Source organism: Callospermophilus lateralis, unplaced genomic scaffold (assembly GCF_048772815.1).
Source record: "Callospermophilus lateralis isolate mCalLat2 unplaced genomic scaffold, mCalLat2.hap1 Scaffold_530, whole genome shotgun sequence".
Taxonomy (NCBI): domain Eukaryota; kingdom Metazoa; phylum Chordata; class Mammalia; order Rodentia; family Sciuridae; genus Callospermophilus; species Callospermophilus lateralis.
Genome location: NW_027514463.1, coordinates 232313 through 344406, shown reverse-complemented (window position 1 = coordinate 344406; position 112094 = coordinate 232313). Strand labels below are relative to the sequence as shown.

Genomic DNA, 112094 nt, shown 5'->3' with positions numbered 1-112094 from the left:
TTAACCTCTTAAATCTTTATAAGAAACAATTTCTTAAATTGAAGGGTCAGGCCCAAGTTTCAAAAATTTCCTCTTTTTTAAATATTAAAATCCATTTTAACTAAGTCTTTTGTGTTTAGTTGACATATGAGTACCTATAGTTATTTTAAAATATGTACACAGTGTGTAAGAATCAGAGCAGGGAAATTGGAATACTTAGCACTTCAAACACAGATTGGTTGTGCTGCAAATGATGTCTAAGTTATTTTTGCTAGACAATAGATTGTAGTTCTGTGTTGATACAGAAACACATTCATAATATCTACATTTTTATATTCATCAAGAATCAACATTTAGCCATAAGCAGATATCACTTTGAGTATTCCTTTGAAGACTCTTTATACAGATATCTTGCTTGATACTTACTTCTTCTGCTTTCTCCTTTCCATATTGATCCAGTTGTTCTTTTAAATGATTAGTTTCATTGATTAACTCCAAATATTTGTTTTCCAGCATGAGACGATACCTGTCATTCCGAGCTTGAAGTTTTTTTATAACATCATAAAATTGAGTTTGGACATTAATAACTCCATCTATTCTATTGTCACCTTTGTTCCGATAGTCATGCAATTGGTCGTCATACAATTGTTCTTCATGCAATATAGTTTCTCTTTGTAGTTTAGATACCTTCTCTTTAGAAACTTCCTGCTTTCTGAGGTGTTCATTCCTTTTTCTTTGTTCATTTTGATACCTGTGTTCCATTTCCTTCCGTTGGCACTGTCTTTGTATTAGGTGTCTGTTTACCTGATCTGTAGCCAAAGTCATTACTCTTGACTGATAAAACTTGTTTTCTTGGTTACTTACTTTTACTTCAGACTTTGAAACCTGTTGGGAAGGAATCTCACTACTAACGTTTAGGTTAGATACATCAATATTCTTTTCTTCCTGTGAACTAAAGTCTTTATCTCTGCCTCTCTGGAAAGCAAGTTCTAGATTTCCTTTTGGTGTTGGACTTTCACTTTGATGGGGTGGAGCAGGACCAGATCTGGCAGGGTGAGATTTGACATCTGTTTCTGGTCTTTCTGTGCTTTGTTTTTCACTCTCAGGTGTGAAATTTTGCAATGTACTCTCAACTTTCCAAATATCCAACTGTTCATTGTCCTGGAATATTTCCATAAGTGTTTCCTCATTCAATTTTTGTGTCCATGGAAGGCTGGTATTCTTTTCTCTTAAAATTTCAGTATTCTCAAAGCACTTCTTTTCCTGGTTCTGATATTTTACTGTGTCCATTCCCAGTCTCTTCACAGAGACCTCATCCTTCTTCTTGTGATATTTATGCAATAGCATGTTCTCTGTCCCATCACTAGGAGAAACCTAAATAAAACCAAGGATTAGCTAGCACTCAATAAAATGATGTTTCATAATTTTCACTGAAATTAAAGAAAAACCTGTATATTTATATGGTGAAAGGGTTTCAATAAATAGATACCCACTGCAGAAAAAGTAGATGTAAACTTCTGAGCTTATAAAAATATAAATTCCCAAGAGTTCAAAAGTTAATTCAAGAAGATGGATCTATGAGAGTAAAAGAAAATTACAATTTAAAGAATGTAAGAACTGCCAGGTTCAGGGGCTCATGCTTGTAATAAGAGTGTCTCAGGAGACTGAGGCAGGAGGATCACAGGTTCAAAGCCAGTCTTCAGCAATTCAGTGAGACCCTGACTCATTCATAAATAAATAAATAAATAAATGGCTGAGGATGCATCTCAGTGGTTGAGCACCCTGGTTCAATTCCTGGTTATAAAAAAAGAAAAAAATTAAGGATTGAAAAAATCTGCATTATACCAGAATGAAAGAATAGATTAAGTGATTAGTTAGTTTGCCAATGTAAGAAAAAAAAAATAACTTTGCAGAACAGAAGAGAAGCGACAGAGAAAACCCCACACATATAGTTATCTAATACTAGACAAACACACTATAAAACATGCACTGGGGAAAGGAGAGGTTCATCAACCAATTGTGCTGGGAAAACTGAAAACCCATATGTCATAGGAGAAATTTAACCCCTATTTCTCAAAAACAAAGTGGATCAAGGACCTAGATAATAGATAAAAGACTCTAGACCTATTACAAGACTAGACAGGCCCAGTGCTCCATCTTGTCATCGTAGGTACTGAATTTCTCAAAAAGACACTTAAAGTACAAGAAATAAAATAAAGAATCAATAAATGGGGTGGTATCTTTACAGCAAAGGAAACCATCAAGAATGTGAGTAGACACCCTATAGAATGGGAGAAAATCTTTGTCACTGACATGTCAGATAGAGCATTAATCTCCAGAATATATAAACAACTCGAAAAATAACTCACAAAAAATAACCCAATCAATAAATGAACAAAAAACTGAGCAAGCACTTCAAAGAAAAATATGTACAAACAGTTAACAAGTATATGAAAAAAATGTTCAACATCTCTAGCAATTAGAAAAATGAAAATTAAAACTACACTGAGATATAGAGAATACAAGTAACAATAAATGTTGGTGAGAATGTGGGGAAAAGATTCACTCATACATTGCACCAAGAAATTTTTCAGGAAATCAGTATATAGATTTCTCACAAAACCTGGAGTGGAACGACCATTTGACCCAATTACTCTGCTCTTCAGTGTATACTAGAATGATACTATAATGACACAGACACATAAATATTTATAGCAGCTCTTCACAAAAGTTAAGCTGTGGAACCAACCTAGGTGCCTTTAAACACATGGAAGGATAAAGACAATGTGTCATATATACACAATGGATTCAGCCATGAAGAATGAAATTATGGCATTTGCTGGCAAATGAATGGAACTGGACACTATCATGCCAAGTGAAATAATCCAGTTCTCCAAATCCAAAGTCTGAATATTCTCCTTAACATGTAGTTGCTAAAACACATAAGGGTGGAGAATAAAAGAATAGAAGTTTGTTGGTTAGACAAAAGTAAATAAAGGGCTGAGAGGGGAGGGGAATATAGTAGAATGAATCTGACATTACATTCCTATGTTCACATATGAGTACATGACCAGAAAAACTCTACAATAGAAGAAGTTATATACTATGTATGTGTAATACACCAAAAGAACTCTATTGTAATGTATACCTAAAAACAATAAATAAAAATTAGAATTCACTATTTCTCATGTTGATCCACTTTTAGGATCATATGATCTACTCTTTAAACAGTTAAAAGTCCCAAATATTTTATTATGTACCTATCTGTTGGGATGGCTTCAGTGGCAAATAAAAGAACATTTAACTTTAAGAAGAATAAGTTTGCAATACACCTCATGTATTCAACCAGACCATAGTAAGAGACTTAGCTCTACATCTACTGAGACATACAAAAGTTCTCCAAGGTCTTTTCCTAAAAATATTCCTAGCATATTCTGTTTTCTAACATTTTGTAGCTGGGAATGAGAATTGCACCTATTGATAAATGATAAATGCAGAAACAGCATTAAACACAAGATCTATATCAATGAACAATGTATCACAATTCTGAAAAGGAGCACAAGGCTAAAAGCATAGGCAAATTGCATGATTTTTCTCCAAGTCTTTTGCCTCTGCTTCTAGTGCACACCCACAAAGCCAGTTACATCTGTCCTATGAATGGATAAACACCAAAGAAGGCGTGTGTTTCAAAATACAAATGACAAATAAGGCAAAACGTGTAAGACTCTACTCAGAAAATCCTGAGATTTCTACTCAGTAGCATTTGTTTCATTTCAGTGAAGATTGAAACATGAGTCAATATAAAATAAAGGAAATAAACAGATCTTATGTATTAGGAACAAATACTTACCAGTGATTTATTTCTAAGAACATATTATGGTATGCTATTTTTTCCAAAGGTGTTTTGTACTGAAGTAGGAGATTACTTGAAGCAAAGTGTTTGTTTCTCTTCTCAAAAGTGAGAGAATGATTTACAAAACCAGAGTATTTGCTGGCCCCACTTTTCCTTCTTACATAACAGTGGGAGTAATAATGCATATTAATACAACAAGAGAGCAAAGTAACTTCCCCAAACTAGAAGATCTACTATTAGAAGCAAGGGTTTTGAGATCATAGAAAAATCATCAATTCCTCTGGAAAATATTAAAAGTCTTTTCTCTTTATAAGGCTACTCTGAAAGTCTTCATGGGACTGCTGCGGAGAAATACAGTTGAATTAAGAACATTACTTAATTCAATGGGACAAAAATTGCACCCCTAACCTCCAAAATATGTACATTATGGTTATAAATATATGGATTTAAAACCCTCTATACTTTCCCATGAATAATAGATTTACTGTTTAACTATGTTACACACACACACACACACACGCACACGCACACACACACTCTCACTCACTCATTTGAAAACAGAAGAAAATAATTCAGGAAACATTTCCTTTCTGCACATGTCTATCTCTTTTTGTTTGCAAAGATGTGTTACTCAAATTTCATATAGTAAATTCTGGCATTATGGTCTCATGAAAATTGTCTGTAGGTTTCATTTTGTTCTGCTAAAATCTACAAATTTATTTCAGCAAGGTTTTGGTTGTATATCAGAAGGGGACAGAAGTCTAAAAGCTTAATTTAAGAGTGGGACTTTCAAGATTAAAAAATAATTCCAAAAGGTAGATTTATTCTTTATGAGTAAATGTCTTACATTTCAATTGCACAAATGACAGATAAATTTGGGTGAGTTAAAACATTTCTTAAATGCAGACAGAAATGTAATTGTGAAACACCTTTAAAAAAATGTTTTAAATAGTTGCATAGCTATTTAGTTTGTATTTTAACATAAAACACCTAAATTTGTATTTATGTCAGCGATTAAACTAAACTTCTTCATTTAGAAAACCAATGATTAACAACTACCAGATGCTAAGTTTTGCTGTAACTAGTTTTGTCATAAATATCATCATTTAATTTTAGAGTCATATAACATTGTGGGTTTTTTTTTCTGGTTTGTCAGATCTTTTTTATTTTTTTTTTATTGCCAAATAATGAACATTGTGTTTTAAATCAAAATAATATACCCATGCTTTGGGAAACAGCAGACTGCATCTAAATGGAGGTGATATAAGTCTGTGTTTCCTGGCATTGTGGGAGATGTCTGAAGTGTGTGGAAGTACACACACATGATGACTGCATGTTGGTGAAATTGCCAAACAGCACATTCCTCAGACCACATTGCCATCATTAAGTGAAACATGGCCACATACAATAAGTTAAAGGGATTTTATAAATAATTCAAATAAAATACAGTAAAAATTTGAAACTTTACTGAATGTTCATTTACCTGATTTAAATGATTTCTTGCAGTCTCCAATTCTTTATCTATTGTACAAACAGAGATTTCAGCTTGCTTTCTCACTTGATCCTCTTTGTTATATTCTGTTTCTTTTTCTTTTAATGGGTTCTTATTTTTTTCATGTAACATATCATCATTTTTTCTCTTCACCTCATCTTCTTTTAAGGTATATCTGAAGTTAATATGGATGTCTTTTAATTGATTTTTGCCAAAAACCAAAAATGTATTTTTATGTTCTGGCTCTTTGTATGCTGATTTAGTATCTTAATAAAAATTCTATGTTCTCTGAAGCTTTTCTAATTTAACATTTTAAATTTTTCCTTTAATCTTATGTAAAACATACATAATTGAAAGTCAATAATAAAAGATTGTTTTGTTATTTGATAAGTTTCTGTTACTAGCAAATTTTTTAGATACCACAGAAAAGGAATTTAGAAATGATTTGGTAAATTGACAAGATCAAGGTAAATTTTTTTTGCACAATCATAGATCCTCCCCAGTTAAAAAGATAATTTCATGTCAAACAAGTTTTAAAGACATTGTTCATATACAAATTTATGAATTCAGTAGTAATATCATTTATCTTCATAAAATATGTCAGGTATACCTATAATTGGCTTACAGTGTAACAGCATATTCAGACATTCTTTTTTCAATATGTGTCTTTTGGGGTTGGGGCTGTAGCAGAGTGGTAGAGTGTTTGCCTAGCAAGGGTAAGGTGCTAGATTCAATCCTTAGCACCACATATAAATAAAATAAAGATATAAAAAATATGTATCTTTCATATTACTATAACCCCGAATTGGGATAAATAATCTAATACCTGTTGTTTTACTTTTTATGTTTCTTTTATGGTAACACTCTTAACTTACCTTTTTGATCATTATGTATTTTACAAAAAACTCAAAATCTATTTTTGAACAAGTTGGGAACTAATATTTAATCCAATAATGAAGAATAATGTTCTTCAACAGAAGAGTGGATAAAAAAATATGATGTGTGTGTGTGCACACACATAATGGAATATAAGACATAACAAAAATAGATTTATGTCAACATATAGTCTACTGTCATGTATACCTAAAAAACATAAAAAGTATATGTCCTTTCAATATAGAAATATGAACAAATTTATGAATGAGAATGAATTTGAATAAAAATACTCTGTTTTCATTTCATTTTTTAATGAATGTTAATGTTAGAAGTGTAGCCAAGGGTCTAGCTCATCACTAGCACATCACACTAGTAACACAAAACCCAGAGTTTGATCCTGAAAATCAGCCTAAAAACTATAAATGTATAATAACATGTTTCAGGGCAGTGAAAAATACCTCACTGGTGGAATACAAACTTTCTTGAGAGAAATTTATAAATCCTGCAATCTTTTTAAAGTTTCACAACTTTAACCAAATAACTCTATATTGAATTTTTTTTCAAAAGTAAACAGAAATATAGAAAGTTATTTTTTTTCTTTTCTTCTCATCCCCAACTTTGGTACCAGGGATTGAACCCACAAAAGCTAAATCCCTTAGCTACATCACAAGGTCTTTTTCATTTTTTTTTTTTTTGAGACAGGGTCTCATTAATTTGCTTAGGACATTGCTGCTATGTTGATGAGGATTATTTTGAACTTTTGATCCTCCTATCTCAGTTTCCCAAGCTGCTGGAATTATAGGCACATGCCATGGTATCTGAGAAGGAAATGATTTTTTTATAAATGATATTTCTTGAAATATTAATTGTAATAAACAGTTAAAAAATATAAACAAATAACAATCCCAAATTATGTTTGTTAAATAAATAAGTTACTAGCAGATGGGGTTCCATAGAGCCATTAAAATTGTGATGGGGAAAAATATGAACTTATTTTTTAGAAGTAATCACATTTAATAATATGCTATCATATTTGTAAGAATTTTATAATTTATTCACGTTTTCTCCCTTGCAAAGTGCTAACAGATGAGGCAGTAGTTAAAAAAAAAATTGCCCTTCTTATTTTACTGGATTAAAGGAAAAGATTCCACTCCTTCTTTCAATCTAGGATATAATACCTCAAATTGTGGAGTTGTTGTTTGAATTCTATATTTTCTTGCTTAAACTCTGATACCCTCTGTTTTAGATCATGAATCTCATTTTCCAGTTGTGCATTTTTTTTAACATGTAGTGAACACTGTGTGCAGTGACTTTTTTTGCTCTTTATTATTCTTTGAAGTAATAGAACTGCTTTCTGGGTTTTCGACAGGCTAACAGAATCTGTCAGAAAAAAGAAGATAGAAATAAAATATGTGACTAATTTAAATATATGAATGCTGTATATTTCACATGCATTATTTATACACTAAAGCAATGAGTGCATAAAACACGTGACACAATATGAGGAACTCTGAAGATATAGCAGATGAGATTAGACCCCTATTTTTCTTTAGCTTAAAGTCTAATGGAGAAGACAGACACACAAAAAAGTTCATTATAATTTTAGACAGATGATATTAGAAAAGAGGTTTGTGATCTAATACATAAATCTGATCTATAGAAAAGATTCCCTGAGGAAAATAAAAATACACTAAGAAATGAACAGAAAGCAGGTAGAATGTGAAGAACATTATTCTTTCCAACATAAAAATTGAAGTTTTCCAACTCCCCTGTGGTCTATACTTGTCTTGTACAGAAACTAAGAGAGACACTCCCACTATAACCTGCTGCTGAACTTCGGTCTTGAGAGAGACAACTCTTTATCTTTCTTTCTTTTTCTTTATTCCCTGTTTACTAGGTTCATTTCTCCCAGTACTAGAATATATCAGCACTCATGTTATAAATCAATATTCTATCCAAAGAACTGTGTAGAATATGTTCTCTTACCATGAACATGTCCATCTTCTTTCTCTTTTGCTTTATGATGTTTCTCTCCAGATGAGTGAGAAACAAACATCGGTGGATGATCCTCAGAAAATACCTGCAAAATAAAGGACCCCAATGAGCTGCATGAAGACTTCACTATCACTCTTTTAGACATCACCCAAATTTTGGTCTTGAAAGCAGCTAACTAACATGTAGATAACTACAGACTGAGCAGTCATACCTTCCACAGGGTGTCTTAGCATTGTGCTCCAGATGAAGCTGAACACTTATCTTCCAATGGCTCCTGATTTGGTAAAAGCATGGTGGATTTCATAGAAAAGGCATTCCTTGACAACATGCTAACAAAGGTGTATACACCCCAAAGGACAGGAGGAATGATATTCATTGTAACTCATCCGACTTTGCATTCACCATCAACTGTGAGAAGGCTTTCAAGTCTTATTTTAAGGAATTTTGGGGAGTATGTTTCATATTAAATAGGATTACACTTTTTAAACAATGAACTAAGTTTTTGTTTGAAAATATGAGACTTAGGTGTTCAGTTGGGGATTTGACACTGAGATATGGCCCCTGCCCAGGATACACCCCAAAGGGAAAGCTGTAAACCCAAGGACCTACATGTCAGCCAAATAAAATAAATCTAGATGTGTGCTAAATCTCACACCGGGAATGTTGGCAATGTGAGAAAAAAGATGAGACAGCATCTCTAAATTCCATCATTGCCCCATTAATGCACACAAATACATTTCTTTAATATACTAAGACATTTTGATAAAATTATTCAACATATTGACTGAATTTTCTGCAAGGATGAGAAACAAAATGAAAAGGTCACTACAGAAAAAAATTGTTTAATACACGTAAAAAGACAAAAATTGGGTCAACATACTTTATACACAACCAGAGGTATAAAAAATTGTGCTATATATGTGTAATAAGAATTATAATGCATTCTGCTGTCATTTATTTTTTTTAAAAAATCAATAAAAAATTTAAAAAAAATAACAAATAAACATTAACCAGGATGTAAAGTTAAATTATATATATATATGTATATATATATATATATATATATATATATATATATATATATATATATTTTTTTTTTCCCAACTTGTAGCAAATAACTACTAATTTTCACTAGAATTTTGAGCCTTTGACAACATCACCCTTTCACATGAATGCAGTCTGTGACCATTACCATTCATAACCCAGGTGGTTATTCGTCAGTCTCAAATTTAGTCTCAACATTTCATTTTTCAAAATGTTTATGCAAGTAGAAGCACAAGCAACATTTAGAATTGTTTTGCCTCCATTACATAGTAAATTTAGCTATGGGTTGACAGGAATACTAATACTATTTTCAGATTCTAACCAGTTCAGAGTGGTTTTAGATGTTATTAGTAATATATAATTCCTGGATTCCAAAAGACTATTTAAATGGTATTTTCATTTGGCCTCCTTTACTTTCTTCAAGGAAGAAAAACAAGAGGAAACAGGAAGAAATGCTTTATATGTTGACATACCTGAGACTGGGTACACTGACCGTCATCAAAACTTTTGTGCTCTTCCTCTGAAGTCATGTCAAAATGGGTCTCTGCTGATAAATGAATACATTTACTCACATTCCTTAGAACTGCATTAGAAAGAGTGAACATCAATCCAAATAGAAAAGTATAATTGTAACACCAAAACAACTTAATATTCCCAAATATGATTTTCAATTAAGTTTAATATTTGGTGAATAATTACTGGTTTCAACTTTCCACAGTTTTTCTTTTTTCTTTTTCTTTCTCTGTGTATACACCTTGGGAGTGGACCCACAAACTTATGATTTCTTGTCAAATACTCTACCACTTAGTTCTATCCCATGGCCACTTTAATTGGCAACTGGAGTCCTCTGAGTGGACTGAATACAGCCATCCTTCAAGGCTTGGACTTCCAAGTAGTTGTGAATAAAGATGTACCCATTTGCACCCAACAAACATTGATTTCTCAGGGAGTAGTTTTTCTTGATCCAAAATCCTCAAAACACACCTTATAGAGACATGACAGGATACAAGGTTCAGTGCAAACCATATTGCCAAGATTTGACTACTCAAGATCAATGAAATTTGCTCAGAAACAAGCTTGAAAATCCACATTGAAAGAAGGGCTGATTCTGGGAAAATGTTGGTATAGAGTAAGCTGCATTCTAAGCTACACTATTGCATGGAGACCAAAGAGTTGGTGAAGAGCTTCTCAGCGAAGTGAGTGAAAGAGGGATTTTATTCAAATCCCTAAAAATTCTGAACACTGAAAAGGTTCAGAGATTCAGTAATCTGTGTAACATAAACAAAAAAAGCCTACAACCTGCATGCAAATATCAGAGCAGATCTGCCTCAGACAAATGGGGAGAGAGAAGAGGAAGTTGCATTCTGAGTTGTACCATGATGTGCCCTGCTAGAGAAACCTGAGATCAAAAATATTGCTTAAACTGATCTGACCAAAAGGTGCACTATGCACTGGTGCTTAAAAAGCATGCTCTTCTCTCAATGGGTGATGAGAGTGCTGAAGCCGTAGCCATCCTCGGAAAGAGTGCAACAGTGGTTTCTTTGATTCAGTTCCTCTAAACAACACACACACACACACACACACACACACACACGAGGATCCTGGAAGTGCCTATCAAGGGACCTAGGTTGTGCCTGATGGAAGGTAGAAAAAACTGGTGCAGGCTAGACTAAACCTGTGTGACTCCGGTGAGAAGGGCAAAGGGGAACCTATGTGTCTGGAAGCTAATGTGACCAGCTGAAGTGTCAGAGAAAATGAACTAAGAAAGCAGAGAAAATGTGCCCCCAGGGATGGTGTTTTTTCTGGCTACTCACCCCACAAAAAGACAGGTGAGAGGTGAGTAGCCAGAGAGCAGAAGATGGTGAGAGAATGAATTGCTGTAGGCCCACACAGAGAAAAGTATCAAATAGGTCAGGATTTGTCTCAGAATAAAGGGATAGGTGAGGCCTAATGCCAGAGGACAGTTGAGGCAGAGGAAAGGTATAAAGATATGGAATGAGGCTTGCTCATGTCAGGAAATATTTCTAAGAAATTTCAGAAGGTTGACCTTTCACATTCTAAAGAGGTGCTTATGGTGACATTTGCATGGTAGCTAGTTCACTCCAAAGGCTGGAAATAGGGAGAATTTAAAAGTATGATAGGAAGGGGAAACAATTCAGAATTGAGGGGATATTGCCAGAAACACAGAGGCGAGATCATTTTCTGTGACTACTGATGACATTGTGAGGAAAATCCTCCCACCTCTTTGGGAAAACCACCTTACATGTGAGAACACTGGTAGCATTTCAAGTGTTTTAACATTGTGTTCCCTGGATTGTTGTAAAGCAAAACTTACCCAATTTGACTGTCTTTTCTTTCACCTTGCCTAATCCTGTCCTTGGAAGGACCTCTTTTATTGTGATGGGATCGGTGCACTTAGAAAGAAGACAGTAAATAAAGAGTGTATTTTTCAATGACTACAAAGTTAATAATTTAGAATAAATATAGAAATTTAATTACCTTTCTGAAATCAGATGAATCCCTAGAGGCTGAAAAACAAAAGGGGTATATAATCAAGCAAAGGTGAAGAGGACAAAACAACTCATACATTACAGATGCCTCCACATACAGCTGAGGTCCATGGTTCAGCTGTGCTAAAAATTATGCTATCTCCTGGGTTTCTGTGCTGGCTGGTTTGGCTGACAACAATCATGTGACTAAAATATGCCAAAGGAATTTTGTGAATAAGTTTTGTGAAACATGCTGTTCATTTCACAAACCTGAGAGTATTTGTCCAATGACCATAAATAAAAGAGAAAAGGGAACATATACCAATGCAAAGATTGATGGAGAATCCAACAATCCTCTAGTGGAGAAGCAAAGAAGGTTCCTAAGAGAGTCAATGGCAAAGGTGAAGTCAAAACAAAAACAAGCCACAGAACCTATCTTATGGAAATACTATTGAAAAGATTTAATCTTTATAATTTTAAGTATGTATATATTTACTGCATTTGTCCTTTCATTTTTGTTTAGGAAGGCCAAAGCTGTGTTCAGATCCCAGGGAAATGTTAGGTTCATTTCTCAATAAAGATATCTGAAGGAGTCAGTTGAAATACATACTTTGACTCTGAAAGCTATGACACCTATTGTTTGTTTCTTATATTCAGGTGGGATGCTGGTTCCTCTTGTGCATCCTCTTTTCCTGTATTCTCTGGTTTAAATGAATTAGATTTTCATGATCCCCTTGTGTGAGAACAGATAGTTTCCACATCTAAGAAATAAGGTTTGATTGGTTTAAACTTTTGAGACATAAAAATTTAAAGGGAAAGTTGAAATGGAAGAGCATAGCTTTATCTGATAACAATAATATATTATTACACACACAAACACATGCATATATGACAAAGATTTTGGGTATTCAAAGAGTAAACTGTATAAAGATTTCTGTTTACAAATGAGTTTGGTTTGGTTGACTTGCCAGTGTTTTAAGTGTATTCATAAAAGGCCAGGCCAATCAAAAAATTATAATTAGCTTTTGACAGATGAGGATGTAGCTCAGTAATGAAGTGAATTTCTAGAATGCCCATGGTCAAAATTTTATTTTCAGGCAAATAGGAAAGAAATACAGAAAGTAATTATGTAAGGAAAAAAGACAGGGAGGGAGGGAAGGGAGTAGGAAGGAAGGAAGGAAGGAAGGAAGAAAGGAAAAAGGAGAAAGAGCAGAGCTATCATTAAAAACCATAAATGATTCTGAAATGTAATTTTGCTCCTCAGAATGACTCAATTTAAACCACAGGAAGCAGTATGTCTGATACGTATGGAGAAAAGATGATCATGGCTGGAATCTTTCCCCAACTTACAAGACCCTCATGATTCAAATGATGGACAAGTTACAATCTCTCACATATTGTAAAAGATAGATATACTGATAGCCCCTGAATTGCATGCTCTCAGTTTCTCCATCATTCCCTCCAAGATTACCCAGCTAACTTATTTTGTTTCTTCCACATTTCTCCTTCCCAGGAACTTTTCAAAAGCAACATCGTGATCTCTGGTCTTGATTCTTTATATTTTCCATTTTGTCTATGAATTATCCCCACTCTTTCTTTTTCTTTTCTTTTCTTTTTTTCAGTTGTAGAGGGACACATCATCTTTTCTTTCTTTCTTTCTCTCTCTCTCTCTCTCTCTCTCTCTCTCTCTCTTTCTTTCTTTCATTTATGTATTTATTTATATGTGTTGCTGAGGATAGAACCCAGTGCCTCATGCATGCAAGGCAAGCACTCTACCACTGAGCTACAACCCCAGTTCACCACTCTTTCTTAATTCCCAATTTAAGGATTAGACCTAAGAAATATAAATTCTATACTTTGAGTTCTTATCACTTGCCAAGAGACAAGATCAGAAGAAAAACAAGATGTATGCAATAACTTTATTACATTTGATGTTCCAGTGGCTCTGCATTTAGTTTGGCTAAAAGGAAATCCTTTGCTGATGTCTTTACATGGTGGCCGGCAGATAGTGATTATTGGAATTACCTTACATGGAAGAAAACATAGATGTGCAGGCCAGGTAAGTCAGAGTATGCATTTTGAATTGGGTTCCCCACAGATGATCTATTAGAGTCTGACAGTCTGGGTCTGCACTTAGTCTGCTTCTCATTTCCCTGCCTTCAAATGCCTTACAATAATAGAGCCAGGTTTCCACCCAATGATGTTCCCAAACCTGAAGGATGAGAAGAAGTCCTTTCTCCTTCATTTGCTCACTGTATTCTCTCTGCTTTTCTCAATGTCTATTCTCCCTTCTCCTTTCCAAATTGTCCAAAGAATATTTTAAAAACCTATGAATTTAGGTATCAGTCCATAACAATTTGCACATTTTTCCACTTCCCATACTGCTGTGTCTGCCATCTGTGCTTCATCCCAGGTAGTGGCAAGAATGTCTATGATATAGGTATTTTTATTTTTTATTTGATTTAATTACAATATTGTTTTATATAAATTTATGACCAGACACATGGATTTATGAACATTTCACTTAAAAAGAAAAAAAAAACTTCCTTTCTTCATGATCAGTTCTTCACATTTCAATTCCTTTCTAATGACAACTCAGAAATGAGTGGTGAGAAAAAATATTAATACCTTGAGTCATTTGCACAACTGGAAACTCCCATTTTCTTTCCACATGTTGAACAGGTGGTCTTTTTATTCTGGTAAATGACTGAAATTTACCTGCCTTCATTGTTTCTTATTCCTTCATTTACTTGCTGCACTCACTCTCTCTGCCTTTCCCAATGTGTATTCACCATTATCTTCTCTATTTCACAATTTCCAACTCCCCTATGATCTATGCATGTCTTGTATAGAAACTAAGAGGGACACTCCCACTATAACCTGCTGCTGGACTTGGTCTTAAGAGAGACAACTCATTATCTTTCTCACTTTTTCATTATTACCTGTTTACTAGGTTCATTTTTCCAAGTATTAGAATAAATCAGCACTCATGTTAGAAATCAATATTCTGTCCAAAGAACTGTGTAGAGTATGTAGTTCTTACCATGGACGTGTCCATCTGCTTTCTCTTTTGCTATATAATGTTTCTCTCCAGATGAGTGAGAAATGCACATCTGTGGACCACCCTCAGAAAATACCTGCTAAATAAAGGACCCCAATGAGCTGCATGAAAACTTCACTATCACTATTTCAGACATCACCCAAATTTTGGTCTTGAAAGCAGCTAACTAAAATGTAGATAAGTACAGTCATTTTTCCACAGGGCAACCTAGAATTTGTGCTTCAGATGAAGCTAACTCTTGTCTTCCAATGGCTCCTGATTTGGTAAAAGCAGGATGGATATCATAGAAAAGGTATTCCCTGAAAATTTAATAACATGAATGCATGTATTCTAAGAGTGTAAACAAACATATATCACAACCCCACAAGATGAGAATGCATTAAATACTTAATTAAACATTCTTGAGAAATATAATTAATATGATGTTGCATTACATGTTTTAAATAACAGACTTATGAGACTCAGTGTGATAAGAGTTCTGGAATTATGTGATGTTGAGCTGGAATAAGACTTTGTTGGACTTGCCTCATTTTGGTCATCACAGTCTCGCAGGATCTAAGGAGCTCATAGTAAGTGTTTCACTGAGAGAAAATCCAGTTTAATAAAATGACAAAGTAGGGTGAAGAAATATTTCTATTGTACTGTTAGAAAGCAACACACAGGATCTGGGTAGAGTAAACAACAAGTTCCTCTGAGAGAGAACTAAAAAGTACATCAATGAAGAAAAATGACAGCACAAAAATGTACAGCACTTCCTGACCATTTTTCAGAGCTTGAGTCATATTGGCTCCTGTGTGCATTCTGGATGAAAAAAGAGCAGCTATGGAAAAAAAGAAAACCTGGAGAGACACTGTAGAGAGCCTCAGACCAAATGAAACTTGGAACTTTGGCTTTTAGAATAGTAAATGAATTCAGGGATTTCACCAGCTGTCCATGGGCTGGGTGTGTGAGCTATGCACATTTGAGTGTATGAGAAAAACTGGTCTGAAATTGCTGTCTGATTAGGATCTGCATGTATGTGTGTCTTTTCACTCACTCTGCCTATGATACCCAAAGAGCACCTGAGATGGGTGTGATTTTCCATGTTTATATGTAACTAAAACTGAGCCACTGGGAAGGACCATCTTTTACCATAAATGTACTCAATGACCATCACAACTATATATGTTCATTAATTAAATGGTTATTTGCAAAACCACTAATTTTAACTTCTTCATCATTTTCAGGGATTAAAAAAAATGGAAACCCAAATAATATTCAGAAAAACTTCTGCCCGAATCACAAGAATAATATTTATCTATATATTATCCTGAATTTTAATGCTATTTTCAGATTCATAACCAGTTAAATTCTATTAGGTTTGAATATTAAATTATCACCTTTAGATTTCAAACCACTGTTAGGAAAGGGAATCAAATTTGCCCGTATTGACTTTCTTAAAATAAGGAATACAGTAAGAAATGAGAAGTTTTAAAAATATATATGAGTGAACACACCTGTGGCTGCTTACTTTTGGTGTCATCAAGACCTTCCTCCTCTTCTTCAGATGATGAGAACCAAAGTGGTTCAGCTGAAAAATGTATGTAGATTTACGTAAACTACTTAGAACATTTAGAGAGAATGACAGTCTGCCAAAAAATAAAAAGTAATAATAAGCTTGAATTTTAGGTGATATTACCTCTTTAACTGTTTATTGGTGGGGGTATACTTGTGTGTACTCAGTGATTTAACCCTAGAACATTGCAACATTGGCAAGAGCTCTGCCAGAGTTGTATATTTGTTTATTTTTGGAAACTGGGTCTCTCTAAAGTGTTTGTTCTGGCCTCAGACTTGCCATGCTCTTGTCTCAATCTCCCAATAGCTGTGTTTAGAGGTGATCCACTGTACCCAGCAAAGAATTTTTTTCAGGGAATGTTTTTAGTGGAATAAAACTTCAACAGTCTACCTGAGGAGACACTATGTATCACCAGGTTTAAGAAAACAAGAATATCTCAAAGGTATATCCACTCAAGATGAATGAAAATTTGCCAGAATTAAATTTTAAAAACACTATAGAAATGTGGGGATACACATAATTTGCTATTCTCTTCCCCATAACATTAACTTTTAAAACAACTATTCATTAGCAGTCATTTCCAAAGTGACTTAGACTCTTTCTACTGTTATCAATGAATATCTTGCATATGCAATGTTTTTCTATAATACTCTAAAAAATGTGTTCTTCTGTAAGACTTAGTCTGCTCAGTCCTGCATGATTACCAATCTCCTTGTCATAAACTGTTTTTACCCCCTTGAGGTATCTCAGCATTTCAGCCACTGTTCAACTGGATATCAACCAGTTGACTTGTAAATTACTCCTTCTCCTGTCTAGTCCTTTGGCTCCTGAACTTGAAAAGACCTCTTTTACATCACCTTAGCATCAACAGTTTATTTGAACCAAGAATTAATATATGTTCCCTATGAGAATAGAGTAAAAAGGTGCCAGGAATAGTGGCTTTCCTAGAGCTAGAATTCAGCAGAGACTAAAGGAATGAGGTTACCAGTCAGAGGTAGAAAATGGGGAAAGCTTAAAAAGCTGTAGCTACACACAGACTGAAGCATTAAATGGGTCAGTATTTGTCTAAAAATATAGGGATTGGTGAGGAGCCATCCAGATGACAGTAAAATTAAGAAAAAGGATAAAGTGTTAGGCTTAACTCATGAAAGATTTCTGGGTAATTTTAAAAGCTGGCCTTTTATCTTCTAAAGAGGTTCATAATCACATTTGCATTTTAGCTAGATGGCTCCTAATGCTGAAGATAGGATGAGTATGGAGAGCATATGCATGAGCAGAAATGAATAAGAAGATGGCAGGAGTGACAAATAGAAGGAAGCAGGCCAGAATGGAAAAAATTTTCCATGAAAAATAGAGGATATATCATTTCCTGGGACCAGTGTAGAATGAAGTTTCATTAAGTAATAAAGGACAAAGCTGGATGTCTGGAATAAGAGCTCTGTACTGTTACACAAGGTTTCAAATGACATGTAGAATAAAACACACCAGCTGTTTAAGTTCTTTGGGTTTACCATGTAATATTTGCATTTCTCATTTTTAAAATTCTCCCAATTTGTACTCTAATTTGTAGATGTATTAGAAGTCATAATCTTTCCAAGGAATGTTTTAAATCAGGCCATCATCAATGTGCATCTGCTTATTTTTTCTTTTTCTTTTTCTTTTTGGTTGTTGTTGTCTATAGTCTTTTCTCATTCTTCATTTCTGAATTCTTCTCTCCCCTTTTCTTATGTCCCAACTTTCCTCTAATTTAAGCAGGTCTGGAAATGGACCTAATAACTCAGCTCCTCTAGGACAACTCCAACTTACCCTGTGGTTGCAACTTGATAAGATACACTATTTCAACTCCCATACTATTTATTATTTTCATTTCTTCCACTATTAAATCACACTAGTGCTCATGTTTTAAACATGCATTATATCCAATGATTTTATAATGAGTGGTTCTTACCTTCTGTATGTCCATTTATACCATCTTTTTCTCTTTGATGTGCATCACCAAATGAATGACAAACACTATTCTGAGGAAGAATCTGAGAGAGAGTCATCTGGTAAAATTATATCACCAATGAATTATATGAAGATTGCCTAATCAGTATTCTAAGGAGACACCTAATTTTCCATATTTGAAATAAATTAGATTTAAAAACTAGAGAAGTACACATTAAAAATTGAAATACTTTATATCACAGTGGTATATATACTCTGAAAATCAGCCAAATATTATATTGATTTGTCTACTAACTCTATAAAACCAGGATAGAAGGACAATAGAGAACTATCAACACGAGGGCTAGGGTTGTGGATCAGTGGCAGAGTGCTTCCATGCATGTGTGAGGAACTGGGTTCAAGTCTCAGCACTGCATATAAATGAATAAAACAAAAGTCCATTGACAGCTAAAAGAAGAGAGGGGGGAGGGAGGGAGGGAGGGAGGGAGGGAGAGAGAGAGAGAGAGAGAGAGAGAGAGAGAGAGAGAGAACTACCAATAGTACACTAACTGATGTGCATATTTCTATCAGGAAGTAACTCATTACACCGACCACTACTCATAAATTACTACTAAAAATAAGAGGACCTTCTACCCATATATAACATATATATTATATAACATGTATAAAGTTTAAGTTGTTTACACACACATATATATATGTATATACACATTTGCTACACATCATTAAACATTTAAAACATTCTAATTATAAGCTTTTCCTGTTGAGACTGAATTATGTCACATCAAGTAGAAAAGAAGTCTTGTTCCCACTGTTTTATTCTGGGAAGCAAGGGCTTACAGAAATCTAAATTTCTTTTGGTGAAACTTTTACTGATAGGAAAACTAGTTTAATAAAACGATAAACTGGTTTTAAAAAAAGTTTTCTTTCTTTTCCAATACAGTTTCCACACAAGAAAAAATTACAAAATATTATACTATGGTAAAAAACATATATGTAGATGCGTACAGTGGTTACTGACTGCACCCTGAATTTGAGTCAAATCAACTAGTGTATGTTGGGCAAACCTGAGTAAGGGCATGCAGTGGAGTGCAATTACAGAGAGCCAATGAACAGATTAGACCAAAAAATATGTTTTTTAGAGTAATAAAATAGTTAATAAAATAATTTAACTGCAGCAGTTTTCAGGGAAAAACTGGCTAGGTGAAAGCTCTTCTCTGGTAGGCTCACACCCTCTATAATCTTAAAAAAAATTGTATTTTAACTTCCAGTAATGAGTTTCATCAAGTTGGATTCTGCCTGAGATGTCAATGGAGGACAGGTGCACTGCAGATTCTTCTCAGCAGATTCAGAGTGCTTACTGAAGAAACTTCTTTACTGGGGGTCCTTTTTCTAGACTTTCTTGATGGTTGATCAGAAACCCTGGCCTTTATGTTCTTATATTTCCAGGACCCAACAAGGACATGAATTTGGCAGGTCAAGAGTCATCAACAACACAAGTCAGGCTCTATCAACAAAAGAAACTGAGACACAGATCTCTAAGGAGCTCTGGAAAGCTGTAGTCATGGTTACATGGTCATCCAAGGGATAGAAACTGAGGTGAGTTTCAATTAAATGTGCCTGTAGGAATTATGTAAAAGAAGACAGTCAGAATTGGTTCTGGTAAAAAAAAAAAAAAACAACAACAACTTGCTGCTACCATCGACAGAGAGGAGAGCCGATCTCCAGAGTCTGGCTATCTCACTGTGCTTAGAGGCATGTGAAGGAAGAACCCCCACTTCTTCAACTGAAGCAATTATAGTCATTTCCTTGGTGATTCACCAAGGGGGTTCCCTCTTTAGAAAGGTCCCATTGCTGGAACTCTGTCTTTGAGATATCAGGGTCTCCTGTATGTTTTATCTCCAAGATCCAGGGACTGCCTCTATTTACTGGAATTGTGGATACCCACCCTTTTGGTCCAGATTAACAGAGATATGTTGAAAACTCTGATCAGCAGGAAGTATGGTGTGCTGGTTGGCTGCATTATAGAATGGAGGGCAGTGGGGACATCTCCCTTTCAAAACTGGTGTTTTGAGATTAGTAAAAGAAAAGAAGATGAGTTGCATGTGATTTTGTGGGGTATAACATTTTTGGAATGCTTTGAAAACTTGTTTCCTGCATCTCAACCAACCAAGCACAGACCTTTATTTAGTTCATCTCTACCATGCTTAGAGGAAGTGAAACCAACCACAGAGACTTGAAGTCTTGCATGACCTTGAGCTCACTGAAAGAAGTGTGGAATTGGGATTTTCAGCACAGACTGACCCACAGGCTCCATGTCTTAGAATTTTGTTCATAGCTCCTACTCTAACCAGAGCCCTATACCTCAGGTACATAAAAAACCAATACTGTGATTGATTTACCTCTTCATATAAAAATGATTCTACAGAACTTCCTGGTAGGCACAAAGAAAACTTTTCAACATTCAAGACTCCACAACTAGTACTGACTTGTTGAGGCTAGAATTGAGAAGAAACAAGTAGAACTATAGTTGCTCCCCAGAAACACCCCCAGAATGGTTAATCTTAAAAGTAGAAGTTGGGGAAGAAACTGTCTATATTTGAATTACATCAGATGAGGAAATCATACTTTTCTTGTCACTGAATCTTTAAATGACATTTTTTTTAATCATTTGTTTTTCACTTTCTAACATACATGATCTTTTGTTTAATTTTCTTTGTACTTGTTTTCTTATTTTTCATTTGTATTTGCATTAATTTTCTTTTTTCATTTTTTCTTCTTCTTTTTTCTGTGTATTTTAGTATTAATTTTAGAATCACTCACAACTGAATGTTGGATATTGTTTATTCTTACCACTTCTTCATTGGTTACCTGAGTTGTAGAGATCATTTTTAAAAGTTTTTGCTTTGGTCTTAAGTCAACATGTTGCTTAGCTTCTAACTTTTAGATATTACTGGTGGCTATTCTTTCCTCTTAAATTACTTTGGATTAGTGGTCCCAGCACGTTTGTCAATGAGTTGGGGCTTTGAAAATAGAACATACACTCAGTTTGGGGAATATCTGAAGGGAAATCTGCTGAAGAAAATGGCCCACATATAAGAGAATAGAAATCTATTTGAATATCTGCACAAACCTCTGTATATTAAAACAAGAAAATGAGAGTGCAAGGCACTAACACATTGCCCAAAGTGTTTAAATCCCTAATAACTTACTACACATACATTGATGTGTAGGACAGCAAAGAATTCAAACAATTTATTATGAAAACAATTTCAGAAATTAAAGGACTAAAACAAGAATTAATGAAGGAAATCCAAGTTTTGAAAGAATATCCTCAAAATGAAATAAAGAGTTTGTGGGGAAAAAAGGTCAGAAAATTTGGAAATAATAAGTTTATTAAATCAAATAAAAGTCAAAATAAGAAGTACTGAAAATATACTACAACAGGTAGATGGAAAAATGTTAAGTCTTGAAGACAAGGTGGATGATGTAGAACTTTCCTAATGTAATAAAAATGAGAGACTTTAAAAAGAGAAAAAAAGTGTGTAACATTCGATTGGATAGAGAGAAATGATGGGAGGGGAGGGAAAGGAAAGGGGGGATACGAAAGGCAGCAGAATAGAATAGACATTATGATTGCTGTATGTATATAGGTGACTCTATGACCAGTGTGATTCTGCAATCTCTACCATCAGAAAAATGAGAAATTATACCCCAATTGATTCAAACGTTTGAATTACCAAGATCATTGTAATGTCATATGTATCTAATAAAATGTAATAATAAAAATAAATAAATAAATATCATGTATTTTGTCTGAGGAAAAAAAAAGAATATCCAAGTATTCTAGAGCACCTTTAAAAGACCAATTGAGATTAAGGTCTTGAAGGAAGGAATGTATAGACAGACTAATGGCATAGAAACATATTCAATGAACTTGTACCAGAAAAAAAAAATATTTAATTGTGGAAACAAGAACATCAGAAAGCATTTAGAAGGCCAAATAGACAAGGCCAAAAAGAAACTGTCTACATTATATTTTGGTTAAAATGCCAAAATTCAGAACAAAGAAAGATTTTTATAAATTCAAGAGAGAAGCACCAAGTTATTGGTAAATGGCAATGCATCTGGATAACTCTAAGGGCCAGCAGGACATGTAATAATATATTTCAAGCATTAAAATAGAAATATTACAGTGACACCCCCTCCTCCACAAAACCATCTTCATTAAGCTTCCCCAGAGACCCTCACCACAATTGTTCTTGTTTACAATGTATTAGCTAAGATCTCTACAAAATGACTCAAATGTTGTTATATACCCTATTTTCTGTTGATCTGCTCTGTCTTGAAAACACTGAATTTATCCCTGGACCAAATGAATGTACTCTGCTTTTGTGGTATAATCTGTAAAATCCCTGACAGTTCTAAGAAATGAGACAATAGGTAACTTCTGAGAACTCACAGAAAAAAAAAAAAAAAAACTTTCATGTAGACCCCTGCAAAATGGATACTTCCAGGCTCCCATTTCCACAACACCGGGTATAAAGCTCAACAAATGTCTAGACTCAGCATTCATAGAGAGAATTTGTTTCAGGTGAAAGCCCCCTCTGGACAAGCTGCAGACAATAAACCTGCATTTTGCTAATTCTTCTGGTGTCCAGTCTTATCTGTCTTACTTCAGTACTGCCAGCCTACATTGTTATCTACATCAAAGTTATTCTTCAGAAATAAACACCTTTCAAGACAAGAATAAACTAAAATAAACTATGACAACTAACCTGCCAGTGTAGAAGATTCACTATGGAATTCTATATACACAAGAAGAAGATTAAAATAAATCATGGGAGAATATAAAAGAATAAATGTAACTAGAAGAGTGGATAAGCAAATAGGAAAAAAGAGTGAACCCTATATTATAAAGAAACACACTTCATTAACATTGGATTCATATCGAGTTAATTATCAACTCAAAAGACATAGATTAAAATACTCAATTAACAAACAAGACCCAAATGTATGTTGTCTACAAGAAACACAGCCTGACATGCAACAATGTTCACAGAATAAAACTGAAAGAATAGAGAGATATTCCATGTAAATGGAAGCCAAAAAAAAGTAGTAGCTATTTGCAAATTTGATAAAGGTGACTTTCAACAACAATTACTCAAAGTTAGCAAAGAAGGTCACAACCTACAGCTAAAGGGAAAAATCCAACAACAAGAAAAATGGCTGTAAATATTTACACGTGAGTGGTAGTGCAACCAATTTTATAAAATAATCACTATTCATCCTAAAGGGACAGAAGGACCCAATAAAAACAGAAGTGTGGGTGACATTAATACTAATCACCAGTGACTGGTTAGGTGGACAAACTTTCCTATATATTCAATATAGGAAACTTTCAATAACTTTCCTATATATCACTTTTACTTTTTTATCATGACAATATAATATTTGTCTACGCACTATTTCATCTGACAAGAACAGAACTCATAATTTGTTAGCAATAAAAAAACTTTCTTTATAATAGATCATATATTAGAATACAATGCATGTCTTAGTAAATACAAAAACAAAATAATTCCATTTATCCCTTATCATATCACAATGGATTGCTATTAGAAAACAACACATGCAGCCTTTTTAACAAGTGGGTCTGGGATAAAAATACCCAAACTCATGAAGAGGAAAATCAACTCAAGAGTGGATCAAAGATTTAGGAATTACCCAAGATACTCTACAGCTACTAGATAAAATTTTAAGCTGAACTTTTCAACATATTATCACAATCATCAATTGTCCTAATAAAACTCCTAAAGCATAAGACATAAAACCAAGAATCAATAAGTAAGATGGCAAAAGATTAAAAACTTCTGAATACTAAAGGAAACAAATAAGAGCATGAAGACAGAGGCTGCAGAAAAGGAGATCTTTGCCACCTGATCCACAAATGTGGGTTAATATTCAAAATATATAAAGAACTCAAAAAACTTATCACAAACAATTAATAACTCACAGAATAAATTGAAAAACACTAAAGGTATCTTTCTAAAAAGAATTACAATTGAACAATAAATATATTTTAAAAAGTTCAACATATCCAGCAGTTTGGAAATACAAATAAAAACTACATTGAGATTTTATCTCATTCTCTTCAAAATGGCAATTATCAAAAACACAAATAATAGTAAATGTTGCTGAGGATGCAGAAGAAAGGTACACCCAACTCTTCCATTGCTTGGTATAGATACAAAAGATTTAAAATCAGCATATTTTAGGGATGTAGCCACATCAGAGTTTATGGCAGCACAATTCAAAATAGAAAGGCTATCAAATGAAGCCTAGTTGCCAATCAACAGACTAATGTATAAAAAAAAAATGTGGCATATGTGTGTGTGTGTGTGTGTGTGTGTGTGTGTATATATATATAAATAAAATGAAGCTCTACTCAGTAAGTCATCAATTGAAAGAAATAATGGCATTGGTTAGTAAATGAATGGAACTGGAAAATGTCCCACTAAGAGAAAGTAAATATCCTGCTCAGACTCAAAAAGTCAAAGGCTGAATATTTTCCTTTCTATTAAGAAGGTAGATAAAAATAAAGGGAAAATGGGGGGTTCCCTAAAAACAGAAGAGAGGTCAGTGGAGTCGAGGAGGAGATTAGGAGGTATGGAGGGACTGCTAGAGGAAGTGTGGTGAAATGAATCTGAAAAAATTTTCCTTTGTACACTTAAGAATATATCACACTGAATTTGACCTTTATATCAATGATGCACTAATTAAAACAACTACAAGTAAATACAAGAAAGAACAGTGGAGTAGAATTGGAAAATTGTATACCATGCTTGTATGATTATTTAAAAATGAACCTCAATATTATATGTGAAATGATGATCTAATTAATAAAAAGAAGCAAACAGTGAGTAAAACTATAGAAATTGCATGGACACTTGAACAATGAATAATACAGTTGGGTCACTAATAAAATTAGGGGAGGGAAGTTTTAAATAAACCTGAGAACCACATGAGAATAAAAACACAACATCTATACATTTATGGGTTAAAGTAAAAGCAGATCTTTTTTGTTATTTGTTTTTTTTCTTTTATTGAGACATTATATGTGTGTGTGTGTGTGTGTGTGTGTGTGTGTGTGTGTGTGTATATATATATATATATATGAATGAGATAGTGGGGTTCATTATAACGTATACAGAAATGCAATTAACATATTTAGACAAATGTCACTGCCCAGTACATTTTCTATCCCTTCTGATATCCCTCCACTAATCCACCAAAAGCAGTTGTATGAGGGCAGTTTATACTAAGGGCTACCTCCATTTAAAAATCTAAGATATTTCAATTTAAAAACCTCATGATGCATCCCAAGTTCTAAGAAAAACTTCAGTAAATGAGTTCTAAAACCAATACAAGAAAAGAATTAAAGTCAGAGCCAAAATTATAAAATAGATAATTTTTTTAAAACACATAGTAATAATGAAACAAATAGTTCGCTGTTTTTTTTTTTAAGAGAGAGAGAGAGAGAGAGAGAATTTTAATATTTATTTTTTAGTTTTCGGCGGACACAACATCTTTGTTTATATGTGGTGCTGAGAATCGAACCCGGGCCGCACGCATGCCAGGCGAGTGCGCTACCACTTGAGCCACATCCCCAGCCCCTAGTTTGTTGTTAAAATGGTAATTTGGCCTTGGAAGATACAGATGAATAAAGCTAGAAACAAAAAGTGAAATATTAAAACAGATATCACTGAAATCCAGAAGTTCTCTAGAGACTATTAGAAAATTTATATTTCAATGAATGGGAAAAATTTAGACTATTTTAAAGAATAAAATTGAAAGATAAATAAATCTAAGTGATATTAATGAAATATGTCATAAAATGTTGAATCAAATAGATAGAGAAAAACATATCTCAATAATAAGCAAGAAGGTTGAAGCAATAATAAAAAGCCTTATGGACCAGAAGTTCAGAGGTGAATACACGGCTAAATTTTATCAGATATTTAAAGAAGAACTGATATTAATCCCCCATTACATTTAAGAGCAAAGGAAAGATGCTTCCAAAGCAATTCTGCAAAGTATTACCCTGACTGGAAAAGTGAATATTGGACAGAACAAGGAAAAAACTAGATATCAACAGACTTGAGAAACATAGTATAAAAATTCTCATAAAATTTTTGCAAACCACATTCAACAACACATTACAAAATAACATACATATCAGGCATCGTGGTATAGGTGTATACTCTCAGAAAAGCATCAGGTTGTTTGAGGAACACTGTAATTTCAAAGGCAGCCTGGGAAACTTAGTGAGATCTGTTATCAAAGTGAATAATAAAAGGTGCTGGTGATGTGGCTCCTTCGTACCATGCTCCTGGTTTGAGACTCTAGTCACATGACAAAGCCCTGAGAGATTAGAAATAGGAGAATTTTATTAAAAGATAAAAAAGACCAAGTATATCAAATCCAAAGCCAATAGTAAAATGAAGAAGAACATTTTCTCTAGAATCAAGAAACACACAAGAATGTTCATTGCCACCAATCTCACTAATTACAGTACTTAAAATTTAGAAAAAAAGAAAGAAAAAGGATTCAAATAGGAAAGTTAAAATGTTAAATTATTTCTATATGCAAATGATGTAGTCCTATTCTTAGAAACCATAAATAATATATTATGAAAATTCTACTTTGATGAATGAATTCATCAGAGTAACAGGATACAAAATAAACATATAAAAATAAACTGTCTATATACCATAGGAAACCTAGAGAGAATAAAGCAAGAGTAATAGTTCATTCAAATAACTTTAAAAATAGGTAGGAAAAACCCTAAACAAGAAAATGAATGACCCCTTCAAGTAATATTACACATTGATGAAAAGGAAAATAAGAAAAAAATAGGAAGTAAAAAGATCTGCTATGTTCATAGATAAGCAGAATTAATATTGTGAAAATGGGCATAGTACCATAAATGAGTTATAGATTCCATGTATTCCCATTCAAATTCAAATGGTATTGTTCGCAGAAATGGGGGGAAAATAACTACTTCTAAATTTGTATGGAAGAAAAACAAACAAACAAAAAAATACTTAGACAAAGTGATACTGATCATAAGATAAACAATGGATAAACTACAATGCCCAATTTCAAAATATAAAGCAGAGCCATAGTAATAAAAACCATCGTCCTGGTGTAAAGAAAGACCCATAGACCAATGGATAGAAGAGAAGTCAGACAGCAAACCCACACAGGTACAGTCATGTGATACCAGGCAAAGACACCAAAAACATATTTTGGAGAAAATGTGACAGTTTAGAAATAGTGTTGGAAAAACTAGATAACCGTATGTAAAAGAAGAAACCTAGATGCCTATTTTTTAACACTATACAAGAGTTTATTCAGAAAGAACTAAAGACATATGTACCAGACTAGAAGGTTTACAAATGCTAGAAGAAAATATAATGAAAACACTTCAGTATGTAGGCAATAACTTCCTGAATAGAGCCCCCTACAGCTCAGAAAATAAGAGCAACAATGGATAAGAGAGGGTGCATCAAACTGAAAAATTCCTGCATAGTAAGTGAAACACAAAACAGTAAGAAGTGGCAGCCTCCAGAAATGGAGAAAAGCTTTGCCAACTCTCTTCTGACAGAGGATTAATATCCTAAAAATATTAATGCAAATATCTTAACACCAGAAAAACAAAAACCTTTTCATTAAAGAGCAAATGCACAACTAGTTCTCAAAATAAGAGATACAAATGGCCAACACTTCAGGGAAAAAAAAAAAACCCATAATACCTTTATCAATCGGGAATATGCAAATCAAAACAATATCAAGCTCCCATTTCCACTATTCAAAAAAGCAATCATCAAGAAGGCAAATAATACTGGGAAGATGAGGAGAAAAATCTCCTATATGTGAATGGCAGGAACATAAATTACTATATCCCTATGGAAATTCATATGAAGGCTACTCAAAAACTAAACACAGAACTACTTTATTATTCAAATATACTACTCAGTACTTACCAGAAAATATTAAAGTCAGCTTATTTTAGAGATATACATATGCCCATCTTTGCCATGACACTATTAATAATAGGCAAGTTATAGAATCAGGCTAGATGCTAGTTAATAAAAGAATGGATAAAGAAAATGTGGTATATATACACAAAGAAGATTTCTATGCATAGAGAACAACAAAACTAATTTTAGGAAAATGTATAAAACAGGGAAGCATAATGTTAAATAATATAAGCCAGTCTCAGGAAACAAGTATCATATATTTCTCTCACATGGAAAACTAGAGGTGGAAATGTTCAACATAAAAATAGATGAATAATAAATTTTATCCATTAGCATACATAAAATTGGGGGTATGGAGGAAGGAATGTTAAAGATAGCATTAGGGGAGTACATTTGATCTATATGTATGTAAAAATATGCCACTGTGAAAATTCTGTATAATTAATGTGTATCAATTTTTAAAACCTGATCATCTTTTTAAAATTTTTACAAGTTCATTTATTTTTCAGTTATCATGTTCACTACCACTATTACTCATTTGTTTGGATTTGTATTTTTTAATAGCAGTACTATTTATATATGCATATATATTTATTTTATTGATTTCTTTTTAGTTATATGTGACAATAGAGTCCATTTTGATATAATCCAACAAGCACTGACCATCAACATATTAAGTCTATATTAATTGTTACTAAATATAAATTACTTGAAGCTTTAATAGGAACAGAAGCAAAGAAAAGAATGATTTCTTAAGCATCTAAAATATGCCACATTTGTTTATTTTTCTATTCATTATAATAACAAATGATTGTGATTGTAATCCCAAACCCTGCCTCCTAGTCATTCAAGGATGTCAAGAGTAAATAATAGACAAATATAACACATTATTCTATTAACATTCCTATGTTTGGCCTAATATTGAATTGCTGCTCTTTTTAATTTCAATATTTCTTATTTTAAGTATCAGCCATCTTGACTCTCTTATTCAATCTGGACACTTGACTTTCCCTTCATAAATGAATTCTTTGTATGCATCCACTTTTCTCAACTTCATATTCATAAAGCAGTTCTTTTTCCTTCTTTTCTATTTCTTTCCTTCTATAAGGGCACACTGAAGAACTGTTTAACCCACCACTTTCTGGCAATGTTAATTCTGTACATATACCTCACCTGTTGCTCTCCTTGTTTTCTACTATAACCTTGTAGCCATATTTCTTTCTAGCATGTTTTTCTTCCTGGAAGATGATATGTTAAAAACATGGAAAGATTTTTTTTAACACATTACCTTTGATTCAGGTGATGGAATTGAAGGACAATCATTCTTTATTCTGATTGCCTGCACAAGTGTGGTTTCAAGTATTTCCTTCTTTCGACTCGAAGGTTTACTCTTGTCAGGTAAATTTCCACTCTTTTGGTTCCCAGTGTCATATTTTACTTCTGACAATAAAAACAAAATAAAGAGTATATAAAAATTCTGTAATTTAAAGTCAATAAGCAGCACAATTTCAGGCAGTCTTCACATTGCTTACCATCCTTCATGGATTGTCTGGAAGCTTCAATAAATTCTCCTCCTTTTTCTGGGATGTTCTAGGAAGAAAAAAAATTAAGGGATAATAAGAACCAAAGATGACAAAATAATTATTATTCTCCACTACTATAGGATACAACAGAATAAGCATTCTGATGTATACTTATTCCAAACTAAAGGCACCAGGGAAATTCCAAATTCTATAAAAATTAATTTAGGCTTGAGTATTGTAAGTCATTTAAGAATGATTTAAAAACCACAGTTTTTAAATGAAAACTGATACAAAAAATCCTTCAATAAATATATTTCCTGTACAGTTAGAAAGCTGTTTCTAATGCAATTTGTCTTTCACTATGTATTTCACAGCCCATTGTTACTTCCAGCCCCCATGATCCTCAAGTACTTGAGAGAATAGTGATACAAAAAAGCATTTTTTTAAAAAAAAATCAACATAATTCTTTGAAATGGATTCTTAGCAAATATTCATATAAAATATAAGAAAAAATATAGCTTAATTTTCAGCAGTAACATCTTAAAACACAAAATTCAGAGCAAGAACATGAGGTTTTTTACAAAAGATCACTTTACCTTAATATGAGCTTCATAGCTGCCCCCAACCATTGCAAACAAGGAATCATCTGAGTGTGATTTTTTGATAGATCTTTAAAGCAAAAATGGTTAACAAAAATGGTGAATAGTTTTCTGTTTAAAATAAACTCTGTTTAATTTAAGGTATAACTTATTAAATGGTATTTCCTGATTGATATAATTAAAATATAACCTCCAATTAAAAAAATAGCTTGTATTCACCTCTTTGTGACTCTACTGCTGTGAATCTATAAAATATTCAATATAGATATTAAGGCACTCTTAGTTCCAATTCAGAGCAATAGTCAATACGTGAGCAGAAACAGATAATAATTTGTTCTTGCAAATTGCCAGTCTTGAAGGCTGAATTTAAAACCCAAGTAATGGCTGATATTTTTTTTTTCACCTGAACTGAAACAAACCTCTGGTAACACAAGACAAGATAACAAGAGGCACAGTTCTCTCTCATGGATATCCAGGAGTCAAATACTAAGCAATGTTGTTTTACAGGATGGAAATCACCAATAATAATACACTATTTATTCCCTCTACCCACAAATAATGCACAGAGTTCTCTGGAACTTTAAAAATTATTGAAAGTAAAAAAGTGAATATATATGTTATTTAGAATACCTTTGTCAGAAACATTGAAATAAATTATAAAATTGATTTTTCCTGTATAGTTCTCACTTTATTCAGGTCCTCATAAACTAGCAAGCCCTTTAAGACCTTTCCAGGAACTCAGACACTCAGGGGGAAAGACTTCCAGAAAAGCAGAATCTTGGTATTTGTACCTCTGTTTCCCTAGCTATTATGTAAATATCCTCCTTCCTCTGGGAATCCATTTCCCAGTCACTCATCTGCAAAACTCAGTGGCAGTCTCTAAACTTGAAATCTACATCCCTTGAATATTCAGATTCCTGACACAGGTTAAACTAACTGGAGTCTCAATCATTGGCCTGTCTGAATACCTTTCCAAATACTGAACTGAAGCTTTTTAATAACTTTCCCTGTCAATCACTCCTTTGCCCAGCACTACATGTACATTTTAAGGACATCAGCAATTTGGAAAGAAAGAAAAGGTGAATGAAAACCTGTTTTGTGCCACAGATCCATGTATTCTAACAATTTCCACAGTCTGTTTCACTAGTCTCTAATCCATTCTTGTATCACAGAGATGAAAACAGGCAAAATACAAGCTATTAAGACTTCCTCTAAATTTTGTGTTAATATGCCATTATAGAGAGCTTTTAATATACTGTGTCCTTCATTCCTGTTTTGTGCTCATCAAACTAATCATAAACCCTAAGATTTTGGTCTCTTTTTAAAAATGCTTATTCCTACCCAACACAGTGTTGTTACTCTTGGTGAATACTAATATAGCCCTTTCCTTCACTAGTTAAATTTTGATTCTCCACCACTATGTTCACTTAAAACTTCTAGTCTTGTCCTCTTTAGTTGGGTTCTTATAGTCAATCTTCAATCTATTATTTTAAAAAAATCACCTTAAAAATGATAAGCAGAAAATGTACTGAGTTCAGAATTAAGAAACTGGAGTTTAAATCTCATTGTTGTCATTGTTTGTACCCAGAAAACTCCCTTTAATATATTTAAGTTTAAGGTTCATCCTCAAAACTATCATTTGGCTGGCATGTAGAACACATGCTGAAAGACTAGAAGGTTTCTAAAATTCCTTAAAATTCTGAAATTTCTAAACTTTTGATCTGTCAAAAGAAAAAAAAATATTCAATTGACAAAACAGAAACACAAAGAGAACAAAACAGAAAATACAAATAGAAATTAAATAAAAGGTTATAGTCATAAAAAAGAAAAAAAAGTAAAAGTCTTCATAAAATTGTTAGGGGTAATAATTGAAGAGAAACTAACTGGAAAATCAGGAAGTAGAGAAATAAGAATGTCCTCTAAGGATTAATATAAGTAATACAACATTGTCTAAAAAGTGTTATTCTTAACTTCCAGTAAAATAATTTCTCTACAGCACTTGCCTGATATTCTTGTTTATTAGAAAACATGAGGCATAGCTCTGTGAGATTTTCCACAAAAGCTTTTGATATATTAAAAAAAAAACCTGATTACTAGTTTGAACTGTCAATATCAGGACAAAATCTTGGACTATAACCTGGCTTATCAGGTAAAATATAAATCAGAATTAACACACAACTGCCTTTGACTTTCTAAATTGATGATACGCAATTTGAAAGTTAAAATGTGAATATATATGTTATTTAGAATACATTTGTCAGAGAAATTGAAATAAATTATAAAATTGATTTTTCCTGTATAGGTCCCACTTGGTATTAACCTGTACAATGAAACAACACAATGGAGTTGTCATCTAGGTAATACTACAGCCTAAACACAGGCCTGAAACTTATTAATTACACAAATATGAAACAAATAGTCAACCTCTATGAATGACAGCTCTTTATTAGTAATTAACAGATTACAATAGTACAGATACTTTCAAAGTGCTTATAAAACAACTTCAGGAAACAAGTGTTAACTGAATGTGGTGTCTGTCCCACACTAGAATACTCAACAAATCCTTCTACCTTCACTCTCCACTTAGTTAATAGACATTTTTTATTTAAAATCTATAAATTCATACCTTCTTAATGAGTCATCTTTAGGACTTTCTTTCACTATTAAATAAAACAGTAAAATATACAATTAATCAAAAACAGAAATATAAAATATAAAATTTTACGACTCTGACGTTTTGTTGTAAAATGTTCTTCCAGACAAAGACTCGGAGAAATTTTTAGAATTAATATTAATTGTATTTCTGACAGGTAAGTAATGAATGCATTAACAACACCTATGACTCCTACTTTGTACTTATCAAATGCAAGGAAGAAACAACAGGAACTATAAAAGTTTGATACTTAAAAGTAAATCATTGGTCCCATAATCATAATCCTTAATAAAAGTTGCAAAAATGAAAAAAAAAACATTATTGTTGTCAAATAAAGTAGCATAAATATGTAAGTGTCAAACAAGGAGAGACATGATGGTGAATTAGCGGGAAGTGGATTTCCTCACAGATCCACCATATGGGACTCAGAGAGTGAGAAAACTGCTTCTCTGTGAGGTGGGAGATAAAAGCATGCCACTGATACTCAATACTCAATATTGAACAGAGAGACCTTGAAAACTGGGGAATTTGGGGTATATCAGAAAAAGATGAGAAACAGAGCTGGAGCTTAGGATCTTGATGTGAGTGGGGGAAATCAGTACATTAAGACAAAAAAAGACTGAAAAGTGATGTAGACAAGGGACTAGGGTTGTGGCTCAGTGGTAGAGTATTTGCCTAGCATGCAAGAGGCACTGGTTTCAATCCATGTAAAATAAAATAAAGATACTGTGTCTACCTAAAACTAATTATATATATATATATATATGAAAAGTGCTGCAGACAGTCTTGGAATGCAGAATGTGGGACCAGAAGGTCAAGCTATTCTACTCATTAAACTGTGGCATGAAAGTCATTACCGGTCTGCCTGGAATGTACAGAGAGTTGAAGTTGGAGACATATTTAAACATCTGCACCAACTCAGACTGAGAATTTAGATCCATGTGTTGGGGCTCAGTCCGATATATAAATCTGACAGACACCATCCACAAGACATAAACTGAGCCTAGCAAATCAGGAGAATTTCTGGCATGGACAGTATTTCTCCTGGGGGTAATATTAGACAGATAGGCCAAAGAGAGCCTGTCCTCCTCTCTTCCCTTGACATAGCTGTGCCCAAGACCAGTGGCAGTTGCTTCAAAATCTCAGTGAGCAGAAGTGATGGACCTTGGTGCTTGAGGGCAGACCTAAGGAGGTAAGAAAGAACAGTACCCTGAAAAAACAGTACTGGTAAAGCCTGGCTTCCCTGTACCATGAATGTAGCCCTGGGGAGAAAAGTAGAGTAAAGTCCTAGGTGTGCATTGATTTATTTATGCCCAGTAACTACCCATGAAGTGAAACACATGGGGGCAAAGACAGGAACTCACTGCCTCCCCTGAGAACATATTGTAGAACCTAGCATGACCTATACCCTGGGCATGGAGCTGACAGCACCTTTCACAGCTCCCCATACCATACCATGGAGAACGGAAACTGAGAGATGGAAAGACACTTTGGAAGAGACAGCAAGCACATACTTTCAGTAACAATCCTGTTTTTTTTTTTTTTTAACTTTTTAGTTTTAGTATGTGTACTGATGGATACATGAAGGACATTCAAACACTTGTACATATTTGTTCATGCTTTCTCATTTGTACTATCCTGAAACATATTTATTTTTCCTTACTCTGTTGTTAAGGGTTAAAGTTTTCAATTAGCCTGTTTTGGATTGAGTTTGTGTTCTGTTTCAAACCTTTTATTTCTTTTTGTTTCTATTTCTTTTCTCTTACAAACAGTCAAATTCCGTTATTCTCACTTTACTCTTTATTTCTTTTACTTGTTTTTCCTTCTTCCTCATAAACAATACATCGTATATCAATTTGCTTCTGCCCTACTCACATCCTGAAACTGCTAATTCTTTTCTATCACCATTGCTTTTTTCTTCATAATGAACTCTATTTTTAATTTCTCCCAGAACTCTTGGTTTATAAAACTCCACACACCACCACTAATGCTAAAGCAACAATTAATACAATTGAAGCTATAGAAAACACCTACTCTTTTATTTTATGAAAGACATGTCATGATTACTTACTGTCATTACTGATATAAATTGATACAGTTCTGTTTATTGTGCCAATTAACTTTGTGTGAATATAAAAATTAAGTATGCAATTTAGTTCTATATTTTTTATGCACAGCTGGTTGCAATTATTTGGATCCCCCCCCAACCTGTGAGCCACAAGATATCTACAGGATCACTAGAATTGCACAGAATAGAAGTTTTGTTGCTAGAGATCCATTTTGATACATGAATAGACATACAAACAATATGAACAAGAAAGGGAACAAAGCATCACAAAAAAACCAGAATGACTCAAAATCAGATTCCACAAAAACTACAGTGAAGAAAATATCAGAGAAGGAATTTTGAAAGTTTATATTACAACTGATCTATGAGATAAAAGATAATGTAAAAAGTAAAATCACAGAGAAGACACAAGAAGTAAAATATCAATAAGGAAATAAAAGTTCTAAAGAAAAATCATTCAGAAATTTTCAAAATTCAGAAATCAATAAACCAAATTATAAATGCAATGCAAAGCATCACCAATACACTAGATGACTTATAGGACAAATATTCAGGTAATAAAGAAGTAGTGCATAATCTTGAAAATAAAGTTCATCATGGAGAAAAGATGTTACCAAACCATGAACAGAATTTAAAAATATATATATGGGATAATAAGAAAAGGCCAAATTTAAGATTCACTGTGATAGATGAAGGTATTGAATTTCAAAACAAAAAATGAAAAATCTTTTCAATGAAATAACTGAACATTTCCAAAATCTTAAGAATGAAATGAAAAATCAAACACAGAAGGTATATACAACTCCAAATGTATAGAATTACAACACTCCTATCCACAATAGTATGAAAATGCCTAACACACAGAATAAGTATAGAATTTTACTTATAATAGAATTTTAAAACCTGATAGTGAAAAATGATTGGTCATATTCAGAGGCAAACTGATCCAGATCTCAGCTGATTTTTCAAAGACCCTAAAAGCTAGGAGGTCTGGAAATAATATATACTAAGCTCTGAAAGAAAACAGATTCTGCATAGAATATTAAATTATATCAGATTTTAATATGAGATAAAAACTTCCTATTATGGAAGTTTTTGTTTATTTGTCTATTTTGTTTATTATAACAAAAGTTAAAAAAAATCACAACTAGAAAGCTGGCATTATAAAACCCAATAAATATTTTAATAAGAAAAAATAAAATACACAAATAAAAAACATACAGAAACTAAAACTAACAGAATAGTTAATCAAAGTAGAATCTATTTCAACTTGATAACTAGAAATGAACCAAAATAACAGGAAACATAAATCATCTCTCAATAATAACACTGAATGTTAATGGACTCAACTCATCAACAGACATACACTGGCAGATTGAATTGAAAAAAAAAAGAACCCAACAATAGCCTGTCTCCATGAGACTCACCTCTTAGAAAAATATATACACAGACTAACTGTGAAAGGATGGGGAAAACATATCATTCACATGGATGTTATAAACAAGGTGTATCTATTTTCACATCTGACATAATGGACTTTGAGAAAAAGTTCATCAGAACAGATAAAAAATTCCATTTTCATACTGCTTAATAGAGTAATACAACAGAAAGAAATAATAGTGGTAAACATATATGCTCCAAACTATGAAGCATCTAAGTAATCAAAGAGCTCCTTCTCAATATCAATAATCAAACAGATCACAACACAATAATATTGGGAACTTTAAGATGTGTCTCTCATCACTAGAAAGACCATACCAACAAAAATTAAATATAGAACTAAAATTACAATAAATAATTTAGACTTAACAGAAATGCACAGAATATTTTACTCATCAATGACTGAATACATTTTCTTCTTAGGTGCACAGGGAACATTTTCCAAAATAGACCATATTTTAGTACATAAAGAAACATTTCACAAATACCAAAAATAGCGCTAATGCCTTGAACTCTGTCAGACCATAATGGAATAAAACTAGAAATCAACAAGATGAAAATTTTTAAAAAAACTAACACTAGGAGACTAAATTCACTATTGAATAATGAACAGATAGATGAACAAATCAGAGTTTAAATAAAAAAATTAAATGTAAATGAGAATAGTGATACAATATATAAAAACCCTTGGGACACTATGAAGGCAGTTCTAAGAGAAATTTTTATAGCATTGAGCCATACATTAAAAGAATAGAAAGTTACTGAGTACAATAATCTAATATTATATCTTAAGGACCTAAAGAAAAACACAAAAATCAGCAAAATAAAGGAAATAATAATAATCAAGGAAATTGATAAAATCAAGATGTAAAAACTGAAAAAGAAATGAATCAAAAATTTTTTAAATGAACAAAATTGATAAATATTAACAAAGCTATCCGAGAAAAATAAAAAGTACCAAAACCTCTGATGAAAATGGAAAGATCAGCACAGATACCACTCAAACAGAGTATAAATAGAAGCTATTTTTCAAAATCTATTCCCCAATAAGCTAGAAATTCTAAAAGACATCAGTAAATTCCAGGAGACATGAGCTACCCTAATTTAACCAGAAGTATATAGAAAATTTAAAGATATCAATTTCAAATAATGAGAATAAAAAAGTCATCAAGACCCTATCAACAAAGAAAAGCCTAGGACTAGATGGATGCTCAGCCAATTTCTACCAAACCTTTAAAGAAGAAACAATACCAATCCTTCTCAAATTATTTCTTGAAATTGAAAAAGAGGGAATTCTTCAAATTCATTAAATGAAGCCTATCTCACACTGATATTAAGTTCAGACAAAGATTCATGAAAAAAAAGAAAAATTCAGATTAATATCCTTTATGAACATAGATGCAAAAATCCTCAATAAAATACTGCTAAATCTTATACAAAAATAGATTTCAAAAAATAGTGCACATGACCAAGTAAGTTTCATGCCAGGAATGCAACACTGATTCAACAAATGGAAATCAATAAATGTAATTCATCACACAAATAGATACAGAGATGAGAACGCTTGATTATCAAAATAGATGCAGCATCTATTTTTACATAATACCCCATCCATTCATGCTTTAAACACTAGAAAAAACAGGAATGAAGGAATCATACCTCAACATTGTAAAAGCTATACATGACACACTGAAAGACAACATAATTATAGATGGAGAACAACTACAGAATTTCTTCTAAAAACTGCAATGTGACAAGGATGCCCACTTTCACTACTTCTATTAGTACACAATGCAAGTCTTAGCAAATACAAAATGTAGAGATAATACTCTGCCATCTATTGGATCATAAATGAATAAAACTACAGAAGACCAAATTCATGACTGAATGATAAATAGAGAGCTGAACAAATCAGGTCCTTTAATCTCTTGCCAGAGAATTTGGCAAAGGAATGTAATTAAAAGGATATGAATAGGAAAGGAAGGGCTAAAACGAGCACTGTTTGAAGAAAACATGATTCTATATTAAGAAAATCCCCTCAAAAAATACTCACTAGAAAGCTTCTAGAACATAAATGAATTCATCAAATTGCAGGATACAAAAGTACCTGTTTCTATACTCCAATAAAAGATGAGCTAAACAAGAAATTAGGAAAATTATCCTATTCAAAATAGCATAAAAAACACTTGGGAAACAATCTAACAAAAAAGGTAAAATACCTCTACAATGAAAATTACAGAACACTCAAGAAATAAATTGAGGAAGGTCCTAGGGTATGGAAAGACTTCCCATGTTCTTGGATAGGCAGAATTAATATTGTCAAAATTACCATACTACCAAAAGTGCTATAAAATTTCAATGCAACTCCCTTCCAGAGCCCAGAGATGTTCTTCACAGAAACAGGAAAAGCAATAATGAAATTTACTTAGATAAACAAGAGAGGCAGAATACCCAAAACAATACCTAGCAAGAAAAATGAAGCAGGAGGTATCAAAATATCAGACTTCAAATTACACTACAGAGCTACAAAGACAAAAACCAGTATGGCATTGGCAACAAAACAGGTAAGACCACCAATGAAACAGAAGATAGAGACAAACACACATAAATATAATTACCTCATACTAGACAAAGGCATAAATATCATATACTGGTGCAAAGATAGCCTCTTCTACAAATGGTGCTGAGAAAATTCGAAATCCATATGTAGGAGAATTAAATTGAACACTAATCCTCCCACCATGCACAAAAACTCAACTCAAAGTGGATCAATTACTTAGGTATTAGACCAGAATCCCTGCACCATATAGAAGAATACGTAGGCCCAAAACTCCAACATATCAGCTCAGGAATTGACTTATTAATAAAATCTCTAAAACACAAGAAGTTGTTAGTGGGCCTGACCTTGGATCTACATGGAGGACTGCTCATCTTTCTCATTGTGCAGCAGGGATGTCCTAACATACAACACTATGTTTTGGAACAGAGTATTGTCAGAACACTGGCAAGCACCATTTACCTGCTCCTTTGACAAGAAATTACTCCCCAGTTGGTACAAGGCAGTTGCTAGACTCTTGGTGGCAGGACTCCCATAATATTATGTTTTGTATCCCCTGTGGCCTATCATGACTGCTATACGTAAATTGGAACATAGACACTATGAAAGCTAGTTTTGCTGCATAATATAGCAGAAACAATTATCTGCAACTGTCTTTGGAGGGATTTCTGTATGCCCTCAAGCTCCCAAGAGTAGATGCTGAAAGGGCAGGCCCCTGAACAAAAAGTAAAATCAATTTTCAATGAATGGTGCTCCATCAAACTAAAAAGCTACTTCACGGCAAAGAGAAAAACCCAGAACATGAAAACAGAGCCAACACAATAGGAAAAAATACCTTTGCCACCTGCACCTCAGAAAACACATTAAATTCCAGGATAGATAAAGAAATAATAATAATAATAACAACAACAAAAAAACAGCTTAAAACTAATAATAACACCATCACCACCCACCACCCATTTAATAAATGAGCAAAGAAATTCAACAGGCACTTCACAGAAGAAATACAGATGGTCAACAAATGTATGAAAAAACACATCTACAGAAATTAGAGAAAAGCAGTAAACAGATCAGAGACAGAAAGCTTACAAAGACATTCCAGTGTAGGAGACGGCAAATATGCTCATCTCTTACTTCCAGCTACTTTTTCTATCTTATGTGTGGTACAACCAAAACTTTACTTCCCCTAGGGACAAAAGTGTTGAAAGATGACAACCTTCAGAGTTTATACACTCTTATCCATGCCACATGGTGATAGGGAAATATAGAAAGAAGCACTAGGGAGGTAGCAGCAAGTTGTTATGTAGAAATAGCTGATATGATAAAATATTTAAATAGGCTATGAACTCACTCATGCTTTCAGAATGAGCCAAACATTGTCTCTCCATATAGAAGAAATTCTTTCCCACTTCATTAGAACTATAAAGCAAAACAAAACAATACAACAACAACAAACAAGGCATTTACTCTGAGAGAATCTCCTGGTAGGGCAGAGGAAAGAGCTAAGTGGTAATGTATTGCATAGAATGAAGGAGCTCTGGCTTCAATCCCAACAGTGAAATAAATAATGATGATGCTGCTGACAATGATGGTGATGATGATGATGATGTGGAGGAGGAGGAGTACAAAAGACTTGTACTGTTAAAATTATATAGACTGAGTTTATATTCACCATTCAAAATAAGAGGAGTATTTCAATTCATGCATTCTATTCACATTCTAGTCTTATTTCACATGCCAAGGTAGATGTAAAAGATCTTTTGATGACATTTTTATAAACTATGACTTTGTTAAAAAGTATTTTTTAGTTGTAGTTGGACACAATTTCTTTATTTTATTTATTTTTATGTGGTGCTAAGGAACAAATCCAGTGTTATCATGCGCTAAGTGAGCACTATACTACTGAACCACAACCCCAGCCCAAACTATTATATATTGAGACTTTTAAATTCCATAAAGAAGAGTTTATCTGATCCCAGGAGACCAGGATGGTCCATTTAGTACTGTGTTATACAATATGATGTCAATTTTCTCAATCCTACTCATAAGTGGAAGATGTTTATAGACTCCACACTTCTTCAGCATGCAATCTATATGCCCTCATGTCCTATACTGATGTAAAAAAGTAGTAAAAGTGGAAGACAACAGCTTTAAATGTAGCCCACTCACAGAGAATGTGCCTCAATTTCATGATGTTATGGGTTCAATCACTGGCACCACAAAAGCACTGAGATCTATTTTTTTCAAATATATTTTCCCTTTCCTATTTAATTGTTACCTGAATGATTCATGAACATTTACACATATTCATAATTCTTTTTCTCATTTGTAGTTTTTTTTTGGTACTGGGGATTGACCTTGGGGATATTCAACAACTGAGCCACATCCCATCCCTGCTTTGTATTTTATTGAGAGAAAGGGTCTCACTGTGTTGCTTAGCACCTAGCCATTGCTGAGGCTAGCTTTGAACTCACAATTCTCCTGTCTCAGCCTCCAAAGCTGCTGGGATTATAGGTTTGTACCACTGAACCCAGAGATTTCTAGCATTATTGAAGCAACTTATTTTTCATAGGTCAATATTTTGACCTACCAATAAAGAAAAGTCCACAACTAGATAAATTCTCTGGCAATTCCTACCAAACCCTTAAAGAAAAACTAACACCAATACTCCTCAAATTATTCCATGAAATAGAAAAGGATGAAACACTTCCAAACTCAGTCTATGAAGGAAGAATAACCCTGATACCAAAACCAGACAGAGATACACCAAAGAAATAAATTGGACAAATATGCCCGATGAACATACATGCATCAACTCTTAATGAAATACTGAAAAAAAATACATTTAAAAACATAGTGCACCATGATCAAGTGGGGTTCATCTCAGGGACACAAGGTTGGTTCAACCTATGGAAATCAAAACAGAATTCATTAATAGACTTAAAAAACATAATTATCTCAATAGTTGAAGAAAGAGCATTTGACAGAATACAGCATTCATTCATGTTCAAAATGGTAAAAAAAAAACTGGGGATAATACAAAGGTCACTGAACATCTTATTTCATTTTATTTTATTTTTAAAGAAAGAGTGAGAGAGAGCAAGAAAGAGGGAGAGAGAAAGAATTTTAATATTTTATTTTTTCAGTATTTGGCGGACACAACATTTTTGTCTGTATGTGGTGCTGAGGATCGAACCAGGGCCGCACGCATGCCAGGCGAGCGCGCTACCGCTTGAGCCACATCCCCAGCCTGTCACTGAACATTTTAAAAGCTCTACACCAAAAAACCCAAGACTAACATGATTCCAAATGGAAAAAATGAAACGTTCTTTCTAAAAACTAGAAAAAGACAAGGGGGCCCTCTTTCCCCACTTCTAGTCAACATATGAATATTGAAATTCTAACCAGGGCAGTTTGGAAAAAGAGATTAAAGGGATATGAATATGAAAAGAAGAGCTCAAAATATCCCTATTTGCTGACAACAATATTTTATATGTACAAGACACAAAACTACAAAACAAAATTTTTAAAACTCATAACCACACTCAGCATAGTACAAGGATATAGAATTAACACTCATAAATCAATTATGATCCTGTAACCAAATTATGCATCAGCTGATGAATCACAATGGATTCAAAAAAATTTAAAAAATAAAATAATCAGGAAACAATCTAACAAGTGAAAGACCTCTATTATGCAAATTACCAAACACTAAAGAAAGAAATTGAGGAAGACCGTAGAAGATGGAATATTTCAAATGTTCATGGATTGGCAGAATTAATGTTACCAAAATTGACATACTACAAAAATGCTATAATTTTAATGCAACTCCTATTAAAATGTCAATGATATTTCACAAAGAAATAGAAAAAGCAGTCATAAAATTCACTTGGAAAAACAAGAGGCACAGAATATTCAGAACAATCCTTAGTGAAAAAAAAGTGAAGGAGACAGCAGACATCACAAGATCCGATCTGAAATTATACTATAGTGCTACAAAAATGGCATGTGGCAGAATGTGGCAGAATCAAATTGAACCCCTATCCCTATCCCTACACAAAACTCAAACCTACAAAATGAGAGAAAATCTTTACCACCTGCACCTCAGAACATTAGTCTTCTGGATATATAAAGAATTCAAAACAAACCAGCACAGGAGGTTGAGGATCAAATGTTCAAATCCAGCTTCAACAATGGTGAGGCACTGAGCAACTCTATGTCTAAATAAAATGCAAAACAGAGCTGGGTATGGGGCTCAGTGTTAGAGAACTAGCCTTGCAGGTGTAAGACCATGGGTTTAACCTTCAGCAATACGTCAAAATAAATAAATAAATAATAAACAAGTAAATAAGTAAACTGTGTCCATCTACAACAAAAATAATAAAAATAAAATAAAAATAAAAATAAAACACAGGGCTGGGGATGTGGCTCAATGGTTGACTGCCCCTGAGTTGAATCCCCACTACTTGCCCCCATGAAAAAAAAATCAAAAAACTTAACACACACACAACCCAATATAGTTAATATTCTCTTATAGTGGTCATAAGATGTCAATAAATGTGCAAAGGAACTGAAACCGGTAGTTCACAGAACAAGAAATACAATTGGTGAGCAAATATATTTTTTAAATGCTCAATATCCAACCAGCAGTGTATGAGGGTACCCTTTTCCCGCATCCTCACCAGCACTTGTTGTTTGTCTTCATCATGGCTGCCATTCTTACTGGAGTGTGATAGTATCTTAGGGTAGTTTTAATTTGCATTTCTCTGATTGCTAGAGATGGTGAGCATTTTTTCATATATTTGTTGACTGATTGTATATCCTCTTCTGAGAAGTGTCTGTTCAGGTCCTAGGCCCATTTGTTGATTGGCTTATTTGTGTGTGTGTGTGTGTGTGTGTGTGTGTGTGTGTGTGTGTGTTTAGCTTTTTGAGTTCTTTGTATACCCTAGAGATTAGAGCTCTATCTGATGTGTGAGGGGTAAAAATCTGTTCCCAGGATGTAGCCTCCCTATTCACCTCACATATTATTTCTCTTGCTGAGAAAAAAACATTTTAATTTGAATTCATCCCATTTGTTAATTCTTGGTTTTAACTCTTGTGCTATAGGCATCTTATTAAGGAAGTTGGGGCCTAGCCCCACATGAGGAAGATTAGAGCCTACATTTTCTTCCATTAGATACAGAATCCCTGGTTTAATTCCTAGACCCTTGATACATTTTGAGTTAACTTTTGTGCATGGTGAGAGATAGGGATTCAATTTCATTTTGTTGCATATGGATTTCCAGTTTTACCAACACCATTTGTTGAGGATGCTCTCTTTTCTCCAGTGCATGCTTTTAGCACCTTTGTCTAATATAAGGTAGTTGTAGTTTTGTGGGTTAGTCTCTGTGTCCTCTATCCTGTACCATTGGTCCACCAGCCTGTTTTGGTGCCAGTACCATGCTGTTTTTGTTACTATTGCTCAGTATTATAGTTTAAGATCTGGTATAGTGATACCATCTGTTTCACTCTTCCTGCTTAGAACAGCTTTTGCTATTCTGGGTCTCTTATATTTCCAGATGAATTTCATAATTGCTTTTTCTATTTCTGTGAGAAATGTCATTGGGATTTTGATCAGAATTGCACTGCTGGTGGGATTAGAAATTGGTGCAGCCAATTTGGAAAGTAGTATAGAGATTCCTTGGAAAACTGGGAATGTAATTACCATTTGAACCAGCTATTCTTCTTCTAGGACTATACTTAAAAGACCTAAAAACAGCATACTACAGGGAGTCAGCCACATCAATGTTTATAGTAGCACAATTCACAATAACTAGACTGTAGAGCCAACCTAGATGCTCTTCAATGGATGAATGGATAAAAATATGTAGCATATATACATAATGGAATATTACTCAGCACTAAAAAATAATAAGATCACAGCATTTGCAGGGAAAAGAATGGCATTAGAGCAGATTATGCTAAGTGAATTTAGCCAGTCCCCAAAAAACAAATACCAAATGTCTTCTCTGATATAAGGGGGGTGACTCAAAATGGGGAAGAGAGGAAGAGCATGGGAAGAAGATTACCTATACAAAGGGAAGAGGGGTGGGAGGGAAAAGGAGGGAGAAAGGGAATTGCAGGGATGGTGGAATGAGAGCCTCTCATTGTTATACAAAATACATGTATGAAGATGTGAGAAAAAAAAAAAAGAATAGTGCTACCTTAGATTAAGAAGAGAGAAGTGATGGGAGGGGAGAGGAGACGTTGGAAAGATAGGAAGGATAGTAGAATGAAATAGACATTATTATTATTGGTGTATATATGTGAATGCATGATCAATGTGAATCTACAATCTGTATACTCACAAAAATGAGATATTGTATCTCATGTGGTTCAAATGTATGATATGTCAAGGTCATTGTACTGTCATATGTAACTTAAAAAAATAAAAATTAAAAAGAAATTGTAGTGCAAAAAAAGTACATGTAAAATGGCATAAATTGACATAAACATACTTTAGAGTCAGAGATAAAATTGTGCTTTATATGTGTAATAAGGATTATAGTACATTCCACTATTGTCATGCACTTAAAAAATCATAAAATCAATAAAAAGTAGGAAAAAAAACACAAAAATGCTCAATTTCTCTAGAAATTAGAAAATGCAAATTAAAACCTCATTGATATTCCATTCTTGCTCCAGTCAAAATAGCAACTATCAAGAATACAAGTAACAATAAATGCTGGAGAGAATGTGAGAAAAAAAGTTACACTCATACTTTGTTAGTGAGACTGCAAATTGGTGCAAGTACTCTGGAAAACAGTATGGAGATTCCTCTGAAAATTTGGAATGGAAACACCATTCAACTAGTTATCACCCCAGTTGAATCTTGATTTTATTTGTTGCAATTCAGAAGTCTTGTTGAGGAAATGAGTTCCTAAGTTGAAATGATGGAGAGTGGGGCAAATATATATATATATATATATATATATATATATATATATATATACACACACACACACACACACACACACACACACATACACACACACACACACACACACACATATACATACATACCTATATATATCCAAATGACTTTAAATCAATATACTACAGCCACATCAATGTCTACAGCAGCCCAATTCACAATAGTTAACTAAGGAAACAACCTAGGTGAGCTTCAGCAGATGAAAGGTTAAAGAAAATGTGCTACATATACACAATGGAGTATTTCTTATCCATAAAGAAGAATGAAATTTATGGCATTTGCTGGTAAATGGATGGAACTTGAGAATATTATACTTAGTGAAATAAGCCAATACCAAAAAAACCAAAGGCCAAAAGTTCTCTCTGATCCTAAATAGAATCAGATGTAGCCCATGTATGTAAAAAATACACTGTACTGTCATACATATCTGAAAAAATAAAATAAAACCTGGTGCTGAAATAAAATTAACAATAAGAACAGAGATAAAAAGCTTTAACCTAACACACACATTTAGTAATGGAAAGAGATGACTAAAATTCAGTGGTCTGGACACACTAAAGCAAGACTAGAAATAAATGAAGAAACTCTTACAGAATTATGCAAGTTTGAGATCTTCATTTATGCAGGTTCTCAGCCTAGGTATCTCCCATATATTTGCAGACACTATATTATTGACAAGTATGGAGGAACCACCACAGAAAATGCATTTCAGATACTCTACTGCCTATATCACTATTTCACTAACATGACTCCACTCTCACAACACTGACAAAGAAAGTTGTTACTTAACAGTGCAAGCTGTCACCACTCAGGAGTCACAGAGAAGACACAGAAAACTACAATAGAGACACCATTAGGAAAATAATTCAACATCACACATTTAACCAATAACATAAGATACATCATCCAGGGAAAACAGTTTCCTAAGCAGACACTCAAATAAATGTGGAAAAGATATATATCCCTGAAGACGTACAAATTTCAATATAGAAATATAAGAAAGATAAAAAGCAAGGTAGCATGACTGTTTCATAGTTAATAACCCTAGAAACTATTTCCAAACATAATGCAATATACAAAAATGCCAGAATAAAATTCAAAAAAATGCTAAAATAGTGAATTAATTCAAAGATGAAGCAAAGAAAAACTGAGTAGATTAAGGAAAACAATGCAGGGTATGAAAGAACAATTCAATACAGATTCTGAAAAAGAATCAATTAGAAATCTTGGAAATAAAGAGCTCAATACTTCAAAGAAATATATCCAGATAAAGTTAGACCCATAGACTAGATCAAGTGAAAGAAAAAAATACCAGAGCTTGAAGTTGATGATGAAATATCACATTCAGACAATATCAACAACAATCAAAATAATATTAAACAAATTTCAAAACCACTAGACACAATTCATAGACTATTTTATGAATCACTGGTACACATAATGGAGAAGAGGTACAGGCTACAGGCAATGAAAGCTTTCTCAGTGAATAAAAGAAACTATTTCTTATATCTTGTGAAAGTTATGGACAGCCAGGTATAAGATTTTAGAATACCAAATGGACATGGCCTGAAAAGAACTTCTCCAAATCAAAGTCTATAAAATTACCAAAGGTACACTGAAATCTATAATAAGGGCCAAAGCAATTATAAACACATGAGAAAAATATTAGATTTCTGAGTAGAAATTTTAAGGCCCAGGAAATGGTATATTTCAAACCCCAAATAAAAATGTTAAAAAGAGAAACAAAGACAATAATTGTAAAATGGATGGAAAGGGTTGTCAACATGTTAAGGTGAAAAAATCAGGAACAAACCCCAATTATCACATTCTCTCTGTAACATGTAGAATCTGGGAAGAAAATAAGAATGACTAGAAAATGATGGAGGGAAACATTAAGGAAGAGGGTAGGTAACTGGGGATGAAAAAGGGAGTAGAGGGGAAAATGGAAGTACGGAGAGTGGTCAGGATTCAAGTATTGTATATGTGTGTATAGAAATATCACTGTGAAATTCATAATGTAGGAACTCAATAGGAGCTGATATTAAAAGTTGACAAGAACACCTGGTTTTATAACAAGTCCAATCTGCTATCATGTGACCATATACAAAACAGAATGTATAATTTAAAAATATTCTTACTTCTGCAAAGACATAAAATTTCAGGGTCAAAATTAATGTAAAATTTCTTCAGACAATATCATTTAGATGATAAATTTCTAATAGTTAATTATTAAGATATCCTGGATTCTGTATGAGCAAGAAAGATATAAAAAATATGAATGGAATTTGATCATTATTTTTTCCACTTTTCTTTTGTTGATCAAACTTTCTTACTCTTATTTATACAGGGCATGAACACCAAGAGTAACTCATTTTTTTAAGTCTTACCTGGATTGAAATTTACTGATGTTCTAGATTTTCCTTTCATGTATTGAAGAATTAAATTCCTGTTTCTATATTTGAAAAAAGTAATAAAATTGGTATTTTAATACTCATATGAAAACACTAACCAAATATAATTCAATACTTAATAATATTTTAGATCTAGTATCAGAAATTTTTCATATGCTCTCCTAATCTGTATGCCCTATAAACATTTTGTTAACTTGAAAATTATTTATACAATGTTCTTTTCTGTTTTTTGAGATGGTATTTCATGATGATGATCAGGCTGATCTTAAATACCCTGGCTCAAGCAATTGTCCTGCCTCAGGCTCTTAAGTAGCTGGAGTAAATGCATGTGTCACTGCACACATAATTAAAGAAAAAAAAAAGATGAAACGATCATGAATTGAGAACAAGACAGGTAAATATATTAACTAGTGTAGCTTGAACTCAGAAAATGTCCTGTCTCTGTAAAAAATAGTTTTTTTGTTCTTGCACAACTTCTTTCTCTTAGGCTTAAGGCCTTCTAAAAAATAAGGGTTGTATCACTTTAGTTCACCAGGTTGTTATGGAGATTTACTAAGATAATATTGAAACATGTTAAACAAAATAGTAAAATAATGGCATACTTAACTACTTACAATCTCAACTAGAACTAATGTGTATTTTTCAAGGTTCTAATATTCAAAAGTTAAAATTATTTTAAAAAATGCCTGAGTCCTAATTTTCATGATCAATTGGGCTCTTCTTTGTGCTTTATAACTCAGAGAAAATCAACAATTAATTTATAACTCTATTTATAAATATCTTCTTTAATTAGAGAATATAATCATCCCCTTCTGTGAGACTAATCAATAATAACAAAGGCAAGAAATTAACAAATGCCAAAAACTTGGACTACTACTATTTCTTCTCTACCTAGTTGAACAGAATCAGCAGACAAGTGTAGCTACATTTCCATGTTGATCTCCAACTGACTTGGAACACAAAATTTTCTTCAACACAATGGATACTGAGGAGTCATGATGGGGCTTAGCTCTCCTAGATTCAATGAATCTGCTTAATCTATTCCTTTTGAGGCAGACCTTAATAAATGCTGAAAACTTTAGACAGCGATTCCAACAGATTGGAAATTGGCCATTACTTGGGAAAATTACTAGAAGTGCCAATCTAAAGTTGGCAGTCACCATGGAAAACAGTGAGGTGGAACCCCCTGCAGTCAAAGGAAATCTATTTCAAGGGATGGAAGGTTTGGGGCACAGATCTGTTAGCCAAGATGACAGAAAACTCTGATCTCTTCCAGAGATTACTTGAAGCTTTACTTGAAGCTTTCTAATGGATTTGAATGATTTTATTTTTATGACAGAAAAGACAAAGTCCTAAAAGGATAATGCACCACACAAAGGGTAAGGCTAATATGGGGATTCCACATAAGGTTCCTAAAGGGGGGACAGGGTCAGAGTGCTTAGTATTTGTTGGCCAAAGCTAGAGGCCAAGCTGTCAAAGCAGAGTGCTTCTGCTTGGAAACAACTGTTGAATAAAAAAGCATGAGTGCATGAGAACCAAAAAGATTGTTGTAACTATTGAGTCTAAGTGTAGGGTTACCATGAAGACAGGGATTGGATCAGTCAGGGTATTTTGAAATAAAAGCTATTCACTACCAGACTGCAGAGCCAGGTCTGGCAGAAACACCACAGCAACAGAACTGACAGAGACAAAGGAACAATTTAAAAATCTATTTATTTTCCTCCATCTGACTACAGAATTATCTTCCTTACACTTCAAGGAGATCATTAGGTCCTTGATAAATTAAAGGGGGATGGTAGAATAGCTAACTTCAGCTAAACAGGGAATTTCAAGACCCAAATTGCAAATTATAAAATCATAGGTGTGATACTATCTGTACCTATGAGAAGGGGATATGCTTGAAATGAATTGGATAATGCTGGAAACCCTAAGAATAAAGGTTTACAAAGTCCTAAGATATTAGCTAGTGGTGTATCTCAGTGGTAGGAAAATTTCCCAGCATGCACGAGAAGAAAAAGAAAAAAGAAGGGGAAGAGAGAGGAGAGAACAAACCTTGAAGGTGACTCATGCACACATCACTACTAATTTTTTTTAAATAACTAATCCATTTTAATTATGTATATATGACAGTAGAGTGCAATTTGATTCATTTGACACAACTGCAACAACTTTCATTTCTGATTTCACAAGATGTACCATTGCACCATATATGCAGTCATACCTGTACCAAGGTAATAATGTCTATCTCACTCCACCATCTTTCTTGCCTCCATTACCCCTCCCCTTCCTTCTCTTTGCCCAATCAAAGTATCATCACTGTTTCTTGCCTAGACTTCGAAGGGTTTCCGACTAATGAACTGTCCTAACTCACTACGGTTCCATACATAGTTATGCTATGAAATAAGATGCATATATAAGATGCAACAGGTGTAACTATTGTGGATATACATCTAATGTTGATTGGTATTGTAATATAAATACTTACGCAGTATTTCCTCTAGCAATGGCATAAGACAAGGCAATCTCTCCACAATTATCTGAAGCAGACACATTAACACCACAATGAAGAAGCAGCTCAGCTATTTGTGTTGATTTATGTTCTACAGCCAACATAAGGGCTGTTCTAAAATAAGAGAGATAACTTCAAATTTAGGTATTTTAATAAATTTAGTTAAAAAGCCATTGTAATACATTTTACCAATTTGACATTTATCTTTACATACACTAACAGACACATACATCTTGGAAGATCAAATCTTTATCTTTCTAAATCATTTGTAAGTCTAAAAGGAAAACAAACACATAAAAAATAAATCACGTGTCCCAAAAGGGGAGAGTTACAAACTTAAAATCCTTCAATGAACAATAATTATGATGAGGTCATTCATCTGAAGTTGGCAAAGATTTCAATGAATAAAGCTCCATTTCTTTCTTAGGGTGATGTAATATATTGTAACTCACAGTCAGCCAAAGGTCAAGGAGTAAAAAAGGTATTTGCAGGTATAACATAATAACAGTAGCACTGGTGATAATAATAATAATTGTTGCTTCAGTCCTTCACTCTGAGAAGCATTTGCCAGGCATTGAAATCAATGCTACATGTATAATCTTGCAAACAGATTTCAAGCATATGTTACACTCTTTTTCATTATAAATGTTCAAAATTTGTTAAGACTAATTAGACGTCATTTAGGAAAAATCTGAAATCAATATTCTACAAATTAAGTAATTTAAATCAAATAGTCATATAAAGGAAAAAATAATTTTCAATATTTATTTATACTCAACACAGCATTTCCAAAAGAAAACTATACCAGGAGAAGATGAAATATTTCAGAAAATTTAAAAAGTTCAATACTGAATAAAAGCACAAACTAAAAGTCTATATTTTACAAAACATGAAAACTCTAGCTAACATAATGTGATCAACAAAATCAAATAGTAATCATCAGCCAATAATTATAAGGGCATATGAATCATACTACATACTCTTATTTATGCTGCTCAGTTTGAATAATTGCTTTTCTCCTTAATTTTAGTTTATGTTCAAAAATTTCACTCTATTCCAATAATTATGTCATTCCCATTAATTTAATATTTTTAACTTGAGTGATTTTACTACAATATTAACATTTTTCCAAAAAAATATAAAGTACTATACCTTCCGTTATCATCAACTGCATGAACGTTTGCTTTATTCTTAATAAAAAATTCTACCATCATCTGTCTGTTTTTCTTTATGGCGAGTAAAAGTGGTGTTTGGCCACTCTGAAAAACAACAAATATAGTTTATTCACAAATTACTACTTTTCAACTGAAGTTAACCTTACAAAATACTGTATGAACATAAGCATATAATAATAATGTAAATTACGAGTAGCCACTCTCTTCTCTTCCCATTCTGCTTCCATACATGCTGCTCTTTCATTTTGAGATGCCTCTCCTCTGCCTAGAGTGGCCACATGAACTCCAGCATTTCTAAAACTGCTTCATACATTTACTGTTTCCATGGATCTTTGCCGCTGTCAAGCATTCATCACGGCATCTTGGAGTTATGTAACATGCACCCTCCTCAACCAAGAGCATCTTGAGGACATAAACTGTATTTTATATCCCAATATCCCCATTCTCTAATACATATTAGTAAAGGATATAAGTATTATATTTCATTAACAAGCCAAATTCTCAATTCACTAGTAGGGTGTATCAATCATATTCTGAAGAACATCTACTTTTCCAGAAATACCAAACTGCATAGAAAAGATTCCTTGTTTTACTGTTAGAGAAAATTTACACAACTGTGCATGGTATGTCCAGTAGTACAGAAATAGCCTTACCATTGCTTAACACCTACTTGACAATGATTTTTCATTGTAGATATAAACATGTGGACAATTGAAGTTACAGGAATATATTTCTGAGAGCTTTCCAGCAACATGGAAGTTTTCTCCATGTTATACAAGTCCACTTGATTCTTTTTTATTTATGAAATCAGAATCCCAGATTCCAATGTAAGGAATTTCTGCTTAAAATTGATAGTCTGAGTAAACTATGTTGCTTTTTCATAATTGTTCCTGTGTCTTCTCTTATTATAAGATGAGATATTTATCTTACATGTCAGAAAGTTCAATACAAAAATATATTATTTTTATGCAACTGGAAAAAATTTTGCCAACTAATCCACTGAGACGGGATTAACAAAGAGAAATAACCAACTCAAAAAAAAAAAAAAAACTAACACAGAGCTGGGATTATGGCTCAGTGGTAGAGCACTCACATAGCACATGTGAAGCCCTGGGTTTAATTCTCAGCAGCACATAAAATAAATAAAATCAATGTATTGTGTTCAATAATAATTAAAATATAAATATTTTTAAAAACTCCAAATAAACAAAAAAACCACCCAGTCAATAACTGAGCAAAAGAACTAAACAGAAATTTCTCAAAAGAAACACAAATGTCCAAACTATATATGAAAAAGTCTTCTACATCTCTAGCAATTATGTTAATGCAAATAAAAACTACACTAAGACTTTATCTTACTCCAGCCACAATGGTAATTATCAAGAACACGAACAGTAATATATACTGGTAAGAATGTGGGGCTGGGGATGTTACTCAAGTGGTAGCACACTCGCCAGGCATGCATGTGGCCCGGGTTCCTGTTGGTGGGACAACATACTAGTAAAACCACCCTGGAAAACAGTTTGGAGATTCCCCAAAATCTAAGAAGGGAACCACAACATGAAACAGCTATCCCATGCCTCAGTATTTTCCCAAAATTAGTAAAACAAAATTTTACATGTAACTGTATATTAATGCAGTCACATGTGTGTTTACAGTAACACAATTCACAACAGGTAAATTATGAAATTAACCCAAGTGCCTGTGAATGGATGAGAGGATTAAGAAATTGTGGTGCACATACATACAATGGAGTATTACTCAGCCATAAAAATGCATTATGTCATTTGTTGGTAAATGAGTTGGTATCCAAGAATATCATGCTAAGTGAAATAAGTCAAATAAGAAACTCAAAGGTCAAATGTTTCATATGTGGAAGCTGGAGTTAATTAAAGAAAAGGAAATGAAGAACAGAATATCAAAAGATGTAAAGAAGATCATTAGTAAAGAAAAAGAAGATTGAGAGGCACAGAGAGAATGAAAAAGGGAAGACAATGAAGAAGGAAATCTTTAAAATTCATGTTATATGCAAACATAAATATACCACAGGGAATTGCACCCTTATGTATATGTAAAAAGAATCAACCAAATATAAATAAATAGGTGAAAGGAGGTCCAGGAGAATAGGAGGGGGAGAACGGAGGAGAAGGGGTAGACAGATGGAAAAGAGGGAATCAAGGACTCAACTGGAATTCCATGCATTAAGATTTTGGGGGAATGAATTCAACTACTGTGTAAAACTATAAACTCTTAATAAAAATAACATTGAAAATGTATTCTCACTTGTAATGACAATCCTGGTAACATAATGCTTGCTTATTTTCCAAAATTCTTTTTACTCTCATCCACTTTAATTGCTACTTAAAGTTACTTATAATTTTAGGCAAAATTTAATTCAGAAATTTTGTGTATCATCAAGATTTATGTTGATCTACACAGATTACTTGTAGCATCATGAAAGATACTAAATACTGGCATTTTTAAGGAACAAAGCTGAAGACTGATACATAGTACAGCTGGCGAAATCCATGAGTTATCTACTTCTAGCAATAATTTATCTATTCTAGCAATGAGTGACCTAATCAGCCTTTCAAAAATTCCAGTGGGAACATGATTTTTATAGTATATATATAGAAAACTATTTAACTGCCAATCTCTAATTTCAAAAATTTAATCCCATTTGAAAGAGATTCATAATATATTATGTAGTCCATATTCTTATATACCAGTAGAAACCACCATGAAAGCTTTATCACACTATATTAAAAAAGAGGAGTTATAACCTCATTTATAGAGGTAAAGTAGGTGATTGGAGTAAGTGCTGCAGTTGCCAGTAGCAAACTGAAGAACATGTGTGCCCAGCATGTGGGAGCAAACCATGCACACCACACCACACAGTACTATGGCTCAAGGGGACCGCATCAGGTTCTTTCACAGAAGCTTGAAGTTCAGAATTCTGCATCAACTGAGGGAGACAAACCAAATACACACATGAGCTACAAAATAAGGAGGAAGAATACGAGGAGAACTTCCAACATTTGCTAGTATTTTAATAAAAAGAAAATTTGCCTATAATCAGTATTTTTTAACATGCATTACTGTTAATTTTAAGAAACATTTTAAATATTTTTAAAATAATGGTGATTGATGTATATACCGTGTTTTTGGCTTCAATATCTGCATTGGATGAAAGCAGTTTTTTTGCTATTAATGTGTTCCTATAAAATATAACATAGTGGAGCGGAGTTTCACCCTTGTTGTTGTGAACATTTGGATTGGCACCATGTTCTAGAAGAATAATTGCACATTCCTCTTCCTCATATTGTAGGGCCTGTTGGTTTTAACCAAGAAATAGATTATAAATTTTGGAAATCCAAGAAAAATATTTCACGTTTTACTCATTAGTTATAGCTAAATGGCATTAACCAATTTTTCTTCTAAGCATTTCATCAAATTCATTTCCTGCAAAACCACTGGCTATATCTACCTTCATCAATGGTGTGTTGCCATCACTGTCACACAAGTCGATGCTACATTTCCTCTTCACTAGAAGAGCCACCACTGCTGGATTGCCATAGGCACAGGCATAATGTAGAGGGGTTCTGTGCAAGTAAGAAGCTTTATTAGGAATTCATAAGGTACCTTTTGAAATATACTACTATTTATGCAATTATAAACATTAAAAAGCTCATAATTCCTCTATTTTCTTATGAAGAAGGTACACTATTTAGTAGCTGTCATTACTTATTTTATTAATGAATGATCAGCCTACGCCACTGACATTTTCTTCTTATTTCTTGTTTCTGATACTGCTGGGGATTGCACCCTGGGTTACTGAACTACTGAGTCATATCCTAAGCACATTTTTATTATATAAACAATTTTGATGCAGGGTCTCACTAAGTTGCCCACTGTGGTCTTAAACTTCCAATGCTCTTGCTTCAGCATCTTAAGTAAATGGAATCATGGGTATGTGCGACTGTGACTGGTTCCATTGATTTTACTTATTTTTGTTTGCTTTGTTTTCATATTGCTGGGGATGGAACCCAGGCCTGAAACATTCTAGGTAAGGAAGGGCTCTACCACAGAACCACATCCCCAGAGCAGAGTAGCCCACTTGCCTAGAAAGAAGATGGACTTGAGATTTAGCTCATCTTCAGTTTGAATTCTACTTTAGGCTCTGTGATGTACTAGTTATCCCACAGTCTTACTCTCCCTCAATTTCCTAAAAAGTAAGGATTAAAATTTTGAGTATCTCCCTGGATACTACCAGGATGCTTAATGGAGAATCTATGTAAAACATCTGAAGAGTTTGTAGCACAAGCAACAGCTCCATAATTGGTAGCTATTGTAATCAATATTATTGCTTTTTATCAACTAAGAGTATTTCAATTAATAAGTTAGTAGTATTGTAGTGATTTTTAAAAATATATTTTAAAAACTATGTATTTCAATGAGTCTAAGATGATTTTTTTTCTTATCATTTTAACAACACTGACAATGGAATCCCACCAATAATTCGGGCTGCATTACAACTATAATTGGCAGCATTTAATTTTTTCTTCATAAACAAAATAAAGAACCATCATAATTCATGGTGCCTTACCTTAAGTGAAATGTGAGACAAACAATAGATTTATGGCAGTTCTCATGACATGGATGGCATTTAAATTCAGTTTTAAAAGTATGAAAGGTAAAGTAGGCTGAATAACAACAATAAAAGGCCAAACCGAAAGCAAACTTAATGCCAAAAAAAAAGAACCTAAATGAATTAGTATGGTTAAATTAATTCAGTATTTATATATATGGGATTTATATATGAATCAGGTATTTTCAATGTTCAGTATTTAATACTGTCTTAATTTTTCACAAGGGACGTTTACAATTTCTTACCTCCATGAATGCATGATTGAAAAGGAGGAAGAACTGTTTCATTTGAAATTGAGTCCTATCACTTCAGTTTTAATTAACTAGTAACACCTAGAAAGTTTTTATGTAAGAGTTCTCTGAGATAGTAGAATATGTCAAATACAAAATAAGTAGCTGTGCATTTCTTGCGCATTAAAAACATACTCATTTTATGAGTACAAATGAATAGAATTAAAGAATAATTCTTTAATACTTTATAAAAGTTTCACTTAAAAATACTAAAGTTGAGAAGTTTAGTATTTTTATGTGAAACTTTTATAAAGTAAAGCACTACTTTTTCAGTAGTAATAATCTTTTATACTTGCTCTCTTCTATTCTCACCAAAACAAAATTAATAACTTATAATTGCATATTTAAAGTAAAATATACATATGAGAAATGTATGTGTAGTAATATCTACAACAGATGAAATGCACTATAGGATATCTATATAGAAATGTAATAGAAGAAAATATAAATGCTTTCTTCATGTTGGCAAAGGTGTTCTAAGAAATAATGAATTTGAAAGAAGACTTCTTTTTTTCCTACCTCTCTTTTTAAAATTTATTATGTTGTTGATGATGACAATGTTATTGTTGTTGTTTTGCTGGGGATTGCACCCTTACCCTTTGCTTTGCCATGCAAAATGTGCTCTAACACTGAGCTACATTTCCAACCTTGGAATTCTAATTTAAATCAGATAAAATACTCTAATTTTACAGATGCTCAAGTGATAGTGACATATGAACATAGAAAAAATATTTATGTCCTTGGCAATAGAAGGAATTTAAGTCTAACAAATGAAATAAATTTCTCAGCTACAATATTTTGAAGATGAAGAGTAGTGGTATTGGGCTGTTGATTATGGCTTGAGCTGTTTATTGCTCCTCAAATAGATGATTTAATGATAATTTCTGTGCCACATTTAAAACTGTGCATGCCACTACCTACCAATTTCATTTTACTCTTCTTCCAGATATTTGAGTATTCTTTTTATCCTGTTCCAGTCACTTATCATTTGGTCATTGGCAAACAAGTAATTTGTGAAAGTTAATAATGTATTCTGATACACAGAATGGCAAGTCTTTGTTCATTGCAAACATTTTCTTAGTGTCATCATGACCCTAAATGACTGTGTGTGGAACTAAAAAAAGGTACTGATATTTTGTTTTTTGTGAAACTGATAACCACAGAGAGCGCTCACATTTGGGGTCAAAGAGTATTCTATTGCACAAACCACAAGCAGGGCCTACCTTTGATACTCTTATTCCCTTCAGAACAGAGTAGGGCAAGCTACATTAGAGCAGCAGCAGGCAGCTCTGTACAGACTAGGCATCCTTTGTGTGCTACTCCCTTGGCCCTGGTGACTGAGAGCCTGCACTGCCTAGATGCTCTCAACCAATGCTCTACTCTCCATGCTTGAACAGATACACAGTAATGGATAACTACAAGAAAGGATACTGGAACAGTGGAATTAGCAATTTTGGAATTTTGTGCGAGAATCTTTTGGCAAATGCTTTTTTACTTTAGTCTAAAGTGATAACAAAATTGAAATAGCATGCTGTGTTTGTTGTTTTGGAAAATGTGAAAGCTGCCAGTGAACTCAAGTGTCCTCTGTGGAAAGGTAGTTAAAGGTAGTTAACTTCACTAACTGAAGTTAATGAAGTATTTGCAGAAAATTCAGGGCTTGTCAAGACTGTTGTTATGAAAATGGTTTGATGATCAAGATGACACCGAGTTATCCTAAGAATTTGATAAATTAGTGAGTGAAGCATGTGAGAAATAAGTAAAATCTTATTTTAGTGTACCCCTAAATATACTAGTGTGAAGGAATTTTAAAAATTAAAAAAGAAGAAAGAACAAGGAGCCATCTTCCCAATTCAGAGTTCTTGTGAGGCTCTCAGGACACAACATTTTTCAATGCTTTTGAAAATGTGTACTTTAAAAGATGTTGTGTGTATTTTTTTTTTTAAATCAGTGACCTTATAGGGAAATTTTAAGTGTCTGGGAAACCAGTTAAAAATTTGGTTTTGTTTAGCTGCCCATTAGATGTCCTGGGTACGGAACTTCCAAGGTGTGCAGGTCCTGGATATTGAGGACTCCACAGGATATTAAAGTCAAATATTCTGGTGAAAGGAGAACTGGTATCCTTTCTGCTCTGCTCCTATTGGCACAGCCTGGATGGTGCAGGCTTCAATTCCATCAGCCCATTGGTCCCTTACCCCTCATTCCCTGGCCTCCCAGACCCTATTACCTATTTTTATGATCGGTGCTATCAATATGACATCCACGTCCCAGATAACGTTTAATTCTTCCCAATTCACAATTTTTGGCAGCCTGGTGGATCTTCCCAAGAGGGTTATATCCGAAAAACTTGACTCCCAGGCTTATATAAACAAACTTTCTCCAGGCTCTATCCATCCTAAAGACAATTAGGTAACAACCTCTACCAAGTGGCCTACAAAAGCACCTCTTCCATTAGCTATCTGCCAACCAACTGGCAAAATAGTCGTTGCCAGGTGACAATGATAAACACAAGTGCACATTCCACAATCTGCATGGCCCTAGGTGATTGGCTCCTGGATGGCCCGCCCCCTGTACTGTGATCAGCGCCTGGCTATTCTGTAAAGACCCCATCAAGAACCGGATGGGACTCCCCTGAGACCACCCAATACCCCCACAGTGAGTGAGATGACCCACCAGGATCAGGTGGGCCTCAATGGCGGGCAGGTGAGAACCCCCCACACCCAGACCTGGGTGGGCAGGACTCATCCTCTCTGCCATTGCACAGCTGCCTATGTCCACAGCAGGAAACAAATACTGCACTCTTCCTATTACTTTATTCAGTAAATGGCAGAAAAGGAGATCCCTGACTTAAGATGTCCATTAAAAAAAATCTGGAAAAATTCAGGAATGCATTTAATTTAAAGAAACAGATTAGAAGAAAACAACAGAATAACTGCACCAAAAGCAATTTTATTGTCACTCTTCTGCGTCATCCAGTCCCTGACATAGCTCTGCTCAACACAAAGAGGGAGTAAGCAGCCCACCAGTTCCACTCAAAAGCAAAAGGAGAATAGTGTGACAACCATCACCCTAGGCTTTCCAGTGTAGTACCAAAATGTCCTGATTCAGTTTCTCCCAACCCAGATTACTGAGAAGAACAGATGAGCTATTTGGAGATGACCTGAAACAAAGAAGAAGTGGTGCAACACATGGATCAACTTGCAGCAGAAGAAATCATGGTCCCCAGTGGCTACTCTGCCCAGAACCCCCACAACCTCTGCACTGTCTCCTCCTGTAAACAACTCTAGCCTTCATTTCTGGCGTTCCCTCAGGGTTTGCCATTACATACCTCAGGTGCTAGATCCAAACAGACTGCCACTGAGGAAACCAACAGCCACAGAGGAACCCTGCATCTTTCCCTACTACAAAAAGCCTCAAAGGTGTTTGCATTCACAGTCTCCAAGCACCTGTACCACTACCTCTAGATTCTGCCTACCCAAGATAACCTCAGCTATAGTTGCCACAAATCCAGACCCAAGGTCCCCAAACAGCCTTTTCCTGTGCAAGAGAACATGAAGGCTGCAGTCCATACTGGAGGCACAATCCCATGTGATGGGTGTACACCTGCAGCCATATCCATGCACCCTGCCAGATGTTGGACTGACAGTTGCACATGCACAATACCACTTTCAACACCTGTCATGAGCCACTGCGCGCCATATTTAGCAGCCTCTGAAGTTACATACACATGTGTCACCAGCCTGTTTCATGGTGATATTAACATATGTAAGCACCCAGAGTCCCATTAACCATCACCACCACCATGTAGCTTTGCCTGAAGAGAGTTGTTCTGTGCCACTGCACACGTTTCTCCTCAGCTCCACTCACAAAAAAATAGTGCATGTTTACAGCCATCCTCTACACCTCCATGTCCCTTCCACCATACTTGAATTCACAGGTGAGGTTTCTAGCTTAATGCATCCATGATTAGGCCCCAGAGCTGTAGATACACAGCAGGCAGGCAAAGCTCTGCTTTTGGTCCTTCCCTGAAGCCCTATGTGTCTACAATCAGATCTGATCCTACCGTCCTGTGCTTTAACAAACTAGGTCCCACCTCATAGGCACTCTTTGCCAGCCCTGGCTTCTGTCCTTGGTCCTAGCTTTTCCTTACTACTTCTCTGCCCACATGTAGCCTTTCTACATTGCAAATGCCTGCAGCTGACACTGCACCAAAGTGTGCACACTGCCTGGTCCATATGTCTTTCACCTTTTCTAATCTTCTCTGTATGGATCTAGAGGCACTATCTAGGACCCAGGTAGTCCTCATAGCAACTCTAGATTTCCCATAGCTCTAGCCACCAATGACCATGAAGATTCTCATGTTACCAAAAGTTGTGCCTGCTAAAAGAGAAGCAATGCATCCTTCAACCTTAGATAACAACGATGTTGCTCCATGCCACTAGACCAGTGCTATACTAGGTCAGCATGCCCTCCCATACTGTTCTGAAGGAAAAAGCTTTCCCATCCTGAAATAAGTCCTTAAGTCTGGAAGAAGTAATGGTTTCTTCAAATGTGCATGCACCTTTTCAAGCTACTAGGGTCAAGAAGAACCAGAGAAACTTGGTAAAAAAAAGGATCACAAAAAGTCTTCATTAAATGAATGGTCCAACAAAATTAGAGACCTTGATATAATGAAAATGGGAGAATAACATAACAGTTGGGTTAAAACAAAATCAGTTCAATGAAGAAAGTTTATACCAGGAGCCAATCCATGACACCCACCCTGATTCAGGCACAGATGACTTCCTATTCCTCTTAGAATAAAGTTCAAAATACTCACCATGGTCCACACTCCCCATGGCCAGGCACTGATCTTCGTAATTCTTTGTACCTCCCTTGATCTTGCTCCCTCCCCTCAGGGCCTGTGGCATTATTTCATATCCCTGCACTTAATCCAATGCCTCTGGTAGCAACTTGCTTCCATTTTTCCTGCCATCACAGGATAATGAAGCCCTCACTCAGAAGCAAGCCAGCCTTGGAACCGTGAACACTGAATGCCTAGTTTGTATCCTTTACTGGGCCTTCTTTATTGTATTTATTGTGCTTAATTTGTTTTACCCCTAAATATTAACTGAAACGAAGGAGACCAGACATACTATCTTGGACACTGTTCTAACCTACATAACTGACTTGCACTTTAGCCTCCAGGACTCAGTCAAATTTGCAAAATGAGTGAATAGATGCTTGGAGACACTCATGGACTCTCTGCTTCTCTAGGCTTTCAGGTCAGGACCTCCACATATGGCCCACATCAACCAGTATCCCTCAATCTCCCTTGATAAGTTTTTTCATTGGCAAGAATAATTTTGGTAAGTCATTTTTTAAAGAGATAAGCACCATACTCAGGATCTCATACATGCTAAAGCACTCTACCACTAAGCCATATACCCAACACCTCGGTCAATGCTTTTAAACAAAACAAGATTACCATAAAATGGTCTGGTGTTGGGGGGGGTAATGAGGTGACAATTGGAGGGAGCCACATATGGAACACAGAGTTTTTGTGGCAGATGAAAGGCCTTGTGAGGACCACACTGCATACTCTTTGCACTGCTGAGGTTTGGGGAAACCTTTCTGTACCATGCCCACCCAAAAAAGAAAAACTTGCCAGCCTAGCTTCTTCAGAACTAAATAGAAAACATTAATCAGATAGACTGAATAGACATCTATGGACTATTTAATCTATCAACAATAAATTCATTTGCTTCTCCATCAAACAATGACCATTGTTTGAAATAGTTCTTATTGCCAGGCGTGGTGGAGTACACCTGTAATCCCAGTCGCTCAGGAATCTAAGACAGAAGGATTGCAAGTTCCAAGCCAGCCTCAGCAAACAAACGGTGCTAAGCAATTCAGTGAGATCCTGTATCTAAATAAAGCTGAGTATGTGGCTCAATTGTCAAGTGCCTCTGAGTTCAATTCCTTGAACCAAAAAAAAATCATATTTTTGAGTACAAGGTAAATGCAAGAAATAGAGATAACTTCTTGCGCCCTATCGGATCATAAATGAAAGAAATAACAAGTTAATGACAAGAAACAAACTTTTTAATGTATGGAGGTTAAAATATACAACTCTGGATTAGGACTGGATCACAGATACAATCAGGGGAGCAAAAATTTCAGAAATAAATGTGAACAGGGATACAATACAACAAAATTCATTGGGTTAATAACACCCATAAATAATTTATGTACCTATACATCAATGGCAAAGGAACTGAAAGAGAATTAGAAAAATATCCCATTCACAATAGCCTCAGAAAACAATAGAATACTTCGGAATATATATAAGAAAAGGTATGAAATAGTTCTACAATGAAAACTACAGAATACTGAAGAAAGAAATTAAAGACCTTTGAAGATGGACAGATCCCCCATGCCCTAATTCTGCCTATGTTAGGCAGAATTAATATTGTCAAATTAACCATACTACCCAAAGTGCTATACAGATTCAATGCAATTCCTATAAAAATACCAATGAGTTCCTTTGTAGAAATAGAAAAATCACCTATAAAACTCATTTGGAAATATTAGAGAATCAGAATAGGCAAAGCAGTCATTAGCAAAAAAAGTGATACAGGAGGCATCACAATCAGTACCAGAATCATGGTAAAAAAAAGAAGACACAGGAAAAAACCCACATAAGTACAGTTATCTAATATTATAAAACAGCACCAAAAACAAACACTGGAGAAAAGATAGCATCTTCAACAAATGGTGCTGGGAAAACTTGAAATACATGTAGCAAAATGAAATTAAACCCCTACTTCTCACCCTGCACACAACTCAAAGTGGATCAGGGACTTAGGCATTAGAACATAGAGACCCTGCAACTAACTGAAGAAAAAGTAGGAATGTAAGCTTAGGAACTTACTTTCTTAACAACACCTGTAAAGCACAAGAAGTATAATCAAGAATCAATAAATGGGATGGAATCAAAGAAGCAGCCTTTAAACTTCTTCTCAGTTCAAGAAACAATAATATGAAGAGAAAGCCTACTGAACAGGAGAAAAATCTTTACCACCTGCACCTCAGTTACAGCATTAATCTCCAGGATATATGAAGAACTCAAAAACTTTATACTACTACTACTAATAATAATAACAACAACAATAACAATAACAACCACCCAATCAATAAATGGACTAAGGATCTGAACAGACACTGCACAGAAGAAAAAAATACAATCAACAAATATATGAAAAATGTTCATCTTTAGTAATTATAAAAATGCAAGTCAAATCTACATTGAGATTTCATCTCCCTTCAGTCAGAATGGCAATTATCAGGAATTCAAGCAACAATAAATCTTGGGGGGAAGTAGGAAAAAAGGTTCACTCATACCTTGCTGGTGGGAAGGCAAATTTTCAATTTATCATTAGAGAAAGCAGCATGGAGATTCCTCAGAAAACTTGGAATTGACCCAGTTATCCCACTTCTCAGTTCATACCCAAAGGATTTAAAGTCAGAATACTACAGTGATGCAGCCACAACAATGTTATAGCTAAACTATGAAACCTGTCTAAGTGCCTTTCAACAGATGAATGAATAAAGAAAATGTGGTATACATACACAACCAGATATTACTCAGCCTTAAATAAGAATGAAATTATGGAATTTGGTGGTAAATGAATGGAGCTGGAGAATACCATGCTTAACAAAATTAACTAATCCCAAAGAACCAAAGGCTGAATGTTTTCACTGAATTTCAGATGCTAATTGACAATAAGGGTTGGGGTTCCTAGGGATGAACGGAGGTACTGTGGATAAGGCAGAGGGGAGTGAAGGGAGGGGAAAAGGAATGGAGGTAGGAAGAATAGCAGAATGGATCTGACATAATTACCCTATGTGCATATATGACTACATGACCAGTGTGAGTCTACGTCATGTACAACCAGAAAAATGAGAAGTTATACTCCATTTATGTATGATGTGTCAAAGAGCATTCCACTGCCATGTACAACTAAATAGAATGAATAAAAAATGTTTTTAGGTGCTCAGGAAAAAAAAAACACATATCAAGTAACTGTAAAAGATTAAAAGGTGTATCAAAGATGAAAGCAGAATTAGAAATCACCTGATCCAATCCACCTATTTCATTAATGAAAAACCTTATTACAATACTAACATATCCCCAACCAGAAAAAATGAGAAAGTCAAATAATTATCAAAATTATACTACATACAGAATTATAGTTCACGTGTGAAAAATACTGTGATACAGACAAGAAGAATAAAATTTTATAAGATGAAGGGAATCCTCATACTGCAGACATTTTATGGCTTAAAATTGGCACCCATGCTTCTCAAGAAAAAAGATGATGGGCATGGAGTCAAACTAATGGAGTTCCCTCCACAGCCATCTGTTTCCTTCTCTGGCTTAGTATCCTTCATCCTTACAGCAAGTTATACTATTCCACCACAAGGATGAAAGATCACCCACAAGGATCATGGCAAGCACACGAGGAACACCAAAATTGGAGGCAAACGAGAAAGGAGGGCTGTGCTATTACTATCATCAATATGATGGACTAACACTAGCTTCCCTGTGTGCCTAATGCTAAGAATTCAAAAAGAAGTGAGATAATATGAAACTTTATTCAGCCATAAAATAAATGAAATTTTGTCATCTGCAGGAAAATGGGTGGAGACCATAATATTAAATAAAATAAGTCAAACTTAGAAGATCAAGGATCATATGCTTTCTCTCATATGTGCAAGCTAGAATGGAAAAAGAAATAGAAAGGTGTGGGGGATAATCTCAGGAAAATCAAAGGGAGATAATTAAAGAAAAAGACCAAGGGTTTAAAGGTATACAGGGAGGGAAGAAGTGCTGGGAAGCAATATTGGCCAAATTATATTGTTAAATTTTGTCCATGTAGAAATATATAACACAAATCCTTGTTATGTACAATTATAATGCACAAATTTTAAAAATATTGAAAAAAATAATAGCCAGTGGGAACTGATTATGTTTCAGCTTAAAAATCTACAAATATCTATAATCATTTTATGATGCTCTGTCTCTTGGAAGCCCTATTGCATACATAAACATGTACGTGTAAGTGTTTCTGCATATATATATATTACTGTACTAAACATAGAAATAGATAGATAAATAGATAGATAGATAGATAGATAGATAGATAGATTACGACACTCAAGACTCACAAAAGAACTCAACCTATTCATAAGCAGGGTGAGCCCCTGGCCTTCTAAATGTGGACCCACTTAACTAAAGACAGCATGATTTATGCTCTTTATATAATGCCTGTGGCTTTCTAACTTAAGTGCTTTTTGTTTGGGTCCTTTATTTATTTTAACCCCAATTTGATATCCCTACAGATATATTCATGTTCTAAAACAGAAAGGGATAGACAACCTGTCCAATATTAAAAGTAAAAAATATTAAATACCAAATAAAAATGCTATTATATATTTTCCAGCATCCAAAATAGTGCTAAATGCAAAAAATAGGTTTTCCATACAAATCCACAAGATATTTGCTTACTGTATCCTGTCAGAAAAATAGATTTAGAGGTAAAAGTATCTGTTATCTAAAAACTGTGTAGTGAATATGGCTACAAAATATCAGTGGAAAACATACTTATGATTTGTCTTGAGAAAGATATCACTTAATATTAAAACAACAGTTGCAAGATAATAATTGGAACAGCTCAGTGAAATTTCCCACAGGTGGTTAACAAGTCACAATATATAAACACCAATATAGCTGAGAAGGATATGAGTTGATTCCAAAATGCATTTATAACTTGAAGCTTTTAATTTAAATTTTCCTTCTCTTCAAAGCAAGTGGCCTAGCCTGAAGAACTCTCCAAATCACTTGAGATAAGCTTATGCATATTAAATAAGAATATTTCCTGGAGGATCTAATGGATCAAATTTATAGTCTCAATCAATTTTTTCCAATTTGACTTTGAAGAGAAACTTAACATTGAAGCAAAACCGGTATAAATGAAAATGTAAATCTTAATATATAAAATTGAGATACATTAAGTTCCACTTCAAAATAGCCCTAAAACCTGGAAAAGAATAAACTGAAAAAAAACAAAAGCTCAAAATTTTGATTAAAAAGTATCTCCTTCCCTGTTAATAATTATCTATTAATATGACTAATATACCATACAACAATTTTAAGAAGGAAAGTTTATTTTTGCTTACATTTTCAAAACTTTCAGTACATGGTTGGCAAACATCACTGCTTTGGGCTCAAGGTCAAATAGAAAATCTTGGCCAAAGGTGGAGAAGAACATAGAGATTCAGGCTAATGGTGTTAACCTTTTTGATAAAATAACACTAAAAGAAAATTCAAACATTAAAAATAAGATAGACATATACATACACTATACATACAGAATCCCAAAGAAAAAATATCAAGATAAAAAGCAGCTCTGAAAGACATATAATAACCAAAGGACCTAACAATGGAAATAAAGAAAAATAGTAAAACATACACACAAAAAACATTAGGTCACATTTATATAAAATTATATTTGTTTGTATAAATTTAATTTACGTTTATAAGCTTCACTTCAAACTTCTCACTTCAGACTCTAAAATCAAGGGGGTTTGGAATAAAGTATTCCAAAGTTTGAAAGTATATACTTACCAACCAAGACTGCTATGTCCAGCAAAGTTATAAACGGAACAAGGAATGACATGATCAGTGATATAATCAGACACAGAATGCAAAAGGTTGAATGTTTCATACCCTATGAAAAAGCTAGAGAGAAAAATGAAGAACAAACAGGGATCACATAAAAATAGAAAGAAGATCACACAGTGATGAGCCACCTGACTGGTTACAAAGATGGAAGAGGGTAAAGCAGTAGCTACAGGAAGAAATGTACTTTGGAATATATAAAAATGCCCTGAAGTTTCTGAGAATTCTCTCACAATGAGGAATAAGTTAAAAACAATATTTATGCCCTAAAAAACATCAGATGATTTAAGTGCCAGAGGAAAGAAACATTGCACATGTATCAACTGAGACTATGGAGAGAGTTCATTCATAAGTCGCCAGAAGGCAGTACAGAGTGCAGTGAGTGAGTGGAGGGCTACTGGCACTCTCTCAGAAGAATCCCAGAACTCCTCACTTTCTTCACATCAGTCATGGTTTTAACATCTATTAGTAGATTATTGGGTTTTGAAATATCTATCCCAAGTACAATATCAATAACCATTTTGCCATCTTTGTTTTTGCTCAAATTCTGCTGTATGTCACAGCTTCCTTCCTCAAATATCCTCAAGTCCATGTTCAAAGGCTGGTTCTCCAATACAGATGCAAGTACACAGTCTGCTCTGATCAGCTACTGATGCACCAGGACCAACAACATCATGTCTTGACTAGCAAACAGTACTGCAGGAACTTCCACATCTCCAAACAGATCTACCAAAGAGGCACACATTGATAATGGCTCATGAGCAGAATGCTGATGTCACGAGCAGCAGAGATGATGTCACGATATGCAATACTCACACACACAGTGATCACCTACCAGGGTCATCATCATAAGGCCTGTTCTTGGAAAATGGGGTGCATGGTGTTAGCCAAAGACCAATCACCAGAAAATTCTAATTTTTCAAAAACACGAAGACCCTATCCATTCACAGCTTGTACTTCCTTGGTCAGAACAACTTCCTGTTCTCTCAACCCCAAACCTCAGTATATGAGTAAGTCAGACTAGCACTAAGCATCTGTTTCTTTCTTTTTTTAAAAAAAATTATTTTTTACTTGTAGTTGCACACAATAACTTTATTTCACTTAATTATTTTTATGTGGTGCTGAGGATCGAACCCAGGGTCTCAAATGTGCAAGCCGAGTGCTCTACTGCTGAGCCACAACCCCAGCCCCTATACATCTGTTTCTTAACAATACTGATCTTAGATATTGGTCTTTCCTTTTTCTCTTTCTACGTGTGATTTTTAGAAGGTCCACTTCACGGTACTGATCAATCTCACTTGCTTCAGGCATACACCTGAGCTCCTAAAGAATCAACCTGTGAAATTTGAGGGAGGGGCCTACACTGCAGGGTCTCTTAGAAGATCCAGACACTATTCTAGCTCCTGTGATATCTTGCTTCTCAATTGCTGTGCCTCCCTGATCCAAGCCACCTGCCAGCATTCTTCAAGCACAAAAAGGGAAGAAGCTTTGCTCCTGGAGCTGTAGGTCTAACCAAGATAGGATCCTCCATCTTGGCATGCTGTGGTTGTCGGGGTTGAGGGTACAAAGTGCAAAATACTGGCATATACACCAGAACACCTGGATATTCAGCTTTTCAGTGGCAAGGTAGTTTTTAAGATGGATGAGCTTAAAACATTGAATGGGACAGAAAGCAAAGTTACTGAGTACTCAGCTTGCACAACTTGATGACAAATGTCAGTGGAAAGACACTGTTTATTGGCAAAGGTAAAATAAAATTCAAAGTACCAGAAGAGATACAAAAAGAGCTTTGGGCAAGGTAAGCTTGTTTTAAATTATAGGAGTCACTGGTATACAAAACAATAAAACCCTACCAACCAGCTATGACCTATTGACTACAATGAAAAAGTCACAAGTTTGCAGGAAACTCCTCATTGAGGAAAAAAAGTGCTAAATGATTTTCAGAACCCGGATTTCATATTTGCTATTTCAATATGCTTAATAACAAAAGGAAGTTTCTCTCTAACCAATGTCCACAATCCGTCACCATAAAACACTTCCTCCTCCATGTAATAATCCTACCTCACCCTCAGGTACAGGCCCTACATCCTTGAGGACACACATCCCTACAGGTGTGTGTCCCCAGGCTTGGCATACTCTAACCTCTTCAAAGATCAATCCGCCAATGTCCAGACTCAAACTGCTACTCCTCAGCCAGTAGCCCCTGCACTGCCTCCCACTGCTTCCCCTCCCAGAACTCCCAGCCTAATCCCCACAAGAACCCTGTCCTGACAGGGCCCTGCATTTTACCAATTCCCCTTTCTGGAAGCTCCCACTGCCTCCCACTTTCCTGCTGCTCACTAATACCTAAACACACATCCCAGGGCTTCCAGGCATCCAAAGCCCTGTGGTGCATGTAGAAGGCAGGTGGTCCTCCCAGTAGCAATATTCAGGAGCACACTTCCCCATCATGTAGGCCACAACTAACCTCCAATTTGTGTCATTCCCCTGGAGTCAAGCAGAATCCAGATCGGGGGGCTCTCCTTCATCCTTAAGCACTGGTGATGGTGTCTGCTAAGTGGATGTTGAACCAGAGCCCACACTGCCTTTCTGCTCAACTGCAAACCAGTGCCTCCTAGCTTGCAGCAGGGTCTCCAAGTGTCTCCAATCCACTGATTCATGGTCAGCCTCAGATTCTCTCTCCAGCACCTACAAGATCACACTTTGTTTGAGTGTGAGAACTGATGTTTCTAGGAGTCATTCCCTTAGCATTGGAGCAGCATTCTTCCCATTATACTTGGTCCCATCCCATCAACACAACCTGTCATACACAGAAATGGAATTTAGAGTGCAACCCTATCAGGAAATACTCTTCACAAGAAACCAGTTCACTGACTTGAGGCTCGTAAAACAGAAACCAGTTCACTGACTTGAGGCTCGTAAAACTCCTACTCAGCAAGCAAGCCCTGAAAACTACAAGGCCAACGATCAGAGGCAAGGGTGCTGCTATTTCCATACACTTCTAATACCAACCACAATGTGTTACTAAGCATTCAGACAACAGGGATACATTTATCAAAACTGAGCACAAACAGATTGAGCTAAAATAACCACGTTAATATATTTAACTACCACAAATATGTACAATTCTGGTACATCTAAGTTTCTACTGGTCAAAATATAAACATCATTTACAAAAGAAGGAGAGAGAAAATAAGAACTACACTCAATCTCGACTTTTTTTTTTTTTTTAAGTTTATATACAGAAGGAAACTGGAAGCAAGAAAGATAAGGAAAGGCAAGGCAATGTCCTCACCATTATTACAGTACTGTCAGATCAAGGCTAAACTAAAACAATTCTAGATTCTTCTACCTAGAAAAGATACACACAAATCTCAATACATAGCTAATTTTTTTCTCAACATATAATGCTTTTCTGTTCAGAGATATCTTGAAGGCTCATGCTGCAGCATCCTTTTTCTTTCCTACTTGAGAATGTCATGGTCCCCCTCAGGCTCAAAATACTTTTGAGTACTTAATTGCACATGAGTGAATTCTATTTGGACTCAAAGTCATCTCATCACGCACTTCAAAAAGGATCTACAGTTGTCTAAATGTCTGTATAGACACTGGGGACCATGTTAATAAACAACATTGGACAGCTACTCTGCTTATTAGGAAAGACCAAATAAAAGTCAAGAAAGAAGTACACAAAATGTTTCTGGCAACATTAAGTTGTGCATGGATGTGGAGATCTTTAGCATACAAAAGAGTGGACCACTACCATTCAGTTGAACTGGGATGATCGATCAGTGAAAAAGAAAATAACCACTCCTGAGACTAATCAGGTGAAGTACAGACCTTCACTAAAAACCTGCAAGTTCTTCTTCTGAGGAAACACAACCACTGACAGCTCACGTTCTGAACCTTGACTTCAAATGACACCGCTTCCGGACCTTATTTATGTAAGAAATCTCTCCTTTATTCAAGTCCAAGTGTGCTTCCCACACCCTGAAGCCCTCCCAGTTCCCAAGCTTGGCATGCTATCACCTCTGAAAAGCTGCTGCCCCCACCAAACACCCAGACTCCACTTACTCTGCTCTGCACAAAACCCTGAACAGGCTTCAATGGTCTCCCCTCCCCCATTTCCTTCTCACCCTAACCTTCCTCAGCAACACTGTGCTGGTCCCCTGGAACTTCTTTTGACAAAGAATGAAACACCTCCCACTACCCCTGGTCACCCTAGAGCCTTCCCTACCTGCTGCTGGATGCCCTTCCAGGATGGGTTTGGGCTAGCAGGTGATGTCATCCAGGATGGTACAGAAGACTTCAGGTACCACAGTCCAGCCTCTTGGGAATGTAACCCTGCTTTCATGAAGCAGAAAGTTTTTAATTCTTACTGAATTGAGATTAAATGTTATTTGTATTTACCTTGGCTCTCCATCCAGAATCTGCTAAAAGTTCACCTCCTGTTTTTCCATGAGCTCTTCTTGTCATTTACATCGTTCCTCTTCTATCCATAATAAAGTACATATGAAAAAAGGTTCATTTTCAGAAAAATTCAAAAGCTTGTACATTTCTTTAAATTAAAAGTTTTTTTTTTTTAATCCATACTGTACATTTCATCATATGCTGGCCTGGTCAAGAGTTATCCTTCCATATTTAGTACTTTAGAGCTAAGTTTTTAAACAGTGTGATAACAGAAAAGGGTGGGATGGTATTCCATGTACTTGTATTTTTGTGAGTGTTTAAACATTTTAATAACAATATATTAAAAAATAAAAATGAGGACTGCTTCTGTGTAACAGTTGCCACCCTTATCCAGGTGCAGTGGTGTATACTTGTCACCTCATCTATTCATTAGGCAGTGACAGAATATCTCAACTTTGAGGCAAGTTTTAATAACTTACTGAGAGACTGGAACAAAAACGTTTTTAAAATTAAAAATATATAAGTTCAGTTGCATGGTAAAGTGCCTCTGGATTCATTAATAAAAATCAGTGAAAAAGGTGGGGAGGGGCTGGGGATGTGGCACAAGCGGTAGCGTGCTAGCCTGGCATGTGTGAGGCCTGGGTTCGATCCTCAGCACCACATACAAAGATGCTGTGTCCACCGAGAACTAAAAAATAAATATTAAAAAAATTCTATTTAAAAAAAAAGAAAAAGGTGGGGAGGACATCAACACTGGGAGCTGTCCTAGGTAGTTACTTCAGCTTTCCTCCCTGTGCACCCCCACAGAGTTACACCCTCTCTTCCACCCAGGTTTCTAAATTTTGGAAAGAAGCTGTGGCTAACTGATTAAGATGTGAACTGCTGTATAATGTTCCTTTAGATTTACACAACCCAGAACATCTGGTGATTCTCAGATAAAATCATAATGTGTCATGCCTCTTCTTAGTCTTTAGCTATATACCAACACAAAACAAGCAAATTTCTGTGAAATTTACCATGCAGAAAGAAATATGTCGATTCAAAAAAAGTATAGGTACTAGCCCCAGAAAGTCAAGCTCCATTGTGATGGTCCATTCAGAAAGAAAGAAAAGGAAACGCACCCTCAATGACAAAAGTTATGCTTAGAGAAACCTCTCCCACTGCCTCACAATCCCATCATTCTCTCCCTATAAAAATTCTTTGTGTCCCTGAGATTCCCAAGAGGATCACTATGAGGATGACAGCCCCCTTCCTCTACCAGTGTGCTGGATCTTCAGTAAACCTGATTTATTTTCCATTAATTCACATCTCCTGACTACTCATTTTCCAGTAATGAGGAATTACTGGACCTGGATCTGGTAACACCTGGAGTCTGCCAGTCTATTCTATCACTGATGATGACTCCAAATTCCTTTTTAAAAACTCCCTTTTACATCATGTCTATAGGTTCATGTTTCAACAAATAATTCTTTTCTATTTTCAAAGTAGTCCTTTAATGCAGATAATGGTTTGTGAAGAAACACTGATTATGGAGCGCTTACACCTTGTAGCAACTCTGCAGGGTGCTAGTGATCAAAAGGTACAGCAAGTTATTGTGTTTACTTCCATAATTTCTCAACAAGCTCACAAAATGCTCACACACCATTTACAGAGTGTAAAGAATCATGAGCCCACATACCTCTTGAGGCACCACCTCTAGGGTGCAGCAGACCATCTTTATCTTCTCCCTGAAGCAACGGATCATTTTACCAACTAATCTGGAACCTCACACTTGAAAATGAACTTCCAACATTCTTATTACTCCTAGGAGGGTACTATTTTCCAGCTGTTGGACAAAGGTCAGGTGTCTCCCAGGATACTAGTTTTGTTTTCAACATGTGCTCTGAATGAAGGATGTTGAACAATTCAGATAGTGGTGTTTTAACCATCTCCTAACCTCTTATCTTTTTATATAAGAGGCACTTCATGCACCACAAACTTTTATTGAACTACCCACTGATTGATCTCTATTAAATTTAGTAACCGTTTGGAAAGTTAATCAGTGGAGAAATTCACAGAGGGAGGGGCCCTGTCTAGTTATAAACCTGTTACTCTGAAGCACAATAAAATCATTCCCAGATATAAGGTACAGGACAGAAGACCCTTTTTACTTACTCTTCCATATGCTTGTGGTCTTACAATTTTTCTTCTCTTATCTGTTCCTGTGTCTTTTTTATGCATTTTCTTCTTTATTTTTTTCTTCTGATATCAAAATGGAAAAAAAGGGGGAATAAAGCAGGCAAAACAAATGAGAGTTTGTATTAATACATATATATATATATATAAATTGAAATGAGAATACAGGCTTACTTCTGAGTTCTTTGAGTTCTTTCACTGACTGTTCTAACATCCTTCAGCTATATCTGTCAACTTTTGAATGAGGCAATTTGTTTTTTTTTTATTATTATTACAAGCAGAGCCTCTCTCCCTACCTTACCCACCCCAAACATCTGTTTTTAGAAAATCAATGATGAATCCTAAAAAATATTATAAATTGTCAACATCTAATACTGGCAAAGAGGACATAATGCTAAACCATCATATTATCTGGGCCACTGGGTTTTAATAAGAATGTCTTATTATCTCTATTCAAACAAACTGAATTCATTAGATTTTTGGGCCTGTTACTACAGCTTGGCTCAGGGAAAACACAAATAACAGTGCAGAACTAGGTTTCTATCTGTACTCTAGGACTTACTGAAACTGGGATTTGGCTAAAGGTCCCACATTTTATGAACCTACTTTCATGATTTTAAATAGGATTATCACTGCCTTTATCTCTTGAAGGTATTATGACTCTTTAAATGAGCATGACACACATGTAATTTATATTTTGCTTTCCATGTGTCATTTATTATTGAATTGCTTCAAGAGGGAAATGAGTTGCCCACTTACAAATCTTCTTTACAGCAAAGAAAACAATGAAGCATGTGAAGAGATCCTACAATGGGAGAAAAATTATTGCCACCTGCACATCAGGTTCAGCATTCATCTAGAGGATATATAAAGAAATCAGAAAAATTAACAAAGTACAAACAAATATTCCAATCACCAAATGGGCAAAGGAACTAAACATGCACATCACAGGAGAAATGCAAATGGCCAACAAATAAATGAAATAAATGTTCAACATCACTACAAATTAGAAAAATGCAAATTAAAACAACACGGACATTTTGTCTCATTCCAGTTGGAATGACAATTATCAAGAATACAAGTAATAATAAATGTTGGAGAGGATGTGGGAAAAAGGTGCACTCATACGTTGCTGGTGGGACTGCAAATTAGTGCAACCAATACTTGAAAGCAGTCTGGAGATTCCTCAGAAAACTTGTAATGGAGTCACCATTTGACCAAGTTATCCCACTTCTCAGTATAAACCTAAAGGAACATAAAATCAGCATAGTAGACCATATCAACCAAAGGCCAAATAATTTTAATGATATGTGGATACTAACAAATAATCAGGGGGGAGAAGGAAGGATATAAATTGATTGGATTAGACAGACGGGAATAAAAGAAGGTAGGGGAAATGGGAATAGAAAAGACAGATTGAATCAGACATAACTTTCCTATGTTCGTCTATGAATACACACACACAGTGAAGCCCCATATCATGTTACAACCATAAGAATGGGATCCTAATTAGAATAAGTTATACGCTATACTCCATGTGTATATAATATTTCAGAATTCACTCTACTGTCATTTATATATCTAAATACTGTAGAAAAATATTTTTTTAATTCCATACTATAAACCCACATAGGATGCTCAATGAAATTCTAGTAATCTAAATTTAGAAGAGTAATATTGTAACATTTGGGATAATTGATGAGTAAATTTGAGCATTGTTATTTTATGCATCAATTCCTGCTCTAAGATTCTCAAAGAGGCAGCTACTAAAAGATTTGAGTCTGGAAATATTTCTGGGAAGCAGTCTCATGTCTACACAGGTGCAGGGGTGTATTCTTCCTTCTCCCTTCTGATTATTTGTTAGTATCCACATATCATAAAGATTATTGGGCTTTGATTCTTTCAATGGACAGGTGGACCAATGCTACAGCTACACTGTGACTACAATCTTGTGTGTTCCATGTGCTTCTGGCTGGAGCAAAGGACCCAAAGTGAGGCAAATTGTAACTATCAAAAGTGGAGGTGAGGATATAACCTATAAATGACATATATTAGTATAGATGCAGATTTATCATTAAACAATTAAAATAGAAGTCAAAAAACAATTTAAAAATTATTGAACTACATGCATTCAAGTCAAACTGGATTTTGATAAAAAGGTAATGTAAAGATAATATAAAATTTTGGTTTGAGTTAGGATTAGGGTTACAGAATGGACATGTATACTGAGAAATATCTGTATTCATAAGATGAATGTGTGAAAATATGTTAAAAAATACATAAAAAACATGCATGGTATGACATTAGGGAGACTGCTATATGAATCATATGTTGAGACATTTTGTAAATAGGGAGTTTCAAGGATATATCCTATAAATTATATACAGTGATATGTATGTGAATTTAATATTGATCATTGAAAATAAAAGTCAAAATACAGTTTAAAATTCTTATTGGTGTACAAGGATTGAAGTAAAATTTGCCTTTCTTATAGAAGTAATATAAAGGTCAATATAAAATTTTGGATTGTGTTAGGGTTTTAGTGTAAGAATGAATATGTGAATTGGGAAATATCAATATTCATAAGAATATACTGTGAAATTATGTATGAAAGCATATATGAAACCACATGTTGATACAGGCATAAGTAAAATGTGAGTCATGTGATTACAAATTTGGTAAACATGGGGATGAAGAATATATCCTATAAACAATATATACCAGTATATATGCAAATTTAATACTGATAATTGAATATATAAGTCAAAATACACAAAAAATTTTATCATAGTATACATGCTTTTAAAAAAATTTAGTTCAGTTACTTATTTGAGGAGAACTGATAATGCAAGTTATATAATAGAAAGTATTTTCAGGGTAACAAATTTTTACCATGACGGTAGGATACCTGGTCCTACTTTAATTTAAATTTTAATGTAAATTTTTTTCCCCAAACATACTAAACGTTTCTGACTATGATGTGTCAGTACTCTTGGGAAGGAGGTTAACAAATGTCGACCTGACATTGAATAAGGAAAAACAAGAGACCAAACAGGGAAAGTCCTCCAGGTATAATTCCAGAACTGAAATGTTGATTTTGTGCCAGTTTCAGACTCTAATCTCTACTCCTGGGGGGAGTAAGGGAAGGAGAATTCATTTCACGAAATAAATTTGGGAAATGAGGTCAAAGAATCTGATCTCTTTCATAGAGCATTCTAATTAAATCCATTCCTCAACTGTCATGGAAATTCTTTTTCAGTACTGACACAGAGTGGAGTCAAGGTGTCATATCTGGGCTGGATGGCCCCTGAGGAGAGCTTGTTTCCAAAGCACTGTCTGGAGGAATCCCATCTACTAACTGTAGGGCTGAAAGGAACAACACAATTTATAAACAAGCCTCATACATAAAGCACCTTACAGCTTCACTGTAGCTTTTTTTATATATAATCCAAAAAGAATTGAGCCTTGACCTTGCTAAAAGTCATTTTACTACCCAACTGTGAAATGACAAAATTCCACCTAGATTCATTCCTCTTACTATATAAGTCAATCCTGGAGTGGCAATGTTTTCTAAATAAGTTTACAAATTACAATCTGCTCATTTTCGGATAATGAAGCCATATAATTTTGTCATTTTATTTTGTGTTGCAGATTCATAGAAAGCAGTCAAGTGAGAATAATCAGGGACTATTTATAAATCCTAAATATCATTATTTAATAAAAAGACAAACATATATCATTTCTGTTTGTATTAAGCAGAACATAATACAAATGATAGTGTTAATGGGAAAAGTAACATTACCAGTCACTCGGCCATTTCCATCACTTGAACACTGGGCTGCTTTGGAGGATGAGGAAGGTGCTTTTCACTTTGTTCTCCTCAAAGATTAAGTTCCCAGATGGAGGAGCTACTGAGCTGCAGTGAGCCTGTTCTCACTATGCTTGCTTCACAGGGACTCTGTAAAAAACAAAACCACCAAACACAATCCTATATTTAGAAATTAATTGCAAACCTTATGAAGACACTGATCTTTAAAACAAATCCATCATCTACCAAAATGAAGCACAATAGTAATTTATTAAAAAAATAGTTATGGAACAAAAGAAAATCTGTGCAGAAGTAAGGTAAAATGTAAGGAAAAATAAAATATATCCCTCCTCAATTAACTTAGACTAGGACAGGGGACAAATATGAAAATAACAAATTGAAATGTAAAAGGCTTTTGAGAAATACAGTTAAAAACTAATTTTTACAGAAGAATCAGAGAAATTATTGAATGCAAAGTAAGGGTTAAAAAGAGGAAGAATACTGGTACACAAATAGCTGGCTTGGTTAATCTATCTCTTATTAGCACCAGTGTATCAGTGGAAAATGCTTCAAGAATTTATATTTACCCAAGATAAGGTCCTTGAGGTCACAGACTACAAATGGCTACTGCTCACATTTCTGGCAGGTGAATGTCTGCAGAACCTAGGACTATCCTGCCTCCTCAGGCAGATTGATGCCTCCTGGCCAACTGCCACACCATCTTTGCTCTTTCACTTATAACAAAACTTAGAATTGTTCATATTTTATTTCTGCAATTTCTCTTTTTGCACTTGAATTTCCCAATTAAACTTTTACTAACCCTTGACCCATTAACACTTTTCCTATCAAAATCACCAATGACCTTGACCACAAATAAATCAGTGGTCATTTTTCAGAACTCTTTTTTTTTTTTTGGACCTGTTAGCAGCAATAAACACACATGACCTCCCTTCTGTAGTGCTTTTTCTTACCCAGAACACCACATTTCTCACTCTCAACAGATCCATACTCTGGCTGCTCTGCTTTCTTGGTGCATTACTTTTCATCTTCTGACAAACATTGGTGTCACCAGAACTCTGGCCATATTCTTGTTAATATCTATACTCACACTTTCCTGATGATTTGTTACCTTTAAGTTTTATATACATGCTGATGATTGTAAACTCATGTCTACACCATTTGATGACCTGTTTTGGTCTCCACATCAAGGCCACTTCAACTTAGCAAGTCTAAACCTGAAATCTTAGCAGTCATTCATTTTCTTACTTCTACCCCAAACTCTGTACTTCTCATGGTCTTTATCTCAGCAAAAAGAAAGTCATTTTTCTATTTGCTGTCATCTCCTCTCTCATCATCCATAACAAGTCTACCCTGTTGACTCCTCCCTTAAAAGACACCGAGCATCAGCTTGACTTCTACCATAGAGTCTGAATCATTGACAACACTCTAACAGGGCTCTGCTTCTACGCTGCATGCCAACTGTCTTTTCTCAACATAGCAGAAAAAAAGGACCCTGTTAAAGTGTGTAAGTCACTTTAGGATGCTTTGTTCAAAACCTTCTAGTATTTTCCCAATTGGCACAGAAAATCTAAGTCCTTTTAATTGATGTCCTGGTTCCTAGATGTCTCTGACCATCTGCAAGGACAGAATAGCTCACTCCAGACACACTGGCCTTTTTGCTGCCTCTCATGGTGACTGGAGAGTTCCTGGGATGGCTACCCTGGCTGTTTCTAAACCTACAACATTCTTCCTTCTGATAGCTTAATGTTTCCCTCACTCATTTCCTTCTGGTTATTTCTCACATGTCACCTTTCAATGCCTTCCTCCCTGACTCCAAAATTTTCTATCCCATTTCCAAGCTTCATTTTTTTTACTATAAGCCTTTAACAGCTTTTGGCTTATTTACTGGTTTATTATCTGCTTCCACTGGAATTGGCTGTAAGGGCAGGAACTTGTTTTTCTATTTTGCTCATTGCTGTAATTCTGGAACAATTGTTTGGCATACAGAAGTTTCTCAATAAATATTTAAGTGAGTGGGAAAATGAATTCTGTATTTTCTTCTTCATGGGTAAGAAGTCTTGATAAACTTGGACTAGATGTTTGTGTAAATTTGGGTCATACCACTCTTACAGGACCATGTAAGTACATCCAAGCAAAATAGTCCAATACATAAGAAGTTCTCTGTCTTTGTGCTTTGCTATACATCCAGAAAAAAGTGACGAATTTACTATTTCATAACTTTCTAATACTTCTGCCAGAGGAAAAAAACCTGCCCCAAAAGAAAAAAAAATGATTTAAAAGCTATCATCATTGCCAACTGTGTGAGATACTAAAGACAATGATGGATCACTACAGGGACAGAAACACAAGCCTACATGGCAGATTCTATACTATACAAACCCCTCATTCATAATTCCTCTTAAGGAAGGAGAGATAAGGTGGCTGGTGATCTCATCATCCCCCAAAATATTAAACTTCTACCATAACAGTTGGTATATAGTTATAGCTACCCCTTGCCATCATATTATGCTGTTCCTTCTTTCAGAACTCAGACCTCTAATAATCTAGCAAGAAAAGAAAACCTGCCACTCAAACTCATATTTTGATTCTGAACCACTAAAGTCAATTCTGATTAACTATTGTGATCATCCCCCAACGGGAGGTCATGGGATGGATCCCCAACAGACCTCTGAAATAATTCAAGAGAAGGATCCTCAGTAATAAACAGATGATATAGAAACATAGTGAGGAATTAGCAGTAAATACTGATTTGAGTAGATTATAATGCCTCTGTGGTCTGAAACTTTCACTTGATCTCTCATAGTATTAGCAAATTCAGAGAAACTCAAGGAGATGGTTAAATGCTAAAAGAACATTTTAAAATATTTGTATAAAAATCTAAAGATGTTATTTCTTGAGAAACTGACTTCAGTTTAGCCTTATCCAAGCATCACTCTCACTGCAGACCTGGTTTATTAGTAACAATGCAGTAAAAGCACACCAAGTATGACATCTTTGATCTTCCTCCTTAGTTTCATGTTTCTCATGTTTTGACTGATTTCTTTCATGAGGTATATAATAAAAATACTTCCACCTTAGGCCATATTCTCAATCACTGTCACTTATGGATCTCACCTATTACATGCTTAAAGCAGTCAGGATATGAACTTCACAGACAATAGTGTTTAAGAGCTAAAGACTTTCATAATACAGTAAAGCAGACAGCATAGGAAATTTTAAAAATAGAGGAATTTTTATACTCACAAATTCATGTGAACATATCCACAACTCAAATACAGAATACCCACATATTCATATATTTATCAGTCTGGAGATCCTAAAATAAGCTAGCATTTTTGTACAGAATATGTATATTTCTATGAACAAGAAATTTGAAATTTGACAGAATAAATAAATAGCATTTATGAAGACAATTGAGGGAATGCAAAGCTATGGATACCTTGGGAAGCATATACGGTATAATCATTCTACAAAACACTGGTATAAATGGGTGTACATTTCTAGAGTTGCAGTTTGAACCACAGACCCTCAGAACAAGGACATTAGGAGAGACATGATTCTTACTAATTGATATGAGGTAGAACTTGTGTCTGTCATAACTAGATTCCATCTTATAATTAATAGTGAAAACTTGCTAAATAAAAAGACAAAATATAAATGTAACAATTAGTATAAGATGATTCAAAAGCAGGAGTTATAATTAATAAGAATTGTGAGATTAGATAATCAACACAAGATTAATAATAGAAATGTAAATTTTGAGATGTAACACCAGTAATAGCATTTAAAAAATAGCTTTATATTTTCAGTCGTCCTATGGGATACAGAAGAGGTTAGTTGTTTTTATAAAAAGAGACTCTTAGAAAAGAGCTTCAGTCAGCTAAGGTAACAGCCAAAGAAAGTTACTAAAAGTCAAATTTGAAGTTTTTGGGGGTTGACTAAAATATCACTACTAAGAAAACCTGGAGGAGTACTTGGTCTTGAGGAAAAGATGATCTGTATCTACTGAACATATCCTTCTCTTGGGTGAAAGTCTGCAGGAAAAGATGGAGTATTTACATTAGAACACTTAAGTATTTCTTGGTTAGATTGTAGCCAAGAAAGCTGGGTGTATTTAGATATGTATACTGTGTGTGTGTGTGTGTGTATGTATATATATGTATATATATATATATATATATATATATATATATATATATATATATATCCTAATACAAAAGATTGGAAAGGCTCCAAACACAGGAATACTTACAGCTAGAAAGTAGACTTCCTAAATTACCACAGTTATTTAAGTAATACACAAGTTTCCATTTAGAATATATTCTCCTGTGTCCTTCAGGATGTGCTCCCAATAGTCTCCAAGTAACTGTACTTTTGCACTGATCAGAATTCAATCACCTAGTGTGCTGAAGGTATATCTTTTTAAAACCAGAGGGAGGTTCATAGAAGTTTTTTTATGTTGGAAGATAGCTCACCATAATGGTGATCCCCCAAATGAACTATGGGGTCAACACTAGGGGCAGAACCAAGAAACATGTCATTTACTATCTCTGTGACCTTCAGTCTCATCATCTATAAAAAGTAACCATATCTATGTTAAAAGGTGCTGTGATCCTTAAATAATCTCAGCATATATAAAATGGTGCCTAGTACACAGTACATGTTCCATATTTATCAGCTGTTATTACATGACATGTGAACGTATTCCGTCAACAAAATAAAAACATGATAGTTATTAAGGTTAAAGTGAAAAGAATGGATATTAAAAAAAGGAAGTATTTATTACTGCCTTTCTCTTTGGTGACAGTGGCATTGCAGGTCCTACTGGAATCAATCTTAGTTATGATCAACTTTAAAACCCAACAGTGTTCAATGTTCAGGAACCTGTGCTTAGTCTGCTGCATAAGCCAAATTCGCTGTTCTAAAATTCTCCACCTTTAATCCCCTCGAGTTATTTCATCATACCATGAAAAACTTTAATAAAAGTTAAATATTTAACACTAGTTTGTTAAATGTTGGAGATGAGTACATGAATATGCATTAGAGTATATAAATTTGAACAATCTAACAGGTGAAGTTTACATGAAGAATCAAATAAAGAATAATTTATAAATATTTACCTTTTATAACCAGGATACATTTCCTTTGGTTAAATTTTATATATATATATATATATATATATATATATATATATATATATATATATACACACACACACACACACACACACACACACACACATACATATACATACATATATATTTAACAGTGGTTAAAATTTAATTATTTTAAATCTAAAGGGTTTACAATATGAGAAAATGGGTTTCTATTTACCAGGAGAAACTGTTATGGTTAATCATTAGAGATATTCAATTATTTAATTTAGTCAAAGCTACTAATAAGTCTGTCTGCCATTAGTGACCACTGCAAGTGTAATAGAAACACACATCACCAAACTGTGTGCTCTGTGAAAAGGGAAACACTACAGGAAAAAACAGAATCCTCTAGCAAAAAGGGCAATGTCAGGTTGAAAACCAGGCCAGATAGTTAGTGTCCCACAATTCTCATCAAAATCAAAGTTCACTGGTTCAAATGAAACTAAATAAAAGTTGAAAACAGAATTAAATAATGTTCAAAAGACTGATGACTAGCTGAGGACTAGCTTTGCACTAGTTACTAGGTCACTTATTAATCATTAGGTGAATCATAAGATGTGGGTCACTGGAATCAATGCATTCTAGATAAGAGTTAAAGAACACAAAAAGAAAAAAATGAATTCAGGCATATAAACAGTAGTCTAATTTTAATAATGTTATTTAATATATCTATTAGGAGGTTTTTTATTATCTGTTTACAATATTATTTTCACATGTGGGGAGGAGCGGGGTAAATAGAGAGAAATCCTGTAAAATTATCATATATTATATATATATAACTTTACATGTATATATATATATACATATATATATATATATATATATACACACACATATATTTTTTTCACCATTATTCTTCGCCAGCTGTATATTCCTAGTAAATACTATGAGATAGTATGAAATATTCAAGTTCATTAACTTGCATATCTTAGCAACTTCATTAACTTGAACACATCTTCATGAAACTAAGTCTTTGAGCACTTTTTAGTGATACCCATGTGGTCCTTCAGGAGTCCAGGGAGAAAGATGTCCATTATTCAATGTCTTAAGTTGCTTCTGTAGTTTAGGTTTCATAAATCCTCACAGATTTGAAGTAGGCATCACCATCTCATTACCACTGATCAAAGCTTCCCACAACAAAGCCCTTTCATCCAATTTTAAAAGACAATAAAAGGATTAAAATAATTTTACAATACTAGAGCTGGAAGACATTTTGATGAACACAGTTACAAAACCTTATTCTACAGAGGAAAAAATCAAGCCACAGAGACGTTCAATGAAGATGATGATGGAAAAGAAAATGACAAGGACAAAAAAAAAATCATAGGCCCAAGAATAGAATGTAACCATGCTCCAAACCACGACAATTCCTGTTGTGCCACAATATACTTCTTTTTTCCAGCCCTTCTCTATGCAAAGAATAAATAAATCACAAATTTTACAACTTGTGTTATGACCTGAAAATGTTTTTACACTTCTCTTGAAGCAACATGCATTTTCATTTCATAAGCCCTACAATTTTCTGCGACAGCATACAACCAATTCTTGTTATTGAGAAACCTTTGCTTATTACATTTTGTTAAAGACCAAACATGAGGGCCTCTCTCAATAGTATATCTTGTGGGGAAAAAGACAGGATGAACCAGAAGAGCGAAGAGTCCATGATCAAGCTTAAAGATAGGGAATGGTGGTAACTCTAGTCTTCTGTGATCATTTTAGCAGAAGTCTTTCTAGGGACAGGGTAGGGGAATATGAAACACCTACAGGTAAACAAACTGGGGCCAATTCAGTTGATTCCAAAAAATGCACCAAAGATGTATAGCTGGCTTCATTCCAGACAGTGCCCCACCTCTATAAGCTTATCACCCTCATTCTAGGAAAGATGCCCACTTCTCTCTGCCCTGGCCTCTGTTAACACAAACCAATTACTACTGAAAGGTGAATCTCTCCCATGGCAGACAGGCTAAGCAAACTCTGAACCACAAGGACTGGTCAAGAAAGCCTCCTAACATTGATGGTTTTCAATATGGTTTTATGAATATCTTGTGCAATTTTAGAGAGAAACAACTTTTTTGCATATTAATAGATAAGGAAGAGAAATCCACATTAATCCCACAACCCATTGTTCTTTGAATAATATTTTTATTTAAAATTTAAATTTATAATGAGCTTATTTTTTATTTATTTTTTTTTTTTTTACTTTTCGGTCAGAAATAAATTGGGCAGAAAACTAAAAAGAGGATTATTGTGGAGATTTACTGGGTAATATTCTTTAAACTTGATATGTAATATTAATAGTCAATATATAAGCATTCACCATTGCTTTTGTTATTTTGACCCTTGAAATGAACCTTATGAAAACCACAATGACAAAATATGCTTTATATCTGGGAAAGATTAAATATATTGTGCCAGTGCATTTCTCTACTGAAAGCAGTCATATTTTTGGAAGTACAGACAGCTGAATTCCATGTATCAAACTGCAAACGCCATGGTAACCACTATTCCTAGGCAATTGTAGAATGATGTGTGTGGTCCACTTTGCATATGATAAGAGGAGAGTGGAGGGGAAAATAAAATGTTACCCAATGATCTGGATTAAAAAACAGTATATTTCTTAAGGATTACAAATACAAACTTTACATATACAAGAGTACAGCCTTAATTACTCTGTTGAAAAATAGGATTAAAATCAATTAAGTAAAATGAAAACAAATATATACCTACTCATACAAGCAGATACATCATCTGCTTGTAAGCCATTGATATAAAAGTGAGTAAAAGATGAAGACAGCACATATTTTAAAAAATTAAGTTACTTATTAAAAATGAATACTCTAGGTGTTAAATTTCACTTGCATAATACTAGATGGCAAAAGTCTCAATTGCTCAATCTTTGAGTGTTTGTAGCAGAATGCAAAAGGAGACAAAATGAAATATCCACTAGAGATTATTCCGACTGTGTTTTCAGTCACAACTCAATATCCCAAGAAAATGGCATACCATGTTAGTGGTCAGTGGAAAAGCTGGTGGGTGTTGTATACACACAGCTCTAAGCCGCAAAGAAACACCAAATACGTCAAATGAAAAATTCTCCCAAAGGTTCTATGAATTCTGAGTCAAGATTATCCACAAATTCAACTATTTTACCTCTTCTTCTAATGCAATACAGTGCAGAAACTAGATTTCTGAACTTAGTTTTAGTTCCAGAATTATAAGTCACTTTCAATTTAAGTCAAGTCACTGCATTTCTGACTTCCTGTTTCACACATGTTGGTCTTACTATATATAACTGTATACATTCTCTATTCTAATGCATGGAATATGGTTTGCATAAATAAGAGAATGAGTCAAATATTTTATATTTTGTCATAGAATTGACATTTTGAATCATTAGAACCACAAAGTGCTCCAAAAGTTCCATTAAAAACTGGCAGAAAAATTCTAATTGGAAAGTTTTTCTTTTCAAATGAACATTTTTGTAGATAGGAATATATCCACCTTTAGAGGGAAAATGACATAAATCCTGAAATAATGGAGAAAAAGTACAGAAAAGTTTAAGGACATGAAATTGACAGTGAAATATATATTCTATAAAATACAGTCTTAAATGGGGAAAATTTTAGGTGCGGAACTATTCCAAGAAAAATTTAAGCAGAATACAACAGACACCAGAATGGCAATATGTAAATCAATGGTTGTGCAACTGATGTGATTCTGCAATCTGTATATGGGGTAAAAATGGGAGCTCATATCCCACTTGAATCAAAGTGTGAAATATGATATATCAAGAACTATGTAATGTCTTGAACAACCTACAATAAAAATTAATTTAAAAAAAATAAAAATAAATAAAAAAAAATTTAGACTATTTTACTAATTTTAAACTTTTATGAATCCTTTTTGGAAACTGCACAATCAGTTGTCAAAATCAGCTCAGAAAATCAACAGCCTGTGTAATGTGAATAATTTCAGTATAAATTCCAAAAACACAATCCAAATATCTTAATTTGCCAATATTGAGAAATGTCTTAGAGGAATTAGGCAAATAATTAAATACGGGCAGCCAAAAAAAAAATATAAAAGAGATGTGTTTGACAATTTTTTTCAAGATACAGATGAACTAACTTATTGGTAAGCCTTGACTGTGGGAAACATAGTATTAGTGACTTTAAAAGAACACTAAAATGAACTCAAAGCTCAAAATGGATAAAACTGCTAATTATAAATCACTGTCAGACATTACATTACTGGTATTTATCTCTCTTACTCTATTTTCTGTCACTTTACTCATACAAAGTAAGCATTTGTATTTCTAATATAACATAAATATTTCCAAAATTTGCTTTCTGCTTTAGTATAGTTTGGAAGAAAAAAAATGGAAAAGATTACAACACTGTACTTCTGTTAAACAGCACACCCTTGTAATTTATTTTGCATCACAGACAATGAAAATCATAGGATATAAGTGTATCTAAAATTCTTTGCATACTTAAGAACAGGCGGCTGAGGCAGGAGGATTGCAAGTTCAAGACCAGCCTGAGCAAGTAATCAGTAAACTAAGTAATTGATATGCTTTGCTAAATTTTCTGAATGTCTGTATATAAGTAATGTCAATCCAATGGTTAATTATATTTATGTGCACAGTGTAATATATAATATAATGTTTTAGGTGTTCATCCTTGATTTTTAAATATAAGGTTGTCAAAATTCTGGATTTTCTATAAAAGCCTAAGAAAATCATTGCTAAAAGCCATGTGGTTCAGTTATCATAAAACTAAATATAAGCAACCTATGTTATCCAAGTTTTTCAGAAAATTCAACAAATACAAAACTGAAATAAATACTAAAATTTTGTGATATGACAAATTCTCATTGTATATAATATACTTGGATATGTGGAAGCTCTACTTATTAATGTTTGTCAATTCTCTATACTATACCACCAATTCTCTTGAATACCTACATTGTTATAGGATTTTGCTGGAGAATACAATTCCTGCCCTATAGCTGGAAGAGGACAAAAGGGAAATTTAACCTAGCTTTAAGCTTTAAACAATAACAATTTAACCCTAATATTTATCTTTAGATGACAGGGTAAGTAAATCCTGTTATATCCATCAATGTAATATTATTCAATCTTTAAACAAGGGAAGCCCTTTATGTTCTAATAAGGATATCCAAAATGAATCATTAAGTACCAAAAGTGAGGAATAACATGGTATAGGTAGCACATGACCATGGGAAAAGAACAATAGATAGTATGAGTATTGACTTGAATGTGCATACATTCATTAGCTCTTGAAAGGGACTTGAACTGTCAAAATTGGTTGCCCTTGGGCAGAAGAATTTAGTTGAAGACAAAGCAGAAAAGGATGATTTTCACTGTATTCCCCTTTTTATCTTTAGCATTATGTAATATATGAACATACTACCTAAACATATACATAAAAAGTAAAAAGGCACAAGTGAGACATGTTAAGTAAAAAGTATTCTATGCTAAAATCTGAAAAAAAATTCTTCATTAAGTTAAAAAAAAAAACAAAAAAACAAACCAGGATCCACTGAATGGGATAGTAGGAATGAATGTAAGGAAAAGGCACTGAGATGCCTAGGCAACCAAGAATTCATGTGTGTGCATACATGCACTTTTGTAAGTGCAATCAGGTCATTCAATTATGAAAGGAAAGTAAACAGGATTTCACATGAGAGACAATAAGTCAAATATTGTGGTCAGAGTTAGAAGCATCCTGAAAATGATGAGGATTAAAAGTTTAAAAGTTATGATCAGTCTGTAAAGAAACTTGAGACCCAGAAAATCAATCACAGCAAACTGCGTTTTCTGAACTGGGAAGTGATAATTAACAAATAGAAATGTGGCAGCTTGCTCCATTTAGAGCATCCTGAGGATTAGTTCAATACTATTTCTCACCTTACTCTGCCTGGATTTTCCTAGGAATGACTTCAGCAAAGGAAATGTAAGACATTATGAAGGGTGACTGTGAGAAGAATTGGTTTCTAAGTAGATGTGAAAGAATAAGGAAAAAAGTAAAAAATGATCTTTAGCTTTTCAGTCTAGGAGGGAAAAAATGATTTTGGTTTTAAATATGTTGATTTATAAGTGTAATGAGTCACTAAGTAACAGTGAGGTCAAGGTACAACCAGAAGAATACCAGGATTGGAGTTACAATTGGAGTTACTGATATATTGGTTTCCTATAACTGCTATAACAAATTACCATGACTGAGTAGCTTAGATCAACCCAAAGTTCTTCTTTCATGGTTTGAAAGGCCAGAAATCCGAAATCAAGGAAATCAAGGTGTTGGAAAGGCCATGATCCCATAGCTTCTGCTGGCTGCTGGTGCTCCTTAGCTGCATGCAGCAGCATGGCATCACCTTTGCTTTGTCTTCACTTTAAGTGCCCTCTCTGTGGATGCATCATTGGCATACTCACCAATGGATTTGGGTCTAACTTAAAATTAAGATGCTCTCATCTCTACACCCATAAGTACGTCCACAAAACACTAGTTTTAAATATGACTTCATTTATTTAAGACCTGGACATAGGGGGACACTATTAAAATCACATAGTGAAAATTATCAGCCCATGGATTTAACAAAAGAACAGATGTGCTGCCTCTTAAAGAGTAGAGTGAACATAGTGAATCATGAATTCAGGTATCTCCAATTCAGACAATGGGTGAAAGAGTGACAGCAAGGAAAATAAAAATAGGATGTGGTTAAAGTATAAGAAGTTGGTTCCTAGCAGGATACCATGGAATACACCTGTAATCCCAGGGACTCAGGCAGGAAGCCTGCAAGTCCAAAGCCAGCATCAACAACTTAGCGAGACTCTGTCTCAAAATTAAAAATAAAAGGGTTTTTGATGTTGCTCAGTGATAAAGCATCATTGGTTCAATCCCCATCTAAAAAAAAACAACAACAACAAAAACTGACTCCTCCTGGATCTGTGCAAGGTATGGTGGTGCACAGTGAGATACAGCAGAAGATAAAAAATCAGGACCAAAGGGTGACTATTCACATCAAATATGGCCAGGAATGTAAGGAAAAGGCACTAAGATGCCTAGGCACCCAAGAATTCACGTGTGTGCATACATGTACTTTTGTAATGAATAAATAAAAAATGGTTCTTCAGCTTCTCTAGGGAAAAACAAATAATTCTGGGTTCTGCGGAACAATACATCAAAGAACTATCCAGATGTCCAGATCAAAAGAAAAAATAATTAAAAATTGTATAAAGATGTGTAGTTTGCCAAAGGCAACATACTAAAAAAAGATTACTTAACACAGGGCACCAAGTGGTCATAGAGCAGAGGGTGAGAATCAAAAGAAATAGCTTTCAGTAAGGTCACTGGTAGCACAGTCCAGAATTTTAAGAGACAACCTAGACCTCCTGGGGAGCCAAGTACAAAGGAACTTCACTGGAATAGATTGAATGAGGAAATCCAGAAGAAAGATTTATAAGCAGGGGTTATGATGATTTCTATATACAGGAAAAAGATGCTTTGGTAACTACTTGAGAGTATAATAACTTACACACTTAGGATGTAATTTTAGGGTAAATACAAGTATAAAAAAATCCTGAAAATGCTTTTGCAATGAAGAAATGCAAAGGAGCTACAAGCACAAAATGAAGTCTCTGACCCTGACTTGGTTCTAGATTTCCTTCCTGGTTCAATCTGATTCTTGCACACACCCAGGCAAGCTATTGTATTCAGGAACTGAATCTCTGGACAGGGTCCTCCACCTGACTGATGGACTCCCACACTCATTTTAATACTGAACTTAATAATCACCTTTTTTGCAAAGCTTCACTCAACTACCAAGTAGTAACCCTGGAAAACTTTGTCAGAAAAATGATTCCATCACAGAAAAAAATTCCTGATTTATGAGATTTTATACCACAAACATTAAATTAGACGTCTTAATAGAAATAAGAGAGTTGATTTTCTAAGTAACAACTTCATTAAGCATTTCTTTAAAGATGTGTTTCTATTCAAATTGCTATGTTCTAAAGACACACATGATAGTTTACAAAAAAAAACATAATCAAGTTGCTGGGTTTTTTTAAATTAAGAAAGTACCCAAATGCATATTAGGTGATGGGAAGAGTTCATTTCTTGAGGCTAGAATTCACTAAACTTCTGAGGAGGAAATAAAATCCTTCAACCAGATATGAGAAGACCACCTGTTGTCTTGAATACTTCAAAATAAAAATTGCTCTCAAAGTCATTTAAATCATTGTGTGATTATAAGCAACATAATACATCATCTTATGTTCAATCACATTTACTTGAAAAATCATCTACCTTCCACATGAATAAAGCAAGAATGTACAGATTGCTTAGTCATAAAAAGCTGTTTGCTAATAGATTCCCAAATTTAGGATCAAAGGGAACCAAAAATAATAGGGGAGTAAAAATAAGACAATAAAGAAGAAGAATAAAAATAAAACTTAAAGGAAAAGGTACACATAGAACAATGCTTTGAACATAAGAACACATAATGGTAATCACAATATGTTCTATTAAAAAGCTCATTTTAAAAAATAGAGTATTGATTTTAGGTAGACACCAGTATTTCCCCTGTAGAATCTCAAAATTAGGAAAGAAGACATACAAATTAGAAGCCCATGAATTAGCACAAAGACTGTTGTTTAAAAACATTTCCATTTGAAAATAAGCATTTTCATCTGTAATAAACGCATTAAGTAAGACAATGTTTATAGACCAGCTATTTGCTTGAAAAAAAAGCTCCTTAAAATAGCAACTTATTCTTCATTGCACCAAACTACATATAATCTTTTCCCAGTACCAATTTTAGTTAAGTACTTATTCATGTTATTACATATTAATAACTGTTATTAACTTTCTTGGGGGTCTAAGTTACGTAACCTTGTCTCATCCTGTAAAACAAAACAAACCTACCCACCTTACCAGTCTCCTCCACACTTGTGGATTTCACCACACAAGAAGCTGGCCTCTCCTGTATGTTTGTAAGGTCCTGAGGGGCACTCTGAGATGCTGGCATTGGAGGCAATGGAACACGACTCTTCTTGGGTGCATCCAATGGCAGGATGTTTGAAACATATGGTTTGGAAATAGTATTGGACCTCGAAAAAGTTGGGTGGTGCTTATTTATTAGAGGGGTCGCAGGAGCACTTGCAGTCTAATAAGAAAAAGACAGTGTCTATATGCAATTTCAAGATAAAAACCACTTATTTTATACAAGAGTTGAAGACTCTTCTAAGATACTGCATAAGAAAATACTGACTTGCTCCCACTTTTTCTTACTACATTGAAAAAAACTAAAAAAAAAAAACTTTATTTTCTTTTTCCTTCATAATGTCCAGGTTTTGTGATATTTGGCAGGATTGAAAAAAAAAAAGAATGTCATTTACTTTGGTACAGAGAGTTGAATATTCACTTCCAAGTTTTTCTTCTCTTACTTTCCCTCTAAAACCTTATCTAATATGCTAGGCATGGAGGTATATGCCTAGAATCCCAGTAACACAGGAGGCTGAGACAAAAGGATCACAAATTTAAGGCCAGTTTCAGCAACTAAGCAAAATCATCTCAAAAATTTGTTTTAAAAAAGAGGGGGTAATAGGGAAGGTAACTCAGTGGTAAAGCACTCCTAGGTTCAATCCCTAGTACCAAAAACTTTAAAAATAAATAAAAACAAAAACTTAAGCAGTAATAAAAGTTGTCATTATAATCTGAAATGAATCATTCAGGACTCAGAAACAAATATTCCTGTTTCACAACATAGGAAACTTAAACTAAGATATACTCAGGATCAATAATCACAACTAAGACATACACTCAATTCTTTATAACTCAGCCATTGTTGCATAATTACCAACACTTCAGAAGCATAACGAAAGCAGTACTAAGATGGAATTTTATAACTATGAGTACATACATATACATTAAAAAAATCACCACAGCAAACACAAATAATCTAATGATATTTCTCAGGGCATCAGAAAAACAGGAACAAATCAAATCCAAAATCAGTAGCAGGAAATACATCATAAATATCAGAACAGGAAATAAATGAATAGAAAGGATAGAAAGGATCAATTAAACTAAAAGGTGGTTCTTTGAAAAGATAAACAAAATTGACAAATATTTAGCTAAACAAACCAAAAAAAAAAAGAAAACCAAAACAAATAAAGAGATGAAAAAAGGATAATATGACACATATCACTGAAATTCATAGGATCATTAGCAATATTGAGTAAAACTATATACCAATACACTGGAAATTCTAGAGGAAATTAACAAATTTCTGGGCCCAGATGACCTACCACAATTGAACCAATAGGACATAAAAAAATCTAAATAGATCAAAAATAAGCAATGAGATTGAAGCAGTAATAAAGAGTTTCCCAACAAAAAGTATAAGAACCAGACAGATTCATTGATGAATTTTTACCAGATTTTTAAGAACTACCACCAATGCTCCTCAAACTATTCCATGAATTAAAATGGAAAGAAACCCTTTCAAACTCATTCTGCAATGTAACACCGTTACCAAAACTTGATGAGGATACAACAACAAAAAAACATAGACCAATGTCCCTGATGAACATAGATGATATATATCCTTAATAAAATACTTTCAAATGAAATTCAACAGCACATTAAAAAGAGCATATATCATGATCAAGTTGGTTTCATTCCTAGGATGCAATGATGGCTCAATATATATGAATCAATAAATGTAATACAGCATACAGCACATAAATAGAATCAAGAATAAACATCACATGATCATCTCAATAGATGCAGAAAAAGTCCTTGGTAAAATTCAACAGTCCTTCATGATTAAGTTCTGAATAATTAGATATAGAAAGAAGATACCTTATTATAATAAAAGCTATATATGATAAACCTATATCCATCATCATTCTGAATAAGGAAAAACTGAAAAGCATTTCCTCTAAAATCAGGAAATAGAGTATCTATTCTCAACCTTTTTCATTCAGTACATTGCTTGAAATTTTAGCCAGAGCAATTAGGTAAGAAAAATATATAAAGTGATATAAATATGAGAGGAGGTTGAATTATCCCTATTTGCAGATAATACAATTATATTCTGAGAAAATCCTAAAGATTCCACCAAAGGACTCAAAACTGATAAATAAATTCAGCAAAGTAGTAGGGATACAATATCAATATACAAAAACCACTAGCTTTTCTATATATCAGTAATGAATGGACTGAGAAAGAAATCAGTGTTTCTTGAACAAGGAGGCGAAAGATTGCTACAGTGAAAATTGGAAAGTAGAGAAGAAAGAGATTAGAGAGTAGAAGATGTAAAGATCTTCCATGTTCATGGATTGGAAGAATTAACATTGTTAAGACAGCCATAGTATTGAAAGTGATCTATGGATTCAATGCCATCACCATCAAAATACCAATGACATCTTTCACAGTTCTTTACAGAAATAGAAAAAAAATCCTAAAATTCATCTGGAATGAACAAAGACCACAAATAATCAAAATCATTCTGAGAAAAAGGACTAAGGATGTAGGCATTGTAATCCTTTGTTTTAAAATATACTATAGAGACCCTCATCAGTATACAAAATATGAAGATGTGAATTTGGTGTCAACATACCTTATATACAAAGATATGATAAATTGTGGTATAAAGGTGTATTAAGAATTGTAATGCAAAAAATAAATAAACAAATGACTAAACAAGCAAATAAATAAAGTATACTACAGAGCTATTTTAATTAAAAAAAACTGGTATAGACATAAAAACAGATATACATGGATACAACAAAAAAGAATATAAACGAGCTGGAGTTATGGCTTAGCAGCAGAGTACTTGCCTAGCACATGTGAGGCCCTGGGTTCGATCCTCACTACCACATTAAAATAAAGGTATTGTGTCCAACTACAACTAAAAAAATAAATATTAAAAAAAATATATAAACATAAATAAGATATATCTCCCTATTTACAGATAATACAATTATCATTACAATTTCTCTCTCTCTCCATATATATATATATATATATATATATATATATATATATATATGAATTGAGGACCCAGAAATAAACCCATGTATCATCAGACAACTGATCTCAATAAAGTGCCAAAAATCATATACTGGAGAAAAGCCTTTTCAACAAATGGTACTAAGACAACTGGATATCCACATGCAGATGACTGAAACTAGATTTCAATCACCCTGAAGAAAAATCAACTCAAAATGGATCAAAATCTTAATTTAACACATAAAACTTTGAAACTACTGGAAGAAAACATATAGGAAAACACTTCAAAATACTGGAACAGGCAATGATTTCCTGAATAGTACTCTGATATCTCAGGAAACAAAAGCAACAATTGACAAATAGGATTACAATAAATCAAAACTCTGCTGCACAGCAAAGGAAACCACCAAGAGAGTGAAGAGAAAATCTATAGAATGGGGGGAAATCTTTGCCAGCTATTCATCTGACAGAGAATTAATCTTCATAAAGAACACATCAGTAACTGGACCAATGATCTGAACAGACATTTCTCAAAAGAATACAAATACAAGACAACAAATATATGTAAAAATAATATCTTTAGCCTTAATAAATCACAAAAAACTACATGGAGATTCCTATCACCCTATTCAGAATGGCTCTTGTCGTATAAATAAACAAACCAAAGCAAAAGCAAAAAATAAAATAACAAATGCCAGTTGAAATGTGGAAAAAATATGAATCTGTATAAACTGTTGATGAAAATGTAAATTAGTATAGCTGGTACGGAAAACCATTTACAGATTCTTCAAAAAACTAAAAATAGATTTACCATAAAATCCAACTAGAGCTGGGCATAGTGGTGCATACCTGTAATCCAAGCAGTTTGGGAGGCTGAAGTAGGAGCATCAAAAGTTCAAGGCCAGCCTCAGCAACTAAGCAAGGCCCTAGCAACTTAGTGAGACCCTGTCTCAAAGTATAAATAAATAGACAGGGGATGTCAATGGTTAATACCCCTGGTTCAATCCCTAGTTCCCCCCTCCACACCACCATCAAAAAAAAAAAAATCCAAATAGACAGTTCCTTAGTGTTTTTTCAAAGGGTAAAAAGTGGGAAGGAGATGAATTGAAGTAGAAAAGGAATTATTGGGAAGGGGGAAGGATACTGGGGGGTGGGCAAAGAGCAAGAGAAAGTAGAATGGAGGGTAGACATGACCAAAATATAATACATGTATATATGGAAATGTCAGAGTAAAACCCATTACTTTGTACAATATATATTGATAATAACAACAATAATAAATGCACAAGATGATCTTGAAACAATTAAGAAATCTGTGAAAATATATTGAAGTTCATGTTAGAGGGACTCAGGATGGTTTCTAATGCAAAAATCTGAACAAATTTGGTGTCATGATTCCATAATTGAAACAATCACATACATTTCATTCTGTGCTTCATCATGTTCATGCTAGAGAACAAGTCCATTATTTAAAAAAAAACATCGAGTAAAGAGAAAGAAATTATCCCATTTTCACATGACCTTTTCTGACTGAATTTGATCTAGGGAGTCAAATTGCTTATATGAGTAAGTTTGTTTTATAGAAATATCTCAACAAACAGTTAAAAGTAATGTTTACATAACATTCTTGTCATTTATCAATTACTGTTTAAGATGCAGACAATAATTTTTGATGGCTAACATTAGAAAAGATGATAACATGTTACTGTCAGTTAATGGTAACACAAAAATAATACCTATGAAGTGTTCTTTCTTTTTTCTCTATTTTTTGGAGGCAGAGTCTCCATATGTTGTACAGGCTGACTCCTGGGCTCAACCAATCCTCGTACCTCAGCCTCCGGCATAGCTGAAACTACAGGCGAGTGCCACCATGCCTGGCTACTATATTCTTGCCAGATATGTGTCATTAAAACCTGATTAAGGCTCTAGACTTAATAGTCAAATTTCAGGAAATAGAGGAAACAAAGAAACATGTGACAAGGATACATCACCAAAATTTTGAGTAAGACAAACTATAAAACAAATGACCTGGTTTTTGTCAACAAACCAATTGCAAATAAAAAAAATATTAGGACAGGAATAAATTTCAAAAGCATTCTTTTACAAAAAACAAGGGTTTTATAGCAAATCACAATGTAATTTCAATGACATTGAAAACAAAGCACTGTGTGTCAAAATTTGATATAGCTAAAGCAGAGCATAGTAAATACACATTCTTAAATGTTTATTTAAAATAAACGTTCGATAAATGAAATAAATGATGATAATGTAGGGACTTCTCTAGGAAGGCAAAGATAGTACCAATAAATATTAATGCAATATGTCTTGATAACATTAAAGAAAAACTATATTCCACAAATTAAGACTCATATCTGATAATCCAAATATTAATTAAGTAGCATGCATTCTGCATGAAAAGCCTAACAACAGTAACAATTAATAATGATGAACAGGTGGATAGGACTTTATGTTTAAAGAATTTTTCATAGGCCCATTTTACTTCTTAAAACATCTTTTCAAAGGAGTTATCATTAGTTATAATTCTAAGCCCTTCTTATTTGAGTAATGCCAGTATTTATCCTATAGATATAAAGAAATAAAAGCAATGTTATCACTCGAATTCACATCCAAGGAGCCAGGTGATCAGAGATTTGAATAACGTGCACAAAGATACACAGGTTATACATGCTAAAACTAAAACCAATATCTATTTAAAGACTTTCTGTAATACTTGTGGTTTTTCCTTTTTATGCCGCTATTTCATTTTAAGATAGAATCCCCTAATAAATAAATATATATATACACACACAATTAAGTTTAGTTAGAAGAACAGGTGGAAAATTCATATGGTGGCACAACAAATAATATAACCAGAGTGCCAAGCATGGTGGCACATGCCTGCAATCCTAGCTATGGAGGAGGCTGAGGCAGGAGGATCACAAGTTCAAGGCCAACTTGGGCAATGTAGGGAGACCATGCCTCAAAATAAAGCAATTCTTACAAGGGCTGGGGATGTAGCTCAGTGAAGAACACCCTTAAGTTCAATCTCTAATACTGGGAGAATATTTATTTATTTATCTGGAGAGTATTTCAAATAATGATTTTTCCAGACATCTTGTCATCCTCTGCACTAGTTAACCCATCATCCCTAAAGTTCTAAGTAGGGATCACTACAAGTCAAAGTGAAACACTAAAACAAGTGAAAATTTGAGCCTATTGTAAAAAACAACTTGATAGTTTCCAATGATACCAAACAACCTAAGAGCTGAGGACACTTAACAGCACTTTAGATTGACCTGTAGACGCTGTTAAAAAAAAAAAAAAAAAAAAAAACCTTTCTTAATCTTATTCAGAGGATTCAGTCATCTGTAAAATCACATACTTCCACTGCTGGAAGGGATAGTAGCAATCTATATATTCAACACCTTTAAAATGAGGTACAAAGGATTATGAAATTTGCTTAGAGTGGCAAAGTTAGGAGCAGAAGCCAAGTGCAAGTAACTGCTGTATCTGGAAGAAACACAGAAACCATTTTTTTCCAATTTTTGTGCATAAAGGCAGACGGGGGGGGGGGGGGGGGGAGGAGGGGGCCCTTACCTCCAGCGCTTCAAAAGGGACAAAGCTGGTCCTGGAAAACCCATCGAGGATGTCCTCTTTGGCCAAGGTGGACTCGCTCCGCTTTCTCCGCGGGGGTCTGAGCAGGACCAGGCGGAGGAACCGGCTTCCCATTCTCTTCCTTGTTGGAGCCCGATGACCAAGCGAGCAAGGACGCCTGAGTCTGGCCGGCCCCACCCCGCCGCCGGGAGGCGGCCCCCCAGACCGACCTGGGAGCGCATCTCCCAGTCTCACTGGGACCGCCACCGCAGCTTTTTGCGGAGTCCAAGGCCCCGATCCGGTCCATCCATGGCTCTGCCACGCGGAGGTCCCGTGCTCGCCATCCGCGCGCCACAGGCTCCGCAGCGGATGGTCGCACAAAAAAAATTGACACGGAGGCCTCCCTCCCGCAGCACGGCGTCCCTCCACCCCGCGCAGACGCTCGCCGCCCTCACCCGCCGGTCGCAGCAAAGTGGGAGCGCGGAACTTCGCCGCCCTGGCGCGGGAGAACGCCCCCGCTGCTGCTCACGCAGGAAACTCACCTCTGGGCTGCAAGAATTTCAAGCTGCGCAGCCAGTGGCGGTTGAGATCAGACAGAGGCCAATAGGATCACGTGGGCGGCTGGGGGCCGGAAGCGCTCCCGAGCCCAGGGCATGCGCGCTGGGGCCGCGGCGTCTGCGCACTGGAGGTTGTGGGGCGCCGCGGGGGCGGGGAGGGCGGGGGGGGGGCGACGGGGGCGCGGGGGGAGGGGCGGGGGCGCGGGGGCAGGGGCGGGGGGCGAGGGCGGCGCGGGGGGAGGGGCGGGGGGAGGGGCGGGGGCGAGGGCGGCGCAGGGGGAGGGGCGGGGGGCGAGGGCGGCGCGGGGGGAGGGGCGGGGGGAGGCGCGGGGGGAGGGGCGGGGGGCGGCGCGGGGGGAGGGGCGGGGGCGAGGGCGGCGCTGGGGGGGGGCGGGAGGAGGGGCGGGAGGAGGGGCGGGGGGAGGGGCGGGGGGAGGGGCGGGGGGAGGGGCGGGGGCGAGGGCGGCGCGGGGGCTGCCCTCTGGAGGGCCCTGCCGGGCGCCCCCGACCCTCCTCGCACACCGTGGGTCTTCCCGGGATACTTGCTCCTCCACCCGCCCGAGGAGCCCCAAGGTGTTTCCCCCAGGCGACCCCTGGGGTCCGAGGAGGAGGCTCGGGGTGGGGACGCCGCGGGGCGCTCGGGCCTGGGCGTGACCTGGGCGTGACCAGGCACGGCAAAGGGAGTGGGGGTCAGGTCGAGCGGGGTCCCTCAGCGCTCCTGCAAACTTTTCCCCACGTGGCGCCACCACGGGAGGCCGAGCCTCCCCGCGCCAGCCGGCCTCCAGTGCGGCCAGGGGCGCGGACGGCCGCGAACTTGACCCATGGGAGTCTCCGCCGCTGTCCCGGGCTTTCACCGCGTCCCTGCACCGGAAAGCAGCTGGTGCTTGTGGAGAGTTGTCCTGAGAAGCCAAGGGATGCAGGGCCACTGTCCTCCAATGGGTTGGGATCCCTCGGGCCATCACCTCATTGTCCGTGAGAGCAGAACCCCACCGCCTGTCACCCTATCTCTCTGGACAGCCCACTTGGGGAGGAAGGGAAGGGAAGTGACCAGGTCTCAGGCTCTGTGTAGGACCCTTCTTAATTTAGAATTCCGGCTTATGTGTTCATTAGTTCTCTATGGGAAAGAGGTGGAAGGAAACAGTGGATACACCCCCGACTGGCTGCTTTTCTTTTTCCTTTATCCCCCACGCTGCCCCTCCCTTTCCCATTTCAGTTTTACTTACCATAACACACTTTGATTTGTAAACATATCACATGCCTGAGAGACCTAATGCAAATAGCATGCTACATTTCTTCAGAGAATTTATTTAAAATAGCTTCATAGATAAAGAAATTTGGGAATGTAATGATCACAAAGGTAGCACTAATACTTACATTTAAATTAAGAGCTAAGAACGTTTGTGTTTACTATAAACTGAACATGTAATGGCACATAGAAAATGTAATATTCAATTACAACCTAAGTTGCCCTGATTGGACATATTTATTTCGAAGTCCAACACTTTTCTCTATTGCCAATTTGTCTGCTTCAGTAGGTTTTGGATCTGGAATTTCAAATCTAAGAAGAAAACCAAAAGGAAAGGAATTTGTTGATACATAAATTTAAAAAAAAAACATTTTAAATACAACAGAGAAAACTAATCAACTGAAGATTCCAGTTTCCTATCATTTTATAGAACATACAAATTCTATAAAACCTTTTCTACAGTACTGCATACATAGAACTACAAAAAAATTGCCTTCAGCTATATGATCCTTAATTAAGAGAAGCAAGAGCTGCCATCCAATTATTTTTCTCTTCTTCAGACTTAGCAAATATGATACTGTTGTCATTTGGGGGTAATAGTGCAAAGGCATGTCTGCCCCACAAGTATCTTTCTTATCACAGATTTCTACTCTCCACATAAAAGAAAACTTTTCTTTTAATCTATAGTCTGCACTACAGTAACCTGGAAGCTGGTCTGACCGTGATTAAGTTTACTTCTGATCATTAAGCCATCAAAGAAAAAAATATGTCTTTCTTCTTAGCACCAATTCTTGTCATTTGTCCTTCCATTATGAATTCATTGCAGCACTGTGCAATATGTTTGCTTATCCATCCATCTATTTTTCCCAATTTCTGTCATTTTTCTGTTGGTCCAGTTCTTTCTAATTAATTGATGATTATAAAAAGGGCAAACTGGATCCCTAATTTTTTAAAAAAAGATAAGAATTTAAGTTTAATCAATAATTGCATAATCCCAATTCCTAATTGCCTCAAGGGCAAACTTTCAAATCAAGTTGCAAAAATATTTCATTGGGCTAATGGTGTTATTCAGTGGTACAGAACAAGTTATCAGTATAAATAAAACCATGGGTATAATCCACAGACTTTAAAAAAATAAATAAATAACAAAATACTAAATTTTATAAACAAAATTTATGTTCTTTTAACTTTGTCACTAATACATATATGCCCTGTTTCATTGCTTTGAAAAAGAACTACTACAGACTCTATATTTCAAAATTCCTATTACCCTAAGTAGTAAAATTACAAAGAAACTTAAACTCTTGTATTGATTATAAAAATAATTAAACACATTTTTGGTGTATTAACTGTGAAAGAGCTAATAAAAAGTAAAACAAACAGAAAATTGAAAGCAAAGCACAACTTTTAAAATTGCAACTTTCATTATAATTTATATTTTTTGAGAAAACCAAGCACCAAATACAATGAAGCATGAAGAAATATTCATTGTTTCATCAGTTTGGAATTAAGAAGATTGGTGTCTAGATGAATACAGTTTTTACATTATGTTCATTCTACATTGAAGATTCATGAGAGAAGTAACAGCTTGGTTCAAATCTTCTCTGTCTTCTGGCTCCTCACCACATGCTTCCAATTGCTAAGAATATCCAAAAAGAGAAATTAAAACTGCATTGTTTAATTCTTGCCTCAATTTTTTGTTACTAGAGAAAGCATCATCAAGCATTTAAATCTTTAAATACAGTTTAAATACATTTAATAAAACAGTTATTTTACACTACTCTGTTGACTTTATTATCCCTTAAACCAAGCCTCTTTCTACAAATACAATATTCATGTAAATTATTACTAGCAAAACAAACAGTAAAAAAACTGAATATCATCTAAACATCTTCTAGATTTACAAAAATAATTTAAAATATCTAAAACAAGAAAACTATGTTACTTTTATTTATTAGTAACTGTGACTGCATGAAACAGGATAAACTCCTACAAATGATTTCATATTCTTTTAAGGATAACATACTTGAGTTTCAGCAATTTCAAATAATTTACATATCTTTGTTTAACAACAAAATAAAGTAGAAAACCTTTACCACTTCAAATCCTCAGAAACTTTTCTGCATACAGAGTCCATAAAGGATTCTCCTAAAATTTTTAAAAGAAAAAATAAAACCAGTATACTCAGTATCAAGAAACCATGAAAATAAATATTCTATGTTATAATCCTGAGAAATAATAGTTAAAAATCAGTTTGTTAGTCTGCAAATCTCCGGTTTTATTTCATTTTCCAAAACTTCTCTTGTATCTCCCTCTCAAAAAGAAAGAAAGTTTATTTTTTCTAAATAAATTACATTGGACTATGCTTCTATATTTCAGCTCTTTTGACAGAAAAATTCAAAGTAGAATAATGCATAAATATCATATAAAATTATATAAAGGTATGTTTATGCAAGAACAAATGTAACAAATTATTATCACTTCTTTCAGAAAAAAATGAAACAAATCTATTTAATGATTTTAAGTGTCTAGAAAATGTGTGCAAAGTTTATATTTTCCCCATATTTCAATCAATATCTCAAAAGCATCCAGGGATATTTTTTTCTCAGTAAGGAAATGGTGAAATATTATTTGAGAACTTGGTCCATTAACTTTAATTCATCTCCTAATAATTATTCTATGTATGAAACACAGAGGCACTTACCTGGAGAAGTTTTGCTATTAAGAGATTAGCAATAAAAATAATTTAAGTGACTATCATTTGAAGTAATATCTTAATCTCTAGACTAAGAAATAAAACATTAAAGTATTAGGAAAAATAGGTGAAATTACCATATAAAGTTTCCAAAAATATAACACTTGCTTATTCTGTACTTTTAAAGGTGAATTTTACTAGCATAATCACTTATTTTGCTGCTTTAAAATTTCTGATGTTTCTTCTCAACTCCACTTTAAAAGGTTCTTAATAAAGATGGATATTGATTTCAGAAATGGATAAAGCATTTTATTCAGTTTTTGTTGACAGCAATTTCTAAATTGCCACTAATGTTCAACATAACTCTTAGGCGTTAACTTATTTAATCTTTATTGGATTCTAGGGCTACAATGATACTAATTTTTTACTGTCTACTTAGCTTAAGCCCACCCAAACGGTTACATATGTCTTTTTTAGAGAGAGAGAGAGAGAGAGAGAGAGAGAGAGAACATTTTTAATATTTATTTTTTAGTATTTGTTTGTATGTGGTGCTGAGGATCGAACCCGGGCTGCACGCATGCCAGGTGAGCGCACTACTGCTTGAGCCACATCTCCAGTCCCAACATATGTCTTTTTAATAGAGTTCTGTAATAATTAAAGGTTGTCAAGCAGGAAGAAAATTCAGATATTTAGAATTTGAGATTTTCTATATTTATTGGTATATAAATCATGATTCTGGCATAAACTTCATCCCATAATTTGCAAAATATTTCTTAAATTTTCAGCTTAAGAATATCTAAGCTAGTTTCTGTACAGATATTTGAAAGCCTGTTTTCTAAATTTTCCACACAGACATGCAAATAATCATACTGAACTACTTACAAATTAATCATACTCTTTCATGGGCTCCAGATCCTTTCTACATGTTGGCTTTGCTAAATACCCAATGAACTTAGCCTTTAGGATATTTAGAAAGGCTCTTAATAAACTTGTCTTCCAAGTAAGCCTTTTCTCTCTTTATTTTTTTCTTTTGAAGCGACAGCACATTCACAGAAAAGTTGCATAAATAACACATAAACTCCTATATATTTTGGTCAGTAATTTGTTTTAACATTTTGCCACAAGCTTCCTCATTCTGTGTGCACCATTTTACTCCTCTTTAAGAGTAGTTTTTGATACTTTCCAGTTCCTTGGAGAAGAACAGGAAATATTTATGAATGCTTTTGAGATCATTTTTGGAATATATGAAAAAATCAAATGAATCACAAATTATCAAATATTATTCTTCCCATTGACTCCTTTAATATTTCAGTGGTACATTTTAGAATAAGTATTTTCTTTCTTTCTTTCTTCCTTCCTTCCTTCATTTCTTTTTTCTTTCTTTCTTCTTCTTTTTTTTTTTTAACAGAAGCTCGGTACAGTGATAAATTTTAGGAAATTAGATGTTAATAAAGATCTATTACCTAGTCTACATTTCATATTCCAGTTCTGTCAGTATTCCCAGTAACATTTTTAGGATATTTTTCCCCAGTATAAGATCAAGTCAGAATTTTACTACATTCTCCCATTTCTATTTATAATATAAATAGTTCTTCAGTATTTATATTTCATGACTTATTCAAATAACTAAGGTCAAACATACTTACTAGGTAAATCATTATTCACCCAACAAATTCACATGAATTTTTAATCTGATTGCTCTATGCAGATTTAGTGAGTTCTACCATGGTGGTCTCATAATATTACTTGTATTAACCACTTATATTATAATTCAGTGTTTTTCTTCATTAAAATATAAACACCTAAAAATATAGTTTTTCTATTCATTTTTACTAGAGTTCCTACACATGGTAAGTGCCCCCCCAAAAACTGGAAGAATTTACTAAAATAAATGACTTATTCTATAAACACTTAAAAATTAGATATTAAACCAAAGAAAGATGACTATTTTTGTATTTCTCTGTCCATGTTCTCTTATGCATTAGCTTATTAATCTTTATTACATCCCTGTAAGATAAGCCTTTTTATCATAAACATGGCACAAATAAAGGAAGTGAAGCACAGAGAAGTGAAGTCATGTGCCTAAAAGGTTTAGGAGGTGTAACAATACACCTTCCCGTGAAGCTTTAAACTAGAGACCTCCTAAAAAAGGAAACAATACTTACTCTAAATTTGCTGAAGTCAGAGAGTACATATGTCTTTAGCAATGAAGGACAGACTTGATATTTTCATGTGAATATAAAATTATATATTAAAGAATTTGTAAATTGGGAAATGAGATTATTTTCTTCTTCCTATTAAATAATGATTGAAGAATGTTTTAAAAACTAAAATTCATCTTTATAAAGAGGAGTTCATATGAATTAATATGAGGAAAAAAATGAAAAATAAGATTCATAATCAACCATGGGAGGGGACCAATTTGTAAAGAACAAAAAAGAAAAGTGTTTTCTACAAAAAGAACGTTAAAATATTGCTATCAGTAACAGCAATTCAGCAATGTATTTGAAAATAAATTTTAGGCAACTGTGTATGTATGATATCTAACAATTTCTCATTATATAAATGTTTTTCCATCTGACCATATAATGTATGTGCTTTGGGGAAATAAAATTCAAAAACTATTTAAATATTAAGTTCACAAATAGATTTTTCTTGTCACTGAAGTAGATAGCCACTTTAAATTAAAACAGTGGCTTAAATCTAGTCTGATATTGTGTTTTATATTCCTAAAGAAAGTGATAACCTTAAGTCACCCTAGTCCAGCCTTATTTCTTATGATTCTCATTCCAAAGTAACAGGAAATTGAACTTATTTTGAATGAGTACTAATTAGTACTAAAATACTAAATAGTATCATGAAAATCATGTCTCCAATACATGTCCTGAATGTATAAAAAATTTCTATTTATAAATTATTTTAAAATTCTGGTTAGAGAATGGGCAAAGGACTTACATAGATATTTTTCCCAAAAAAGGGCCAAAAAGGTACTCAACACCACTAATCCTTACGGAATGAGATGTGCATGGTAGCCAAAAGGTGGAAGGAATCCCAAGAATTCGTCAATAGATGAGCAGATAAACAAAATGTGGTACATATATACAAAAGAATATTGTCATCTCTCATATGTAAGCATCACTGATAATGGTGTTTGTTGTACTAAATTTTCTTCCAATTTTCTGCATAAGATGTAATTTATTCTTTTATGGTTGATAATTTTTATGCTTTTATTATATTTTATTTTTATGTGGTGCTGAGGATCAAACCCAGTGCCTCACACTTGCTAGGTGAGAACTCTACAAGTGAGCCACAACCCCAGCCCAACAATGTTTTTCTATTACTGATAAAACTTGCTATTATGAACATTCTTTTCTGAAAATTATTTTAACAATATTTATTGAACACCTACTATGTACCAGGTACTGTGATTTTTTTGTCCTAACTGGTTTTACATGACAGTTAAGCAGAATTCATTTTGACACAATGTACACAAATGGAGCATAAATTCTCATTCCTCTCGGTGTACATGGTGCTGAGTCACACCAGTACTGTAATTTTATATATATATATATATATATATATATATATATATATATATATATATGCTAATAGTGTCTGTTTAATTGTAATGTCCTTCCCATTCCCAATGCCTCACCCCTCCCTTCACTCTCCTTTGCACTATCCAAAGGTCCTTCATTCTTCCCTACCCCAACTCCCACTGTGGATCAGCATCCATTTATCAGAGAATACATTCAGCCTTTGGTTTCTTGGAATTGGCTTATATCATTTAGCATGATGTTTTCTAGTTCCACCATTACACCTGCAAATGACATAATTTTATTCTTGTGCATGTCTCTTGGTACACTTATGCAGTTAATTACTCTGTAGTACATATTCAGGGATAGAAATGTTTTGTCATCAAGTATGTATATCTTCAAGTTTAAGAAATAATACAACCCAAAGCAGTTTTCCAAACTAGTACAGATTTCACTGCTATTAGAATACATAAAAGATCATGTTGCTCTTTATACACATTTTCAATTATTAAGTTTTTTCATATGTGTGTATGTAATGGTATCTTGTGGTTTTAATTTCTATTTCCTTGAGTAGTAATAATGAGCTTGAATATATGTTCACTGGCCATTTTGATAATCTTTTGTGGAATTATTAAAATTTTTCCCCATTTTAAGTATCTTCTCTTGGCTTATTCTTCCATTTTACACTTCTACTTGTTTTTCAAATCTGCCATGCTTGAATTAAAACTAATGGTATTCCATATTTATGCCAAGGATTATAGTTTTGTTGATTACACATGGGTGGTTTCCTTATAAAAATGATTTAAAACTTTAAAGTACCTAGTAAGAGAGAGTAACTGCTGTCCTTAAATAAGAATCAAAACTAATCAATGAGTTTCTTTTCTCACTTCAAGTGCCCACACACTTTCCTTTAATCTTAAAAGCAGGAGAGGACTACCAAAGAGGCATGTTGGAGAAGGAGATTTTCTGGAACCATCCAATCTCATTCCCCTCCACAAGTGTTACTAATTTCCACTGGTTTCAGCTATCATCTGAGCACTTTCATCTACTTTCAGATTGCTTTTGATTTTTCAGGTGTGATTCCAACAAATATTGTTCACTGAAATTTTCTTCTCAAACATTTTTAAGAAGCAAATGAATTTTCTGCTTGACTATTTTGTACTTGCTTTCTTTTAGGGGAGTTCTGGGGATTAAACTCAGTGGCAATCAATTAATGAGCCACATCTCCAGCCCTATTTTGACTTTTACTTACAAAAAGAGTCTCACTAATTTGCTTGGTGCCTCACCATTGTGGAGGAGGCTGAGTTTGAACTTGTAATCATCCTGCCTCAGCCTTTTGAGCTGCTAGGATTACAGGCACACCTGGCCTAATTTACTTCTTTCGATTGTATTGCTTCAGACAGCCTGTTTACACTTTTTCCATCTAATTGTTTTAGTAAAAATATTAAATAAATGTCAGAATAATTATTGTACATACATTTTAGGCACATAGGCAAGAAATTTATTTGGTGATTTTTTCTTTTTTGTATAGTTTGAATTTGCTGTCAGCACTGAAAACTGAACCCAAGAGTGCTCTACCTCTGACCTACATCCCCAGTTTTTTTTTGTTGTTGTTGTTTAATATTGAGATAGTTGCCCATCCTGGCTTCCAACTTTCAATCCTTATGCCACAAGCCTCCTGTGTTTCTGGAATTAAAAGGATATATCACCCTGCATAGCTCATTAGGGGATGTCTACTGAATACTTACCTATCCCAAGAATTCTCTACTTGGTAGAGAATTACCTTTAGTAATACCAGCTACTTGGGAGGATGGAAGATCACAACTTTGAGGCCAGCTTCAACAAATAAAAACAAAAAAAAATAAAAATAAAAATAAAAAGGTCTGGGGATATGGCTTCAATCCTCACTACTTCCAAACGAAAAGAAAAAAAAATCGTTGAGAAATATTACACATATTGAGGAAATAATACTTATATAATTTGATTGCACATATCTTCAGAAAACCTAATCACTTCATAAAGAATACATAAATATAGTGCAGTCTTAATATGAATAATACATACATTACCCCAGATATCTACTTAGTTTCTTAAAACATGTGTAGATTATGTACAGTTCTTCTTAGAAGTCCTATCATTGGACTTATACTTGTCTTCTATATTTATCAACATTGCAATATTCCTTATTTTACTATATAGTACAAATATTTTCCCTATGTGGATAATTACACTGTTGTTCATATAGCCACTTAAGTGTACATATAAGATTAAGATATTTGAGTATGGTGGCTTGACTCAGCCTAAAGCCACAGCTACTTTTGTCACCAATCCCTCACTAGATCTCTTGACACTTGGCAAATGTGATTAAGACTAATATGTATATTCTAAATACATATAAAGTCTTAGCCCTAATTGTGAAAGAAATAATACTATACTGCACAGTAAAAAAAAAAAAACACTCAACTTAAAAGTTACTTTCTTTTAAAGATATTTTTTAGTTCTTGATTGACATTTATTTTATTCATTTAAATGTGGTGCTGAGAATCAAAGCCAGTGCCTCATACAAGCAGGGTAATTGCACTTACTTGCCCATGACAATTATTTTCTTAAGAAGTTAAAATAACATGAAACTTTAGAGCAATATCATGCATAAAATTATTACATAAATAAATCAACAATTAAAAGACTAATATTGTGTGTCTCTAAAAGTTCATTTCAAAAAGTAAGCTCTTCTATCACATTGGTAACTCAAGATTTCACTGTGAAATAACAGATAAATTTTCCTGTCTATCTATTCAATGGAAATTACCTGAACATAAGAAAGATATTTTGCCAAATTTTCTGGAAAGTTGATTACACACACACACACACACACACACACACACACACACATACACACACACACATTTAGCCATAAGATATTTTATTTTTGTGAATAAAATGTATATAAAATACTATGACCAGTTCAAAAACTAGATTTCAGACTTCATAAATTTATTTCCTGTAAGGCTCAGGAAGTTTTTGCCTTACCTTTAATAATTCAAAATAATGAAAACTGTCACCAGCATAAGATGAGGAAGGACATAACGAACTGCTTCCTTAAACTCATCAGCAATGGACTGCAAAGCAAAAAAAAAAAAAATGTAATAATGTTCCTCTGACATCAAAGATACATAATCACCATTCCTAACAAATAGTTTTTAAACTATATAATACAAGATTGTCAAAACTATAATGAAAAAAAAATAAGCTACACTGAAACTCAAGTACCATAAATTAAGTTTTGCCTCTCCTTTTCCCACTTTATTAGAGATAACATCTTTTCCTACTTTATTTTATATATATATACATTTTATCCTCTTGGGTAGGGCTAATAACTCTCACAAAAGACTTCTGAAGGTTTTCTTTAAACATTTGAGCTTCCATACACCCTAAAGGAATTCTAAAATGCTGCATACTCTCTTGCACATTTTCATGTTGTAATTAGAAATGTTTGAAGTTTAAATACCAATAAAGGGTGTATGTGAAGAGATGATGTTTAATATAAATGTGACTTAAGTATATTTTACCAATGACTGAATAAATTTCAGACTAAAGCCATTTAACTTATGAAATATTTGTTATATAATTTAATTGACAAAGCCAATCTTTAATTGATATAACAAGTAGACAGGACATATATTTGTCAGAAAGCCTGAGTTGATTAGATTTAAAAAAAAAAACATGTTAATACCCTGGTCTCAAGAAGTAAAAGCACAAGGAAGGATCTAAAATTGTTTCTAACAGAGTACATCCAGGTATGAGGATTGTACATGCTTGCCCTTTTAAATATAGTCAATAAATAATGAAGCACTCTTTTTAAAAAGCTAATTATCATCTTTGAAATCAAATCTTTTTCTTTATTTTTTAGTTATACATGGATGCAGTATCTTTATTTTGTATATTTACTTTTATGTGGTGTGGAGGATAAAATCCAGTGCCTCACATGTGGGAGGAAAGTGGTCTACCACTGAGTCACACCCCAGCCAACCATATATTGCTTCTTAATTCATAGGTAGTCAGATAAATGTGACAAGGCAGAGGCACATATGGCATTTAAATACCAAGATCTTTTACCATTATCACCCCAAGTCTTTCTTTTGGATATTCTTAGTTTGTACTCAATGAATTATTACTAGAAATCCTTTTTGTTTCATTTTCATTGCAGCCCTGGGGATTTTTACATGTTGGATCAGTGTCTAAAAGGAAATTCGATATGGCAAGGTATAATGCATAAGAGAAGTTGGAAAGAACAATGTAAAATATACAGGCAAGATCTCAGACAAACTAGGAACTGATTCCCTTAAAGATCTTATTATCTTTAAAGATTTTATTATCTGTTGAAGAACTTTCAGGTATACATAGGGATAGGCATACGCAGGCGTTAAACACTGCTACTCTGTAGAATACATGATTTTCTAAATGTTGTAAGGGATATAATATTAATTTATGTTGATTTTTTTAAAAGTTGACTTACTGATGTTTCTCCCCACAAGACAAATAATGACAAAAACAATATTTAGTGTGAGAAAGAGTAGGATATAATTCTATTAAAATTTTTCCTTAATTTCACTTCTGAAATTAATATTTATACTATAGACAACAGTATGAAATGAAAACATCCACTGTATTTGGCAAATTAAGTTAATTTTTACAGGTAGATTTTCATATTATATCCTGATTACAACAGAGATGATAGTGTTTTGAGGGGAAGGGTAAAAAATAATACAAAGATTACTGACTGTAGAGGGAAAAAATGGAAGGATGGAGTAACTAGAGTAAAGAAAGGTTGGATGGTTTGCTTCTTTGAAGACAATACAGAGTTGATCATCATATTTTGAGAAGAAAGAGCTAGTCTAGATGGAGAATTTGCTATAGCTAATAAGTAGTCAAGTATCACTTATGTCAAT

The 112094-nt window shown here is 34.4% G+C and overlaps 1 protein-coding gene across 1 annotated transcript; it reads right to left on the bottom strand.

The window, feature by feature from the left end:
* Positions 1–318: 318 nt before the first annotated feature.
* Positions 319–99246, bottom strand: LOC143389283 (uncharacterized). Its single transcript, XM_077108337.1, has 21 exons — positions 99115–99246; positions 92434–92665; positions 55736–55866; positions 55406–55579; positions 52226–52332; positions 51050–51187; positions 48541–48605; positions 33086–33119; positions 30457–30529; positions 29870–29927; positions 29626–29777; positions 18293–18389; positions 16286–16359; positions 14772–14865; positions 11739–11767; positions 11575–11653; positions 9713–9822; positions 8187–8280; positions 7379–7580; positions 5316–5499; positions 319–1353 (listed from the first exon to the last, which is right to left on the bottom strand). The coding sequence occupies exons 1-21, from the start codon at positions 99244–99246 to the stop codon at positions 319–321; spliced, it is 3294 nt and encodes a 1097-aa protein (XP_076964452.1).
* Positions 99247–112094: the final 12848 nt, after the last annotated feature.

Coding starts and splice junctions, on each gene's coding strand:
- LOC143389283 (XM_077108337.1), bottom strand. CDS start 99,246: ATGGGAAGCCGGTTCCTCCGCCTGGTCCTGCTCAGACCCCCGCGGAGA. Junction 55,580..55,735: donor GCAACACACCATTGATGAAG/GTAGATATAGCC, acceptor TAAAACCAACAG/GCCCTACAATATGAGGAAGA. Junction 52,333..55,405: donor ATATTGAAGCCAAAAACACG/GTATATACATCA, acceptor GTTGTTTTTCAG/AGTGGCCAAACACCACTTTT.